At 39.0% G+C, this 124,724-nt stretch overlaps 3 protein-coding genes across 5 annotated transcripts; all 3 read left to right on the top strand.

Annotated features, from left to right (window-relative positions):
* The first annotated feature begins 3,976 nt into the window (after window positions 1–3,976).
* TNFRSF8 (TNF receptor superfamily member 8) lies at window positions 3,977–19,251 on the top strand. The gene is made up of 11 exons (XM_065650143.1): window positions 3,977–4,048; window positions 10,752–10,842; window positions 13,401–13,526; window positions 13,952–14,107; window positions 14,210–14,303; window positions 14,737–15,017; window positions 15,224–15,334; window positions 15,860–15,907; window positions 16,594–16,619; window positions 17,487–17,688; window positions 18,454–19,251. Exons 1-11 carry the CDS (start codon window positions 3,977–3,979, stop codon window positions 18,696–18,698), a joined length of 1,452 nt encoding a protein of 483 aa, XP_065506215.1. The 3' UTR covers window positions 18,699–19,251.
* A 2,274-nt stretch (window positions 19,252–21,525) lies between these two features.
* TNFRSF1B (TNF receptor superfamily member 1B) lies at window positions 21,526–34,307 on the top strand. Its single transcript, XM_065650079.1, is given in 12 exon segments — window positions 21,526–21,561; window positions 21,563–21,664; window positions 21,666–21,797; window positions 26,264–26,366; window positions 28,470–28,598; window positions 29,703–29,852; window positions 30,736–30,829; window positions 30,914–31,107; window positions 31,814–31,888; window positions 32,075–32,112; window positions 32,538–32,808; window positions 33,360–34,307. Coding segments are annotated over 12 exon segments (1,623 nt in total). The 3' UTR covers window positions 33,659–34,307.
* A 1,759-nt stretch (window positions 34,308–36,066) lies between these two features.
* VPS13D (vacuolar protein sorting 13 homolog D) lies at window positions 36,067–124,252 on the top strand. 3 transcript variants are annotated; one of them, XM_065649873.1, is made up of 69 exons: window positions 36,067–36,165; window positions 38,737–38,907; window positions 39,811–39,888; window positions 40,127–40,317; window positions 40,630–40,710; window positions 41,118–41,234; window positions 41,449–41,553; window positions 41,863–42,033; window positions 42,708–42,808; window positions 43,431–43,599; window positions 44,952–45,044; window positions 45,338–45,548; window positions 46,117–46,296; window positions 46,722–46,852; window positions 47,587–47,659; window positions 48,205–48,375; window positions 49,283–49,413; window positions 49,599–49,731; window positions 50,520–52,730; window positions 53,095–53,246; window positions 53,488–54,522; window positions 55,271–55,361; window positions 55,909–56,035; window positions 56,435–56,615; window positions 57,542–57,724; window positions 60,011–60,233; window positions 60,682–60,892; window positions 61,023–61,194; window positions 61,641–61,753; window positions 62,227–62,436; window positions 64,419–64,684; window positions 64,863–64,996; window positions 65,309–65,464; window positions 65,618–65,843; window positions 66,173–66,247; window positions 66,965–67,171; window positions 67,522–67,611; window positions 68,233–68,373; window positions 69,588–69,710; window positions 72,212–72,317; window positions 72,644–72,796; window positions 73,414–73,549; window positions 74,563–74,610; window positions 75,368–75,518; window positions 76,141–76,351; window positions 77,392–77,639; window positions 78,273–78,464; window positions 78,882–79,008; window positions 79,345–79,487; window positions 80,231–80,361; window positions 80,609–80,784; window positions 80,908–81,031; window positions 81,830–82,065; window positions 82,830–82,938; window positions 83,446–83,606; window positions 83,962–84,070; window positions 84,417–84,596; window positions 84,841–84,957; window positions 85,292–85,441; window positions 86,246–86,395; window positions 87,218–87,314; window positions 88,993–89,141; window positions 91,030–91,164; window positions 91,505–91,672; window positions 101,944–102,076; window positions 103,523–103,718; window positions 117,380–117,511; window positions 120,216–120,456; window positions 121,243–124,252. In XM_065649873.1, exons 2-69 carry the CDS (start codon window positions 38,811–38,813, stop codon window positions 121,372–121,374), a joined length of 13,101 nt encoding a protein of 4,366 aa, XP_065505945.1. In that variant the 5' UTR covers window positions 36,067–36,165; window positions 38,737–38,810; the 3' UTR covers window positions 121,375–124,252. The 3 variants fall into 3 exon arrangements, with proteins under 3 accessions (XP_065505945.1, XP_065505944.1, XP_065505943.1); XM_065649872.1 differs by having other exon boundaries at window positions 50,517–52,730; window positions 60,014–60,233; XM_065649871.1 differs by having other exon boundaries at window positions 50,517–52,730.
* The last annotated feature ends 472 nt before the right edge of the window (window positions 124,253–124,724 follow it).

The raw sequence follows: 124,724 nt of genomic DNA, 5'->3' as shown, positions 1-124,724 counted from the left end.
TATGTTTCAACAAGCATGCAAGAAGAGCTTCGTACCATCTTCCTTGTTGATCACAGTGGACAAATATACCCAGGTAAACTGCAAGACCAATATAGCTCTGCAGATCATGTTATCAAGGGCACCTGTGATGTATTTAACATATTGCAGAGTGGTTCGATTGACCGAATGTAATTAAATGGATTGACAAATATTTAATACTAAGTGGAGTGTATGTGCCAGAAAATAAGTATCAGTACCAGAGTGGCATAGAGGGACAGAATTTTACCAGTTTGTGGCGTACCTGGCGTAAATATGATTTTATTCCTTTCTGCATGTTCAGACAAGTTCAAATGCTTTGTCAGCTACAGGTAGTTCAAACTCCAGTTGCTTGCTGACCAAGTGATGTTTCTCCAAGACATCACATGGCGCCAGTGTTGCCTTCCCTCCTCTCTGTCCTCTTTGGGCTACTGAAACATTTCCAGAGAAGTTCAGTAAGTTGGCTTCCCTTACAACACCTAAAATCATTGGAGTCCTGAATGCTGTCCCTGCGTGTTGTTACCACACTGTCACTTCCCAGGTTCCCCAGGAAGAGAGCTGTCCTATGGCTAAAATGCATAAATTGATCAAGAGAGGTATGAAGAAAGCGATTCTTGGTGACTACTTGCTTTTCTTCCTTTATCCATGAGATTTTTTTTTTTTAATTACAGCAAAAGCCGTCATTTTTCTTTTTTAATTTGTTAAGAATTCCACCTTCTATTTGTAGCATGTATCCAAACAAGCACTGCTTTTGGTACTACCGAGACTCCCAGTGAAGTTTTAGGATCTGGTGTTATTTCATCTAGCTAAGTAGCAAGATTTTAGTGATTTTTCATCAGCGTACTGCAATGCTCTAAATAGCAACACTGACCAACACTGAAATACAGATTTTAGACAAGGTAATTTTAATATGTATCCTTTTAAATTCAGTGGTCTTGTTTATCTGTTTGACAGATGTTTAGAGATGACACTTCTCTCAGTGTTTTTTTTTCCACCAATACAGCTAGATATATAGTAACTGAACATAAATATTAAAACCACAAGGAACCATGCTAGTAGTACAATATGAGACTAAAATCAGCCACTTCAAAATCAGAAAATGGCATGGGTATTTTTGCGTGTTTGCATAACAATGCTACTTGTACAGTATTCTATTACTACTTTTTTTACTTGGCTGTCACTGTTAGCAGCACAAGGAGTAGACAATGCTCAAGGTATGGCTTGGGTATATGTTAGAGAGACTTTCCCTCATGGCTTAGCTGGGTCTCTTCATTCTTTTGCTCCAGGCATCAAGTGACATTTGAATAACCGCTGACTTAATGGGACCTTCTCTGATGCCCTCCACCTCAACTCCAAACAACACACACAGGTGATCAGCACAAATCAGATACCTGGTGTAAAAATTACCTAAGTGTTAACTAAGCTCAGGATGAACTGAATTAGTTAAAATAGAAAATGCCAAGCAGCATTGCTGCCTTTAACACCTGAAACAGAAGGATATTCAGATGTTAGAGACAGATGCATATAATCAAATAAACGTTATAAGTAATAATAGCATGTTCATAGGGGTTTTCCCCTTTTTTATGATAGACATTGTCCTCTGATGGAAGAATAGAGAAATACAGGTTGTTTGTTTGCTTCTGTTTGTTCTGCTTTTTTTTTTTTCATATTAACATAGATTATTTTCTAGGAAATAGAGGCAGCATTTAGAGAAAAGTAGCGTGGGTTTGTTATAAAACAGAGGTGCTTCTTCCAGTTACTGATAGGGCTTCTTTTGGAAAGCCCCTTTCATTGTATTTGAAATCAAAACACACAAAGTCGGAAAATAAGGCATTCACTTAAAAATGCATGCAGGTCGGAACATTCCTATTAAACACAACCTCTTCACCCTTTTTATTTCTCTGGCTTTTATTACAGACTTGTAATGGCATTGTGTGGTGTAATAGCCTTTCCGAAAAGCCAGCAGCAACAATGAGTGCTTTACACTTCCTATCCTTTTAAATAGCGAGTTCGGTCAAGATTGAATTTAAGAATAAGGAGTTCTAAGAAGGACGGCTGCTGGGAAGCCTGGTTTCGCTTTGGATGTGTGAGATGGATCCTTTCTTCTGAGGAACACCAGTCTCTCTGCAGCCTTTCCCTCAGTGAGGGTGTTACTAGAATCCTTCCTCTTTGTGCAAGTCATGTTCCATGGAACTTTGTAAAATGTATTGACATTGCATCCTCAGCCAAATTTAATTGGAGTTATCCAATGGGTTAAAAAATTATTGACGCCATTGATTAAAAAGGAACTGACATACGTATATATACAAAATGCTCAGTATGCTCATTTCAGGCTTATTTTTTCTGGAAAACAAGCCAGAAAACTCTCCCTATTGTTAGTCTTGGGGAAGTTTTTCACGCACAATGTTTTGTGTTCTGATACTTAATTTTTGTATCAGACACACTGACCTCAGCAGTATGACTTACAGAGGCTAAAACTTTTCAGGCTGTGTCTTATGTTGGTTTCTGACCTTTTGCTAGAAAAGCTTTAGATAGAATTGCCTGATGGTGTATTATTACACAAGATTTAGATATTTCTAGCCCATTATTTAATGAGGAAACCCAAGAATGTATTATTTGGACATTCAGATACTTAGCTATCTCTAGACATACCTACCCCAATCAGCTTAGAGCTTAGAAACTGAGAGTAACCTGACAGAATGAAGAAAGGAGGTTGGATTTGTGTGTCAAATACACAGTATGAAATGTTCTGAAAATGCCTGGTTTTTATAAGATGGTATTCTGGAGAAAGAAATAGAGGCAGTTAGTTAAAAAGAAGAGAATTACAGCTGTGGTTAAAGAAGATATTTACATCGTCCCAAAGTCCCTGTGGAACGCTCTCATCTTTGGTACTCTGTTGTGGTGGCAGTGAGGCAGCTGTGGGTCTTTAACAAAATAATCAGTTATCCGACTTGCAATCTTTTCTCATTTATTTTGTTTTGTTTTTTCTTTTTGCTGATAAGAGTGAGAAGCAAAAAACCATGGGTGTGAGAATTCAACTTCTCATTATTTTCCTGAGCATCTCAGAGAGGTTTTGGAGGCAGCCTGCCCTTTTTTGAAGTGGCTAACTTTTACTTTTGACAAAACTTTTAGGGCAGATAAAAAAGCTTCATGACACCTTAAACCAACTGAGATCTTTCCAGGCACCAGAGCCAAAAAAGCGTTGTCCAGAGTAACAAACAAAAGTGAGTGGAATGACAAATAGCAGTCCAAGCGATGATTGTCAGCAGCAGGAATTGATTTCAAGTGGGACCAGAGGAAAGAGGATTCTCGGGAGGATGCTCTGCATTATGTTGGTGTTTAAAATGGCAATGTGTAAAGCCTAAACCTTTGTGGAGTCACCCTGGTTGGTTGTGAGTTTTCACACACTCATTCAACAGGAGTAAAATGACTGTACTGAAAAAATGAGTGTTTTTTTACTGGGAACTCTCTTGAGATTGGGCTGCAGCTCTTGAGAGTGTGGCAGATGGACGGGGCAGGGCTTGGACTCTTGCCCAGCCAAGGCTTTGGGGTGGTGAAGTGCTCTCTGAGGGTAGCCTAGATGACTCAGGAGCCTGCGCTTCTGCACAGCCAGCCGCGTACCTCTGGTGGCAACCTTGATGCGCGCAACCAACTCACAGATGCGTGCAACCAACAGCTCTGGGACTAGAGATTGATGTGGTTTTGTTTTGCTCTTTTTTACTTTTCTTTTTCTGGGCAGCCCCCTCCACCCTCCCCTTTCCTTCTAAATCGTTTTCTCAGCTTCCTTGAGTCTCAAAGCCTGTCTCCTGCTTGTCTTGAACAGCTGGAATGGCTCTGGATTGAATGAACAGACACAGAGCAAGACTGGACTGGACCCTGGGAGGACCTCAGCCTCCAGGAGGAGCAACCTGGCTGTCCAACCTGCAATGCTGGCACCTGGGGAGATTTAACACCACCGCAGATGGCTGCCTACAGCCTGCCACTAGGACTGTGGCTCCTGCTGCTTCTCCAGGATATCCAGACAGCCCCTCAGGTAAGGCAGGGTGGCAGCAGGATCCTGCAGCCCCTCAGGATGCAGGAGTCTGGAGAGGGCTGGGGGCACCTGGAGCTGCAGGACTATCCTGACCATAGGCTGGGTCCTGGGTGTCCACAGAAACAGGCTTTATGCAATACAGGGTGATAAATGTAGAGAGCAGAGCTGTCAGGAGATAAAGGCGGAAAGAGCAGGCAGGAGAGTTTGCCCTCTCTGGGAACTTTGCAGGCAGGAGCAGAGAATAGGAGCTATGGTCTGTGTTTTTTTTTTCTGTTGGCATTGTTAGTGTTACTGCACCTCCAGGCACATCACAGTTAGGGAATGAGGAAAGATTTGTTAGAGGTGGGGAACTGTTCTGCTTTCTTTGGGTGAGTGGCTTTAAATTTTGCCTGCATGGCCAGGTGCTATGTGACAGAGCTTCGTTCGGAGGGCTTCTGCTCACTCTGCTGATGTGAGTCAGGGCTGGCAAATTGAAAGGTGTAAAGGCAAACTAAACAGTAAAATACCTTCCTCTATACAACCACCCACCGCTCTGACACTGACTTCCTCATGAATGGGCTATTATTTCTGCATCAAATTGACTTAAAATAGACATAGCACACTAGTTCCACTCAGCTGACTCTGTAGATGCAAGCTAGCTCCCTGCTTAGATCCTATCATCTCCTGTGGGTTGTTATTTCCCCCTACCTCCCCGACTCAGTCTTCCTTAGTAGATCACATGGCAATGAGCCCTTAGCACCTGGCATAAATCCAGGTAATTTCCCTGCTTGACATACACACATACAAAAAGGTCAGTTGGAGAGGCTCTTTGCACAGGTACGGTCAAATACGTGAGTAATTGCAGGGTCTTGGATCCTGAAATTGGGTATTTTCCCTTGCAGTGGAAATATGAGCCTATACTAGCCTAAAACACCTGTCTGTGAGTGAATGATATACCACATCACTTGGTCTGTCAGATTTTTAACAAGAAACTGACTCCAATTAGATCTTTGAAAATAAGTCAGTCCTGCATCCTCTTCATAGACATTTGAAAAAGATCCTTATGGCTCTTCTGGAAAGAGTAGTTTGATCTTGTGTCTTTAGTTGTCATTTCCCCTCCCACATTGCAAGTTTACTCTGTTTTGCCCTGGTTATCTGTCCTGCTGCTGTCTCGTTCCTGAAATATAGAAGGATCACTGTTCTTCCCTAGGATTGGAGTCTGTAGTCCTTACCCCCCTGGGCAATACGTAGGAGGGTGTTCAGATAACCTTGCCCTGTCTGCTGAATGCAAACTGCTTTAGGAGAACTGCAATAGAAAAGAAGATGGTGTTTTTGCTATTTGACATAACTTTTGGTGTTTTTTCATAAAATGAAAGAGGCAGAGAGAAAATTTGGTTTTCTGATACTCATTGTCAACATTCAGACTCACTGAAAAATTGTCAGTTACCCCAAATAAATATGTAGATCTCGCTAGGATAAACAACCGGCTTTTCACTGTCTGTCTGTATTGTCTCCATCGCAGCAACCTGCTTTTCCTGCTACTGGACTACAAGGGATACTGTTTAATATGAGCAAGTCACAGTTTATTGGTCATATTTTAGACCCTATTCCACCTCACTTGAGTCCACAGTTTGGGTTTTGTTTGTTTTAATATTCAGTTAACTCTTACTTGTTAATAATGTCTTTACTATCAAGCAGATGCAGCTTGACTACTTGAAGTCTTAGATTATCAGCTTCTTTTGTACTGTCAGAATTTGGATAGAAGCTTGAAAGGGAGTCAACTGTTTTGCTGCAGTCTTAGTCAGTTCTAGAATAGCCAGTGCTGGTAGAAGATTTTTTTTTTACCGTAATACGCTTTCTTCCTGACTTACAGCTCATTTGTAGCAAGCTGATTTCTTACTCTGCCTCACCATCACTTTTTCTCTGTGAGCTCAAAAGACCATAAATAAATGAGTCAAACCTTGCCCTGACTGAATTGCAGAGTAGCCCACTGAATTCAGCACCGTCTGTACGACTACCATTATTTAGATTGGAATAGCAAACACGTTTGTAGACACAAAGAAAGTGAGAAGAGATACAAAAAGCCTATTTTCTAAAGCAAATTCTCAAAAGCAAGCACTGAAAAAAGCCAAATGCTTTGTATCAAATATATTTGCTTTATTTAATAGGACCTTGAGATACAAAGCTTTAAAAAAACAAGAAAACAATAACCTGAGTTCTGTTTCTGTCTTGAGATTCAGACAAGAGTTGGTAAGGAGGAGGGACAGTCAAAAGATGGAAGAGAAAAATACTTTGAATGTTAGTTAAAGAGGATTTTGAGATTACTGCATTTCATTCTGTTTCTTGCATAGATTAGGAGAGTTTGTTCTGTAAAACTTATTGGAGATTTCCTTGATGAAGCAAAGCCACGTACTAGTTGCTGCTGAGCATGGATCATACCACACTCCAGTGTTTCTAGGCATTCCAGGAAGAAGAAGGGGGAATGGAGCAGAAGTGGAAGCTCTTACACACAAATCCTTCCCTATGAAATAAGTAGTAAGGGGCGCAAACGATGAAGGGAATCTTCTCTCACTGGCTAATTGGCAGTTTCCGTAAGCATACATAGCCAGGAGAAATGGCCAAAGCTGTAAGTGGAGAATTTCTTAGCATTTTCTTTTTTGTGGGCCTCTGCACATGGGCACCACGGATCAAGAAGGTGAACTTGCCACCCCAACACTCACAGCTGATGCTTTTTTGTAAGAAGGTGATAGCGCTGAGGTTTTGTAATGCGAGGCTGAAACTTTTTTCTGTCTCTTTTGCTTTATCCCTTCCTTTCATTTCAAGAGCTATTTATGAGCAACTAGAACCTACTAAGTCAAACCTTAACCTTCAGCTTCTGCCTCACAAAGAGTCTTAATTTAAATAATCTGGTTTTGTTCTGGAAAAAATGAGTTTTATTAGTGATATTCACACAATCCTGAGTCAAAGTAATTAAGCTCATATTTTTTTCCGAGACAGCATTAAATTTCCACTATCATCCTAGAATGTATTGCAAAAGGATTCTTAGACTAACTGTTCATACTAACAAATGGGGTAATGGTCCAAGGTAGAAGATTTTCATTATTTTGTATTTAAACTTTTTGTCTTATTCACACACATGTGTTACTTCCATAATTCTGTGGAAATCTAATGCTTTTTTTGGCCAAGCCACTGAAATATTTGCTTTTTAACAATAAAATATTCCAAAACTCCAGCACTCAGTGGTCATTCTGTCCAGGAACAGTGAGATAAATATTTATTAAGCATTTTCCAGTCCCTCCAAATGTGGGTGGACTGGATGGTTCATGTCTAGATTTTTGATGTTAAAAAAGGAGTAGCCAACAGCTGAGGAACAAAAAAACCCCAAACACATAAATCGTATCACTTGGAGCCTTCTTGCGCACAGAGGTTTAAGTTGATTGTCAAATCAAGAAAATGCATAAGGTATCTTTCCAGAAGCACTGAGCTGTCAAGGGAGTGGGACTGGAAAACAAGAAATCTGGAATTCCCTGTGTTTCTTGGTGAGTTGCTTCCAGCGGTCTCTCTGTAAGTAGAACTACTGAGCTCATAAAAATAAAAGGTCAAACAAGGCAATAGCTTATTGCAAACTTGCACCCTAATTTCACTAATTGTAGCTGAAATGCTGGAGGTGGTATTTTGCATGTGGGAAGAGCAGTTACAGGTGGTGAAACTGAGGTAATTCACATGTTCAGTCATTGAGTGGGCAAATTACCTCCGTTCAGGCCTGTTGCTACCCACTAATAATGCACATTTTTGTTCCCTTTTCACTTCATATCTTTGGCTGGTTATCTTTTGTTTTAGTTAACGTATTACTCTCATATTCAGCACACATAAACAGAAAAATGAAAATTATGTTGTTCTTGTTCCCAGAAGTAGTGTAATACCTCTGCAGAAAATTAGTTTCATTTTATGGAAGACTTAAAACATGGACACCTTGGCCCATCACCTCCGCCACTTCTTCAAGGCCTGCTCTTGGCTTTTAGGCACCAACTTGTTTCGCTCCTGCAAAAATTCATGGAAGTTTTGGTAGGTTCTTAGCGCGAGATCTTTTATTCCAGATGCATGAAAACTTGAAATTTAGCTTACAAAATGTCTTGCATAAGGTAAGAAGCAGAGCCCATATAATTTTTGTGACACTTAGCCTTTCCATACTGCCAGGTTTGCTTATGTAATTTATTTTGAGCTTTTAAGCCTGAAGTGCTAGAGCTATGGGGGCTTGGATTATACTCAGGTCTAAAAAGCACCAACCTTTCTGCTTTGTTTTAGAGCAGAACTTTGCATCATTGCATTGCTATTACAGGTCACAGTAGGAATCAAACAGCTTTAGAATGTAGAGGAACAAAAATTAGAACAGGGAGATGATGACTGATGCTGAGCATTGATATGTTACATTATTTATCACTGAAAGGATCTATAATAAGTTTTGTACTCATTAAACATACCTCAGCTGAAAGGATGGCAACTCTTAAAACATTTTGCAGGTAGCTATGGATTAGAAATAGTGGGGTCTCCAGAATGTAGTTTCTCAGCCATAGAAATCATGTCACGATTTGTTAAAATGACTTATTCTGACCTTAGGCTTGACTCAGTGAACAGTAAGGCTGGCTGCAAAGCTGGGCTCAGAACTGAGTGCTTGAAAGCAGCATTTGTTGTGGTGCCGTGGATGTTGTGTATTGTGTAGCTGCCCTCTTGTGGAAAGAAAAGTAAAAGTTGAGTACTCTCATGTATATTTTCATAATTTGTGTAGTAGTTATGCATGGTTCATGCAGTAATTTATCACAGCACTAACAACAGGTCAAATTCATGATCAGAATTTTCATTGCTGTAACTAAGAGCAGAATCTAATCCTAAACTTGTGATTTCAGGTAACTTTGTAAAAAAGCAGCCCTACCCTCACACTTTTACACAGACACTATTCCTCTATGTAAACCCCAAAGAGACAATTAAATAAGCTGTAAGTTTATGTGCTGCATAAATCATTCAAGAATTTTGTTCCCACCCTGATTTAAAGTCAAACATAATTTCACAGCCTGAGTTTGTTGCCCAGGAGAACCAGGGACAGAAGGTCAAGTTTTTGTGGTGACTTCCCATAGCTCATACAGAGAAACTAGTCCAGGACGGCTTAGCTGCAGCCAGGATGTTGCTGTTCCTTGAATTTCTTTATACAACTAGTTAATTCACTTCATGTCACTGAAGTGACTCCTGAATGACTCTTTGTCTAGTGACAGGTCTCGTGTAATTTCCTGTTATTCAATGTAGTCTCAGAGGGGCTGGTTAACCAGAGTGCAAGGAGATTCCGCTTCTATTTCCTACAGCCCAGGGCTTCCTCTTCAGAAAATAAAAATACAGGGCGCACATTTGTAAACCTGATCTGAGTCAGGCTGAGCGAGCACACATTTGCTATTTCCTCTATATGCTAGAAAAAATGCTTCGTATGGAGGCTGTGTGGCCCAGTGGTTAGTGCAGAAATGTGTCAGGCAGGATTTCTCAGTTCTATTACTGGAGCTCAATGAAATTTAATGGTTTCAATATGTGAATATGTTTTTTTTCTTGTCCTTTTGTTAATTTCCCCTTTGACTGAAAGTTCCTGTTTTCTGATGTAACCTGGGGCAAGTTAAATAACTTCTGTGTTTTTATGGTCCTGCTGTGAAAAGAGCAGAGTATTAAATAGGAGAGTACAGCTGTGAAATGAGTTAGGTAGTAAGATTCTGCACTGCGTGCAAAGGCAGTAGGGAAATGCATCTGCAGAAAGTGAGATGTAGGTTTTTTGAAGTATTTAACTGCTCTACCAGTATCATGTAAGAAAAATCTCTGGGGAATCTACTGATTGAGTCTTTACAAAAACTTGCTATTTATACCTTCTAGTAAATACTGAAAATGAAATTCAGATAACAAAATTTTAAGGGGATTATTAAGGGAGATGCCAAATTAGAAAAATCAGATTTTCTCATCAGAAAACTTGTAGCACTGTAATTTCCCAGACCATGAAGTGGCCCTGCCGCGCATAAGTGAAGTCTTATTATATGCTTCTTGATACAATTCATAGCTGAATCTCATTTTCTAAGCTAATATTAGAACTATTCTGTGGGGTTTTTTTTAACTAAATAAGTATCAGTTATGTTGTCAAACCAAAGGTTGCTCCTGGAGACCTTCACTCAAAATAGAAATGGGATTAGTTATTTGAATAAGGGCTTCGTTGTGTGAGTATCTGCAGCATTCTTTTCAAGGCAAAAACCTTTTTTTCTCAGTGTAGGATTTGTCCCTGAATTATAAGTAAAACAATGTAATGGTTTATAATAAACACATTTTTAGGTCACTAAATCCAAGCATTATGACCGCATAAATAACTGAACAGAAAGATTTATTTGCTGCAAACAAGAATTATCCTTGTGAATTACAGACAATCCAGCTAGATTTAGATGACGTGGACTGTGACACCAACTCTTATTCCAGTGCACACAGAGCTGGAAATCTGGTACACAAGTTAGGGTGGTTTTTTTGTTTGGTTGGTTTTTGGTTTTTTACTTTCTAAAAAATCGTTACCTCAAATCAACATGAGATCATTTCAGAACAGTGATTTTTTTAACCCTTTTTTAAAATTTGCACTTGAGACAGATACTGGAATCTGCTCTAATACAGAACTAATTGTTTTCTAACTGTGTCTTTTGTCTGTTTCAATTTCTAGACATCACTAATCCCATCTCATTCCTGTGATACACTTGAAAATTGGTTCTATGATGAAACTTCACAAAGCTGCTGCTACCGGTGTCCCTCAGGTCAGTACGTTTGTAATTCAATCAAATTAACATGGAGTCTTTCTCATAGAGGTAGTAGGAACCATATATATATGCATGCAGAATTGTATTTTGTTGTTGAAGTAAAGTGCAATTGCACGAATCACTGTCTAGTGTGGATCCAGATGTGACCTTGTTCTCCACTGCCCTGCTCCTGTTCAGTCTGCATGCAATCTATAAATTGCAAACAAGATAACTTACTAGAATTTTTTTATGTGGTTTTTATTGGCTGACTTGACACTCTGAAGTAGCCAGAAGTAGGCAGGTTCTAAGAATTCATTTCAGTTTGCCTCAGCGTCTGAAATAGTGCAGTGAAATTAGGCTAAATAAGTTTCTGGTCAGAGCCAAAAAAAGAAAAAATGCAGGTGCGGAAAATCTGTCATTATCTTCATAGTCAACGCAGTTTAGAAAGTGTCTCACATGAGAAAGTGAACAGCCCCTTCATAAGGGGGCACAGCGAGCTTTGCCTGAAGCTCGTTGTGATGCATGAGGTCAGAAGCAGGAAACACCCTGGTGAGACAAGTTCTGGAAATGTCTGAAACTCCCCCTGTTGGCCAAAAAAACCCTTAGCGGGTGGGGCATTTTAGGGTACATACCCTCATCGGTCTCTTCTTACAGAAATGTTTTTCTTTTCAAAAGGAAACTTTAGACATTTATTTTTGCTCTAATAATAGAGGTTCAGTGCTTGGTTGCTGTCGTGGTTCAACCCCAGCCTGCAATTGAGCACTGTGTGGCCTCTCGCTCACCGCCTCGGTGGAATGGGGGAGAGAATCAGAGAGGAAAAATGAGAAAACTCGGAGGTTGAGATAAAGACAGTTTAATAGGTAAAGCAAAAGCCGTGCAGGCAAGTAAAGCAAACCAAGGGATTCATTCACTACTTCCCGCAGGCAGGCAGATGTTCAGCCATCTCCAGGAAAGGAAGGCTCCGTCCAGTACGTTTTTCTGTAGAGGTGACTGCAGCTGCTGTTCCTGTTGCTTAGGCTTTTGCCTGGTTGTTGAGCGACGGACACAATCAGTGCAGGACATCACCAGAAGACACTGTTAGGGAAACTTCGAAGTTACTGCACCCGGAGCACACATACCCCAGGGGAGGGACCCATGTGTTCAGGAAGTCTCAAATATCTGAAGTTAAAGCTTTTGTGTCGTTGGAGGAGGAAGGGGGAGATGACAGATATGTGCAGGTACACATTTGCAGCTTGAGTGCCGAGATTCAGCCATCAGCCCCCACCTTGAAAACAACAGTCTCAGACAAGTAGTGTTGAGGAGGTGGGAGTGACGCTGTTCAGGCTTGTCTGGTGGTATTTAATGGGCCAAATATAGCACAGCTGATTTTACCTGCACTCCTACAGCATGCCTTCCAAAATGCACAGTAGGTGAGTTATTCCCCTGCCAGATCCACCCCTCCCTGTGGTTAACTCTTTGTGGCTGGGCGATGCAGGCTGGATGCTGAAACTGGGATTCATTTCTCTCCTCCTGTTTTCCACCTGTGAAACATTCAACTCTGCCTGTCTTTATGTTGCTGCTTTAGCTTTTTCCTTTTGCTTCTGCAACTGCCACTGTTCCTTACCCTCTGGTAGTTATTTCCAGTTCCTGACAAGGTCACAGCTGACCCCTGCATTTTCTAATTTCTTTGGCACTCTGGCCAGTGGTAGAATATCTCATCTGTTGCTTCAGAAGCTGAAATATTAGGAATGCTTCTGTCCTAGCCTTTTCCATACTCTTAGCTGGTTATTTTAGCTAGCATGCCAGATGGGTGCTTTTAAAAGCTGGTCACTAGAAAATGATTACCAGACATAAATATGGAGTCATAGAATAGCTTAAGTTTGGCAAAGACCTCCAGAGGTCATCTAATTCAGCTCAGCTTCGTGCGTGCTGCATATACACAGAAGGTATGTGAGATCCGGGGTAGTGTGCTTGCAAACTGGGAGCAATGAGTCCAGGTGAGCTGGAAGTGTTGAGCAGAGAAATTGTATAGCATATACATCCAGCATCAGAAAGACATACATAGGCAATTTGGTTTGTTTAATGGAAAACAGTTGAAAAATAAAACCATCTCACTACTGTCAAGGCAACTGTAAAACTAGCAGGACTGCTCAGAGAGCAACCCACTGCAAACCTGCAGGTGATTCTGGCAGCTTTTGAAAGGAAAAGAGATGCCTTACGTAGCAAAATATCAGAACTTGGTTGCTATAGTTAGGAAGAAAACATGAAAAACCATTGCCTGGGAGCTTAGTAATGACAGGACAATATTGGCATCACTGCAAGCCTGGCAATCTTTTCTAACTGTCAGTGAACGACTCGCCATGTGCCCGTTCTGCAGCCATCCACGCTGACTGTGGTAACACTGTGCGTAGTGTTGCTGGCACAGGGCAGCTGTGATCCCTTCATCCTTGAATGGGAAAGGCAAAAACGTGCTAGAGAAACAATATGACTGTGGTAGTGTGTCTAACAGGTAAATGAACATACAAGAACACTTCAGGATGGATGTCTCCTGTGATTCTGAACAGGTTATCCTGCACATTTTGTTTTTCTTTCTCCAGGCTCTGTTAAAAAGAAAACATGTCCTAGGGACCCAGATGAGGACTGCATGAAATGTGGACCTGAACAGTATGTGAAAGAAAGATTCCATAAGCCACAATGTGCAGCTTGTGTATCATGCGCAAAAGGTTTGCTTTCCCTCACACATACCTCACAGTTATATTCTCTCTATGTATTTTGTTTACACTTTATTTATATTTTATTCATTTAGAATTTCCAGCAGCAAAATTATCCATCCTTGGTGACTGATTTAGAGAGCGGAATGCTACCTTGCACATAATGAGTATTGCTGCCTGTGTGACCTGAGACTACCTAAGAATTCTCTCATTCAGTGCTATCCAAGTCTAATTTCTGCTTTCTGTCTTACGTTGCAAGCAATTGTCTACTGGCTAGTACTCTCCAATTATTCATGACTTAAGTTGCCATCATGAAGAATGCCAGCAGCCTGTTCTGCTTCCTGAGCCGTTGAACTGATGGTGCTCAGCTTTGGCCCCTGCTTTGCATTTTCCTTGCAGGGCGATCCTTTGTTACTGTATCTCTTTCTTCCCCACAGAACCTGACCTTGTGGAGACAAAGCCCTGCTCCTTCAATTCCAGCCGCGAGTGTGAGTGCCGCCCAGGCCTGTTCTGTCAAATCTCTGTTAAGTACACCTGCTCGCGATGCCAGCAGCACACTGTTTGCAAGCCTGGTTTTGGAGTCAAAGTCAGAGGTAGGAGTTCCTACCTGTCTAGTTTACCTTTTCTGGTCTTGGCCATAGGCCTGGACGTGATGCACTTTGGCCGATCGGTCCTCAGTCATTATTTTAAATCAGGCACCTCATCAACTGATGTTATTTGTGAAAAGTGCCCGCCTGGAACCTTCTCCAATCAAAACTCCAGCACCGACATCTGCAAGCCCCACACAAAGTAAGTCCATAGATCTTTAAAGTGACTAACTAATTAATTAAAGTTAAGAAAGGATGAAAAGGGACACCTGTCACTTCCAATGCAAAGTATACAAATTTAGAGGCAACGGGGTAGCTTTGGACCTATATGCAGAGTTCAAAAGGCTTCTCTTTATACCTGTTGCACAGCCCTGTACTGGAAGAAGGAAGGAATTCCTCTTGCCTAATTGTTAGTTTACCGATTACAGTGGAATTAAACATATGTATGGTTTGCATCCATATCAATAATTAATGACACAGGGATGAGAAGAAGGTTAATGACTTTTTCACAGAAAGCAATAAATGCAGGTGATACAAAAATGACCAAAGGGATGTTTGTCACATGGAAAATACTCTGATCTTGCACCATGGCAGCGTCCTCTAGCATTGATACACTCTTCTCTTTCATTCTCTAGCTGTGCCAAGTTAAACAAAGTAGCACTAAGCAAAGGAAATGCCACCCACGATCAAGTTTGCCTGGACCAATTGCCCACCTACCTCACCCCAAGCACTTTATCCATGAGATTCAGCAATGAAAGAGATAACTCTAACCTAAGGAGGTTTGAGGAGAACCTGGTGACTGTTGCTAGTATTGTTTTAAGTGCCACAACAATGGAAAACCCCAGTTCAACTCCTGAGGAGAAAGCTCTGGCTGGCACTTTTCCTACCTCAGCCAAGGGGGAGACAACAACGGGAGGTAACAAAGATAAACCATTTACACTGTCTAACATGTTTTATTTGGATATGTCTTTGGTAAATGCAATTTTTTGGTGGGAGCTTCCTGCAAATCCCTTACAACTTGTGAAATGTTGTCCGTGGTTCTATGTCCAAAAACATACATCTACTAATAGTTCCCCCTCTGCCATTTCTTAGCCTTTCCTGTGCTCCCTTTCTGTGCTATAGGTCTAGTTCTTTGGGGAGTGGTTCTCTCTGTGATAGTGCTACTTGTGGGCATGCTGTTATTTTGGAAGCGGAAGGTTTGCAAGAAGCAGATCCTCATCCTCAAAGGAAAGCGTGAGTTTTTAAATACATAGCATGCTGTTTGATCTCCAGATATCCCAGAATTTTGTGGAGGTCACTGGGGAAGAGAATGTTTACTACTGCCTGGTGGAGGTGGGCCAGATAACGGTTGTACACAAACTGGTCATGAAGTGTGTTGGAGAAGATAAGAGAATGAAGCAACTGTGAATTTATGGAGGAAGATACTACAAGCTGGGTGGGGAAGGGGAAACCCAGTGTTTTCTTCTCTCAGCACAGACACTAATATTAAATGATATCTGAAGTGGTTTGTGAGTATTTGTTGGTTCCTGGACTAGGGTTGGGCTTTGGGCATGAGAGGAAGAGTGATTTTTACTGATACCGACTCTCAGCTTTGCCTAGAGTTACATGTGGAGTGTGCCTGCAGAACCACATTCCCTCTTCTGTAGAAAGCAGGACATGCATGTTGTGCATTGGTTGTAGACCAGTGGGTGTGGTAAAGCTGTTAGAACCTGCACGCTCCATGATGAGTTTTGCTAAAGGAATGGTTTCTTTTATCAGCACATCTGCATTCCATTGCTTCACACAAACCCGGGCTCAGATCTCAAGGTGAGTGACTGATGGACCAGGAATTGTAATCCATCTGTCTAAAGAATAAGTGGATAGTTTTAATATGGAACTTTATTTTATAGAATTTTAATTTAAAATGTAGAACATTTTCGTGTCAAGTGTGTGTCTCTGCTGACATGCAAAAGGCCAGTCCTGTTGTCTGTCTGGCGTGAGCAGGTGACACTGGCTGTGACGACCCGCTAGATGGCACCTGCTTCCCACTGCACTGGGCCGTGTGTCAGTTCAGGGAAGCTTTACTGGAAAAAATGCTCAGTTAACTTCTGGGCACTCAAATGTGGGAGACGTGTTCCAAAAAATTGGGTGTCAGCCATAGCAACCTGTGCAGATCCCCTAGGGTACACATATTTTGCCCAGTTAACTAATCCCCTCTCTTTAGTTGTGTTAGATTCTCCTCATCACGGAACATCAGAGCTTTTTCTATTAATTTAATCAGGAATACAATTCAACACCTCTTCTGTGCAGCTTAATTTTCTCAAAATGAAATTTTTGCTTCCTTGCTTGCCTTACACAATAGAAACTGTGACTGTGCAGCGTTATGGAGGTGACACTGACGTTGGGCAGTAGGGTAGTTCAGGACATGGCTGGGTGATATTTCAGAGCAAATATTGAAATTCTTGTGATTGCTGTGAATTTTCTTCTGATAATATTTCGTCTTTCCATTGCAGGTTCTGATCTAGTGAATGAATATACAGTAAGTGTGAACAGTATTCCAAAACAGATCACTTTCCATTCCGATGTAAATAATGATATTTTTAAATGTCCTGTTAAAGAATGCCAGTCGTCTTGTTTGGACTACACAACTAGGACTAGCTACTTCTGTGTTTTCAGCTGTGTCTAATGCAGTGTTAAATAATATGATGTTGCCATTCTTGTTTGCAAAGGGAGTATTTGGTTTGGTCTTATGCCATTCATGTTGCAGTCTATGGGACAAGATCCAAAAATCACAGGGTGAACACACCTTTCCTACCTGCTGGGAGGACTTTGTCTGTCAGTCCCATTTTATCTTACTGCTCCAGTCACACAAGTGGGATTTGTACTTGTCTTCTGTGTCACTCTTTGTAGGATTTGCCGTGACTGTCATATGGGTATCCAGTGGGTATGGTTTGTCTGGAAGATTTTCCATCAGGACCAGCTTCTGGTTTAATAGGATAGTTTGCAGATGAACAAGACAAACATCAGTCAATATGGTAGTGACAGAAAGCAGTTCCTCAGCTGCTGAAATCATCATACCTGTTTGATTCCCCTACTTCCAGTGAAATTATAGCAGCTTTCATCCTCCAAGTATTCTCAGTTTATTAGGCTTATTAACTTTAAATATCCATATCTGCTAAAACACTCTTTAGACTGATTTTTTTTTTTTAATCAGTTTGCTTTTAAATGTACATCTGCACACATACAAGATACTACTTACTCTAATAAATCTGATTGCAATCAGCCATCATAACTTCAGTGTGTCGTTGCTAATTTCTGCCACAGAAGGGTTCTGTAGACTTATTGCAGTCTTCACGGTGTTGTTTTTACATTCACCCCACTTCTACTCTCCTCTATATATTGGCAGATTAGACTGACTGCTGACAGTGAGCCAGAAGAGAAGTTCATTGACAGAACCCTGCCTTTGGAAACCAACAATAACTTGTTCTCCAGCACAGAAAAAGCATGTAGTCCTGATCTGAGTCTGACTGACGTGACAGAGAGTGATGGAAATATCCCAGATCGCCCTATTGATTCTCGAGTGAGAGACCACACAAACAATCAAATCGGTGAGTCTTGCCTTTTTCTTTTTTTTCCTCTTGCATTTTCAATTTTTCAACCATGGGCACATAATGTCATTCTGAGATTATTAGTGAGCAGCAAAGTGTCCAAAGCTTCTAACAAAGATTGGGCCTGAATCTCCAGAACCTTTGACACACAAATTCCAGTATATCTATTCATTTCAATAGAACGCTTTCTTATTTTCACATTTTCCTCAGTCGCTTATGAACCTGACAGAAAAATGCTTTGCTCTTCTTCCTCTTTTTCATCCCTGCAGATGTAAATTTGCAGAAGAAATTTGAAATCCAAAATGTGTCAGCTGGAAAATGATGATGTAATACTTAATGAGAGTTGTACTTCACATGTGTCCAGCTGTCATTTTCTTCTCTTGGTTTCACAGTAATAGCTTGAAATGTGTCTCCTATATGTTCCCATGAAGTCTTTGACCATAGAACAGGGCAGGAGATAAAATCATGCAGGAAGGTTATTTATAGGGGTAAAATGGTTACCTGAGACACAGTCTACATGAGACATTCTGGCAATGTTTCCAAACCCAATTTTGAGGGCATTTGAAGGGTTAGTGAGTTCTGTGTTTTCACAGTGATGGGCTTGATCTGCACGCCTCTGGTTAGAAAAAGGAATGTGGGGCGGGTGGGGGGAGGGGGAAAAAGAAAAACTGAGTACCAAATTTAAAAAATTGCATGAAAAGGAGCCATGTCTAGGGTCAGCAGTGATGGTTAACTACGCTCAGCACTATTTTTTTCCTTCCTCAGAAAAAATATACATCATGAATGCCGACACTGTTATTGTGGGGTCCATTTTAGGAGCACCTAGTGGCAAGAACTGTGCTGCTAGGGGGTGTGAAAGTAATGTTGATGCCCAGGAAAACATGGAAGAGGAACTGGTGATGCACTATCCGGAGCAGGAAACAGAGTCGTTTTCAGGGAATGATGTAATGACTCCTGTGGAAGAGGAGGGAAAGGAATTTCATCACCCCACCACTGCCACTGAAAAGTGATAACCCACTGAGGTGATGTGTGAAGCTACAGAAACATACAGTGTGACACTAAGCCTGAATCTATGGCAAGGGAGGTAAACACACACTGCCTTAGATTATCTGAAAACTCGTGTTAAACACTGAAACACATTCAAACAAAGAGTGCCAGAAACCTATTTCAGCTAAGAAATGAGAGAATCATCCAAACCGTTGGCCTTCATAGCTTGACGTCAAATATTTCTCTTTCCCTCTTTCTCCCAGTATCATGCTGGAAACAAATTTGAATCAAATCTACAAAATTCAGAGGACATCTGGATGCCAACTCAAGTTTCACAGCTTGCTTTCTCTGCATGAAGGAATGGATTGAAAACTATGCCTGATTACTTCTATTAGCTGTGAAAATTCTGGCCAGAATTCCAAGTTCAGCTTGAGACCCAGCCATGTTTCAGATGTTGTTTCTATTCCAGTATTACCAGTACAGCCAATTTTGTCATATATTTTGAAACATCTGTGTTTTTCTTAAGGCCACAACTCTTGAATAAATATAACAATAATTTCAGTTTTCCCTAGCACAAACAGAGCTCTTAAGTTTGTGGGCTTCGTGCTTCTTGAGGAAATAGGATCAAAAGATGTCACACAGGTTTGGAAAACAGAAGGCAAATAAAACTAATTGAAGTCCACTGTCCTTTAGGTCATTCTTTCTACTTTTGAAGTCTAATTCATGTTTTTTGACGGCTTCCAATCATCAGTAAGTGTGTAAATTGGCCTCTTCTGATGGAATCTAAACTGGCTGAACATTTGGAGTTGGATGAATGATAGGTTTAGCCCAGTGTGGAGTCTAAAAAGGGAAAAGAAGAAAATAAACTAGTTTTCTACAAAAAGGAAGGACTGAAAAACAGGCACAGCAGTTATTTCCTGTAACATTGTTAATATCTGCTTCTTTTAGAATTGCTCATAATCATCAGGGTGACACGGATTCACATATCTGTTCTTTAACGAAGATTTTTTTTGTGGTCAAATGGCTTGTGCTATGCTATTTCTCAATCTTTCATGCTGCTTGTTTGATAATTGTAAATGTAGTAGTGCTGACTATGTTTTTGCACAGGACAATGGAAAATTAGCAAGATGACAAATTGTGCCTTGATAGTCAAAAAAAGGAACCACAAAAACAATTACTTGCTTTGTAGTTTTGCCCTGGACAGACTACTGTAATAACAGCTGTGCAACTTCAGCGTCTTTTGCCCTAGAACACACAAAAGGAACATAAGAACGTAAAAAACACCTTCTTGGACCACACTAGTAGCACAAGCTCAACATTTTCTCTCTGACAGTTGCAGTAAGAGAAGTTATTTAGGAAGAGCACACGAGCCTGGTTAAGATCTGCTGTTTGCATTCCTTGTAATTCTGCAGCATCAACTGCAATTGGGTTAAGGATGTTAAAGAGTTGGCCTCGCCCTTTAGTATTCATTCATATTGCCATTAATTTTTCTTCTGTCTTTTGCATATCCTGGTACAATCTGCCTCCACAAACATGTGGCAACAGCTTACAGATAGTTACCATTCACTGTGTAAAGAGGCACTTTTAAACTGACCTCTTGACTTATTTCAGTGAGTGTCGCTAGTTCTTGTATTACAGTATTTAGTGCAATACTGAGTTGCTTTTATGATTCTTGCTGGTATCCTCAGCCTCCGAGCTGCGTTCCCATCTTTTTATATTTGTCGTGTAAGTTAGATGCTCCACCGCCTTGGTCAGTTTAGTTGACCTCTTCTGCATCTTTTCTAACTTCACTACATTCTTCTGGACATCTGGAGCCCAGAACTATGCACTGCACTGAATATGAGGGGTGGTGTTAGTTCCAGTATTCCTGAATTCCACTCTTCTCTGCAAGTCCAAAACATAAAATAATTTCTAAAAACAACCGCTGCCAATGTGTATTTTAGTTTGTCTACCAAGTCTTGTAAGAGAGGCAACTGGGGAATCCTTTCTGTGTACTTGTGTATTTGTACTTGTTTTATTCAGAAGATAAACTGCTCCTAATGCTCAGAAATTTCTTCTGGCTGTCAGTGTTGCCATGTCAGCAGCAGCTACATGAGCTGAAGAAGTGCTTGTGCAACAGAAGGTTGAGTCACCAAGTACTGACATAAAACAGCAATGCAAGGAAGAGGAAAAAACCGTGCAGGACAAAAGCTGGTCACCCTTTCCTCCCAGTCAGGGTAATTAATTGTATTCCAGTGCATACACTTCATTCTAGAAAACTAGAGGAACTTCCATTTCATGTTAGAGAACGCCAATTTGTGTATCCATGAACTGTGAATAACCATGTTGACCTGGCTGTGACTGTTAAAGGATGTTCTGTAATGACAGCTAATTGTGTATTTCAGCTCTATATATAAATTAACCTTTTCTACTGAAATGGCTTTGCAGATGAGTCATATGCATTGCAATGTGTTAGATGTATTATATTTGGTTAGTTGCTGGTAATCTTTGTATTAAAAATTACATGGATTTTAAGCCATAGCCACACTTTTCTTGTCTGATACGTAAATGTTTTCTTGTTTATTTCAGTACATGTGTCACTTGCAGAAAAGAGTATTTTTGCAGGAGAGCTGTTCAAAACTTAGAAAGTTATTAGTCAACCGGAGCAGGTCTGATTTACATTACAGTCTGTCTACAGCATCCCAGCAGCGTGTACGAGACATGAGGGAACGTGATGCAGCGGCACGGTGGGTATCAATGAACGCTACAAAAGGTAAGTTGGTATTTTGAGGCTAAAGGAGCATAAATATTACTTAAAGAGACCCTTTATGCGTGCGGAGGGTCTCTTCAAAGATTCTGGATGTAACTTTTATGTCTGGCCAGCAGCCAGCACCGCTGTCTAACCTGGAGAACCGGGGGGTTTAGACTGAACGCTGCTCCGCGGTGCCGCCTGCCCGGGGCGGTTCCCGCCGGTGCCGGCTCCGCCCCGGCCGCGCTCGGCGGCGGATGGGACCGCGGATGGGGCCGCGATGGGACAGGGACCGCTCTGGGTGCTGCTGATGGGGCCAGGACCGCGGTGGGCGCTGCTGCCCGCGCTGCTGGCCCCGCTGCTGGCCCCGCTCCTGCGCTGCGCGGCCGGCCGGGTGAGTGCGGGGAGCCCCGCGGGGTCCTGCCCGCCGGGACCGGGCGGCTTGTGCGGTGCTTGCGAAGCGGGGGTGCACCTGGTGTCATGAAAGGTGTGATGCAACGGGCATCGTTTTACCGTTGTGCTTGCGGAGGAGTAATGCAACGGGCGTCGTTGTAGTGTTGTGCTTGCAGTTATCTGTCTCCCTCAGCTTGTGCTGAACTCGGTGTGATCCCTACAGGAGCCTCAAATCTCCCTCTTGGACTTCTTTCAAGCTCATGCTGCTCCCTTTGGTTGTGTTGTCGTTATTTTCTGGCTTCCCAAAGCAACGGCTGGTCATTTTTCCTGGATTTTCATTGGAAATGGGTTGATTTTTTTCAGGCTTGTTTGAATGTTTGCAAAAACTGTGATTGTCCTGGCAACTGCAGGGTGTAAATCTGTATGTATTTTACACCATTGTTTAAACAGGAAGAGCTTGTTGTGCTCTGTTGGATCCCTAAAACTATTCCTTATTTACATAGAAAAGCCCTTTAATTTATATCTAAGACCTGATGTGATGCAGCTGTGACTGTTGTCTTTTGTATCCAGCTGTACCATTTGGTAATGAACTGTTAGAACCGAAGAGTTTGATGGGATTTATTTGACTTTGATTGTGCATATGCTGCACTGGTGTATCGATAGCATTTTTTTAATCTGATTTTAAAGTTTCCAGGATTGTGAAGATAAATGTGGAAATGTTGCTGAGATTTTCTGGATGTGTATGTTATTTACATGTTTATTTGATTTAGCCCTGATAAGAGTGAAACCAGGTGAGGATGTCAGAATGTATACTGAACCTGGAATTACACAGTGGTCTTTTAAGGGATACTGGGTCCTGTAGTGGGTTAATATATATTAAATGAATTATTTTAACTGCTTCTCACTCATTTTTAATTCAGGCCTGGTTTGTAAGGCGATAGTATTTCGAACCTGATTCACTGGGCTGCACTTTGGGGTGCATAGGGCAGAGGAGAGAAAGGAGAGTCTCAGAATTGTAGCAGACCTTATAACCAAAATTTAAGAGTGAAGTTTTATCATAATTCTTGCTGAAGAAAGGGCTTTGATTCTAAAGAAATCAGCTCTCCTCTCACCCCAAATGTGACCTAAGCATAATGATGGAAACCTTCAGCATCACTTTTTGCATTGTGACAAACCAAAGAAAAGTCTATATGTATTACCCTGTCTCCCTTTGGTGCGTCTTCTAGGATGTCTTCATGTAAGGTCAAGCCTAATGTGGCCAATCCTGACTTGCTGATCCTTTCTTGGGAACTTGCTCATCACCTGCCCTGTGATAAGTGATGAAGATACAGCCTGTGTTCCTGCCTCTCAGGCCTGCAATCTGTTATTTCTCTTGCTTTCACCCCTTGTCTGCCTGAGTATCTTTGCTTTCTGTAGGGAAACTGTAGATTTTAAGGCTCATCAGCTTTGACTGTGCCTGTTACTGTAAGTGTCAGATCTTGATTTAGTCAATAATGTCTTTTATTATGCTAACCTTTGGGAAAACAGACCAGCTTTCAGATACATAAGCCTGAAGTTCTGAAACAGAAGAGCTGGTATTCCTGAAAATGTGTATGTTTTTCCAAATATATATATATGTAATAAAATATACTATGTAAAAAAGAAGCTTTATGTTTTGAGTATGGTTGTTACAGCCTGATACAACTCCCACTGATTTTGGCGAGACTTGCTGTTATCTGATAACTAATCTTCAACAGAATTATTTTTGTAAATGACCGGTTTAAATATTTTAAATAGGAACCTGTTTTTTTCCAGACTTCAGCAGGTTTGGTAGCTTAGCAAACAGTATCTCTTTACCTCAAGTGCTTTCCATAGCAACAGATTTTTACGTCAGAGCCCTGGGTGACTTCACTGTGGTTTCATGTGCGTAAAGAACATTATACGCCAGATGCAGTTCCTGTTCAGACTCCTTTTTTGACAGCTTGAGTTTGAAGAAGGCAACTGTATGAAAAAGAGACCAATAAAAATGTAGACATGTGAGTTAGGATTAAAATGTATGCTTAAATATCTTGGTATAAATGGCCTCCTTGAGTGGAAATGAATGTTATGTGAATGGATTAATACATTTATATATTCATCCATTATATTAGCATGTTTTATTTCTGTTGTTGAAGATACTTGAATTCAATTACACATAAAGTCCAAGAATACAGGAACAAGCTGTGAGGCAGGAATTAAAGGAAATTACATTCATTATAATTAATATTCAGACTTCTCAGCTGGTATGGAGACTGCTGTTGGCCCACTCCTCTCCAGTGACAATGAGGTCACCCAGCTACTGGGTGTCTGTGGTGCAGATGGGAAAATGATTCAAACAATGCAGGGACTCTGGAGAGAGAGTCTTGAGTCATTGACTTTTTTGTATGTAACTTCTCAGTTATTGTTTAATACACAGGCACTGCAAAAATCTCCCCAGTGAGTTGTGTAGTCAGAGGCAAGCACAGTTTACCCATTTCTGTGTCAAAATATAGTGCGTAATTTCACTCATGTGCATAGAGCTAGACTAAATTTCATGTTTAATAATGTTTGTGCCTCTGCTGCTAGGGGTGTTTTACTTCTACTTGTACCTGTCGAATTAAATGAAGTCCTCCAAAGTCTTAATTTTTCTGTGTAAATATGTTAAAAGTCTACTGCCTTTAGACACCACTACCTAATCTGAGATCTTTGTCTATAACACGAGAGATCCAGCATCCTTCACACAATCTGCTTGGAGAACATTGGATCGCAGTAAAAGCAGAAGAAAAAAAAGAACATAGAAGATATACAAACAGTAACAAAATGTGAAGATCGTGGAATAGGATCTGGTCCCTATTCATCAGTCTTTCAGCCTGAAGTAGCCGATGGATCTGGATGCCAGATACAAATATTCTACTGCCCAACTCAGACCTTAGAATTGGTGGAATGGCTAGAAAAATTGGGGTCTTCTTGTAGCAAAGAAATCCAGAAGAGATTTATACCCAGTAAGTGGCCACGCTTCCTCTGGCAGAGTGGGACATTTGACTGCTGGCCTCGACAGCTTGGATTAAACTCATTTACACTGGCAGTAATTACTAAAATTAATGGCATCCTTCCCGTGCAAACAAAGCTGAGTTCGTGTGTGTATATAAATTGTATCTAAGTTTCCCATAAAGTTCTTTGAGGACAGTTGGCAAGAAATGTTCAATTGTATGTCATTGAGAGTCACAGCTCATCAAATAAAATCTCTGGGAGATTGTATCAGACAGTAGACATATCCTTTCAAGCACAACTTGAGAGAAATAGATGTGAACTTATCAACCAACAGGTTTTCCTGTGTCTTTAACTCGCACGGCAGTATTTACAGCAGACAATGCAGAAGGTGAGATAAGAACATTTTTTGCCAGGAGGCCTTAACACCAGGATAATTTGTGATGTGGTTTATTGTATTTCTCCCTTCTTTTTCTCTTTTTTTTTTTCCCCCTGTGTCTGCCCTTGCAGTGAAGTTTTATGTTTCAAAAAGACTCTCAAGTGCTTGTTTTAATGAAGCTGATCATAGTAGCTACAAAAATGTGATGACGACACTGGATCTTTCTTGTTCTAGTAAACAAGAAAGTAATTGAAATGAAAAATGCTTTGGATGAGAGCAGAGCCCTTTTCTCCTTCGTCAGATTTTAGTGTCAGCTCATATTTGCAAATGCTATGGTTCGTTGCTCATCCTATGATGGTATAATAACAAATCCAGCATTAAGAATTATTGCTGAACCTAGAAGGTATTGAAAAGCCTTAATTTTTAAATTATTATGATCATTATTCTCATTAACAATGATGAAACTGATAATGTTGAAGCCGGCCACCTGGTTCTGCTTCAGAGTCTTCAATCCTTGTGCGAGGCTCCTTTAAAGAGGCCTTGTTAACTGGAAAGCAAAAATGGAGGCCGAAGTAGATATACAACTAGTAAGAGGTAAAATATTTCCACAAGCAGCATAAAAAAAATATGGGTTCCCTTTAAGTACTTGTTGAGAGTGGGAAGTGTTAGTCTACTTTGTCAGTAATGTGAAGGCACAATAGATAATCAACGTGTTTTTTCAGTAAGGAGGAAGGATATTTTCATTACCAGTCTCCAAAGGACTTGTTCCTGTTTTGATTTCTCTTTTTAATAAGACTTCTATAGAACTTCTCTAAATGTGTGTAGATTATACATGGGGCAATCTGTCTTCAGACTGAAGAAAACTGAGCAGTCTCACATACTTTTTGAACAGCATCTTTCTGATCTAGCAGGAAACTCCTACACTTGCACTACCTAAGATTAGCCTTTTTCTTTTGAGTGAGTATATTTTTCCCTTTGAAAACAGGTGACAGGTCCTCAAATATTTTGGTACTTGTTCATTGAAGTCATTGAGCTGTGCTGATTGGTGTGAGCTGAAAATTGGGTACGCTTGTGACTCATGATTTTCCTCTAATTTCTCTTAGGAATATTCATTGCCGTATACACCACAGTTTGCACAATGCAAAGATCCCAGCACTGAATTCTATGAAGAAGAACTTAATAAATGTTGCAGCCAGTGCCCTCCAGGTAGGTTATAATTCAAACGATTACTTTACACAACCAAATTCATCAATTTTCAGATGACTGTGGTACATTTTGATTATTTATACATTTTAAGAACATAGAATTTTTGCTGTTGTCTAGCTGGAAGACGATAACGTGACTATAAAAATATCTGCAAAAGAGGCACACTGTTCATCAGAATTGGAGTTCTGTTGCAAGGTTAACCTGGCTGGGGCTCATCAGGAGGTAGGCTGCTGAGCTCATGTAGGCGCAGCTTTGTGCTGAGCTCTTGTAAGCACAGCTTTGCACGGTGTTTTGATTAAAGTATTTTTAAGTCAACATCTGGGGGAGAGTGCAACAGCTCACTAAGAGAATGACAAAAATTAGACAACATGTCAGGCCCAAGCCAGCTAATAACAAATATATTGTAAAATAGGCCGTGAGATAGAGCCTAGTTTCTGTACTTCGATAATATTGCTTAAATAAGGGGCTTTCCATTGGACAGGTTAATCTAGAAGTGCTCCTTAAGGCAGAGTTTTGTCTTTTTACTGTAAATCAGACACTGCAGACCACTATCAGAGACTGGGTACAGGACTACAGAAACTGTCTGCTTTGAGGTGTCATGTCTTACACTTCAGTGCCAATTGTTAATGATCTTCTGTTAGCAAAAGTTGTTGACTACAGAAAAGTGGGGGTGTGTGCTCGTGGTTTTTTTTTTTGGGCTAGTAATGCTGTTTGGGTATTTTAATAATAGAGTTTTTGCAACAAGTTGTCATTATATTATTACATTAGACACAGCAAAAAAACTACTTATTTGTCTCATTACGTGCTGAGCAAACAAAATTTGTCTCCATAAATGCTGAGTTCCTGTCAGAGAGATCCGGAAGCTGAAGCAGGAAATCAGTATATGCTGAAGCAGCCACAGTTGCTTGAATTAACCGAAAATGTCTAGATAGATCTGTCAAGCTTCCTTTGTTAAAAACACAATGGATGAAAGATGAGACTTCATCGCTGAAGCCTTTTACTGTTGTGGTATGTACTGTTCAGTCTATTTCTCGTTCATTTTAATTTTTCAGAACAACCAACTCTGGGCAACGAGTTGTAGGAAGTCTGAAATCTTTATTTTTATTATTATGAATTGGATTTTTTTTTACAATAATTTATCAAAAACTGAAGCCTAAATCATTAGCAGGATGTGGGAGGCAGAATTTTTAGGTTCAAGTAAGTACACAGAAAAACCACAAGTATTTGGAAATATTTTCTATGGCTCACCTCCAGGGCCCTTCTTTCAGATAACAGAGATTCCCCAAGCAGTTCCAAAGGCTTTCTCAATGTTACTCCTGCTTTCTGAGCGTATTTTCCAGGATATTTCTGGACAGGATATGAGACATTGACTTTTATGTTCTTCCTCCTTTCAAGCAAGGAGGAAACAGCAATGGAGGGGTTTTGCTTTCTCCAAAATTGATATGTTGGAGTTCATATTCACTTATTCCCACTGCTGCACTGAACTGTGTTGTTGGTGAGAAGCACTGGCTAAAATACCTTTGATAGCTTTTAATTTTGTCTGGAATGCCAGTAGCTTCAGAAACTCATTGCTTTGATCGTTAGGGCTGGCTGAAGAGTTGAAGGAAAAAGGGTGAGCTCATGTCCCTTCCGTGGTGACATGTGGTGAAGTTCTTAATTCAGGTCTGTTTGTGGTAAGACTTTATTACACGTTTGTCACTTGCTGCTTGTAAAGGTAATAAGGGCCTCAGCCAGACACATCATTCCAGCATGTGCCTGACCTTCAGCATGAAACACCATCCTGTGTTTCACCAGAAAACACAGCTTCTATGAGGATGAAAAGATTGATGTAGCTGCATCAGGATTGAGGCTGCCATGTTTTGAATATGGCTGGAATCACTGAACTGAATGGAGGAAAAAGGACCAAACAAAAGAAATCGGAGTTTCTCTGTATATACGTGTGGTCCTTGCTTGGTGTACGTTGCCAATCTGATAGTGGCAGTGAAGGGAAAGCATTTCTACAGCTAAGAATGGAACTTACCTTAAATGATTCCCAGTGATCTTTTCCAATGAGATGCTTTCTCTGTTTTGTTTTGTCATGTGTGTTTTTTTTTTTTTTAATAGGTCAATATAAGACAGAGAGCTGCAGTCACAGTGCGGACACAAAGTGCCGTCCCTGTAGACCTAACACATATACAGCAATCTGGAATCGGTCTCCTCTGTGCTTTGCCTGCTCACCACCCTGCAGGAAAGGTAGGTTTGAATTATTAAAGAAGCATTTGTGACTTTAACAGTCTACTCAAGGAGTGGCCTTGGTTTAACCTAGTCTTTTCTCCTAAGGCAACCAGGAGGTTTTGTCTGTCACTTGTATAGTCCCATTCTCATGCTTTTGGGGAAGAGAATCAGGGGAAAGTCTTGCAGAGGGCCCTGCCCCTTTTTCTTTCCAAGTCCTAAAAATGTGACACCAATTTTATATTCTTTGAAACTAAGGCACTGCATCACTAAAATAGGTATGTCATCAGCAGAGTAACTTCCTGCTTATACTCTCCAGCCAAGGGAGCTTAAGACCTGACTTGCACAGGATTGAATGGATAATGACATTTGCAGCATCCAGCCATTCCTCAGTTTGTCATCTGAACTGACAACAGCAAATGCCAGTTGTGATATTCCTATATGGTTTTTCTTTTGCAAAACAGCATAGTCAATTTGTTAAAGCAGCTGGACGGTATGTAAAGTAGTACATTGTACCAACATCTGCACTTTGGTCTAATAGATCATGTGCATTAACAAATTCAGTACTGTTGCCCATCACTTCTAACAGAAACTGGTGTAGAAAACTATCAACTTGACTCACTGGCAAGTAAGTTTTAAGGATACAGTCTAAGCTGCTCAAAGGACTTTCGGTCTCATCTAAATAGATAATCCTACAAAGCTGGTTAATTACAGTATGAAAATGTCTGTAGTAAGGTCTCCAATCACTTTAAAGACAGTTGATGATCTGCATAGACTACAAATGTTGGTATGGCCCCCAGATACCGCACTGATGAGCACAGGTTACACAAATGTGCATGTATATGGTTGTGATACAATACAGCGCAACTGCAGGTACAGAGTTTCAAGTGTGAATTCTACAGATGCAAATTTCTCCTTTCCTAGAGAGAGAGAAGAAAGTCTTCTGAAAATGTAGATGTTGGGGCATATAACGTATTTGTTCTATGATGGTATACTAGTCAGAAGCTGCAAAATTGTCTTCAGTTTGTGGAATGTGAACATCACCTCATATTCACTTGAAACATTACAGGCTATGATTTTAAATATTGCTAATGACATCTTGCTTTATTCTATTTTTAAAAACAGGATTGGTGCAGAATCAAACATGCACTAAGTCACAGGACAGAACCTGTAGCTGCCCACCCAACGAGTACTGCATTTTGAAAATATACGACTCCTGCAAAATATGTGAAGTGCATAAAAAATGTGGAAAAGGTTATCGAGTTTTCAGGAAAGGTAATTTAATTCTGAACACTCTACACACAAAATAGTTTAACTGTATGAAGAGGGTTATTTTTTGCATTAATAGTCCATAAATGTTTCTGAATCTGCCTCCAACTCAGTAAGTTACAGGAATATTGTCTTTTGATTCTCATGCCTTCTTTTTAGTGCAAGCATTATCTCAGCAAGTAGGCAGTAACTAGAGCAACAGGATTCTCAAGAGGCATATCCGAAGGGACAGCATGTTGCAATCTGTAACTACCATATATCATAAAGTTCCCCAATCCAACTTAATCTTCCTTTGTTTAGCTCTACCATGTGATTTCTTGCATACAAGTGACTCAGATTCAAGATCACTTAATTCCTGCTTAAATCCTTGGAAGAGGGCTTCAGGTTGAATTTTGGTTACAGTAAGTAATGATGGCTCTATGATGTCCTGCAGAATTAATCTATCTTTATTAGATTATGAAAGTCACCACTCTGATAATGTCGCTGTCTCAAGATGATAAGTAATATTCAAAGAGGTGGAACACTGAATATTTTTAAAGAAACTAAGATTAATCTGAAAAGATACAGAACTCCAGAAGAATGGAATTCATGGTCATCCTGTCAGGGATGGGTGAAAAAGCTCAGCTCTGTCTGCAGTACCACATTTTAACCTTTTGGTGGATTTCTACAGTCTGAAAAAGACTATATAAAGGGCACCAAACTAACCACTGATTAATCTTCTGATTTGTGTTTGGGTTGGGTGTTTCAAGTAAATCTCTTCCGTGACAGTTAAAGAGACTGTATTTTGTGTACTGCGTCTGTATCACTTCCAGGATCTGTACCGCAGACTGAATTATTCATTCTTGTTTCTCACTAGATGACTAACTGGAGATTTTCTATTTGTTTAAAGGGACAGATAGCACAGATACAGAATGTAAACCTTGTCCTCCTGGCACCTTTTCACATGAGGAATCTTACGATACTAGCTGTTTACCACATACAGTGTAAGCCGATATTTCTGTCTAATAGCAACCTTCACTGTGCATGGGGTTGCTTTCTTTCCTAACGTCTCTTTTTGTTTCCTGCAGTTGTAAATCAGTGGCTGTTCCTGGAAATACCATAAATGACACTGTTTGCAGCGACTCGGGAACAACAGTTGCCACAGTTCTACCTCACACTATTTTGAACCTGCTCCTGACCCAAAGCTCGTCTTCCAACAAACCTGAAATAATAACTCGACCTGTTATTTTAAACTCTGTACCTTACATGTCTCACATCATTGGTGAGCTATTGACCCTTTTAAAGTAATTTTTGTCTGGCTAGGAAGCAAGTTCGTAGTTATTTCTCAGTTTCTCTCCAAGACCAATTACTGGTACCCAAGCAGAACCTCAGAACAGCTGAATTAATTCAATATGACACTGCTTGTCATGAGTTGTGTAATATTTACCTGTGCTACCCCAGTGCATTCTACAGTCCTTGTAATTCTGGAAATATTTCTAAAAATCCAAAAACTACATTATACACAGCATTTCCTGAGAATTGCTGCTATGAAGAAGCTGGTAGAGAAGGTCATATCTTAGATTTGGGACTATAAAGAGAGAGGAAGTCCTTATAGCATTCAAAGTGTGGACGTGTTCTCTCCTGCTCACAGCCTCTCCAGAAGGCAGATATGTTTAGGAGCATTCTGGGCCACCTGGCCTCGTATTTAACAAACAGTTGCTGGCCTAGAGAGACATCTTTTGCGACTGAGGCCTAAAGTCTGTCCTCACTTCTCAGGACAGGAAAATTCAGTTTTATGAATTGGTGGAGACTGAAATGAGACCTTGGTATCCAACAACAGAGGCATCAAATGTGAATGTCAGACACACCTGATACTTGTAAATTTAACTTTTGTAGCCAGGGACAGAACCTAAAAAACTATCTCTTTCTAATTTGATCATGTGTCAGATCAACCTGCTAAATAACTTGTCTTTTTAATTTATTTTCAGGATCAGTAGCTGGACCATTTTTATTGGTCCTGATAATTGCTATTTTGGGGGTTTGCTTAGTCTCCAAAAAAAAAGGTAAGATTTATGAAGTGAAAACAAGCAGATCTGTAAATATTGGAAAGAGTGTCACTTTATTTCATACTAATTTGAGCCTAGTGGTTGCGTGCCATTAGTGTCTTCAGAAGATGCTAACTCTCTTTGAGAAGCTTTTGCAAGTGAAACACATTGAGGTGCTAGCGAACTGTCTTTCCTCATTTGCAGCCCTCGTATATTCTCCACCAACTACAGAAGCAGATTTGGTGAGTGTCCCTGCTTCCTTTCCATTTTTTCCATTTCTTTTAAAGTTTTACAGAAATCGGGCAGTCTTATCTGATTACAAGTAGAAAACTGCACAGCAAAAAGACAACTGGAGTGAGAATGGAGTGGTGTTGGATGTACCTTACACACACAATGTACCATCCTCCCTTGACTTTAGGCTATATTAGCAATAAAGCAATCAGAAGACCAGATTTTAGAGCCCAGGTAATCAGTGAAGTGCTGTAGGTGCCTTCAGGAGACAGGTTCATTTTGTTGAACGCTTAATGAGCTGGTATGAATTTTACTTAGTCATCAGTAGGCAAATGGAAATTTTCAGTGGTTTCTTTAGCTGTGTAAGTGCTGAGCTGTTCTTTCTCAGTGTTTTTTAAAAATATTAATGTTTTGCATTTCTCTGCAAATGTTGCAGACTATTTCCCCTACAGAAAAGCTGTGTGACAAAAAAGTAAGAAATACAGAATCACAAAACTCCAGCAGCTCTGAACAGGAGGAACAGCGTCTCTTAGAAACTTCTGGGTCCAGCAGTAGCTCCCTGAATAATCCAGCTGGGTCTGCAAGTGTCAGTGTGATAAGTAGCAAGAATAATGAAAAGCCAGAAACAGAAGGATTTCAGCAGCAACCTTCAGCTGCAGAAGGCTGTCAGCTTCACAGTGGAGACAGACACAACTCTGCGAGTTCAGGTAAGAACGGATCAGAATGATCGAGCACCTCTTGAAATTTGATTATCAATCATGAGTCTTTTTAGCAGAAGTTTAAATGGCAGGATAAAACATCAGACATATGTTCAGCAGAGAGAGTAACTTTTGAAAAGAAAAAGTGATTGTTTTAAGCCTGAGACAGTAAAGAGAGTGTGCTCAATGGAGGAACAGTTATTTGCAGATTCGGGGATCAGCGTCGTGTTAGGCTCTGACCTGTGAGTGGGAGTGAGAGCCACAGGCAGGAGGAAGAACATTGTCAAAAGAATCCGAAATGGCAACTGGTGGGTAGGGAGTTGGCTGTGATCAGGGCTCTGTATTAATTTTTTTGGCTTTTTTATTTCTGGGATGGCATATGGTATTTATGGTAGCAAACCGCCCTCCAAACATTACAGAATTAACTCCACCAGCTTACCTAAATGAAGTGAAGCAAGAAGATATTTAGTGTCTAAGTCAAAGAACTGAATAAAGAATCCAGCCGTCCTGTTCTGAATGTCATGCTTCCATGTTTAATGTGTTTTCTGTTTATTTGACAGAACTTTCTGGTAACGGAGGAACGCATGTGAATGTGACTTGTATTGTGAAGGTGTGCAGTCCAGACTGCAGTTCCCAGTTCCCAGAACAGAATAGTTCAACGAGCATGGATCACGGAAACACTCCCTATTATTCCCCAACAGGGGAAGAAATTCCCCTTTCAAAAGAAGAAAATCCCTTGAAAAAACAAACTGAAATTCAGATCTCAGTGGAAAATGAGGACAATTTACTTCAAGACTTGCTTCCAGAAGAAAAGAAGTTTCCTCTGGGTATTCAAGATGCGGGGATGAAAAACAGTTAAAGGAAATTACAGATCATACGCTGATTGACTGATGATATTAATCAAACAACCGCTTGTCTTCTAAAATAAACTTTATGATAAATGTAGCATTCATACAGAGACTTGAAATTTCAGATGAATATAGACACTGATGCTTTTGAGGTTTTTAATCTCTTTTGCCAGCTTTGAGAGTCCAACGATGATCTCTGCAGTTAAAAAAAATTTGAATGCTTTTTCTTTTCAACTGAATGGCCAACTCCTCCCTTTCTTCTCTGATAGCTTAGAGGGACCTTTACCAGATTTGAAAAGGAAAGTTTTTTCTAACCTTATGCCATTGATTTTTCTGCTGAGACTTCTTGTGATGGTAATTTGGGTTCAGGTTTGCCACCTGTCAAGAACATGGCTGTGACCAGCACTTCTAAGAGACTGAAGTGAAATTATCATTCAATGCTAATGAACTATACATTGATTTTAATTTTGAAAATATTGCATTCAATTTCCTATCACGTATCTTCATGGATGTAACTTCCCTCATCCTCCTGGTTCTTTCTTTTATTCTTACAGTTTGCTTTCGCTCATTATTGGACCCAGCTTCTCAAATCAACCTTAAGTGTATCAAGGAGTGAAATCTTTTACAAGAACCTTTTTTACTAGATTACAACTATTATGTCTAAACAATAGCATTTCATTAGCTGTACATAGTTCATTTTATTTTAGGAAAGAAAATCTCGATTAAATAGTTATTATCTTGGAGTAGGAAGTAAGTTCCTTTTATTGACAGCTCTAAAGTTTGTCATCTTTGTGTCCGGGCTGATTTTATGTGGTTCCCTGATTGATTCTGACTTCATTTTTGAGGTTAACCATAAACCCCAAATATTTTTTCCTATGTTCCACTGAATATTAGAGAAGATCCATGTGACTATGCACACCGCATACCTCATGCCCATTGACCTCAGGAAAAGGGCTATCTCTTGATGGTTGTGTAGCATAATCTATCAAAAACTGAATGGACTCAAACCTCAGAACCAGAAAATCATGTTCTCCTTCACTTCTTGCTTGACATTGAAGATCCAACCACCTCTTACAGAAAATTAGTAAAGGTTCTCCTTGAATCAAGTGGGAGTCTTTTGGTTTTGGAAGTCAATTCTTAGGATCCCATTTCCCATAATTATATTTTGCGCATGTGGCTTAACCAGCAATCGTGACGTCTGTACTCAACCAGAATTTGCAATACGGTGTTTGAATTACATTTGAATGAAGTCATACGGTAGGCACAACTTTTTTTCTTTTCTGCCATAAGAACATCCGGTTGGCCTGGATGATTACTGTACTTCCCTTCCAACGGAGACATTCTATTCTACCTCACGAGAAACTAAATGCAGTAGTTATTTCTGAGGCCTTAGACTGAAAAAGGATATTTTGCACAGCACAGATACTAAAAATACAAATTTTAAACTTCCACAAAAGCTATGAGGTTTACTGACGATATTTCTGGAACTGAGAACTGGCAAACAGGTCTTTAATTCTGTTACGAAGAAACCTTTCACAACTGTGTATTAAGCTTCCAGGTGAAGGTAATTTTCAGAAAATACTTTGAAAACAGGCACACTGAAACTGTTACAAAACTGGAAGATTTAGGCAAGAAAATAACCTAATTTTATATAGCACTCTGAACCTCCTGCACTGTGCTATTTTCATGTCTTGTTCATCAGCTCCCAATACTGGGACCGCACAGAAGCAGCAGTGGAAGATTTTTGAAGTTTTAATAACGTTAAAAAGGCGGATCCCGTGATGGCAGTTAATTTTACTGGGTTTTCAAATTATGGAGCTGTGTGACAGCAGGAAAGCTCAAGTTTTGTGTCAAAGTAGGAAAAATACGCTTGCATTTGCTTATAAAAAGTAAAAAAAAAAAAAAGTCTGTATTTTTATTATTGTGTGTATCTTCAAGTTTTCTAACCTCTCCAAGATTACAGTGTTTAGAAGGAGTGCTTTTGTTCCATTGGTTAACCTGCTTTCCAAACAATTTTATTTGATTGTACCACCTAATTACAAGAGGACTGATGCACAGCAGCCTGTGCCCCTGAAGAGAACTCTAACCAAACACCGCTCTCGACTTCAGCGCAGCCAAGGCAGCCGCCACCTCGGCCTCCAGCCCGGGCAGACGGACCTTCGACGCTTTTCGAAGCCAAAATACTTCGAAACTTCGCTTCCCGCAGTTTTCCCGGCTCTGAGGGGCCTCGCGCGGCCCCCGCTGCACGAGCCCCCTCACAGCGGGCACGCAGGCGCGCGAGCCCGCCCTCGCGCCGCCCGCACGTTCCCGCCTCCCCCGGGGCTCCGAGGCCCCCGGGCGCCCCTGCAGGCGGCGCGGAGCGAGCCCGGCCCCGTCCGCCCCGGCTCCGCCTCACAGAGGCGGCGGCCGCGCACATCCATAGCTCGGCGCTCCTCTACCCAGCTGTCGGTTCGCTCGGGATCGATTGGCGTGAGGGCCCCGCGCACCACCGAGGAGGCGGCCGCCACCGGGAGCCCAGGTGGGTACCGGCGGGCTGAGGGCGCGGGGCTGCCCCAGCTGTATCTCCCTGCGTCAGCCCCTTCTCCCAACTCGACAGCGTGGGCCCGGCCCGGAGCGGCCGCTTCCTGCCTCACGCCCCTCGCAGGGCTCCGCCCCGCCTTCCCGGCCCCGGGGAGGGAGGGGGGCCGGTGGGCAGCCGCGCAGTCCCTGTCCCCTTCGCTGCGGGGCCGGGGCGGCGGAGTGGGGGGCGGCCCCGGCGGGGTTCTGTGCGGCGCCTCATCCCCGCGGCCGGGCCTGCGGGTTCCGCCGAGGCGCCCGCCCCGCGTGGCGCAGGCCCTTTGCCCCCGGCCGCCTCAGGGCTCCCTCCGGCCGCTCCGGACAAGGTGACCTTTCCCTTCGGCTCCACAGGCGGTGGTGCCAACAGGTCTCTCTCCTCTTGCCTATCGCGTCCTCCCTGCGGCGTGTTTGCCTGTGTGGAGCGAGAGAAGGGACAGTGTCCCGAACGCTCCTCGCCGACTTTTTTGTGTGTGTGTCATCGGCCCCTGAGTAAAGTGGCGCCCTGCGCCCTTGCACTGACAGAAAACCATCCCAGCTCCCTTCCCTCCCTGCTCGCAGCCTCTGCGCTGCCCCTGGCCGGCTGCCCCAGGCTCCCCTAGGGTCTGTCTCATCCTCCCTGTTGGAAAAATAACACATTTTTCGGGAAAAGGTGAGCTTGCTTTGAGTGAGGGTCTTGGTTTGGACTTTTATTCTCATCCTGATAAGCACCGTGTACGTTAAGAAAATAAAAGCACTGTCATAGAAAATAAGCGTTTAGTTTTTCTTTCCAGTGGCACAGCAATGGACTAGAAGTTTACAAATGTAAAAGCTTTAAAACATTTGAAAGATTCCTAAATAGTTAGTTATGTCCCACAAGTTCAGGTTCAGGAGGTGATGTACTTTATTTACAGTTCTTGTGATTACTTCAGGCATGGAATTGTTGATGCAGTGGAGATTTTCAGTCACTGGGGTGCTAACCTGTTCTGTGCTTCTAAAAGTTCTCTTAAGGCCTTTCCTCTGATTTGGCTCCTAACACCTGTAGAATTCTGGTTTTATTTATTATTTTTTTTAAGGACATGACAAGGATTACTGTATTTGCTTGTGTTCGAAGGTCAGCTTTCTTGTCAATTTTTTCAGAACAAAAGCCCATAATAGAAGGTGATGGCCCCATGTGTATGAATACTGGGCCTTTATTATGTGGAATAATACTATTATTTTTGAAAACTGTTGAGAAATTTTACAAAGATAAAGATGGCAAACATGTTTAACATGAAGAAATGTCTTATTTGAATGTAACTGTCTGGTGTTATTTATGGTGTTTCTGTTTTGTTCTGTATGACAGGGTAGTTTCACTTTTCACCCTTTGGAAAAAAACCTTTCATTATTTGCTTGATTCTGGTTATTTTATTTAACTGTATTAGTCAAATATTTTCCCTGGCCTTTTTTTTAAAAAGCTGAAAACCAAGCAAACCTCAGTATAAGAAACCCTTGAATCTTAAAATAAAATTTAAAATGGATCTCTTGAAGTTGTCGTTTTCTTCCATTGTCAGGCCTAAGTAAGTCTGACATATCTTGTTGTTTTGCTCTGTAGAACTCAGGTACACTGGTTTAGGGAGACTTTGCTAAACACAGAACTGATGCATTTATTGCATTCTAATGACAACTTACAGCCTGAATGCCTTTTTCCCTACTGTAATAATGTGCTTGACTCTACGCTTGCAGAAGCCAATAGCACAGCGTATTTCAAAAAGATGGACCCAATTTGAAATCCCAGTGCTTTGAAATTGGGTCTTTCTTTTCGAAACACCCTGTAGTTTTGCAATTCACTGGTTGAAACTTTAACAGGGACTTAGGGATTTTCGTGGTCTGATTACCACATAAGTTGAAACAGAAATGGCTGGAGAAGATTATGAAGGGAGATGTTAACATGTATGACTAGTGTTGCTTTTCTAACGCAGCTTTTTTCCCCCTGCTTGATGCAGTAATCTATGCTATCACTTTGAAAAACTGTTGATGAGCTATTTATTTGACTTGTATCTGATTACTTCCCACACATACACTCTTCCCAAAAAAAGAGTTGTTTCACAGATGTCGTAAGAATTCTTCAAAAATACAGTCAAAGGCTCTGGGCTGTCACTTTAGATCAGGCTTTCAAAACCAGAATGGTGGCAACTTGAAGAAAATACTGGCAGCAGAAGTCAAGGAGGCCAGTGCAAAACTGCTTCACATCAATGTGGAGTTTTAGTCTTCACTTTTCTGGGAGAGGATTGTAGATTGGCCTTCTTGGTTATTGCAACAAAATATGGTGTTTTGATAAGAAAAATGATGGAAAGAAACTTAATTTACAAATGGAGTGGTCTGTAATTATGAAAGCTCTATATGAAACTCTTGAGTTAAGGGACATAGCATAAAGCAGTTTTTTAAGGTAGAAATCACACTAAGTGTTTTTACTGCTTTTTAGCTAGGTTACGGTGAGAATTACAGTGATAGCAGTATGCCAACTCTGCTGAGTGTACATTTCAGACAATCATTTTCTTCGTGTTTTTTCTTTCAGCGTGTGACTGTAATTATGGAACAGAAATCCAGAAAATGACAGGCGAACATTAGTTGCCCTCCTCTAGGACAGTCATGTTGGAAGGATTGGTAGCTTGGGTCCTCAACACCTATTTGGGCAAATATGTCAATAACTTGAACACAGACCAACTTTCAGTTGCTCTTCTAAAGGGTGAGGCTTTGTGGTGTTTTTTATAGTGTTTACATATCGTGATTTTAAAAAGTTGTGGTTTTGTAGTAACTAGAAGGTGGAATAGAAATGGTCACTAATATTGTGTTTAACGTTTATATAAACCCTTTTAATATAGAGTTTTGTGCCAGCACTTTAAAATTAATAGTAAATTCTCTTGTGTTCCTATCTTTGTTGCTTTTTATCAACACTGTTAAAGCAATTTATATGAAACTTTCAAAAGTATGCCGAGCATATCTTATCACCATATTTAATTTATCTAATATTTGAGTGTCATTTTTCTTATTACTGTTCAGTAACTTTCCTGTTGAGTGACCATGGCAGGAAGTATTCCATATCTTTACTTCTTGTGCTTTCGTGCTGGTAGTTATTCCTCTGTAATTAAGACTTCTGGTTTATGTTATGTCATGTTATGTTCACGAGCCCTGTGCTTTTATAGACTCCTCAAATGAATGCTTTCTAATTTACCTTTTGTTGCTATTAACTGCTATTTTTGGAGAGAATATCTTATAACACTTCAACACTTACCTGTTTCTGTTTTTTGAAATACTGAGGAAATACTCGAAGTATCTCTTTTGAAAAGACAAAGAGTAGAAGCTTTCTCCTTGGTTACAATAAAGTTCAGATCTAAAACCTTGCAGAAGATTGTTTCTAGATGACCTCATCAAATAGTTTGAGCACATGGCATTTACAAATTAACAAGACAAGTATATTAAATAACCATTGTCATTGTAACACAACTCGAAATGGCATTCTCATGAAATCCTATTTCATTTTTTTTCTTTAAAACATGATGCTAGTCATGTTAGACTTAGAATGTTCAAGTTGGCGTTCATTTAACATAATTGTTTTTAACACACTCGGGTTTTTTTCTGCTTTGTATAGGTGCCGTTGAATTGGAAAACTTGCCGCTAAAGACAGATGCCTTGAAGGAATTGGAATTACCGTTTGAAGTAAAGGCAGGTTTGTATTTTGTCTCGGTGTGCAGGACAAATATTTATAAACAGGAAGTATTGCATAATTTAGAAGAACCTTTACCTCTGAGTCAGAAGCTTGAACGACTGAGGTAACCTGGTTTTCAGGTTATCCAGTTCTATTTTAGCTTGTTTGTTTCTTACACCACTTTTTCTTTCAGGCTTTCCAAGGGTGATAAAGTATGTTTACACAGGAATCTGACAGCATCTCTGTTTTGTATATCTAGGTTTCATTGGCAAAATAACACTACAGATACCTTTTTATCGCCCACATGTGGATCCATGGGTGATATCTGTCTCAAAACTACACTTAATTGGTGTACCAGAGAAAAAAGAAGATTTTGATGAGGAAAAGGAGAAGTTACAAGAAAGAGAACGCAAGAAAGCCCTTCTTCTGGCACTTGAAGAACAATGGAAAGTGAGTCAGGCTTGTCTTTCATGCTGAAGAAACTGCTATAGTAGATGGATTGCATTTAGGTCTTTTAACAAGTTGGAGAACAAATGCATACGAAACCAATTTAGAATTTGATTAGTTACCTGTTAACATAGTTCAATTTCTGCCTAATCCCACCCCGGTCATGTTGTGTGTCCCACATATTTTGGAGATACTGCAATTTTTGTTTTTTTTCTTTTTCTCCCTGTTCACAGTAATTTCAGTATAACGAGGTATATTGCTTCCTGATCGGTTATTACCATGGTGCTTAATGCTCGTCCCTATTTTCTCTTTTAGAAAGAACGACAACAGAAAGGAGAATCTTACTGGTACTCAGTTACTGCGTCTGTAGTCACAAGAATTGTAGAAAACATTGAAGTAAGCCTTTGCATTTTAGAGCTTTTCTCACTTGTTACGAATTCCCTGTGCCCACTGTGCTTCACATTGTCTAGTCCATGTTTGAGTCTTTAGTTGGAAATTACACGTTTGCTTTTAAAATGATGAATGATAGTAGGATAGCAAAATAAAGTACAGTATCTAATGGCTAATTTTTTTTTTGAGAGATGGGCAGGGACTAGTGATGTCTGAGAAGACAGAACCGGAGAGTACAAAACCAGACATGAGGAATAGCATTTTTATGAGGTCTAAATAACTACCAGAAATTTCTTGTAGAATTACAGAAGTTAAATAATACATTGCATAAGTATTAATAAATAGTACTACTGTCCACTCTATTGATGTAAATATTTGTCTCTACTAATGTTTTTTTTTTTTCTTCTGTCTAGTTAAAAATTCAGGATGTCCATTTCAGGTTTGAAGATGGTGTCACAAATCCTTTGCAACCATTTGCATTTGGCATATGCATCAAAAATGTATCAATGCAGAATGCGGTATTTGAACCAGTAAGTATAACTTTTTGTCCTGGCAGTTAAGATGTGATGCTATATTTTATGTGTGCTAGCAAATATTTAGTAGAAAGTATGGCATTTTAATAGTCTTCTGGTTATTCTTATAAATTGATTCTGGGCATTGTTTATAGAATATCTAGAACTAAAACTAAAAACAACATGGTATGTGGTGTGTGATCTTGACTTTATTCCACTTTTTCTACTTCAGGTAGAGAAACTGATGCGGAAAAAACAGTTGGATGTTGCCGACTTCAGCGTTTATTGGGATACCAACTGCACTTTATTGGGTGACCTGCCTCCTGGTCAGCTACAGGTATGAGCAGGATTGTTGTTTAGTCTCCTTTTTATGTTGCAGACCTAGCTGACTTAAAATTTATTTGATCTGGTGCTTCTAAGAGCAACAGAAGTTTATGGTTTCATGCTATAGTGATGGCATACATGTGCAACCCGCAAAGGCTGTGCTGTGAAATATTTTGTTTTACCTTTGAAGAGAGAACATGTTTAAGAGAGTTTTTTATGGACTGGCATGCTAATAAAGTGTCTTCTAATATATGAAACTAATGCATCCTAATAAGTATTGTACACTCATTCCTTATAGAATAAATTTGCTTGTAACCCACAGGAAGCGATGGATAAAAGTATGGAAAGTCATGATCATAATTACATCATGGGGCCTGTATGCACTTCTGCTCTTCTTAAGAGAAATTGTTCTAAGGAGCCTTTAAGATCACGCCAGACTCCGCGGCTGGAGTGTGACATTCAGCTTGAGACTATACCCTTGAAGCTTTCACAGGTAAATACCAAACGTCTTTGGTAAAATTCAGTCTTGAATTATCTAAGAAAAACAGTTGCCGATTCAAACAGTGAAATACCTGTAGGGATCACAAAACTGTGGAAGTGTTTGTAACAGCTTAAATACCAATTATTGTAGCATAAAATTAATACTTTCTTAAAGGTTTTGTTTTAGAGGCAACTGAATGGGACATACTGAAGAAGCTGTTTGTTTTAAAACCAAACATTCAAAATTATTTAATTATTTCACTGGAACTGATTATTGCAAGGAAATTACATTCCTGTTTGTTCATTGTAACAGGAGGGATACACGTGGGGTTTTTCAGTCTGTAGAATGTATAGTAGCAGCTGATGTTTGGCTGATAATCTGACATGGAAGGAGATTTCATTCTGTGTTTTGTAAGTAAGGAGGCCTGTAAATTGAATGTCACACGTTTGCTAGCTACTGGGAGAAGATATGTGACACTAGAGAAACAAATTATGAATTATGATTAACTTCAATCTTAATTCTGAAGCCGTATGCAGGCCATTGGTGCAGGTAAAATAAGCCTGCCTTTTTTTGTTGTTGTTTGTTTTGTTTTCTCCTCCCCTTTGATTTGGAAAGCACTCCCAATATCACAGCACTCCCAATATCCCAATATTGCTTAATTGATCTGTGTATTCTTTTACGAAAAGATGCAGTATCGGCAGATCATGGGATTTTTAAAGGAACTGGCTAGAAAGGAACGACAGCTTAAATTCAGGAAGTGGAGACCAAAGGTTACAGTAACAGAGAAGTAAGTATATCTACAGATGTGGTCTTCTTAATATGGTATTAAAAACTATACTAGGGAGACTAGAATGAAGACAAATATAAAAAGCAGATAATAAAAATAATATATTAGAGCTTCCATTTTCATGTTTTGTTCCCCTGCCTCATAAATCAGTTTTGAATATTCAGATGTAATTCAAACTTTAAATTACTCTTACGTAAGGCTTTAAATCCTTCTTTCACAGCTTCCAAGAATTGAAATTAAGTTTGAGGTTCTACCCCCATGTGCACACTGTGATGTTCTGAAATTTTCTTTGTGCAGAGAGCTTCTATTAAGTTTCTGTTAATAAGTTAGACGATATCAGTTCAGATCAGAGGTCTGTGTAACGCAATATTTTGTTGTCTATGCTTTGATATATAACAACTATACTAAATCCCACTAAAGTGGTGGTGACTTCGCAGAGTGCTGCTCTGCACAACTCGTAGAACTGCCCACATATGCTGTCTCTAATCCTGATGCTTTTTCTGACCAGTTGCCCTCTGTTTTTTTCACTGAACCTCTCCTGGTTTCATCAGTTTCATCAATTTGGCATGCGTTTGGGTTTTTTTTTAAATACTGGTAATACAGTAATTTTAAAATGTTTCAGCTGCCGAGAATGGTGGATCTTTGCTTTGAATGCTAATCTTTCGGAGATCAGGGAGCAGAGACAACGTTCGACCTGGGAGTTCGCATTGCATCGGGCCCAAGATGCCGTATCTTACACTGACATGTATTACAGCAAGTTGAAGGGGGAGCCGCTGTCTGCTGCAGAGGAGGTATTTACATTTTGAGTTTCCTACAGTATTGGTTTTGGTTCATCTCCTCAAATTTAAAGTGTTCTGGTTTAGAAGCATCTTTAGTATTTCTGCAGGCCATTTTCACTGAACAGACTGTCTTTTGACCACAATTGAGTTTTTAAATCTTGGAACCTGGGCTCGTGGGAGGTGTGTGTGTGGCAGGGCTCTTGTGTTTTTGTTTTGCTTTGCAAAAAAGCTGTCTCATTTTTGCGCTGTAACTGGTTTTCACCAAAAATAACAACTCTCATAGAACATTCATGTCAGTCTGACATGCTTTCTTAACTAGTGTTCTCTATAGACTCAGAAAGTATTTAAATATTAGAAGTGTGTCAGGTCACTGGTATGGTTGGTTAGCTAATGTGGGAAAAATTATGGCAAGTTGACAGTGTGTTTCAGGGTGCTTTGTTGTTTTTTTATTTTTCCCCAGTTGATTTTAGGATGTAGAATTTAGAGGGAAAGTGCCCCTTATAATGAACCTGTGTCCTACTTCAGAAAAAAAAAAACCTGTGAATTATAACTAGCTGGTTTTTATCTCTAGGTGTATTGGGACTTTTTTGTTAAATCAGTTCAGGGCACCATGTACCTTATCTATCTTAATTACAGATGTGATTCTATTGATTCTTCAAGTTGTATGTAACGCCTACTTGTTTTATTTAGACACGAACCATAGCAGTTAGTCAATGTACTGGAAATTTTATAGTACCTGGCAAAGGGAGAGACATTTACATAACCAGTAATGTCTTCAGCAGAGCCGTGAAATGTATAATGACAAGGGCAATGCCATTGGACTAGAAAAATGCCTTTTGCTCTCGTTCTTTATATATTTTTTTAGACTTGGTTGATCCACAAACAACTTCTTAATCAGTACGAAGAAGGCAATATGTCTAAGTAACCGAACGTGAATACTACATTGCCCTAATTTATGCAGTTCATTTCTTCTACGTTCATTACTCAAAATAGAAGTGTTTTTTGCTCCCGGCTAAGCTAGTTATTGTGTTAAATCAGGACATTTTCCATGGCTTACATTTTGTGCTACAAACCTTGCTTCTGATGCATGATAGGAGGATATAGTTGGGCAAGGAATTTTTAACATGAAAAGTGTTAAAATAGTGTATTTCACAATGCAAATGAACTTTAATACGGGGAATGTCATGGTTGCCCACATGACTTCTGTTTAGTTTCATGTGCTCAGACGCTTGGATACTGTCATTAATGCCATGATAGTTTTTTCTGTGATTCTCTACCTTACTCGATGCAGAGATGTTTGATGTTTGCAAACAAGACGCTGTATCCTTTTAGTGCAGTTACTTCACCTTTTTTTCTCTTTTCAGGCAGAAATGCATCGTATTGAGGATGAGCAAACTTACGAAGAGTTGAAGATACTATATGAGATAGTTCATGATAAATTTCATGACCTAGCTGAGGTGAGAAACATTCTGCATACAGGGTGATATTTAGAATCTTCAAGTGAATTATTCTGAGGTATTGTGTTCTTTCCTGCTGGAGAGCGTTAATATGTATTTATTTCGATTTAGAAGTGTGGTTTATTATTTCTTTGTTGCTACTCTCCTAATAGGCTAAGTATTGATGGAAAAATATCACTGCTGGTATACTGAAGAGTAGATGGAATTGTATTTTTATTACGACTTTTTTGTACACTTGTGATATTCTTTCACTTATCAGCAGCGATGTGTATCTCTTCAATGTTCAAACACAGAGTATTAAAGAGCCGTTGCCTGATTCCCCTGGAGCTTCCCCCACAGCAGAATCCGCGCATGGCGGTAGCACCGGAATGCTGCAGTATCTGCAGTCCTGGTTTCCTGGCTGGGGAGGCTGGTATGGATACGCTCAGCAAACATACGAAGGTGAACCTTTTGAAGGGCTGCTGCCAGACCCAAAGGAACAGTGGAATCCAGAAGACATACTAGGTGTGGAAATACAGGGTTTTCTCTTTCTTTTTAAGGCTGCTAACTCTACCGTAGAGAGATACCTGGTAAAGGTGAATAGGAACAGCTCTTTGGTTCTGTCCTGTTAAAAGATGATGTGTGTCAACTGATGCACCTAGGCAACAGAGCCTAATAGCCTGTTAAAACATCTCAGTACCTGCTGTACCTGCTTATTTCTAAAGTGATTTATGGAATGTATTTGCTTCCACTGTTGGAGATATTTATGGCAAAGAGCTTTGGGATGTTTTCTGTTCAGGTGGGTGGGGGTCATGTATCTTGCTGTGACTGGATATAACATTAACAACACTGGCTTGTTGGGATCTTCTTAAATTTAGGTTTATGTTATCTTAATTGAAATAGGCGGGTTATACAGAATACTCAGTTTTGTTAAGGAAGGAGGTATTTCAGCTTTATTTTTTTGTTTCTTTTTTTCTTCTCTAAAGCTGAGGAAATATTTTATTTTCAAATTCAGAGAAATTTTTTTTGTTCTTCAGTAGTATTCCAGAAACTCACTTAATGTCTTGTGGTTTTTGTTTTGTTTTCTAATTAGGTGCAGATGAATTTTTTGATCCTGCTGCAGATGCTTCTAGCATGAATACCTTTACAAAGAGAGATCATGTTTTTGCTAAATTCAATCTGCAGTTGCAGGGTGGCTCTTTCACTCTGTTGCATAAGGAGAAGAAGGCGGTGCATGCTGAGGAGACTGCTTTTATGCAGCTGGAGTTTTCAGGTATTAAATCGATTCCTGTTCTTTCTCAAAGAAGACCAGAGCTTTGTCCATCTTCAGACCTTCCTTTGAGTTTTGTTTTTAATTCTTGAAATTACTATATTGAAACAAAGTTCAAAATGAAAATATGAAAACAGCTTGCGGAAATTGATGTATCAAGTGAAAATAAGTTTCTCTCTTCAGATGTGTGAATGATTTCAAGAGAGAAATCTAATTTTAGTGTTATGTGTAAAAGGAAGACAATTAGAGAAATACACATTTCACAGTCATTGTATGCCAAATTTCCAAGTTTAATTTTTTAGTAAAAATAAATATATATAAGCACTTCCAAGAGATTTGTTTGTTGGATGGTATTTGTTATCTGTAAAATTTAAATAAAACTTGTGCCGTGTAGTAATAGAAAAGCATTTTATGTCTTTATATTCCAGGTGTAAAGATCTTAGCAGAATCCCTTCCTCGACGAAATTCCTCTCTTCTCAAAATTCAGCTTGGTGGTCTTTTTCTGAGGGATTTGGCAACCGAAGGGACCATATTTCCTGTTCTTGTTTTCCCGAATCCTGTAGGTGAAAAAACCTCTTTAAGTTACTATGTAGAATGCATAAGTGTGTATGAAAATGGTTACGTTCCAGAACTCAACACGTTTTTCTTGGTTTGTGTCTTATCCCAGAAAGAGAACACAAAAGTCTTGAAAAAAAATTTCCGCTTGTTGAACTTACTTTTCCCCTCTCTTTGCAAAGATCATTCATAGAACTCTTCATTGCTTCGTATGCGTGTAACTTTAACGTGACAGTTATTTGTGTTGGGAAGAAGGTAGTTTGTTGAACAAGATTTGATTTTTGGAACAATCAGCATTCCTGTTTACTCAGTGGTTGTTCTTTTTCATAAAGCTCTTTGATCTAAGTAACGTTTTATTTCACCTGTATACTGTTACTCTAGAAGCAGAACTACAGAACTTTTTTTTTCTTCCTAATGAATTGCTGAAAAGACTTCAAGTATCTCTTCTGAGCAACCAAAATTTGCATCTAATTCCATGAAAATTTCCCATGTGTTTTGTACTTCGTAATTTGTAGAGAACAGATGGAAATTTGGGCTTAAGTAGCATTAGCTTCTTAGTCATACTTTCTGCTCGTTTTACTACCTCAAGGAAAAAAATGCATATAATAATCTCAGACTATACATATAATTCACTTATAAAGTGACCGTAAGATGTAATACAGAAAAGACTTTTATGCTTATAGCGAGTGGCTTGGTTGATTTTATCTAAACAATCTTTTTCTTTTAAATTCTTATCAGCAAAAAGAGGTTGGCTGCATGTCTTCCTTTGGACTTCAAAGTTTGTCCTCAGAAATGATTAATCAGAATACCGGTAAAGATTTTGTTTTATGTTTGATGATAACAAGCATATGGGATAACTCCTGCAAACAAATTTCAAAACTGGGTGCCTAGGGTTGGAATTCACACAAATGCTTTTTGCAAATAGTAAAGATAAAATCACAGAATTTTTTTCAGACGTAAGGGTGCGTGGCAAGTTGCCTTGAAAGAAACTAAGAAAAAAATGCATTTCAGCACAAAGGGAGTTGCACTTGCTCTTCGTCTTAGTTTAAAACAAATTAAAGAAATGTTAGGAGTTCAGCATTAGGACACCAGTTCTGAAAATGTTTTTGTATATACAAACATGTTGAATTCTGTTGATTGTAGAAGTTGATCATATTACTTGCTTTTCCATTACTGAAGAATTTTCAGACAGGTACTACTTTCCTAGTAGGACTAATTAAAAATTAGTCATTTCATTCTTTGGGGGTTGTTTTTTGCTTTTGTCGCTTTGTTTTGTGTTTGTTTTTTGTTTGACATTTTTATTGTTTGGTTGGGGTTTTTTTTACAACTGCTTTTTGTAACTCATTTTTTATTCAGTTGCAGATCCTGATGCCCCAGTGTTTGAGATGCTTTATGAAAGAAATCCAATTCACAGCAATTTTGAGAGGCGCCTGGAAGTCAGTACTAGACCTCTAAATATTATTTACAATCCACAAGCCATTAAGAAAGTAGCTGACTTCTTCTACAAGGGAAGGGTTCATACCTCAGGTTAACCTTTAATGTGTTTTTTTTTTGGTGGGGTTGGGGTTTGTTTTGGTGGTATTACATCTTTGCTTATCTTTGATTTTTATTTCTTTTCATTCTTAGAAATATAAAGCACTAATCAGTCTCCACTTCAAATTAAGCAATACTCTGAGTCTTTCTCTGGACAATTTTTTTTGGTTGTTTCTTTGATAATTGGATCAGGGATTTCGCTTGGGCAGAATCCTGAAACTTCTACTTTAAAATTGCGAGTTGCTGCTGGTCATGCTGTCTAAATTAAAAATTAGTAAATAAGGAGGCCTGTTTCTGTAATCTGTAATTCTGAGCCTGCAATATTATAAAGTCACTGATTTTGCGGTTTTAAAGTTCAGAGATGAGAGGTGAGAATAAGGAACATTAAAATGTTCCAAAAATACCAATTCTTTTTCTGTTCATTTTTGCAAGTACGAAAACATTTAAGTTACCCGGCATAAAGGTGTGAATGATACCTACCTTTTCTCACAAGATGCGAATATTCCATAAATGTTAGAGGTAAAAACAAACAAAGCAAAGACAACCTATGTATTCCACAAATTTCTTAACACATAGTTAGAATTTCCTCTGTTGCTATACTTATCAACATTTCCGTCTCCCTCAAATTTAGTAACCCAGGCTGAGGGTCTGTCAAATCAAGACTCAGAAAAAGGTTTAGGAAGTATATTTTGGTGGGATTGTTTGTTTTGTGCTTAGGTGTTTCTCTGTGAAGTAGTCTGGTGTGTAGGTACAGCCAATGGCTTCCAACTGCTATGTCTTCTTGTCCTATATTTTACTGCTGAAATTTAGAATAGATCTTTACTTTTTTTCTCTTTTTTTCTTTAAATTCAATAACAGATGAACAAAATTATACCTAGTTGATTTTTTATCTCTTGTGCAGGTTTTGGATATCAGTCTGAGTTAGAGGCAAGAGTGGCTGAAGCTGCCAGAAGACAGTACAACAAGCTGAAAATGCAGACAAAAGCTGAAATCAGGCAAACTATTGATCGTTTGCTAGTAGGAGACTTCATTGTAAGTTTTTGCCTTCAGAATGTTTATGTAGGCTTTTTTGCCACATGTTTTAGGACTTGAAACTCTAAAGAGTGGGGGTTTTTTGTTGTTTGCTTCTGTGGTGTTCCTTTTACGAAAGTGGGGAGTTCTACATGTGGTATTGTAGTATTCTTGTGGCCTATTATTTCTTTTTTCTTAACTTTCAGGAAAACAGCAAAAGCTGGACCGTGTGCCTTGATATTTCTGCCCCTCAGGTGATCTTTCCTGATGATTTCAAGTTCGTCGATCCAGTGTTAGTTGTTGTAGATCTGGGAAGAATATTACTTACCAATTCTCAAGGTATGATTTAGAATTATTGCAGCTTTCATTTTCTTTCCACCTTCTCCCAGAAACACTTTTGTCTGTGTTGAAAGTAGAGATGTCTTAAGGTTATTTCCCCTATATATGCATAGAGATACATATAATAATTCTGCTATTATCAATAAATTTTTAATTAAGATTGATATACAGTTTTTAAAAGAGGGTGTGTGGGGGGTTTTTTTGGGGGGGTGGGATTGTTTGGGGATTAACTTTTAAATTAAAGGCTCCCCTGTGATATCCTGCACCTCTTGAAGGCTGGGGGGTGTGTGTTCCTGCATTGTAGAGTAGAAAAAATCCTTTTCTTATGATAATAAAATACAAGTTAACATTAGGCAGTGAAGTCAATTAGACAAAAACTTCTCATCATAAATATGTTGTTATGTAGCTCTCACTTTTCCATTGGTTTTCAGGAGTTTGGGGTCAAAAGAATTGTGGAGACAGAATAATGGATTTTTTCTTTTCTCAACAACTTGATTAAAAGTAAATTTTGTAGTAATAGTGGCTTGAAAATGAGGCAATAGTGTCTTTTAATAGATTCTATAATACATTGTGACTGACATCTGCATGTATGTAGAAGTGTAGTAGATTTCCTGTTGTGCAAATAAAAAAGTGACAGTGGAAGGGGGCAAGGACACAGTACTGGGTATGCTTTGTGTTTACAAAAATACAACTCAGACAGGATGATCAGGTAATGATGGGAAATATCCAAGGAGAATGGAGAATACTCTTGTTTGTTTGTTTACTATTTTTTGTTTAATCCACAGAAGAATCTAAAAGGAGTGCAGATACTATTTCTTCAGATGTCAATGAATTGAGTGACGAGGAATATAAAACGCCTCTCGCAACTCCTCCCAATACTCCACCACCAGAATCTAACACTAATAGTGGCATTAAAATGTCTGAATTTACTGGAGTAGAAATAAGTGAAGAGCAGCTACAAGCACAATTAATGAGTAAAAAAATGTATGAGAGATACACACTTTCATTTATGGACCTTCAGATCATGGTGGGCCGAGTGAAAGACAACTGGAAACATGTTCAGGATAGTGATGTGGGTCCAACTCATGTGGTAGAAAAATTCAATGTTCACCTGCAGTTGGAGCGCAGATTGATATACACGTCTGACCCGAAATACCCTGGAGCTGTCTTGTCTGGCACTCTGCCTGACTTGAAAATTCATATCAATGAAGACAAAATACTGGCTCTGAAGAATTGTTGTACACAGCTGAGTACATCTGAAACTAAGTCTTCTGATGCCCTACATTTAGCGAAAGACAAGATTTTTGCAGAGGTAGACCAGCTTGGCAGCTTGCACGATTCTGTAATGAATCTGACACAGAGTGTTGTGATGCTGGAGCAACATACTAGAGAAGTTCTTGTTGAATCTCAGCTGCTTTTGGCTGAATTCAAAGTCAACTGCATGCAGCTGGGTGTTGAAAGTAATGGACGATATATCTCTGTGCTCAAGGTTTTTGGCACCAATGCCCATTTTGTGAAAAGGCCATATGATGCTGAAGTGTCCCTGACTGTTCACGGCCTGTTACTGGTTGACACTATGCAAACGTATGGAACAGATTTTGATCTTTTGATGGCTTCTCATAAGAATCTAAGTTTTGATGTGCCAACAGGAAGTCTTCGAGACAGCAGGGCTCAGTCTCCAGTTTATGGACCGTACGATGCACGTCCCATTGACGTAGCTAGTTTGGCAGAGAGATGCACTGCAGCCTCCAATTCTTCATCTGGTAATGAGGCAAAAGATCAAGAGTCTCTGATAAAACTAGAGTATCAGTTTGTGAGTGCAGAATGCCCATCGATGAATTTGGATAGCAGTCTGCAGGTGATCTCGTTACAGGTGAACAACTTGGATATCATCCTTAATCCAGAGACTATTGTTGAGCTGATTGGCTTTCTCCAGAAATCTTTCCCAAAGGATAAAGAAGATTCTAGTCCTCAGCCTTTGGTAACTGACTTGGAAAGAGATTGGAGGGAACAGGAAACCTTCCAGTCTACTTATGTACAGAATACAGAGGTAGCAGTTGATATTCACTGGTTAAATATACTCCTCCTCAGGACAGTCGCCATGACAAATGGAGAAAAATACGGCAGAAAAATTGCGACGGCCAGTATTGGTGGCACCAAAGTCAATGTCTCCATGTGTAGTAAATTTGACGTAAATGGCTCTCTTGGGTGCCTTCACCTGATGGACCTCACACAAGATAGTGTTAAGAACCAGTATGTTGTCAGCATAGGGAATACAGTAAGGTATGAAAATCTCATGGGTGATGTAGAATCTTTATTCTTTAGGCTCGATGATGGAAATAGCCTTCCAGATGCTTTAAGCTTCACTTTCACAGAAAAGTCAAAAGAGGAATGTTCTCTCAACCTCAAAATGGCCTCCTTACACTACAACCACTCAGCAAAATTTTTGAAAGAACTGACTTTGTCAATGGATGAATTAGAAGAGAATTTCCGCAGCATGTTGAAAAGTGCAGCTTCAAAAGTTACTACAGTCTTGGCAACTAAAACTGCTGAATACAGTGAAATGGTTTCTTTGTTTGATACAACACCACGATCAAGAGATGTTACCAACTTAGAAGATAGTGAAGGCTCTGCATTTGGATCACCACCTCTCAAAACTGATACTATTAAGCTTATATTAAATATAAACATTGAATCACCGATTGTCTCAATACCTCGAAAGCCTGGTAGTTCTGAACTGCTTGTAGGTCATCTAGGACAAATATCTATTCAGAATTTTGTACCAGGAGAAGATGAGTCGACAAGTGATAGACTGCAAGTTGAAATTAAAGATATTAAAATGTATTCTTTAAATAGCAGTCAGTTTACGAGCAAGAAGGAGACTGCAAGTGAAGTACCTCATGGGCTGCATTCTTCTTCAGGTCCTGCCAGTATTAATAGCCAGGAAGAATCTCATTTTACACGTCATGACTTCTTTGAATCATTACATAAAGGCCATGGTATGTTAATCAGAGGACTCTTAATTATTTTAATATGAGTAGTAGGTGGTACTAAAAATGGGTATTGACCATAGGTCTGATGTTCTGTCTCAGCCATCCTTCTGAGATATACTGCTCGATTTTAATTTCAACGGACACATTGTTTTATTTATATCCATTTTTAGTCTTCTAATTAAAAACTGAATAGTGCCTTTCATGCAGAAATTTAACAAAACATAGCCATATATACCTATTTTAGCATTGCTAAGAGATTCTGAGCAAGTTAAATAGCTACTGTGTTCTGTGTTATCTTTGCTGTACGGTCTTTGTAGGATAATCTGTTCACTTACTATAATTTTGTTTTCATTTCACTTTTTCTTAACAGCGTTCCACATTCTGAACAACACTACCATCCAGTTTAAATTGGAAAAGATACCACTGGAGAGAGATTTGGATCTAACTTTTCCTCTGAGTAATGAAGACTTTGGAATATCAAGCATTATGAAGATTGAAGGGAAATTTGTGAACCCTCTTCAGGTATAGTAATGTAGTATTAATATTTCCACTATCGATATAAAAGGATTTCTCTACATAGACGGTAAGTATTTTTCAGGCAAATATCTTCAAGTTTAACATGTTGGTAGTTTAGAAACTACATGTGGTTAGAAGAGACAGTCTTAAGTCATAATAACAATGACCAAAAAATTTAATCTTGTTTTGGAGCATTTTAGACATGTTTATGAAGTAGTGATGATTGTTTCTTTTTTCTGCATTCTAGGTGGTGTTAGCAAAACATGTGTATGAACAGGTCCTGCAGACTCTGGATAATTTAATTTACAGTGAAGACTTGAACAAATTTCCAACCACTTCTGTGTCTTCGACTCGTCAGAGTTCTCCTTTAGCATCACCTCATAGCACAGGCACGGAATTCTCAAGTGAAAGGAAGGAAAATGGCTTATTCAGCCATTCTAGTTTTAATTCTGTTCCAAACAAGTCATTACCTGTCAGGGAAACAAAATCTTTTACTCAGATTCAAGCAAACTTTCATATCTCGGAGCTCCAGGTTCAGTTGAGCGGTGATCTTACACTTGGTGCACAAGGTCTTGTCAGCCTTAAGTTTCAAGATTTTGATGTTGAGTTTGCTAAGGATCATCCTCAGACTTTGTCTATTCAGATTGCCTTGCGTTCTCTGCTGATGGAAGATCTTCTGGAAAAAAACCCAGACTCTATGTATAAGAATCTCATGGTGTCCCGGGGAGCACCCAAGCCTTCCAGTTTAGCACACAAGGAATACCTTTCACAGTCTTGTCCGTCGGTGTCCAATGTAGAATATCCAGATATGCCACGTTCCCTACCTTCCCATATGGAAGAAGCAACTAATGTCTTTCAGCTGTACCAAAGACCAGTTTGTGCCTCCCGTAAGAAGCAAAAAGAAGATGCTGATTCTGAGTATCCTCTGACTCCACCTCCTTCTCCAACAGCAGACAGATCCAAGTTGCCTTGTGGAAAAAGTAACTTTGATGATTCATTAGTTCATATCAATATATTTCTAGTGGATAGGAAACATCCTGAATTTTCTTCTCGCTATAACAAAATTAACCGTAGTGTAGATGTTGATTTTAATTGTCTAGATGTCTTAATAACTTTGCAAACTTGGGTAGTGATACTGGATTTCTTTGGGATTGGATCCACTGCTGATAACCATGCTATGAAGCTGCAACCTGAAGATACTCAGCAGACAGTCAAATCAGAAATAAATACCTTGTCAGCTTCTCAAGCCCAAGAGCCTGTAAACACTAAGCTGGATCTGAAGGTATACTTGAGATGCAAAACAGTAATTGGATTGTCTGTCATAAAACATCTGGTTTATAGAAACTTGAGGTGACATTTAAATCAAATGCTCCATGTTCATCCTGTGGAGCACTCGTGGGTAGAGTTTGACACCCACCCCCAGCCCCATCCAGGCTGCTCTGTGCCTGGGGGCCTGAGGAAGGTGGAAATCTCGTGGGCAGGGATTATTATTTCCCTGGGATAACACAGGGCACAGACTAAATGTCTGTGGTCTCTAATTGCTTCAATATTAAAGACTGGACATAGTGAAATTGGCACTGTGCTGTTCTGGGTACTACGGAGTTTTGGTTTTTTAAAAAAATTCTTTATGTTTGTAAATATATATAAATGTATTTCTGTACATATATTTCTATACATTTATATGTATAAACATGTATTTTTAAAAATATGTGTATACATATGGTGTTTACCCAGAAGTCCTGCAGTCTAACTTAAAAATGATAAATCTTGAAAGAGAAAAGGATGAAGATAACAGCTCTAGGATTTGTTGATGGTGATAAGGAGAACTTATCATTCTCAGTTGATTGGGAGACCCATTAATGTGCAAACAGGGAAGTAAAAACATTGCTTTCCTCCAGTGGCTCCCATTCAGATAATTCTTGTTTGCCATTTATGTGTTACAGAGCAATTGTCTTGAAAAAACCTAACAAGACATTCCAGCTACGAAATCATATTGTTTAATACCAACCTGTTCCTTTTTGTTTGGCCAGGTCCATTCCTTATCGTTAGTACTGAATAAGACAACTAGTGAGCTTGCTAAAGCCAGCGTGTCAAAGCTTGCAGCTCACTTGGAGGTGACTGGTGAGTAGATTGCTGGGCTAAGGTTGTATGCAGTTTAAAGTAAAAGGAGGTGTGCACTGGAGTTGTGATTTGAAATGCTTTTATTTTGGTGCTCAGTGGGGTTTTTGTGCATTTGTTTCCTGGGGAAGATGCACATTCTCTTCCTGCTGCTTCTTCCTCTGCCTTTTCAGGCTTGATTTTAAATCCTTGCATCCTTTCCAGTTGTGAAACCCTTGATCATTTTTGCTGAGATTAGCTGGGAATGTCATCCTTTACTTTCACAGAGCAGAACAATAGTGTGTAGTACTGTTTTATAGAGGAGTTCTGCCTAAGCTTTCACAAATCAAAGTGGTGTGATCACACTGTGTATGTAAAACATAGAGTTATGTTTGGGTTAATAGAATCTTTGTGGCAGAAAGATGTGATTTTCTTTGAACATCAGGTTTAATGTTTAATTGAATTTGATATTTTTCGTTACTTGCAGCGGGTTTATCGCACTGATAGAAAATTTTGGGTTTTAGTAACTTATCTGTGTTTGAGGATACTAATTGTGTGTCTTGTTTTGCAGAGGGAGATTTAGCCCTGCAAGGAAGTATCGGAAGTCTGTCCTTAAGTGATCTTACAGCTCATGGAGAATTTTACAGAGAACGTTTCACTACAAGCGGTGAAGAGGCACTCATTTTCCAAGTCTATAAGTACGGATTTAAACTTCTCGTTACTTTGTATTAACAGCATTAACACCCCACTCTCCAAAACAGCAAACCAAAAACTAAACAAACTGAATAAAACCACCCACAATTGTCAGGTCTGCATAATTCCGCTTTTGGCTTGTGACTTAAATGAGACTTCGAACCTTTTCAGTCTTAAACTTGAGATTTTTAGCACTTAAATGTACATACTTTAGAAATAATTAGTATAAAATAAATAACATAATTAGTATAAAACCAGTTTTTATATCTATAATTGAAATAGTTTTAATTACATACTGTGAACATCAGTTAAATAATCCATTATTTTGAATGCAAAACAATGAATGGCACTATTTGTAAAACATAGCTAAGATAGCTAAATTTTACTTTCAACCTTTATCATAGATATGGGAGGCCAGATCCATTGCTACAGAGAGAGTGTGATATTTGTGTCACGCTACGAATGGCGTCTGTTCAGTATGTGCATACTCAGCGTTTCCAGGCAGAGGTTGTGTCTTTCATCCAACATTTCACTCAGCTTCAGGATGTCTTGGGGCGGCAAAGAGCAGCAATTGAAGGACAAACAGTATGTCTCGGTTTTTTTCTGTTCTTTCCTACCCTACTTGTGGAAGTGCAGTATAAGATTTATGTTAATGCATCAGAGTTCTGATATTAGCAGAGATTGCTCATGCTCATCCTGCAATTTGCACATTACTTAAAACTTTGGCACCTGGATCCTGCCATATGCACTGATACAGGTGGTTACTTGTCTTTGTAATGCCAGACAAAAAAGGCTCAAGATTTTATCTTGCCTTTTTCTCCACTGTTCTTTAGGTAGTTATAAAACCTGAATAAGGAGAGCCAAGCGAGAAGTCCTTCTGTTTTGCTCATATGTCTTTGATTAAGTATGACGGCTGTTAGACTGAGAAAATCAGTTATTGAACTCCTGCACAATAGAGTATATAAATAATCATGACGGTCATCACCTACTTTGTAAAAAACCTAATGTGGGAGTGATTAATATGGTTAATAGTAATAGTCTTCTTTAAAAAGTCGCTTTTCATAATTGGAACAAAGACAGTTAATACTTCCATATATTAAAATGCTTCATTTTGCATCAGGTAGGAAGTTTGAATCTGATTTTGAAACATCTGTTCTGAACGATTTTTTTTTTCCTCTCATAAATAATTTAAGTAATCTTTTCTTTCAATGGTGACCTGAGCAGTGTCTGTTATGCCTCTCAGTTCAGTGGTGACCATGTGCTTCACTCCTGATCGCTGCACCTGTTGCACAGGTGTGTGCTGTTTGCCTCATGATCCTTTTTGAACTGTCTTTATAATCTGCCTAAAACAAGAGCTGGAGTTCTTTTTTTTTTGTCATAAAATTTCACCACATTCTAATTTTATAAATCAAAGAGTAGCGTTCCTGAAATCAGTACTAATCAGTGTGAAATAATCACCTACTTCCGGTATTTTAAAAAAATGTCTTTTAATGAATTTTTGCTCTTTCCAGGTAAGAGATAAAGCACAGCGAGCTTCCCGAGTTCTTCTTGATATTGAGGCTGGCGCTCCTGTTCTACTTATACCTGAAAGCTCCAAGTCTAATAGTCTTATTGTAGCTAATCTTGGAAAACTGAAAGTCAAGAACAAATTTCTGTTTGCGGGTATGCCGGGTACTTTTTCACTAAAGAACAAGGTAAGAACATTACTTCCTAATTTAACAGCTTGTGGTTTTTCTATTTCTTGTGCATTTTATTTTTGTGTCAAAATGGTAAATGATTCTTACATTTTACTTGAGATATACTCTTTGTACTACTAGTCTGGCCTGGGGCTGATTGTAGCTAGCTGCTCCCTTCTGTGCCTACACCCCTTTCTGAGACAGGGCAGGGGGAGACTGTTGTGTGGAACTTGCTGGAACTGGCCTTGTTATGAGCAGGACCCAGCTGGGTGCACACCTGCATGTGGGAGCACAACGGGCTTTCAGCCAGCTCAGTTTAGTACCTGCTTGAGCTCTTAGCCAAACAAAATTTCAACAGCGTGAGTAGCAGAAAATAAAGATCTGTGTTGGCTGAATAGTTGGCGTTGCTGTTGAGAGGTGTAGCCACAAAATTTGGGGTAAGGAAGATCTATCTTAGTTGGCTTTCTATATCTAACCTATGCAACAAATGGGTTGTTCTGGAACCCCCCAATCCCATTGTAAAGGGGGGCAGAATTGAGGTGGACTAGGTTGGTACAGCAGATGTGGTATGTCTGTCACCTCCATTTAATTTATATCTACCAGTGTCTTAACTGTAAGGAACTATTGGACTAATATTCAGCTGTCTTCTGTACTTCAGCGTGCTGACGTATTTAAAGGTTTGTAAGTGATAGATTCATAAATTAATGTTAGAAGTTAAAGGATGCGTGCACAGTAATTTTTATTTCAACTTAAAATCACTGTGTTATGTAGCACTGTAGAATTTGGGGGGTTTAAAGTGAGATCGGGGGGGTTGGGGTTTTTTGTTTGGTTTGTTTTCATTTTTTATCTGTCCTATGTTTATTTTTGAGGATCTGATTTTACAAGGCAATGCATACAAGGATCCAGTTTTATTTGAGGTATTTCACATCTTCATACTAGTGCTCAGGTGCTCCTCATTCATTAAAAAAAATGGAAATTTTCTTACAGAATTTAGCACTTTAAAAGTTCCTTTATACATTTAAAATTATATTTCTCTTCTAAAGACTTTGCTGAATTCTGTAAGAATTGTTATGGTGTGCTTTTTATGCATGTCTGAGGGGCTGTTAATTTAGATTTATTGCATAAATTCATAGATTTATAGATGATGTGATAATTTTTCTTTGCATGTACTTCTCAGTCTTGTCTTTACAATTCAAAGTCAATGTCTTGAAATTTTTAATCTTGAAATCCTTGATCATGGCTGCAATAATTTTTTCCAAAGAATAATAGAAGCTGGATGCAGAAAGAAGGTGGGCAGTGATAATAACCATACTGCAGCCTTGGGTAAAGTGAGCAGTCCCAGAGTGAGGGGCAACTAGATCACTAAAGAGACATGGTTGTTATCTGCTAGGGCATGAGAAGCTCAGTAAAGCTGAAACATGAGGTTAATAAATTTAAAAGCAGGACGGACTAAGTGAACCCTGAAATTGGCTTTGGAGTTTCCAGGTAGTGTGTAAACCTGTTCCACTGGACATATGGTTTGGGGAGAATAAATTCCTAATGTTGATGTGACTATTTTACTAGTGAACTATAGACCCTTTCCACATTTTTGATGCTAAAGAGCACAGTGAAGGTGGAAAAGCTCGTAAGATTTCCACTGGATATGTGGTGGTGTGGAGATGTCTACAATGTTATACCTCAGTATAAATGAGCTTTAATTTTTTCACCTGAGGGGATTTTAACAATGAGGTGAGGGATTTATTCCTCCTTAAAATTCTGCAGAAAAAAATTGGGACACATTTTGGTATGATGAGTGAAATATTTAAAGCACATGAAACATTAACTTCACGTTTAGAAGTGTTTGTTCACATATTCTATTAAAAAGTTGCTGACATGATCTTGCAGAAATAATGGCGTATGTTTTCATCATCTGGTGTTCTGAAAAACAGCTTTAAATCTTTAACAATCTTTACAGAAGTGCTTGATATCTTGACAGTCTTATCCTTCTATTTTGTATTTCATTTACATTGGTTTATTTGTTTTGTTTTGTCGAAAAAAACACTGGTTTTGAATTAATTTCTCTTGAAAAGATTTCACAGCTTTTTTTAAAATGTTGCTGAAATAATTTTTTTAAAGAAAATGTTTTAATCTGCTGTTAAGGTTGTAGGAAAAAAGTTTGGCTGTCTTTCTACAGTCAAAGATGCTGGCATTGAAATAAATATTTAGTATTTTGACAGGAATTTGTTTCAGCTTGAACCTTAGTATATTGATTCCTTAGAATTTAAATAAAAGATCTATTCTTAATTCCAAAATTTCCTTCATTAGCAGGATTCAGTTCAATTTTCATCTCCTTTGGGAACCCCAAAACATAGCATGAAGAAGACGACAAGTGCTGAGGAATCAAAAGTGGCAATGGAAGGATTGTTCATGAAAAAATCATCAGGAACGAACATTTCTAGGCTGAAGAGTGAGCCTGTGCCGAATACATTGAGTAAGCAACAAGAGCAACAGTCGAAGCTACCGACTGTACCAAACCCCGACAGCCCAGGTATGTGATACATAGTACAAACCCCATATAGCTCTTCTTTTTCTTTCTAAAATAATGCAGTGCTTGTATCTGATGTGACACTGAAAAAGTAAGGCTCTGGGTCTAAAGACAGTAGATTTAAAAAGAAATGACTTCTTAGTTTTGAGGTTGATTCTTGCAGCTGAAAGGATTATAGTTCAGTTTCTGGAAGAATGTGTTTGTGCGTGTTTCGAGATGCATATTGCAGACATATGAGGAGTACAGTTGGACTCTTAATTAAAGAGTTTACATTTAGCTGTGAATGAGCTTGATATTTTGTAGTTATAGATACTGATGAGTGCAAATAAAAAAAAAAATTGGAATAACTTCCAGGAGAAACTAAATTTCTTTTTCAAGTAAGTTGCGTTCGTTTTGTACAGATTCTTTTTTTTTTTTCTTTCTTAATATGTTATCTCCTGTGCACTTGCAGAGGATCACATCTGCCTCTTAGACTGCATTGTGGTTGATCTGCAGGACATGGACATATTTGCTGCAGAAAGGTATCAGAGAGAGCATTCAAAGTCTGTGGAAGACACAAATGTGGACTTGAGCTTTCCATCCTACTTCGTGAGGCAGACAGGGAGGAGCCTCTTAACAGAACCTTTCAGACTGAAGTTACAGGTGGAGAGAAACTTGGACAAGTGAGTTTATCTAAACAGAATCCCTTTATGCTGTCAGTATAAACCAGTGTTTTAGATGCATTTTATTGTATTAAGTATTGCCTGTTGTGTTATAGCATCTTGAAACACCGAGGTTTTTCCTGTGTTGTAGAGAGCTAAGCCATGCAGTGGCAGACATATCGATACATGGCAACCTGTCATCAGTCCATTGCTCTCTGGATCTGAATAAATATAAACTGATACGTGGATTGCTGGAGAACAACCTGGGGGAACCTATAGAAGAGTTCATGCGGCCTTACGATCTGCAGGATCCAAGAATTCATGTAAGAGGAACTATATGCAGTTGAAATTCTGTCTTGAAATGTCTGGGGGTTTTGCTGATTAGGCTAAATATCTTACTTTTTGTAGCTTGCCAGGTGGGATTGTAGACCAAAAAAAAAAAAAAAAAAGAGGTAGACAAACAGCAAAGGAACCAGGTTTGTCTCGGCAATGCCATTGCCCTTGTAGGTGTGGCTAGGGGATGATGACGGCGACATTTTGTTTAAGAACAAAGAAGCTATAGAACAGTAATGTGAAACTGGATTAATAGACATTTTTCAAGTTGACACTTGTGAAATGTAACTTTTTTACTTCAGCAATGGTTAATGAAACTCTTTGAAGGAGAAAGACAGTACAGCTATTTGCATTTGTCAGAAGTAACAGAATTTAATTCAGGAAGGAAAGGTAAACAGATGCTCTTAAAAAGCATGTTGGTGTTTTCCACTTTCAGACAGTTTTGAGTGGAGAAGTTTATACTTCTATGTCGTTCCTCATCGACATGGTTAATGTGAGTCTGGAACTGATGGATCCAAAAGGAAAAGATGGATGCAGCTCTTTAGCCAGGTATGGATTTTCTTTTGTTATTGATTGCCTTATCCTAAATACTATGCTCATCTGAGCGATTATAGGAAAGGGATTAACGTAATACATGGAATTATGGTTTAATAATGCAATGAAATAGAATTTCTTAATTAGAGTCCAAATTGAGAGTCTCAGCTGATCTGAAAGGGAATGATACTGTTCAAAAGATACCATCTATGTCTTTCAAGTTGTCCTTGAAATGACAGTTCAGTAATCAGTCAACTTGCCCAAGACATGGCATTCTAATTAAGAAAATGTTGAAAGGTAATCTGGAAAAAAATCGAAAAACCCGTGTTTCTGCTATAGGTTTTTGTTTGTTTAGGTTTGTGGTTTTGTTTTGTTTTCTAATCCAGAAGGTTCTGTATCAGTGGAAAATATTATTACATACAGTGACTTCTATAAATATATGAGCTACAAGACTCTTAACTGTATTGTTTTGCTTTTTATTCTCCTAGGTTTGATTTTAAGAAATCCAAGTTGCTTTTTGAAAGCTCTTCAAATGGAACAAAGTCTGTGAATTTGGTTTCTCATTCCATGATGGCATTTGACACGCGTTATGCTGGACAGAAGTCTGCTGCAGGCACACTGAATGTGTTCAACTGCATCTTTCAGTCATCAAAGAATACTAGTAGTCCAGGAGCAATCCAGATTGAATTGCACTTCAGGTTGGTAATTCTGGGATGTGTTTGTTTCTTTGTTTTTAATAATGACATACTTGATCAGGATTGTCTTGGTTTTAATACAGCTGTTATTAATGTAGATAAACTTTCTGGCATTTTATTTAAATCTGAAGACTTTTTGAGGTGGTCAGTGGTACTCGATAGATTGAAATATGCAGTTATGAATTAACTGAAGGTGGTTGGAATTTTTTTTTCCCTTGTTGCAATGAAATGTGTAATGAATCAGATTAAGTTCTGGCCTATTAAAATCAGTAGTGCTTAAAGCTTGATAAATCTGGCCTGTCACTCATATGTTTGCATTAAACCATATTATAGAATTTCTAAGATATGTTGCGCAAAAGCTGTTTTCCAGTAGGTGTCACACTTGCCTTTCTGAGAGAATCAAATAAATACAGAAATGGCACCTCTTTCAAAAAACGATCTCTACGTTCTCTTCTGTATTTTATCTTACTCTGTTTTTCCTTATCCAAATCTCTTTGAATGCTTAAAGGCATCACAGTGGGTATGTTCTAATAGCTTTGTTCTGGTTTTGTTCTAATTTAATATTGAAAAAAGGAAATATGAATTAAAATGTAAACATTTAGCTGTATTAGCATGACGTTTTGTTGAGGGATGTTAACTAACAAAAAAGAGGGTGAAGTGAGATGACCAGAGGTGTTGCTTTCATTTTTGATCAGGCCAGCTGACCAAACTCAGCTTTCTAACTCTTCTTTATAAGTATGATATGTTCTGAAGCAGTTGCAGGAGTAATGTAGAAAAAATTCTGTGGACTATTTTAGCCCAACAGAAAATCTAGAAGACGTTTATTCATAAAAGCAGAACAAAGAAACTTTAGGCAATTGAGAGAAATTTGTTGTAAAGATTTGGAATAATGCATAATGGTTTTAAGTACTTAATAAGTTTGTGTTCAGAAAGACACCAAGATTTTGATTAGTATAAAATGAAAATGTCATGAATTTTAGGGGGGGGGAAAAAAAGTTTTCATGTAACTGTTGATCTAGTACCTGCCTAAATTGGAGGTTACTTTGCACAGTGTAGTCTAATCTGGTTCATGAGTGATAGTTTCAGGATTTTCTTCCCAACTGTTGTGCTTCCAATTTTTAGCCACATAAGCATGTGTTGGTTTTTACTGGTGAGAGCATCCTTGGCACCAGATAGAAGCTTTAGCAGAGCTCAGTGATAGTGTTATACTGGCTCGTGCCTTTTGGAAATATTCTGAAGAGCCAGGGAGGGTTAAAGGCTTTCGCTGCTGGAAGCAATGCAGGCAAAGGAATTACAGTTCTTTAGAGATTTTATAGTTCAGAATGTGTTGGATATAAAATTGTTTCATGGTATTTAAGCACTTAGATTATTTTCCAGTTAGCATGACCAAATATAATTGGTATTCCAGATCATGAAGCCAAACGCTTTCATCCCTCCTAGCCAGATACTCAAAATGTGATGCTAAGAGTTCAGTAGGGCCAGCATTTTTTCTGAATGACAAAGAAGCTTCCTGTGCTGCAAAATGCTGTCAGGGTGTGAGAGGAAACACATTGTATGTCTAATGTTTCCGAGGGATGTGGAGCCAGGGCTAAGTTTCACACGCAATACGTTAGGTTTGATACTGGACAGATGTAAAATAATAATAATAAAAAGATCAGTTTTAAAATTTGAGACTTTGCAAATTAATAGCGATAATACAAATGTATTAAAGGAGCTTTTATAAGTTAATTGCTTGTTGCATAGATTTTCAGTTCATCTCTTGTTTCATTACAGCTTAGAATTCATGCAGTTAAGATTTATTGGGTTTCTGTGTGTACAGCAACTTCATGAATTTCAATCTGTTTAAAAATATATATGAGTATTTTAAAGTGTATCCTTGTAAAGTTCCATGCAGTTCTTACTTGCTAGATACTGATCGTTTTCTGCATCATTTTAAATATATGCAAGATGTAAAGTTCATATGTACACTTCTCTCTTCTTCAAAGGTCTACTAAGGATTCCTCCAGTTTCACAGTTGTTCTGAACAATCTTCGTGTGTTTCTGATATTTGACTGGCTGTTACTTGTCCATGACTTTCTATATACTCCTGGAGATACCAAAAAGCGGGAGAAGCACCTTTCTTCCCGGCAGCGAACTTACAGCAGTGAAACAAGTGTAGTTCCAAAAACAGTGAAATGTGGAGTAGTTACAAAACGTTCATCACTGCATGTGTCTACAGAAAAACAACTGGAAGTTAAGGTTAATGTGACAGGTAACTATATTCTTCTCTAGTGCTTTTCTAGGAGCTTTTATGATTAAAAGCCACGTGCTAGTGGAAAAACAGGTCCGTTAAAGGATGGAAAAATCAAGAAACCCACTACAAATGCTTAACATAACTTAATGGTATTTCCAGTTGCCCTGTTAATTATTTGTGGTTTTGTTTTGTTAAGGAACTGAATTTGTGGTTGTTGAAGACATGTCTTGTTTCGATACCAATGCAATTATTTTGAAGGGGACTACTGTTCTCACTTACAAGCCCAAGTTGTTAGATCGTCCTTTTTCTGGTAGTCTGTTTGGCATTGAGGTAAGAAGAAATAAATTTGCCTTTGTAGAATACCTAAAATTGGAGGATGTTATGAAAATACTTTCCTATAAGTATATATACAACAGGAATAGTCCACATATTATTTCTGAAGTTTGTTAGTTCCTCATAAAACGCTCTCATTCTATAGCAGTTTTAAGAATGGTTTTATATTGTGTCAAGACATTGAAATACTTGATTATAATCTCAAAATATAGTTCATGTTTTGCGACAGAGTCAGTCTTTGATTTCGAGGCTCTTGCAAGCCCGTTCACTCAGTTCCTAGTTTTTTTTAAAACCATTTTTAATTTTTAGGTTTTTTCATGCCGGTTAGGAAATGAGCAAGAGACTGCGCTGTCAATTATTGATCCAGTCCAAATTCAGATGGAGCTTATTGGGAATGCTTCCTACCCAAGTGGTTCAGGACTGTTGGATGCTTTCAATAGTGAGGATTTTCCTCCTATTCTAGAGGTAATATTAAAGCCCTGAATAAAACTGTATGAAATAGAAATACTAGATCATTAGCACAGATCTGTTTGGGAAAAGCTTTGCTAATATCCAAAGTATACAATAAAAATATGTAGAAAAGGGTAACTTAATCTTATTTTTTAATTTTTCATTTAGATTCAGTTGCAAGCACTGGATATCAGACTGTCATACAATGATGTTCAACTATTCTTGGCAATTGCAAAGTCAATTCCTCAGCAGACAAGTGCCGCTATGCCTGACTCAGCTGTATCGCTGGCTGAAAATGCTGCTAATCCACCTACTTCAGCACCAGTGAATGAAGCTTCCTCCTTGGCACATGAAAGCAGAGAGGTATCCAAACGTGTGCTGGATCCTGTTCTTGGTACGTTTTTAATGTTGGAGTGAAGCCATTTTTTGTATTTACGGGAGATATCTACAGTGTCAAGCTAGATTGTATGCTAAATGCAAAAGCTACTGATATCTTCATCATGTAAAACCCTTTATTGATTTAAATTATCTGGGGTTTGGGGTTTTTTGTTTGGTTTGTTTTTATCTGGGTTTTTTTTGTAAAGGCAGTGCTGAATCATATGCTTTTTCTACAGTTGCAAGCTTAAACAAAACCCCATTTTTTGTACAGATATATCTTAACTTAAGAAATCAAAATAAGTAGAAAACTGTCATGGATTTATGATGGGTTCTGTTCAATTACAGAGGTGCAGCTGGCTCGTCTCCGGGAGCTGGGATTCAGTATGGAAGATTGTCGTAAAGGTCTTTTGATCTGCCAAGGTAGCCTCAAATATTCTTAGTTGGCCTTGTGGTTTGTTCACATTTACCTAACTTGCAATTAAGTAAAAAGTTTCGGACTGTAAGGTAGCTGATGCACAGGCAGTATTTCCTTCTTTTCTTTCGCTCTGTCTTGGCATGTAATCTTAAACATTCTCATTATTGTGTTCTGCTGTGTAGAACCCACCCCCAAAGATTCTTCTTGCCTTTTGGGATGTCACATGTGGGGTGTTTGAGTGTTTTTTTGTTTTGGAGTTTGGGTTGCTATTTTTTTTTTTCTTCTTTTATGGTATACCTATTTCTTGTTATTCTCATCTCTCTTTCTTCAAAGCATGTATCTTCATCTCTCCCTTTTTGGATCATGTATTTTACCTACTTCTACATGCAATACATGAAAAGAAGATGAAGCTTTAACACAAGTGATTCTTTTTCTTTAGCACTGTCATGTTTCTCATCTTATAGGCATTCATAGTATTAATATAGATTTATATTATGTTGCCATTGGTTTGTAAAGTTCAAAACACATTTCTTAGAAAATACCAATGTATTTATAATCTTCTCATATTTATGCTATTAAATAGAACACATTCAAGATACTGTTGGTGTCTTGCTGTACTTCTTAAGAGAGAGGGAATTAGTTTTCTTCCGTATGTTTTTTAAATAAGTACATTTCATTGAGAAAGTAGAAGATGATTGATTGTCTGATTGGCTTTATCTAAGGTGACTTGAAAAAAGCAGCAAGTTGGTTATTTAAGAATGCTGAACCTTTGAAATCAGTTTCCCTGACCTCTTCTGGTCGAGACAGCCAGGGGATTGTGCCTTTTCAGTTCATCTCTGGAGTGGAAGTAAAAGCAGAAAGTATATGCATTTGCTTTATTGATGACTGCATGGACTGCGACGTTCCCCTTGCCGAGTTAACCTTTTCACGTGAGTATTTTGGTTTGCTAAGTGAGTTGCACAAAATGACTGTCAGTTTTGTTTTTAAGAAGATTACAGTCTTTGTAGTGTTAAGATTCTGGTTTCCCCTTTATACATCACATAACAAATGGAGCCTGTCCTGAGAAGAACCCTGGGGAGACTCCATGTTGTAAAGCATGGCTGACTAGAAATGTTACCTGAAGAGTATTCTGATACGCTTTTTATACCATTTCAATTTAAAAGACAAGACAAAACCTTCAATTGCTTACTTAACAGTTGAGAAAATCAGGGAATTTGATTGTTTTGTATTAATATGACATTCTCTCTCTCTTTTTTTTTTCCTTTCTTTCTTTCTTCAGGTTTGAATTTTCTCCAACACTTGAGAGCCAACCCTGAAGGCTACGCTCATTTTACCCTCTCTGGAGATTATTACAATCGCGAGCTTTCAGGTGAAATAGTGGATTAATATAAGAAGACCATCGTAGTTTATATTTTAGATATAAAAAAGCAAGTTAGTTATGCCTCATTACAGATCAGACACTGACAAAAGAGATAAAGTAGTTGTGTGTTTTCTCTGAATTGAGAAACTAAATTTTCTGTTATAAAATTGGTGACAACAATCTTGGGAATTATCTATGAATAACAAGGTAGTTTTTTTGTTTCTAAAAATATGTAGGGTGCTTTTTAATAGCTTTTAGACCTTTGTCTTTTGTGATACTGAACAGTAAGCCAATTTAAGTTGTGAAGTTCATTTTCAAAACTATTTCAGAGAACTTAGTTGCAGCTAACTTCAATATGAAGCTGTAATTGCCTTCTAGGGCTTTCCTCAGAATTAAGATATTTCTGCAAGACCCTACCTACAGTATACACTGGTTCAAATGGAGGAGCTGGAGAAAATTTGTATTAGCTAGTAAATTAAATCCATAGGCTTGCAAGTTCATCTTGAATGCAGATTGAAAGCAAAGGATCTCATTATTAAAGTTGCATTTTTAAATACGTATGTATGTAAGCAGCATTCCAGTGCGGCCTTCAAATGTGCGGTACATGTGACATGTTCTGTTTGTTCTCAGGCTGGGAGCCGTTTATCGAGCCATGGCCATGTTCGCTTTCTTGGCAACAACAAGCTTCAAGCCGTCTCCACCCTTCCCGACTGAAGCTGGAAGTAAAGGCCAAACACCGTTTGGATATAAACGTTACATCTGTCTTCATGGGTACGTAGGAATATTCCCTGAGGGCATCGCTACACAGGCTGATTTTCCCTGGTCTGGAAATGACAGACATTTCTAATTGCATCCTCCCGCTGTCCCATGGATGGCGAGAGGCAGATTTGGCACATGTGCCTGGATACTTCACACGATATTGTATGCAGGTGTGCACTTCAGCAGCCTGCATTTTATCAGATATTGTGAAAGTGTAAAGACATGAGCTACATATTTTAGAGGTTAGCAGGAATTGGTTCTCCAGTCACATGAATTCTATCAAATTCATATGTTATTTGAAATTTATATTTAATCAGAAACAGGCTGTCATCTAAAGCTTTTTGTGCTTTACGGTACTTAAAAATATTTCAATAAGCTCATAATTTTTCAGTGTATTGACAGGCATAGTGGGGAGCTACTCATTTCAGTTGTGCACTCTCTGAAAACCTGAGCTGTCAATTCCTGCCTCAGGAAATCAAAATATTTTGCTCATCATTAATTCAGACTTCACGCAAGCTCCTGTGTTGTGAGTCTATGACTGTGTGCATTTCACACAAATACTGTTGCTTATTCTGTATAAAGATCTGAAAAATTCGATGGTCATAATAAAAAAATGTAAATGGCTGAGGTTGCAAATGTAACAGAAGAGCTTTCCTTGTTTCTCGAATATTCATTCTTTTCTCCAGCACAGCCTGTGGAGTTGGCAGGAAAGCGGGAGCGAAGGTGGGAGGAAAAGACACAAATTAATGATTCCTAAGAGTTCCCATGATGATTTTTAATACTAATGATAACAAGTATAAGGCTAGCTTATGATTAATACTGTGGCAGAGGAATCCATTGGTGTCTTGATATTCATGCAGGAGTGTGCATGTACCTCCTAAAATGAAAAAAAATAGAGGTTCTAACATGAAAATATTTAAGGTTAATTGCCTCCTCAGGGAGAGCTCTTACATTGGCACAGCATTATCTTAAGAACATGGAATTTGGCTGAAAGTTTAAAATAAAAATAATCTTAAGAATATAAAAATATTTGAAGACACTGCTGTGATTTCATGAGCTGTTGTTGGTCTTTAACTTAATGTAAGTGCCTCATAGAAAAAGCAGTGAAGCAAAACCTTTGCCGTGTAAGTGGAGTAACTTTAGTGTTATGAGTTTAACACACTTTTAAATGACTTCGTTTCCTGCCACCTTGGAGGTGTTTACTGTCTATGCTTCTATTCCTCTAGAACAATACACGTGTACCAAACAGTCATGGATGGAAGATTACTGTAAACAGGACAAAGAAGTGAATGTTGTCAGTTCAGAGGACTGGATGGGCTCTTCGGTGGATCCACCATGTTTTGGGCAGAGTATGTTATCAGTTAATCACACTTTATTTGAAACAGTCGTGACATACAGAGTCATCTGTCTAATATATTACAACCATAAGTATTTGGTCTTCATAGCATACAATGAATTGTTAGAGGTACTTGGCAAAAAAGACAAAAATTCTATTTTCTGGTCAATTGTGTTAAATTCTTTAAAAACAAAAGCCTTTCTGGCTACTCAGCTTTGAGCGAGCGCTTTGCAAATTCTCAGCTAATGAGTGACTATCCTTTTCTCCCAGTGTTACTTCTGGAAGAAATTTTAGCAACTCAAATGCCAACTTAGTGTAAGCAAATGGGTAGAGAGCCGTCCACTGACTGCATGATGCCAACCGTCCATGTCTTCCCTGGTGCATGATGGGGAAGAGTATTTGTGTGGTTTTTCTTAACTGCTAACTTTGTCTTTCCTGTCTGCCAGGCCTTCCTCTTGTCTACCTTAGAACTAGGAGTACAGCCAGTTTGACTAACCTAGAGCATCAGATCTATGCTAGAGGTACTGTATAGCAGACAGAGACAAAAAGGGTTGTTTTTTTTTATTTGGAGGGCACTTGTGCAATAAATACTGTGCCGTATGTGTGACTTGTTCGTCGATTGGCCTCTGTATTTAAAACAAACAAACAAAACTAAACAACATTAACAGCTACTTTGCTTTTAAGCTGTTTAATGTATTATTTATGTTCTGCTCTGGGCCCTTAAGGAAAGAAGGGAAGGGTATAACTAATCCTGTTTAGGAAGACTGTCATCTTGAGGAAAATTATGTGAATTGTTAGCTATTCAGTGTCCCTTTTCTAGAGAGACAGCATAGTGTGATTAAAAATAATGTAATAAAATGACAAGATTTTAATTTTAGATTCTAAAAATATCCAGCTGTATGTTCAGTATACATACTTATGCTTGATTCAGCATGTATATTTAGCTACTTAAAACTTTAAGATGCCTTAAGAAGGAATGATCTGTTTTCAACATGTCTTAAGAAGTAAGGCGTTCCTAATAAATATCCTGTTCATTTGTTTTATATTTGATAGTACAATCAGTAGTTTCTAAATGCAACTTTTATGTTATGTTTTCTTTTGGAAATCAGGGTAGTCCCAAAAATTGTTTTTTAAAAGTCTCAAAAAATAAATTGAGAATCGATTAAATGCCAGAGTAAAAGTACATTTGGCCTCTGATCTGTAATTTTGTAGAATCTGAACTAGCCAAAAAAAATTGTGTATAGTCAAGTTCAAGACTAAAAAGATTGTTTTATTTGTAGTTGGCAAAAATCAGAGGTTTTGTTTTCAAGAATTTAATCTTCTTGCCATTTAATTGGAAGGAACTTTCTGTCTAAGCTTTAGAGAGATCAGATTTAAGTCTCTAGTGACAATGTAGGGTATATAGGAACTTACTGTGATTGATTGAGAAGAAAGTTTTATGCGATTACCAGTAACACCTTCAAAAACTTACCTGCCCCCCATGTTACCCTTTCTTGCCTTTCTAAATCTGTGCTTAAGCTTTTCTTAGTTAGACCCGTGTTGCAGTGGGATGAACGGGTCTCAGACAGGAAGTATTTGCACTTGATATCAGTCAGCCTTTGCAGTGACTGCAGATAAATTCTGTGCAATATATTTCATTTCTGTCTTACCTTTTCTTTAAGCAGCTGATTTATTGTGTCTGCCTCCTTTCTACTTCTCTCATACAGAAAGATGTATGTATTTAGGGAGCAGACATTTATATTCCTTTTTAAGTAAGTTACTGGCATTCGACAGGGTGGGGGTTTTTTTTCTGCCCAAACCCAGTAAGTATTTTCACAGATAGGATGTACTGTGGTATGGAAGATGAGGATAACACTTGTGTGCTTGTTAGTAATGCATACTTGAAAAAAGTCAAACATGGTAGGCAAGTTTCTTCTGGGGTTTTGCTGTCCCAGCATTTTAACAAAACCAGATTACCTTTGGTTGCATTCAAATTATTTTTTGTACTTTATTGTAGCAGGCTTTCTCTTGTATAGGAAAATATTTCTACTTGTTCAGTCTTTGAGGATAAAAGTCACATTTAAAAGGAGCGCAGGATAATCCTGAATTTGTCATATTAAATAGAACATAAATCTTAATTAGAAGTGAATATCTGTTTAATATTTTATGAGTATTTGGATCTACACGAAAGGTTACTGATTATGGTTGGGTGTTTAGTTAGATTTTCTACTTGTTAATTGTAACTGGACGCGTAGTGTTTTGCAAGACTTTATATGAAGAAACAAAATGACATGTAGATTAAGCTCAGTTCCTGGGGGGTTGATGTAGGGGAAGACTTTCTGTTTGCTTTATACCATTTCTGTAATAGTTAATAAATTTTAAATTTTTTTTAGTAATCTGTTATCCTGTTTCTTTGTTGTGTTTTTCTTTAGTTAGGGCAGGTTGTGGTTCTCCGGCCACTGTCTCATCCTACATTAGCATCTGATGAATGCTTTTCTCCTAAGCATTTTGACAAATCTTTATTCTGTTTTATAGCTGAAATGAAGACTCCAAAACGTAGGCAGCCATTTGTCCCATTTGCTCTAAGAAATCATACTGGATGCACTCTGTGGTTTGCTACCCTAACTACAACGCCTACCCGGTAAGCAGCTTCTGCGGGATCACTTTGACAATATTTGTTTGGCTTCTCTAACATGTCAGTCAAACCATATTGTTTTCAGAGAAGCAGAGACAACTCCCAGTCTTTCTTATTTAAGAGCCTTTTTTTGGCAGTGAGATAGTTTTACTACTAAAAAAAGATTTTTTTTTTTTTTTCAAGGGGCCCAACAATTTTAAAACTGCTTAGATACATTCATGATGCATGTGTGTTTACTGCAGGACTTCTGCAGACTGAGGCAGATCAAAAAGCACTTGTGACTTGAAGAAGTCATTTTGCTAGTTCATAAAATGGTGTGATTCTCTTCACAGGGCTGCGCTGTCTCACAGTGGGAGTCCAGGGGTTGTTCCTGAGGAAAATGGGACGTTGCTGGATGATGCCCATAATGTCAGCGAATGGCAAGAAGTTATCACTGGGGAAGAGATTCCATTTGAATTTGAAGCCAGAGGGAAACTCAGACACAGGTGAAGGGACCAGGCTGCAAGATGTGTTTTGACACACTCATGTATGGAACACAGGATCATAGTTGTGAGAACACTGATAGATGCTAAATAAAACTGGATATGTTTTAAAATCTCCTATTAACATCTTGTTTTTCAATGCTGAAAACTCATTATAGAGTGAAATTGTCAGTGGTCTAGTAAGCAGCATACGTTGCTGTTGCTGGTAGCCATTCCTAGATGTGAGCTGGATCATTACAAGCTTTCAGAAGGACTTAGAGGTCTCAGTTACAAATCATATGTCCTTCACTCTAAAGGACTAATGGGGCATGTTGGCTGTTGAACGTGTTACCAGTGTTAAGAACTAGCAGAACTTGTTAACAAATATGTAGTATGCTTTTATTTTTGCTTATATGACAATGTTGTACTTCTGTATGTTCATTAGGGAAGGTGAACAGTTGAACAGACATAAAATCAGGTCTGTCTCTGTCCATGAAGGGGAAAACCTCAGGAGAGAGTTTTTCTTAACAATTCAGTGAGATTCTTTCTTCAGAATCCAGAGGATGTTCTTAGTTTTAACAGTTCGGTGTTTATGCTGTATAATAATGCTTATAATAATTTAACTTGATCTCATCTGGTAGGCACACACATGATCTAAGAATTCATCAGTTGCAAGTGAGAGTCAATGGCTGGGAGGAAGTCAGTCCAGTATCTGTAGACAAAGTTGGAACATTTTTCCGATACGCTGCACCAGATAAGAACTCATCCTCTTCTACAGTAAGTTCTGATTTTGAGTGTTAGTTTTAATAAAATACGTACTTTGAGAGTAATGATGTCTCCAAGATTTTGATCTTAAAGCAGCTGCTATATGAGATTGTCCTCTTTCCCATTAGCTTGGATTGGGAGAGCCTGGGCTGCTGGGTTCCTAACTGGCAGTTTTATGTGTAACAAAACCAGAGAGCAGTCAGCAGTTAGTCTGTGCTTAGCAGTCAGAGCTTCCAATGACAGAACTAATATATTAGTGACAGTGTCATGGGCTCATGGAGATCAAGCTTTAAATCAGTACAGCCTTTCAGCAGCTATTTTTATTTCTTCTGTTGCAGGAATGCTTTACATGTGTTTAATTTACTTAAAGTAAACAATACTAGCAATTTCCTGTACGCCTAGAGATTGTTGAAATATGTGGCTGCTTAGACAAAATATACTTGTCATGAAGGAAAAATGCAATTGTAATAATCAGCAGGCTGGCAGTTGGCCTTTGAGGCTCAATGATGAAAATGATCATGTGGATTTCGAAACTATTAAAGTTTTGAGACTAGCTACTGAAAATTGGACTAGCTACTGGAGAAATTGGAAGTTGAGATCTTTTTGGTATAAAACAGAACTAGGATTTAATTTCATGATACTATTGACAAGAGCCAGTAGTCTTTTATTTGGATTGTTTCTGACGTTCTCATATTGAAGTGCAAAAAGCATCATCTCTCTCTGTAATTTGATTCTTGAAAGAAAGGGATGCAAATTAATGAGAATTGCTATTCAGGAACGTCTGTAGCTTTTTTCTTCTTTTTCAACAAACCTCCTTCCTTCAGCTTTGTTTCATTTTAAAGCAATATTACAAACAGGTTTTGCTGCTACAGTTCTGACATATTTTCCAAGCTGTATTGAAGATCAGAACGACAAAGTGATGAAAGTATTTAGTTTATTCTTCTGTAGGAATGTTCTGTATTACAAAGGAGAGTAATATCTTAAAAGTTGAACAGCTTTAACTTTCCTGTTTACTTTTCTTCCAGCTTGGAAGCCCAATAAGCAGAACAAATATAATACATCCCCAAGTCTATGTGAGTATAGATTTTCATTTTTTGAGAGCTACTTAAATAGACTAGCATAATTTGACAAGCAGACTGGCTTTTCTGTTCTTCTAGGACCACTACAATAGACAGAAAACAAAAGTCAAACTAACAAAACAAACTTTCAAATCAGAACAAATATTTAACATGACTTGTCATTCCTCACCGATGTATGTGGTTGGTTGAAGAATGGGTCTTAAATTCCAGTATGTGAATTCCAGCGTGTGAGTCCCTATAAAATGTGGTTTTCAGGATCAAAGTAGATAAGACTTTGTGTAATATAGGAGGTGACACACCGCAGCAGAAGAGCAGCTAAGAGTAAAGAAAGGATGAATATTCTGAGAAAGCTCCACCTTATTTTTTACTTTTGACAGATAGGAATGATGAGTGACTGTTAATTATATGAGGCTTGGAATTAATCTCCGTGAATTTATAAAATAATGTAATAGTGAGATAGTGTATAAAATGTTCTTTTAGGATCTATATTGCTCTTATTTGAACTAGCATTGTTTTGATAAAGATAAAGGGGTTAGTAGTATTTAGATTTCTTTTCTTAGTTAATTTTATTGTGTTTTGAGGAGGAGGTACAGGATAATAATTATTATGAAATTATCTATACCTTAGGTTTTGCACATGTGGACTCAGTTGGCAAGTTTTTACTCCAGCAGTTACTGCTTCGAAATTGAGGTGTCCCTCTTCTAGGTAGAGTAATCACCTGAGCTTTTTAATGCTTTTAAATATCTTCCAGTTTTCTTCGTTGCCTCCAGTTCGTGTGGTATTTGAAGTTACCATGGAAGGCAGCGCTCGGAAAGTGATAACAGTGCGCTCAGCCTTGATGGTGAAGAACAAGCTGGAAACACCAATGGAATTAAGACTAGATAGTCCTTCTGCTCCTGACAGTAAGTCTTGTATAGTCCTTCCATCCTATGGGGAATCTTTACCTTCCTCCAAGGAAGATTCACCACTGTTTCTGGGGCTTAACGACAAAGCAGACCTCCCTGGAGAGAAATGGGTCATGTTAAGAAGAAAGTGGTCAGCAGGGTAAGCTGGAGAGCCCAGTAGGATTTTTCCTTATTGTTCTGGTAAATGGGGAAAGCTGAGACTCTGTGAAGACTGGAACTTATTTCTATATGTAGCATGTTATATCTTTTAGCAGTAGTCTAGAAGGTTTTGGGTGTTAGCATGCAAAGATGCAGTCTAGAAATGTAGTGATACGCTGATCATGTACCCAAAATGCAATGAATGAGGTCTTTTTGAAATAAGCATTTTCACTAAAGCATCCAAGGAAAAAGAATTTGAATTCCAGCAAGTTTTAGTCTGTTTCCAGTTTCAGATTTACACACCTAGATTTGTCTTAAGACCCTATTAGTTGGTTGGTGTTTGAGACATACACAAAGTAGCTGGTGTTTTATGTTAAAATGAAAGGTGTTGCTTCGAAAATTTGAGACTTATTATTTGAAAATTTATGCTTTTCAGTAAAGGGGCCTCTTTTGATATGTGTATCTTCTTCTCTGGTTGCAGAGCCTGTAGTTCTTCCAGCAGTTATGCCAGGAGATTCCTTTGCTATTCCATTACATCTGACATCTTGGCGTTTGCAAGCCCGGCCAAAAGGAATGGGAGTCTTCTTCTGCAAGGCTCCAATTCATTGGACTAATGTTCAGAAGACAGCAGAAGTGTGTAGCAGCAAGCGAGAGTGTCATTCAATGGAGTCTGAAAATAGCCGATTTTTCAGGTGATTGAGACCTAATTATTTTTTGTAAGCTGTGTTACCTTCTTAGGATAAATGAAATACTGTGAAAGTGAATAACAGGAAAGAAAATACTTCAAGATGAAAGCTGCTGCAGTTTAATGGGATGGTTTGTGTGGTCTGTTGAATAATGAGAAAGCATTCAAGCATTAACTGCTGTATTTTTGCAGGGCTTCTTGAAGCACCTTTGACAGTGCTTGTTAGCAAATATCTAACAATATTTCTTGTAAAAAAGAACAGATTAGAAAATAGAATAAAGAGAGGTTTGCTATAGATCTCATTCTTTGTCCTGAATGTCCTGTACTCTGTTCTAAGCCCAAAAATGTCGCTGCATAGTGAGGACTTAATGGAATTTTGTAGTTATCTGGTATGATGGATTTAGGGTTTCTCTCAATTTAGAAAATACTAGAATAGAGATTATCGAAGTTGTTTCAGGAAAGGACCTTTGCGTACTATATAGTTACTGCTCTGTGTCAGTTCCATCGTTCATTTCTAAACAGGGAGGAAAAATATTTAAAATGAAGGTTTACATACCTAATTTTTTACCTTAACTAATGAGAAACTGAAGTGTCAGGTGGCCAAAGCAAGCACAAATCTGCTGGGAAGAAGGACATGTTCAGCATTTATTTTTAAGGACATGTTTATAGTTTACTTTAATAGTTACAATTTCTCTTTAGTAATAGTTGACAGCACATTTCTGTCAGTTTATGGAAGCTGGTTTTGAAGTGAGTAATCTGCAAAAGCAATTTTCTGTTAGGTCTCTGAACAGATGACATTTTTCAAGTGACTAAATTAATTCCATGATTAAAATCAGGAACCTCCTGTTGTCTTAATGTTAGGCATAAATACAAAATATCTTATAATCAAACTCCAAAATGATTATGTGGAGAACAATTCTAAATGCTGGTTTTGTTATCAGTCCTGAAGTTACAGCATGTTGAGGGATTTAGTGCAGTACACACAGACAGAGTTCAATTATTCCATTGAGTTCATTGATTTCTTCTCATGTACATCTGCCTTCACAGGTTTTGTGTGGCTATAAAGAAGGAAAATTATCCAGACTACATGCCTTCCAACATATTTTCTGACAGTGCTAAACAGATTTTCAGACAGCCTGGCCATACGATTTATCTCTTGCCAACGGTGGTGATCTGTAACCTGCTCCCTTGTGAACTCGAGTTCTATGTTAGGGGAATGCCGATCGATGGGACGTTAAAACCTGGCAAAGAGGCAGCGTTGCACACAGCTGACACATCTCAGAACATTGAGCTTGGTAAGGTTCTTTTTCAGATACCACCTTCTGATCCTCCTGGAGGGGTACCTCAATATAACTGTTACTTGTAAAATAATGGAAAAATTTAAAAGTTGAAAACATGTATATGATTATTTCATTGGGTTGCAGGGCTTCTTATAGTTAATAACTAAGTGCACAGATTGGGGAGGTGGGGGAAGTGCAATCATTCCCCATATCTGTCAGCTGTCTTGGTCTCTTCCTTATTTGGCTCTTTTCTCATTTTCCTGAGAGTGGAAACTGGAGAGAACAACGATAAAGAAGGGAATGCACCAAATAAGTTCCCCAACATGGGTGGTTTTACTGTTTTCTTTCTGGTGGAAAAAGTTGTTAGTGACAGTATGTATAGAATTATTCAACACCGACTGGACTTCTGATGCCTAAGGCAATAATTAGCCCTAAGCAGGGTTCTTTACAGAACATTTTTGCTGCTTGTAACTTAAATTGAGGCATTTTGTCATGAGGTCAGAGGTTACTAAACTGGGCAGATTTAAAAGTTAATCTGGGTAAGCTATATGAAATATTCAGAAAGATGAAGCCATATGAAACACCAAGCTGTATGCTTATCAAAATCTAATATTTCTGTGTGGGTGGTGTTTGGTTTGGTTTTCGTAGGTATATTGCTAGAAAATTTCCCGATCTGCAAAGAGCTGTTGATTCCTCCTGGGACACAAAACTATATGGTGCGGATGCGACTGTATGATGTCAACAAACGACTGCTAAATTTGACCATAAGGATTATATGTCGTGCTGAAGGTTCTCTAAAAATACTGATTTCAGCACCATATTGGTTAATCAACAAAACAGGTACATTTTGACAGTATTTTCTTTCAAAGCTGTAATAAAGATTTCATGGTGCTTTGATTCGCTTTTAAACACTACTTAAGAGGCATTAAAATTGCAGGATTTTTTTTTTACAGTGCTTGCTGCTGGATGAATGTTGCAGCAGATAACTTAGACATTTTAGTTGCTATATTGCAGATTTTCAAACACGAGCTACTGTACCTCTGAATAAATCGATATAGATTATTATAGTCAATATAATAGGTTCAGTGCAGGTTCAGTGGAGATGAGAGGGAGAATGCATGCGGACTCATGGCTAATACTACAACAATATTACAATATTTTATGTTCTTTACTTTGAATTAGTTTTTACCATTCTCACTGTAATTTGGGCAAAGGTGCAGTGTAGTTTGACACTTCATTTTTTATGTTTACTTAAAGGATTACCACTTATCTTCAGACAAGATAATGCAAAAACAGATGCTGCTGGTCAGTTTGAAGAGCATGAGCTTGCACGAAGCCTCAGCCCACTTCTGTTCTGTTACGCTGATAAAGAACAGCCCAACCTGTAAGTAATACCGCAAGAAGGACACAGAAACTTATTCCAAATTTATTTTTATTTCAAAGAAAACAGACACACACATGTTGTTGTGGTTAATCACTCTAAAAATGACCAAACCTTTTACATGACAGTCATTGAGTCTTGACCAATATGTTAAAAGAGCTTATGGCGAAAACACAGAATGAATTACTCCAGAGGAGACTTCTTGTGGCTTCTAATGCTTTTATATTGAAACACGGATGTTCTTTTTGTACCTGGGTATGTGTTTGATCACTGTCATCATGTTGATACCTGATCCTTTGTTTAAATGAGTAAATCTTTGTGTTTTCTTCTTACCCTTAGTTGTACCATGCGGGTTGGAAAGGGAATCCATCCGGAAGGGATGCCGGGCTGGTGCCAGGGTTTCTCCCTGGACGGTGGGAGCGGTGTCAGAGCCCTGAAGGTGATCCAGCACGGGAACCGGCCAGGCCTCATTTATAACATCGGTATGTGCTGGTAGGAGCATTTGAGAAATACTGTACGGCTTGGTAAGACGTGATGTCAGTGACACCGGAAACGGAACAATTCCAGTAGGAAAACATAGATTGTTAGAGGTTTTTGAGGGTTCAGAGAAGATTGTTAAACAAAAAATAGTATTTTTATGTCTTTATTTTGAAATTCATTATCTTAAAAAACAGTTTCCAGTTATATTTATTTTTACATTTCATCATTGAGTGTTAGTAACTGCATTTACAACCCGTTCTTTCTTTGTCTTTATTCCCCCTGTATGTTACTTCTAAATAAATTTGACATCCCAGCTCATTCCTGTCTTTGATTACTTTGAGTGTCTATGTGCTGTAGCTGTTCAGCTGTGTGCTGCTTCTGTAGCTTTTGCTTTGTGGTGCCTCTGTAGGCTGATGCCAAGGAGTGCAACTTCTGTCTTCCTCGCTTCCTTAGGAAACTTTTACTTTTTAATTAAAGGACAGTTTGGAAGTTACTCCACAGTGATGTTTGAAGAATTTTTCATATGTTTAAAAGTGGAACAATTACTTGTATTGATTTACTTATGACTGGAAGTAGTCGGGTTTTTTTATCCTCAGTGCTTATGATCTCTAAATTTTACTTGAGAAACATTATAGATAGATATATATATATATATATATATATATATATATATATATATATAGTGGGAGATGTCATTTGGTTTTGCTTGTAAATAATAGCTTTATTTTTAACTTTTTATTACTAGGTATTGATGTTAAAAAAGGCAGAGGCCGTTACATTGATACGTGCATGGTAACATTTGCCCCCCGTTACCTATTAGATAATAAATCGTCCTACAAGCTTGCCTTTGTTCAGCGGGAGTTTGCCAGAGGTCGGGTAAGATGCTTGCTTTTTGTTACTTGTTTTTACAAGACCAGTAGTTTGTCACAGCATCTTCTAACCAAAAAGAACACAAACATTATTCTTGAAAGTATTGTTGGCTGCTTATGAGCATCTTTCACATTATTCTAATACCAGAATCCACCTAACAGAATAATTGCTGTGTTCATATTTGAGAGCTATATAGGTTAATACTCTATTTTTTCATAGCTATAGGATATGTGTTTCCAATTTCTATTCCTAGGGAACATCCAATCCTGATGGCTACATCTCCACACTTCCTGGTTCCAGCGTCGTGTTCCACTGGCCGCGCAATGACTATGATCAACTGCTATGTGTGAGACTAATGGATGTTCCGAACTGCGTCTGGTCTGGGGGCTTCGAGGTCAACAAAAACAGCTCATTCCATATTAATATGAGGTAGCTATGATATATAAATCTTTTGTAGCATACTTCCATTTTTTGATAGAAGCAGCTATTTAACACTTAGGACTGTGCGTAGCGTAGATCAGAAGCCTACATCTCTTGTTTGTTCTTGTTCAGGGACACCTTGGGAAAATGTTACTTCTTAAGAGTAGAAATTACTCTTCAAGGAGCCACGTACCGCATTGCGTTCAGTGACACGGATCAGCTACCGCCACCTTTCCGCATAGACAATTTTTCCAAGGTAAGAGAGAAAAAAGAAATACATTTTTTTTAATTTTATTTTTAGTAGAAAAAGAAAAGTAGGACTTCCGTTACATTTGTTAGAAAAGGGAGCTGATTAGCTTGCTTAATGAAATAAAATAGAAGTGTGTGAAGCGAGAGGTATTTGTATATAATAATTATAATTTTGTGAGGTTTTACTAAAAATTAGTACTCAACTACTTCATCTTGTTCAAATAACAGTGTGAATGTGGTTTTCCTGAGTACGTTAAAAGTCTTACAAGGAAGAGCATTATTACTGATGAGAAAATTGTGCTAGGGTGATAGTTTATAATCTGCGTTATTTTCAGCACTTGAGTAAGATAGAAAAGGACTTCCGGCTACTGCTGCCACTTTGCTTGTCTTTGGGCTTCCATGTCAGTCATTATAAAAATCAGAGAATTTGCTTTGCATATTTTACAGTAATTTACTGCCTACCTTGTGATCAGAGCAGGAGAGAGAGCTCTTAATAGTTACTGATTCTCATTCTGGATTTTGGTACTGAACTGTTAAATAAAATTGGACAAGCCTCGTAATTTTGATTAGGAGAGTTTGAGATGCTTCCATGGGACATTTGAACCACAGATGACAGATAAAAGCAAATATGACATTTCTCATCTGTTTGAGACTCTCTGTAACTGAGACCTGACTGGAAGAACATGTATAGTGAGCTGAATGTGTTTCAGCGATCAGCTCCTGAAAAATGAACAAATGGTAGCAAAAAATCGGTCTGATTCACAATTTCTGTGTGAAACCAAATTGTCTTTCATAACTGTTACAGGTCCCGGTTGTTTTTAATCAGCACGGCGTTGTCGAGCCCAGACTGTCCACTGAGGTGAAGCCCATGACCTCTCTGGATTATGCGTGGGATGAACCTATTCTACCGCCTTTTATCACGCTGACGGTTAAAGGAGCCGGCTCCTCGGAAATCGTCTGTAGCATGAATGACTTCCAAGACAGCAAGCAGCTTTACTATGAAAACTTCATTTATATTGCTGCTACGTATACTTTTTCAGGGTAATCCCTTATATATTAGAGGAAACATTTTGAATGTGGATGGTGTTCTTTAGTTAGGCATTATGTTAATATTCTCTTAATGGTCGCTGTTTGAAAGTTTTTCAAATACAGCTAAACTTTTGTGAACCTTGTAGCTAGCAGAAGAAATGCCAAAATTCAGAAGTTAGTCTGACAGTCAGTAAGCTGTGTATCTTACCTCATTTGGTCATGGTAACTTAGCTTTATAGGTGCAGCTTACCATTATTTATTTTATCACCTAATGAGAAAGATTTAGCATATGGCATCTGTTACGACCCCACTTTCTGATCTTGGAATAGCCTGGATGTTGAGGGTCACATCTGGGGTCTTAATTTCATTTGGTGTATGAAGAACATTTGACTACAGGACATACCTATTTATGACGTGCCTGTGAATTTTAAACTCGTGTTAGTTTATATTCTATCGAAAACAGCTATGGGAGATGGATACATGCTGTGTTGCTTTTCTCAATATAAGATAGAAAATTTTCTTTGGAATTCATCTGCTTTGCCTGTGACGTTCCTATTTGCAGTGAGAAATCAAAGCCCCTTTTAAGAATACTCAAATTTACAGCTTAGACTGACAATTCCAAAAATAACAAGAGGGGAAAAAACACCAGTAAAATTTTTGTCTAGTTACATTGGAAGCGTAAGCTGCCTTGACTGGATTTTGGTATAGATCTAATTCAGTCTACAGAAGAGGCAGCTACTCTGAATAAACGTGATGCTGTTTTCTTGGTGTTCTAGTTTACAGGAGCCAAATGTAAGGCCAGTTGCTTCGAATAAGGATGCTGCATGTGCAGAGCTTGTCCTTGATGTTTCTCCAAAGACTCAACGAGTTGTACTGAAAAAGAAGGTACCAAGACACATTTGATTTTGTTAAGATGCTGTTGCTATGTGCTAGAGTAAAATCAAATGCTGGGAGAAGGAAAAAAATAAGAACATTTTAATGGTAACTTTTAAAGGGTGGAGGCAGACTCCATTGAAAGCAACAGGTTATTGCCATTCAGGTTGCATGAATTGTGATGGTGCTTCTGCATGAGACATTTATAGGGATAAGGGTGACAGAAAAGAGAGTAAAAGTAGTAAGGAACACTGTAGATGCCTCTAAAACAACCAAGCGTGGTAGTTGTGTGTTGGAGGTTCTAATGAAGTCACAAGGTTGGGCATGCTTCCTTTCTGGTTGCATTGTAAGCTAAGTCTTCTGTTTCTGGAGCTCTTAAGAAATAGAAACTGTATTTAAATATTGCTGAGACTAAAAACAGCTTGTAAATACAGCTCTGCATCTAACCAAACAAAACAGAACAGAAATATTTGCTCTGTACTGCTGTGTTCATTTAAATGTTGAATTTTTGTGCAACAGGAACCAGGAAAACGATCCCAGCTTTGGAGAATGATGGGCACAGGAATGCTTTGCCATGAAGGTTCTTCAGTTCCTCATAACCCCCAGAAACCATCTCCTCAGTCTGTGGACTCGTGTATGATTTTAGATATTGCAGGTCTGGCAGCTGTCACAGATAACAGGTATTGCAAGTATGTTTTCTCAGGAAACTGATGCAGAGTCTAACCTTGTCTTTGAAAGCACACTTGACATTGTATTCTCGGAATAAGGAAAGAAATTTCAATGAAGGCATGTGGAAGAGCTAGATTTTATCTGTCTTCGTGAGCAGAGCTCATGATCACTTTTGTGACTTGGAAATATATTTGAAAGCATGGCTAATGTATTTTCAGCAGCAGGTTGTTAAAAGAGCCCTTCAAAAGTGAGATTAGGAAAATGAGCTTGAACAAAATTAGAGAAGTGTTTGCCATTAACACATCTCCAGAGTAAAACCGGCACGCTGCAATCCTCTAAGCACCGACTGGCACGCTGTCATTGCAGGTACGAGCCCCTGATGCTGAGAAAGCCCGATCGGCGGCGCAGCACCACCCAGACATGGAGCTTTCGGGAGGGAAAGTTGACCTGTGGTATCCATGGACTTGTCGTCCAGGTCAGTACTGATTAAAAGTTGAACTTTTGAGTGTTGCTGATGCAGGTGACAGAGTCATTTGGGTTTAGTATTGAAGTGAACTAAAAGCTTTGAGGCCTAAGTTCAGAATACAGAGGAAACCAGACTTGCACAAACAGTTTTGTGGTTTAAACTTGTGTTTGTTCTTATCAATTTCAAATAATAATATGTCTTATCAAGTAAAATGCTGCTGGACTGCTTTTCTTTTAGTTCTGAAGAGTGAGGAGAGTAAAGTAAAATACACTTTAAAATTAATGTATGTAAGTAGTTATCTGAAGCCTTTACCCATCACTTAGGTTTTTTTCCTTACTCTTTGTTCTTTGTCCAGGCAAAGGGAGGAATACTAGGTCTTCGTGATGGAGCAGAAGTTGTTCTTGGTCCTGATACTTCACTTGAGCTTTTGGGGCCAGTTCCACCTGAACAGCAGTTCATAAACCAAAAGATGAGGCCTGGATCGGGAGTACTAGCTGTTAGAGTCATCCCAGATGGGCCAACTAGAGTTCTACAGGTGAAAGTCCTTCATTAACTAGAATCTAGTTTCATTATTTGCTTGTACTTGAAATACCTTAATCTGTATTGCATGTCTAAATTCTTACAGAAAGTTACCTTTATAATGATATGAAGGGGGAGGGGAATATCATAAAACAGAAATAATTACAATTTTTTTTAAGATAATTTTTTTAAGGTAGGACAATATAGCTGTTATTTATAAATAGGAAAGTGATCATTGTAGTAATTTATTTGTTTATCAGATAACGGATTTTAACCAACGTAGAAATGATCGTTCATCCAGTGAAGCAGAAGAAATTCCAGTTACGGAACAAGATCTACGCAAGTTAAAAAATCCAGATACAGAGCAGGAATTAGAAGTAAGATCTTACAACTACTGTCTGTCTCTTTTATTTACCATTTTCCTTTCTAGATTTTAGAGGAGGTCAATACAGTTCCCCACGAATGATCTCTTGTTATGAACTTGTAGATTTTCCTGCTAAAACTCCTCATTCTTAGAAGTTGGGTTGGGTATGACTTAACAGCTCTTTATTGGAAGACTAATTGTCAATGAGCTGTTCAGCCTCTCTGGAGATGAGTCTAAAAAATAACTTAGTTGTAGAAGTACATGTTCATTATCACAGGTTTTTTCAGTGTTGGTTTGTTAGTGTCTTGATTTGTTTTTTTTCCCCTCTTCAAATATTCTATTCTCAGGTGCTTGTGAAACTGGAAGGTGGAATAGGGTTGTCTTTGGTCAACAAAGTTCCTGAAGAGCTGGTCTTTGCAAGCCTCACAGGAATTAATGTCCACTACACACAACTCTCGACAAGTCAGGTGCTAGAGCTCAGTGTGCAGGACATACAGGTATTTGCCATTTTGAAAAAAGTTTAGTTGTTCATGGATCTTCTGTAGTTTTTTTTGTAATAATTTTGAAAAATGTTTAGAGCTGCTACTGAGATTGCGATTCCTGAGTATCATAGAAATTTTGATTAGTATCAGTTTCCTTACTTAGTAATAGTTGAGACAATGATATATTGTACTTCACGCTGTTGATTTCTATTAGGCAAGTTAGAATCTATTTTGTAAATAGGTCAGATTGAGGTTGGTTTTTTTTTTCCCTTCCTGGATCTTGGTTCTTTGTCATTACATAACGAAAAAGCAGCCATTGAAAGCAGGAGTCCAAGTGCTGGTAAACCTGCAATACAAATCATAGAATCATAGGCAAATAAGACAACTATCAACCTCTCATGTTATTTTCCAACTAGATTTTGATTTCAACTTTGAAGAGTTTTGCCTTAACCTTTGTTTTCAGTTCAGTCTTTGAAATTCGCAATTCACAAGTTAAACTGAAGACTGTAAAAACTGTTTTTATTCTACTAAAAAACTCCTCTAAATTATTAGAATTCTGTTCCAAGTGAGTAAGATTTTCTTGGAAGGGGAATTGTGGGTATTGATGCAGATTACATGAGATAAATGGATACATTCATGCATCAGTCAAGCTTCAATGCAGGAGTAGCTTAACTCTGCTGCTGTTTAATAGTTTTGGCTGTGTTTTTAAGAGAGGAAAAAAATCATGGAGAACATAGCAATTTTGTTATAGGTTTTGATTTTTAGTAGCCATAACATTTTTTTTTTAATGGAAGACATTTCTGAATATTTTTTTTGTAGGTGGACAACCAGCTCATTGGCACCACACGGCCTTTTATGCTCTTTCTGACACCCAAGATGAGTGAAAATGAACCTATGGAGACTGGTCCTGCTGTGCAAGTAAATGCTATGAAATTTCCCAGTAAAAATGCACTGACAGATATATACAAGGTAAACCACAATGTTTCAACTGTGCCATGCAGATATTACTCTGTTTGAATGACCTCTCAGTTTTTACTAGTAATCTGAATTAAATAATTAGTGAAATACAATTTGTTGAATTAATACTGAGGCTTAAGGGACACTTTGTCCACCTTCTAATATTCATAGTGTACAGTACAGCGATGAACAGGATAGTAAATATGTTTAAAAATATAACAGATTAGGGCAGACCCCTGTTTGTTCATGTCTGGGACCATACTTTTCAAGCCAATTCTTCTCCCCTCAGAACAGGTACCATTGTAGCATAGGGAACCAGAATATCCATGCTGTGCTTTTCATGAGTTGTGTACAAGGTTATTATTTCTCTCTGATAAGTTGTTACCTTGCAACATAAACCCTGTTCTCTGTACTGCAGCTGTTTGGAAATGTTGTTTGGAAAATTTTCCACCAACTCTGGTGTCCCTTGTGGGGGCAAAACTGTTATCAAGAGCCATTTTCTCACTTGGAATCTTCACCCATGTATTTTGATGCTGTTTTGAAAAACAGCTGATTTTGGTGTTGGAAAACAGCTAAGCATCAGATTCTGAAGTGTTAGTATTAGGTGGTGAAGCACAATACCATAAAAAAATTAGAATAATCATTACTGGTTGTAGGTAACATTAAGTTAATTAAAATACCAAAGACCTTTTGAAGGTGGGAATCTTACTATTAATATGAATCTATTCCAGAGAAAATACTCCGTTAAGTAGAACACATTGTCCTATTTAATGTCTTACATAGATTATATTTCTAGTGTTAATACTGTAAACTGAGTCTTGTTTATCTTTGTAGCATCTGATGATCACTGCTCGAAAGTTCACAGTTCAAATTGAGGAGAAACTGCTTCTGAAGCTATTGAGTTTCTTTGGCTATGATCGATCTGAATCAGGTACAGTATCAAATTACAAAGACCAGTTTTACAGTGCACAGTGGTATTATGATCTTCGCATATAAAATAAGTTCGAAACACTTAGCAAACTCTTAGCTGCTTGGAAACTTCCACTGAGGAGCAAAAAGCTGGAAAGTGAATGTCTCCATGGCGCCCATAAAGCTGTTGGTGTCCCTGTGCCTGTTCAGCGCTCGGGCAGGGACGTGCTGGTGGCCAGTACACAGTGGCTGAGCTGAGCCTCTGTGAGAAGGAGTTTAGTTTCTTTCTCAAGTTCCTGTATCTGGATTCATCTAACTTGGGAAAAAAGAAATTGTGTTATTCATTTAGCAAACCACTTTGTTTAGTAACGTTTGTTTGTTTAAACCCAAGGCTAGAAATGGGATCTCTGTTCATTTGTTCCTTGGGCGGTTCCTCTTGCTTAAGTGAAGGAAAGTTTTGGTTGTCTGACCTTTTGGTTGTGCCATCCATACCCTTGACTTTAATTGTAATACAAGTTTTCTTCCATTCAGTGAGGCAAGACTGAGCTCTTGAATCTGCTAATCTGATAGATGATGTTCTAATCCTTCTACTATAGAGTTTATCTGTACTTTGGAAACTCTCTGAAATGTCTGTGGTGGAGTGGCAACTGAAAAAGCCACTTCTTGTTATGCAGTAGGGCATGTAGGGTTATATAATAAAATAACTGTTGCAGGGAAAAAAAAAAAAATGTTTGCATTATTCCAAACGGGGACAAGCCTAAAAATGATGCTCAAGAGTTCTGTGTCTTGCTAATCTTCTGAATTGTCTCTGAAAAATATGAGTATTACATTTAAGAGAGGACCTAAAGACTTACATTTGTAGTGATGAGGAGGAAATAAAGATTTTGAGTTTTGCTCTTAGACTGTTTACTAATCTGTCCTTTGTTTTGGTTTACCTTGGTGCTTTTGCTGGTTTTTTTCTTTCCTTCCTGTACACTCAGTAGTTTATCCACTGCTGCTGATGTCATTCAAGATACAGACAAAAATTATTTTATAATTTACATTCAGCATGTTTTGTTGTTCAACGTGAGTTCATAAGACTTTGCCATGTTTCATCTTTCCCCTGCCTTCTCACACCACCAAGGTGCTTTTACAAATAACGTGTGAACCTGCTAAGAGTTAACCAGATTTGGCTCACTCTGTATGTAAATTGGTTTCTTGAATGTCTTCCACGCAGGCATTTTGTCCATTCTGTAGAGGTAATTGAAAAGATTGTCAGATTTGCTTGATTTGTACATTATGTTGATAGTTGAGCATGTAAGGAAGTATTGAGAAAGTAGAGAGGAAAACATTGTAAGACTGTGACTACACAGTAGGGAACCATTGCATAGTTATGTTTGTATCTCCTGTGTCCTGGCAAAGATAAATTCGAAGCGAGATGAAAAGCTCAAATAACATAAACTATGCACTTGGATGACTTTTTTATCTAGGTACAAATACATGCAGGTTTTGGAGATACAGGCAGATCTGAAAAAAAATTCCTGAGCCTCAAGGGTCAATTCCATGTCACAAAGCATAAGTCACTTTGCTGGGTACATGAGCAGTCACACATACTTTTTATTTGTACAAAAAACTATTAACTCTTTACAGAGTATGCATTCATAACTCCATCTTTATTTACATATAGTCTATTCTGATTCGTATGTTTTCTCTGGTTGCAGAAATCGAAAAGTATGATGAAAATCTTCATGAAAAGGTTGTGGAACAAGGTGGAGGACAAAAGCGATACTACTTTGAAAACCTGAAAATTAGCGTGCCTCAAATAAAGCTGAGTGTCTTCACTTCCAACAAACTGCCTTTGGATCTCAAGGTACGCCAATGCATTCACAGAGTAAACAGATTCTGTTGGAGGAAGAAAAGGGAAAAGAAGCTTTTCACTTACTGCTTTAAGTTTCCATTTACAAAATCAACCAAGCAAGCCATAAAAAACCCTCCCCACTGTGGAGGAGCTGAGCTGCTACTTATTCAACTTGTGGGTTCAAATAACAAAATTGAGACTCTGACCAGGCTTTTGTTTATGGACATTATTATTATGTCGATATTATTATGGACATTAAGATGTACAAGCTTTTAGAGAATTTTTCATTTTGTGGAATGAGTGTATATCATGGCGTCCTACTAAAGTGACCCAGAATATCATCAGTCCTGTATTGCTTTCTCCCAGCCCTTGTGCGAAGGACAGTTCAATAGGTAGCTGTAACATTTCTTACCATTCAACATCAGCAATGTCTTGAATGTGTTTGTGCTTTAGCTTCAATGCAAAAATGCTCATCACCAGATTATCTCAAATTTAAAGAGAGAAAACAGTGGTGGTTGTCTTTAAGAAAGGAGCAACGTGCTGTTCTGTTTGGCTTTCCTACCGCCTTTGGTGTATGCTTGCATATGGATATGTCTTGGCAGCCACCAGAATTGTTCCCAAGAGAAAACTTGACGTATACATTTTTTTTCCCCTAATACAGTCACTGACTGTATTCTGTACATTAACTTCACAGAAAGAGTTCCATTCAGTTTTGTAGCACAGGAGAGTTCAGGGTAGGAGGGAGAGAATAATCACAGTAGAGCCTTTGTAGAAGTTTTTCTAACTACCCCTAATGTTTCTGGCTTGGACATTGCTGTCTGGTAATTTGGTGTAGACAGATTATTTTTATTAGGTACTAGTATTAACAAAGTTGCCTTATATAATATCTGATAGTTAAACAGGAAATTACTTCCTACCCAAGTGAATAATGAGGGCTACTCTAGTAAGTCATCCATTTACTGAAAAAATAAATAGGTCCTTTCTTACTTGCAAAATTAAATCAGACCTGTAATTTACCTTAATTGCCTGCAGATGGCAGAAAAACTCATATTACTCCCAAGCATGCCTTTGTGATTAATGTAGATAGAACACAAGTACCAGGCTTCTTGCTGCCTTCAGATTTCTGATCTCAGTGACTGTGCAGATTCCATTATCAAGACCTGAAGTAGAAAGGATCTCTTTCTTTCTTAAAATATTGTGTTTCTTGTTTGTTTGGGGTTTTTTTCCAAAATTATTTTATTTATGTGTGTGTATATATAGATGTATAGCTTGTACAGCTTAAATGTTTTTTTATTGTATAGATTGTACAGGTAACAGATGGCCCATGGTCTAATGACTGCTTTAGTTTTCTTCCTTGAAAATAATTGAAAAAGTTGGTTGAAAGAATTTCGGTCCATCACACATATTGTTAAGAAATGAGCCTCAGGCTTGCAGGAAATTAGGTATGTTATTCCAGCTCATCCTGACACTTAATCCATTCATAGAACTTCAGCAGTGTAGAAAACGCCCAGTTTTGTCCGCACTGTGTATCAGGGAAATTCATTTAGGGTTCGATTTAGTTAAACATTGAAGAGTTACAGCAAAGTGCTAAGCATGAAATCTTAAACACATTTTGTAGTGAAATATTCCTATCAAGTGTAGGAGACAGACTGCATCAGGAAGAGTGTTTGATAACTTACTTAGTTATTGAAGAAATGCAGTTCTAATAATTGACCATTGCTTACAAGTGAAAGGTTTCTGAAGCAATTGCCCTCTATATGAAAGTGTCTGCATGGCAGTGGTAAACTCCTCTGGCAGCTTCTGTTAATTTTGGTTTGATACCTATTGAAAGTTTCATTTGGGTGCTGTGAATGAGAAGTAGAGAGGAAAATTAAAGTAGCGATATCTTTTATTTAATTAGGCACTGAAAAGCACGCTGGGATTTCCTCTCATCCGATTTGAAGATGCTGTGATTAATTTGGATCCTTTCACTAGGGTCCATCCCTATGAAACTCAGGAGTTTATCGTTAATGACATTCTGAAACACTTTCAAGAGGTGAGTGTACGCTTTTATTGTGGCAAAGGCTGAACTACTTTTGATGAGTTCTCTACTGAGGGGGGGGGAACTTTTTCTTGACTATTTACATGTTTGTGCTTTGGTATACGGAGAAACAGCATCACATGCTTCTAAGAGTACGCTGCATTTTGAGATGACACTTGTTGATCTTATTGGTATTTGTGTGTTCATTTCTTCAGTAAAACCATTAATTTCTTCAATAAAATGATACTTTTTTAATATGCTTTTGTTGAAAGTGGGACTTTTTTTGTTTTAATCAACCTTGGTAGTGTTAACATGATCCATAAGCGATATTTCATTTTTCCTGTTGATTTTACAGGAGCTGCTCAGCCAAGCAGCAAGGATTCTGGGTTCAGTGGATTTCCTTGGCAACCCTATGGGTCTGTTGAATGATTTTTCAGAAGGCGTTACTGGGCTTATAAAATACGGCAATGTCGGTGGTCTCATAAGAAACGTCACACATGGAGTATCAAACTCTGCTGCAAAGGTAATAATTATGATACTAAAGTTTGCTAAAACAGTAAGTAGTCAGGAAACAGGTAAGATAGAATTATTGACCATCTTTAAATTGCTTTATGTCCTGTTTCTTTCACAAAAACTGCATTTGAAGTGTAGATTTTTTTGAAACACTCTATACAGTTCGGGGATGCCAGAAACCCTGCAGGAGCCAATGAAACCACTCAAGGCCTCATTATTGATATATGTATATTTTGCAGATTGGATGTGGTAGTTAACCAGAGTGAGAACTAAAGTGTTCCTCAAGTGTGGTGTCATCTCCTATGTGCAAATGGACAGAGTTGTATTACAAATAATAGAGAGCGCATTATAGGAATTTGGAGTATTTAAGGGGTTATTTAGTATAACAGAAGTTGTTAATTTTTATTTTTGGAAAGTGGTTAAGGTGATGTGAATATCAATTATTATGCTAATGCTTGAGTTAGTTATTTTTTTTTATATGCTGCATAGCAGCAAACTAAGGAATTCCTCGATTGCAACATATTTGTCTTTAGTTTAATTGCAAAGTGTGCATGATGAACGTTCTTTTGCTCTTCTGATAATGACTGAGAAAATTCAATTATTTCTGCGTTACTAGTGAAAATAACTATCTTTAGTGCCTGAGAGAGGTAAGATCTGACACAGCAGCCAAAAATAGGAAGCGGTTTGGATCATGGTCGATACTGTGCTTGATACGGAGCAAACATATTTTTCATTACATACACGGTGTGTCAGCATGTACTGTAAACGAACTTTGTGAGGAAGGGTCGAACTGGAATAACACTTTCTTCACATAAGGACATGTTGTTAAAATCTGCTATTGTGAAAATTCTTTACTTCCTATTATGTCCATTTTCCACACAGGTAAGTTTGTACATGTCTGTACACCGGAGAAGGTTTAAGTCATCTTTCCTTGTGGTTCAACCATCTCTGTCATAATTACCGTGTTCCCAGCATTAGCCCATTTTGGACAATTTCAAGAAATTCAAACCAAATACCGTGTTGTGGATATTCCTGTCTTTTCCCCCACCAGATGATTCTGTGCTGCTCAGCACTCAAATCCAGGCTCAGCCCAGCGATGGGTGATTTGCGGAGCTGCGCAGGGCAGCGTCCACATGCGCAGAGCAGCGGCTTTGCCCAAACTTTGTACTCATGGTCCTGGTCTCTGGTGACCCATCCGCTCCACCCAATAGAGTCTGTTTCTTTAGAGTTTCCTTTCTATAAAGTGTTGTTTCCTCATCGCAGTCACATCTGCAGCAACAGTCTCATAAATCTTTCTTTAAAAGGCACGAGCCTTCCTGCGTTTCCCACAAGGGCAAGGTCATTCTTTGAACTTTGGAGTCATTTGTAACCAAGGGTTTTGTGAAGGAAGATTTTCAAAGGCAGAGGGGCAGTTGGATGCTGAACTCCTTTCAAAATTCAACCGGAGCGGAGTGCCTGCTTCCCATTTATACCTTTGAAAATCACCCCATGTCCTATTTATCTGTCTTCCCAGGTATTTTTTTTTTCTCCTTGATATATCCGAAATGTCTGTGATACAAGTCTCACGTAGTTCCCTTTAAAAACTTTGTATATAGATTATGTATTTGTCATTTTAGAACAAGGAGAGAATGAGATCGTTTAGGAAGGCTTAATAGTACATTATGGAACTCCTTAATTAAACCTCCTTCCAAAGGATGGATCTTGATTCTGCTACATTAAAAAAGATGGTAAAAAGTCTCAAATAATCAGGATTCATTCTTCCCTGTATGTTGCACTGCTTTTAGGCATCTAAATCTGCTAGAAAACTAAACCAGGAATGTCCGTATGATAAAAAATGGACATTTCAAGTCCAATTTGTGATGTGTTATGTACGTGGTACAGTGCAGAACTTTCTCTTTTACTCCTTTCTACTCTACCATGTGAGTACTCTACCTTGTGATCGTGTCTAGGACATGTGAAGTTTCGGTAAATTAAAAAATGTGGGGGAAAAAAGTTCAATTACTCAAGAAAAACATGACTGAAACAACAGATCATTTTCATCTTGCTGTTGGTGCTCACTATAGGGAAAGTATTGTAAGTGTATTTTCACTGCCTGGATTTTCACCTGATTCAGCTGGGCCGTAGTCGGGGGGGCTGGTAACTGATGCAGCCAAAGGGAGATGGTTCTGTCTTCTGCCCATAAACTGATGGCTGGGGAAAGTACCCGTTTGAGTTGTTTGGGTACCTGACCTTTAAAGTGTCCTAAATAAAAATCTACCCTAGATTTTAAGATGGGTTAGCTTTTAAGGTATGAGTGGACAGATAAACTTTACTACTATAATCATCACTTTAAAAGTAACACTGCTTGACTGTATTGAAAAGTGAGCTATTTGAGTTGTATCTGGTTTTGTCATTTTATTGCTTTTCTATTTTATAGTTCTGTTGATTATCCCTGTAATGGCTTTTCCATGCATTTCAGAACACGCAGTGGGTAATGCCTCCTTTCAAGTGGAGATCTGCAGTGTATTTAAGTTGGCACAAAACCTTAGGTTAAATAAAGTTCACTACAGACAGTTTTGTAGTTTTTATCCCTTGGAGACTCCCAAGTTCTGTATTTTAAAAAGTTCTTTGATCCTAAATATAGACACCTGAGGGAATTTCATTCCCTCTGAATGGAGACTTCTATAGTTGCCATATGTGTAGAAATGTCTTGCATTCTTGGCATCTACACTTTTTTTTTCTTTTTATTTCCCCCGTTAGGCATGATAGTACTAAATCCTAAATTATTCCTGTTTCAGAGTTGTTTTAATTAGAAACGAATATTGAACACTGAATTAGCATCCGAGCAAAAATGTTCTGGAGCCTGTGTTCTCCAAATGGAAAATTAAGTCTGGTTGTTTCTATTACTGGCAAATAGATGTTGTGCTGACCCACAAAAGTGTTTGTTTCTGGAGATATATACGTATATAGAATGGAAATAATTGTTATGTCCCTCCCTTCCTCCTGAAAAAAATAATTAACTTCTTGAAAGAGCCTAATTTTCATATTGAACTTTGAAGTTTCCAGTGAGAAATTTAATGAGGCTTTTTAAGGAAAGCTGAAGCATCAGCCAGGGCTGCAGCTCCTTGTTGGGTGTTTGTGGAGCCCGCAGTGCTCGGAGGCGTGGGCCAAAACTTGGGTATGGAGGAGCTGCAGCAAATAGTGTGGTGGGTGTTTGGTTTCTTTTATGGCTGAGGAAGAGGCACAAATGAAAAACTGCCCTGGGCTTTCATTCCATATATTTATTTTAAATCAGTTCAGAGTGTTAATTCAGTTCAGAGGTGTTTAAGTGATTACCAGAGACATAAAAAGAGTGGGGTGTTAGAACCAGGTAAGAAAATTATAACACTAGTAAGCATACAAATATTGCTCCAAATGAATGTTTGACATGGAGGCATTTGTAGAAAAGGAGCATGGAAGCAACACAAAGGGAAAGAGTAGTTTTAACCCAGGTTATAAGATAAATCAAAGCAGAATCTCAAGTGGTTGGCAGTGACAGAAAAGTAAAGATAACTGAATGGAAAGTGAAGAGGAAGTAATAAAGGGATTATTTAAAAACAAATCATGAACAAGTGTTTGACTTGCATGAATGTTAACTTTAACAAAACTGGCAATAAATAAGGTGAGAGGTGGAAATAGCGGAGCACAGACTGTAGGTACAATTTAAACGGGTTCTACCCAGGAACAAGCAGAAACGTTTCTAAAGCAGTCAAAGCCGATGGTTCCCTTTTGTTTAAAGTTTCGTAGTTTATGTAACCAGCCACTCTTGAGACCATTCAGAACCAAGAACAACTGGCATTTACGCATCTTTGGAGACACAGTGGTTCAGTAGTTCTAGGAACATCAGCTCAAAATGCAAACCAAGTAGCTGAAACAACAATTGTATCTTGGTGACAGGAAATTTCTGACAAAAGCCTTTGCATATGAAGCCTGAGGAAAGAAGTATATGGTGGAAGGAGGTGAAAAACAAAATAGTCAACCGATAATGTAGAAGGGTCATGCTGGCTTTCGACTTCTGAGTTTCCTACCATTTTATATTTTCAGGGGTTTTTTTGACTCCCTGCTCTTCTATTTACTTGTGAACAGCAGGATGTGTATGATTACTGGCAGTCTCATTCTGCACAAAAATGAGGCTGGAATACATGTCGTCTTTCTGGGCAACTTTACAGATTTGAATTTGGGTTTTACTTTGGGAAAGTCGACTGTCATCCTCTGCAAGGGATGTCTAGGAGCTCGTGGGATTTAGCAGCAATTGTCCTGAATAGTTTTGGGTTTTTTTTTCTATTCCTAGAAGCAATTAGACAGTTCAGGTCAAATGTAGCTTTCCTTGAGTTTTATTCAGTGTAATCTTAAGATTTTTGTCCTTATGTCTTGCTCAGTATTGCCTGGGAGCGATTGCAGCCTGTTGAGGTAACGCACCCAGGTGGCACTGCAGATCATCTTCAGTTTAACTCGCATTCCATTCACAGACCAGCTGAGCAGAGAGAATCTGGATGAAAATGTGCAGATTTTGAGATGGAAAGTAATTGAAATTCCCAGGCAGAAATTTCCAGTGCTGGGAGGAGCATTATAATGAGGCCATTTCCCCATTTCCTAGCAGTTTTAAAAGACGCAAGCTTTATAGCCAATTAGTGACAATGAAAAGCCATGGAAAGTGTCCTTTTTTATGTGCAGAACATCTGGTATCTGTGATCAGTATGTTTGAAAGAGGTTTTAGGATAAAGGATAGTCTTTGAGAAGTCTGAAGTATTATTTTGTTCTTCCTGTTTTTCATTTGTACCATGGGATGAAATGTGTGTGGCCAGCATCCTGGTTGAAAGTTTTCGTCACTATTGGGGTTAAATTCAGCTTTTCTTTTACAAAGCTTCTTAGACAAAGTGTTTGTGAGCGTGCTTTGACTACAGCGTATTTTTCTGTGGAGAAATGGGCATGGGTAAGATCAAACAAAGCTGGTGCTGTATTCTGTGGGAAGAACTGTTTTGATCCGAACTGGATGTCTCAAATGTGCAAATTCGGAATCAAACTGTGACACATCGATGGTAGCTCTGAATGAGCCTTTTCCAAGAGAAATTATTCAGTAGACAATGAGAATCCTGCAACAGCGCAGCAACTGCAGCAACTGCGAACAGATGCTCAGATCTACACCGAAATCTGCAAGTGACCATCCTGACAATTAGAAAAGGAGGGGTTAGAAAGCTGTAGGTTTTTCACTTGCTCTAGAGCTTTATTTCAAATGGGTTTACCAGCTGATTTTCTTGCAAAACAAAATACAATGTTCCCGTTTTGTTGAGTCATTGGGGAATTAAGTGAAAAAAGGAGAATTTAAAATGTGGTATGCAAAATGCTGCCAAATCATAAACTGTGAAATTAGTAATAAACATGTATCATAGGGATGAAATTAGATCTTAACCTACCATTTTTGAATGGTTAGCACATATATCCCATATATCACAATTAGCATCTGAGGGAGAAAAAATGGGGTGTGGGTTTGAAATTAATTACTTCAGTCCTGACTCCCTTCTCTATATATAAACTTACACAGTTGTGTAGAATACGTTAAATAGTACAGATTTAAACTAGAAATTCCTTGGCTGTGTATCCCTGAGGAAGACAGTATTTTATGTCGGCGGGAGATGGCCAAGGTACCTTCCAAAGCTGTAACTATAGATTGTTGGCATCAGTTCAACAGATCCCAATGTGAGTTACTTGCTATTTACACTGTACATATGATGGCAGGCTGAATTAACGCGTTTGCATTAGGTTTCCTTCAAAAATCTAATGGAACACAGAAAAGCTGTGGGTTTTTAAATAGAATGTTCTTTCAGATCCCAAGCATGGTCACAGGTGACCATGGCAGAAAACAAATCTGGCTGGGAAGAGCCTGACTGCGGGTGTACGGCTGGGAGGAAAATACGAACAGTTGGTATAGGTGATGTTCAACAGCAAGCTTCATCCCTGCCCTCTAAATACATTGTCGTTATGTATTAACTAAGGGAACTGGACTAGATCTCTACAGGCTTTTTCTCAGGTTTTCAGTATATAGAGGGGTTTTTAAGGAGGGGGCGAAGGAGAGCAAATGATTCCCATCCCCAAAAATAAACAAACAGGAAGACCTTAAGGTTTTGCAAGAGTTAAAGCTGGGGGTTGGGGAATTATCTGTTAAGAGTATTAGTTGTTTAATAAAGCGCAGTTGTCCTCCAGATGAACCCGCCAGTGACTCTGCAACTGGGGTCATTCCAAGTTCATGCTGTGGACTTTCGCCGGCCTTGTGTGTCTGCAGAGCAGCGGCAGCTCCTGCGGGGATCACTCGCTCCGCCGGTAACACAACCCGCTCGCCAGCGGGCACCTGCTGGGGGGCCCGGGGCAGCGACCGGCCCGGCCGGCGGCTCTGGGGACAGCGGGGCTGCCCTGGGACACCCAGCTCCTGGGGACACAACGGGGGCTGCTCTGGGACACCCAGCTCCTGGGACACAACAGGGGCTGCCCTGGGACACCCAGCTCCTGGGGACACAACGGGGGCTGCCCTGGGACACCCAGCTCCTGGGGACACAACGGGGGCTGCCCTGGGACACCCAGCTCCTGGGGACACAACGGGGGCTGCCCTGGGACACCCAGCTCCTGGGGACACAACGGGGGCTGCCCTGGGACACCCAGCTCCTGGGGACACAACGGGGGCTGCCCTGGGACACCCAGCTCCTGGGGACACAGCGGGGGCTGCCCTGGGACACCCAGCTCCTGGGGACACAGCGGGGGCTGCCCTGGGACACCCAGCTCATGGGGCATCCACACAGGCAGCACATCAGGGGGCTCCACGATTACCCAGCCAACATGCCATTGTCAGGATGCATTAGGAAGCTTAGTTAACGATGGGATGTGAGCTAATTAAAGCTCCTTTCCTTTATATGACATAAATAGGGGTGGAGGATGCTGCACAGAATCTCAAGAAACACGTTTTTTGATCAGTGGGAAAAGCTGTTGCCTCCTCTTGGTTGTCAGTAATTTAGAGAGGGTCAAAGTGCTAAAAAGACAGCTTATTAGTATTTTTTTTTTAAACTTGTAAAAATAATGTTTTGTGTAAAACATTTTGTATTGTATAAGAATATGTATTTTGGGGCTGATATTTACTGTATTATGTTTCTTAGGGTTTTCTGTTAGGCTCACGGTATGCACTGATTTGTTTATTCCTTTCAAGCCGTCTGTGTATGAACATCATCAACGTGTGGTGTTCAGGGGTTTTTTGAAAGATGGTTTGGGGTGAGAGCTGAATGGAGTTCAACAAAGAGCTCCTTTTTAAAGGAGTTCTGCAAAGCAGAGATGAGAACTGAGTAAGCCCTGTGATTTCTAATTTAAATGCAGTTCATTGTGACGGTTGCACAGAAGTTATAACTGACCTATATTTAATTTCATCACTTTCTCCCTTAAAATTCCAGCCTGGAATGTTCTACTTTGCTCAGTCAATAATATTTGTAAATGTACCATTCTCCGGTGCTAGAATTACAATGGAATGTTTGGACTAAAGTCATAATTGTGTATTTATCCTTTTGGGATGTCCTTAGAGAACCAGGCAGTGCCAAGAGCTTAAAAAGCCTTTAAAAGATTACTTCAACCTTATTTCCATGCTGTGTGCTTCATCCATCTGGCTTGGAGGAAACACACAGTACAAAGTCTAGAATTAGTTTTCATTTGCTTTGAATTCTTCTTGTGCCCCATAAGCCCTAGTGTTTGGCACCAGCTTTCACTCACCAACACCGTATTCGGATGGTTTTGTTTTTCTTCTGGTGCTTGAAACAGCAAAGGATACATAGGGGTAAAAGTTTTTTGTTGCAAAACTTCAATTGTTGGGCTTTTAAAAAGAAAAACGCGCACACCAAAAAATCCCCAAACGTGAGTACATTCGTTTCTTGTACAGACAGTTTTCAAGTGCCTTTGCAGATTATGGTAGAGAATTAATATTGATTGGTGACACCACGTAAATGTAGAACAAGAAATTAATCATCATCTCTTTACTGGAGGCTACACAGGAGGCAGCCAAGGCCAGTGTGCCCCTGGCTTATGGACGGGTGATAACATTTTCAGTGAGAATGAGTCCCCATTTAACTGGTTTTACAGTTAATGCAGACTATGACTTTTAAATTATGTGCATGTGATTTTCTTCTTTCTTACTAAGAGAATCATTTACTATGACATGGAATTCTTTCTGTATAGTAAACCAGAATTGTTATTGACTATTAGATGTCAAATTCTGAAGCAAGACTGGATTGCATTTACTGGGCAAGCTGGAAAGTGGAGCTGACCACTTCAGAGCGGTGGCGGGGGAGGGAAACCAAAGCTGGCAGGAGAGCTTGCCAGGTTTGATCAGTATGAATAAGTTGGTTTATTCCCGCTGTCTGGTTGTCTGATCACGCACTAATGTAACTTTCAAATTGTGTTCTGGAAAAATCATTTTTAGGCCTTGACAGATTCCTTAATGAGGTTTGAATTTTGAAGGTCTGTTGAGCCTTCCAATTTTTATAGCAACTACTCTAATCCTCTTAGAGTATTTGTCCAGAAAAAAACAAAACAACAAACAAAAAAACCCTACAAACCCAACAACCTTAAACATGGTTAATAGAAAACTTCAGATTGGTTTGTATTTGTAGACTAATTTTAAAAAAATAAATAACTTCTACATTAAGTTCACAAAGAGGTCAGGAGTAATTCAGTCAGTGATAGCTAAGCTCTGTTTAGTGTCTGTAGGATCAAGTCACAAGAAGGGTCGTGGGATTTCATTTTCATTCATGATGTAGAAGTCTACTTGTTTACATAATTGGAGCCACTGGACAGTTTGTTGTTGAGCTGGAAAGAAGTATCTAAAACTAGGCAACCATGTCATTAGTTAAAAAGAAATGCAGCCTTGGAAAAACAGAAAAAGGAGGGGAACTTTTCATTGCATCAAGCACATAAATTAAGTATTTGTCTGTTTCTTTTTTAATCAGAATTTCACACCAGGTTTTAGTTGTCTTCTGGTGCACACTTTAATCACTTAGGGTTTTAACCATAACTAATACAGATGCAAAGGAGACGGTACTTGCAAGAAAGTGAGCCATGGAAAGCGCAGCATCCACAGCCAGTTCTGAAACAGCCGTGCACTGCAGAGGAGCTGGGGTCAGCAGTGAGTTCGCTGCTGCAGCCATCGAGGATCTTGGACATTCCTGCGGCACCTCGTACATTCCCCAGCCCTCGTCCAAGACACAACAAAGCATTAAATTATCTTTCCTTGGGGAGGAGAGGGGGGAAAAGTTCATTTATTGAAAGAAGATTGTAAGAATGCTGATGCTAGTGGAGGGAGGTACAGAAGATGAACAACTACACATAACCAAAGAATAGCTCGTATTTGGAGGTTATTCCAGGAAAATGCCTGCTAGGAGTCCTTTTCTAGAATAATATCCTGAATATGAGGTAAGGTTTCAGGGGTTTTGTTGCCTTTTCTCACCTCTCTCCTTCTACCAAGCTTCTGTTTTATATCTGATTACGTCAAACTAAAGGTCAACAGATCACAATAGATCATTTTTATTTGCTGCTTTTCCATTGACTGGTGCTCAGTAATGGTCAGAAATCTCAGAACAAATCCTGTTTGGACTTAGGTGTCCTCTTTTATTTGTAAGCATGTCTCGAGTCTTCCCCCGTACTGTTAAAAGAAAGTATAAGGAATAAAAATGCTCCTGACACACATTCAGGGTTCCCTTGGCCCATTGTTTTACAGTGCCTGTCAACACAGCCCATGTGCCGCAGAGGACCTGGCGTGACTCCTCCACCAACTCTTCTCACAATGAAGCCATTTCTACATTGTGTTACTAAAAAGAATTTCATTACCTCTTGCAAATGTTTTAGTTTCATGACAGGCATATTCGCCCCGAAGCATTTCACATATCTTTGCAAAAGAACAGCTTTGTATCTAAATAACGTGAGTGTTTGAAAGGTTACAGTTGGGACACCGGTGCATCCTTCACAGGCTTCATTTATTTTGGCCAGACCACTGCGGCTGGGCACCTACTTACTTTTTGACTCTCACCTGAGGATTTAAGTTGTACCAATGGAAAGCACAGGTTAATGTACTTCAGAGCTTTCTTCGTCACAAAAAAGCTGGAGTGACTGTGCACGTGTAACAAATGAGTTGTATAAATCTGTATTTCACAACAAGAATCTAAGAATTTTCTTCAGTATATCTGCATAAGGGAAACACCTTTTGTTCTTTTAATAACAGAAAAGTTTCCTCTCTTACAGTTTGCTGGGACCTTATCAGATGGTTTGGGAAAGACAATGGACAACAGACATCAGACGGAACGAGAATACATTCGGTATCATGCTGCAACTAGTGGAGAACATCTTGTAGCTGGAATCCATGGACTTGCACATGGTAACCCTCAGCTGTCATTTTAACTCGCTTCCCTCTAAAAAATAATGATCAGATGGAAAAGAACAGTTTGTATTCCTCTTGGATGATGATTTGAAGCCAAGGAAGTGGAGCTCTCACAGGCTTTATATTTGAATTTGAATGCTTGCAGGTCGAGGTGGGGGGATTGTTTGTTTTTTAAGACGACAGAAACTACATTTAAGAATAAGGTCTTCCCACATGCAACTGTAAGTAAAAGCTTTTTTGCAAATTAAAATGAAATGTCAAAGAAAGCTAATCACAGTTTCTTTGTAGAGGCATAAAATACCCATGCAGTCTTCTTGAGGGCCAGACCTCAGAATAAAAACGAGCATGTCTGGATTGTAGCATTCTTATGTTTGCTTTCAGTTCCAGAAATTCGAGTTTCCTCAGAATTGGTACAGCAGTTTAAAGGAACATTTCACCAGTTGGGTTATTTTGTGGTTTGGGGTTTACTAAGAACTAGAGAAATGGATTTGCGTAAAAGGCAGTGGACTAGTCTTAATTTGGCCAGAATCTCACATCAATTTAGTTCATGATTTATCTGTTGAAGAAAGTTAAATCAATACAAGCCAAGTTTAAATCAAATATTTATATTCTGCATCATCTTGTCTCAGTTTGTTTAAACGTCATTGTTTTAGTGCAACTGTTGCAGCCTGTGTAAAGATAACGTGGCTTTCACTAAACCAGCAACCTCTTCTGTGCTGAGCAAGTCTTTAGGCTGGACTTGTGTCATAAAGAGACACCATAGGTATTGAAATGGATCATGAGAGAGGTTTCTCTCACCACAGTGTGCTATAAAGCCTAATAGAAATTATATTGGTAGAAATGCAGGAAATCTGAAATACGTCAGTCTTTGCTGCAAAGTCCATTATAAAAGCACTTAGTTGTGTAGTATTATCCAGTAACTAGCTGGACTGTTTTATTTTTAATTCTGTGGAGTTTTTAAATGCTTCCCATTTTTTTTTTCCAAAAAAGCAAATAACTGCTAAATTCTAGCTGTTGAAATATAGGAATTAACCATAAACTATAGTTACTCAAGAGAAGTGATTTAAATACTTTGTGCTTCTCAAGTTTGGAAGTTAAGATTCACCTCAGGAATAGGTGAGGACTGTTTGTGTAAATACAGCTGGGAAATAAGACAACATAGAAACATTTTAAAAATACATATTTAATAATGAATTAAATCTTTTCCTGGGGGGTATTATTGTCTGTGTGTGTGTGCACGTGTATATACTACATATACAAAGTATAAAGTTACGAGCTAATGTAATCAGTTTTGAAGCAGTTTTTTTATGGCATTAAATGTGCAGCACATTTCTGTCAGGCGTGACAGTAAATCACTCAGGCAGACAGCACCAGCTGGGACAAGGCTCTGTAATTCTTAGACTCAATACTTCTGGCCTACTCTGCTCTTCTTGTCTTTGCCAGGGATCATTGGAGGATTGACAAGTGTAATAACTTCAACAGTTGAAGGTGTGAAAACTGAAGGAGGTGTCAGTGGTTTCATTTCGGGCCTCGGGAAGGGGCTGGTTGGCACCGTCACCAAACCTGTGGCTGGAGCCCTGGACTTCGCATCAGAAACTGCCCAGGCCGTGAGGGACACGGCAACGCTGAGCGGCCCCAGGTCAGTAACCACTTCTTATTTCTGATCAATAGTACTGGAAAAATGCATATTAATACCCGCTGCAATTTCTGATCTAATTATCTTTCCTTGCCCAAAGAAACAATAACTTAATCAAATTTACTGTGAGCTGTTATTAGTGATGTAGCCCATTTCATTCGATTTGCCTTTTCTCTAATAGATGGCATTTACTATAACGACTGAAATTTGCACGGAAAAGCTGCAACATAAAATAGGAATTATTAAGCTACAGCATTAGATTAAAGCAAAAATTGTAAAAGGCTCTATGTAATGAGATTAAACTTCTACCATGGAATTCTTATGCAGAGTAGAAATGGAAGAGTTCTTCTCCCTGCTCTACCTCCAGCTTCCATTTAGCTGGGTAGAAAAACAATTCTTGAAAGGTTTGGAGACTTCTGGCATCAATATAGTGTTATTCTAATTTTCTCACAAAAATTGTGGATATACGTCCACGTGTTCTTCTGTTTACCCATCCACATGTGGACATGAAGTGTCAGCACATCAGGACAGATGCTTTGGCTTCCTTCCTGTGCTCAGGAACTAGGCAATGTGGGCTCTACAGAATTACAGTGATTATATTTGAAGTAAATGACTGCTCATTAGCACTGCCTACGGATGTGGAAGAGGGAAAGGGCTGAGTTCTAAAAAGGCTGCTCTGAGAGAAGATTCTTTTTACTCTTTGTGACCAAGAGTTTATTTTATATCACAGTACATGCCAGGAAGTCCTGTTGCATGTACATGAGATCCTGCGTGCTGAAGAAGTGAAAGAAAATCCAAAGTAGATCTTATTGCCAGAAAGCTTGGAGAAAAATGTCTGCAAAATGTTGGGCTTTCTGGTTGTTTTGTCTTCCCCTTTGGCTTTTCAGTTTCCTGTATTTTCTTACACCGCACTTGGAATCCTGAAGTCTCTGCCCTCAGTGTTTCAGTAAAGAACAATAAGCTTAATGAAGTGTGAGGTGCAGGAAACTGTGAAGAGTGAACCTGGGTGTACTTTGTTGTGAAAATGCACGTGTTTACGTGTATGTGTCTGATGTATTTGGTACTTACCTTGATTTGTAAAACCACGAGGTCAAGGATTACAATTTGGTAAGTACATGTGCATACACACAATTACATGAGAACTTCAAGTGCATCCCTGTGAAAACACATCAACTGTTTTGCTTGTATGTGTCTTATTTTTGTGACTGTACAGATTGATTTACTTATTTAAAGGGTGGAAAGAAACACACCTGGCAATAGTGTAAGTTGTCCCAGTTTGTTTCAAGATACACATATACTTAAAATTCCTGTTTTGACATACTTCTGGGAAATACAGCCTATGCACAGTAGCAATGACATTATCAACATTTAATGGACTAGATAGCGACTGGGAGTGGGGCCTCCAACCAGCCTTATCTCTAGCTTGTGCTGGCCTGTGTGACACGTCTTGTTCACTTGTTAACTGTCAGGTAAGAGAGGAGGGTAAGACAGATGAGCTGAACCGCATTATTGCTTCCACTAGATTCTGAAACGCTATTGTCATAGACCAGCACTGTGAAATGATTTTAGTGTTTACACACACTCTGCAAAAAGTTTCTGGCCCAGCAACCTGCTGTTTCTACAAGGAAAAAAAAAAAAAAGTAAAACCTTTCTCAATTACTACATCTAACCAGACTACAAAATCTGATCAAAATTTTTTTCAGATAAACAAATGTACTTGAGAATATGTAGATAATGTAGGAGGGGAAAATAAAAACAAAACAAAACACAAACCGCAGCACCACCTATAAGCAACCTTGCACTCATGTTTTGTTTGGTAAGGGGTTTTTTTATGTGCTTATATAATGAAGCAAGTAAATTGTTCTTTGGGGGGTGTAAAAAAACCCCCAAAACAACAAAGGATTTGTACATTTTTTAGACTGCTGTGTGCCAATATCCCCCTGCCGCATTTGTTAACTGTTCAAATATGTGTGGTTTGGAATGAAAATAGCAGTGTTCCAAACCCAAGTTGCTGGCTCCAGTTGAATGCTCAGTGGAAGCCTGCTGGGCCATGTAGGCTCTTCCAAGTAAAGTACATAAAAACAGCCAACCCTGAGGAGTAAAAGTTTATGGCAGCAACTGATCTCAAGCGCAGTTTTGAACAAGTGAAGAACACGAATTAACACGCCTGGTAAGAACCAGCTTGACCTTGAGACTGACGGCATGTGTGCCAGTGTCCGGTGCTGGTGCAAAGTTGAGTCAACCAGGTAATTACGGTTTCATTTAAATAGCATGATACGTAACTAAGTTACAGGCCCCTTGCAATTCTCTAATTACATGGTTACATTTTTTAAAAGCCATCAATGTAAAACTCTGTAGCTGGTGTTACTGTGATCGTGCTACATAGACGTAAGGCTCTTTTGGCTTCAAAATGCATCGATTGGTACTGGGACTCCCGCAGTAGCACAAACCCTGTGTTTGGAACACGGAGCCACCCTGATAGAGCTGAGATGCAGATGATGGCCTGTAGGTTATGATGGTAGTTTAAGAGGTGATGTGTTTAAAGTACAAGAAAATATTTTAAAAATCTCACTTAGGCTGGACATTTTCAAGGCTAATATTATAAAATTATGTAATCAAATGATTTATTATGCTTGTTATTGATGAATACAGCTGCATAATACTTGTAAAGTTTAATGCAGAGGAGAGCACAGAAGATGGTAGTTGTTGACAATGCAGCATACATCTAATTTATATACAGTTAATGCCTGTGACTTGATACCTTTTTTGAGCGTGTGTTATGTGTTCCAAGTACTCTAGTGTCACATACAAGAGTTCTGATTATTTCTGTATTTGCTATATTCTGCCAAAAGTCTTAAAGACCAGTTCAAACCAGGAAAGCTATTATGTCTCTAGATATGCTTGGAAAGCTCTCTCCTAGAAACGTGTTTTAAGTCCTAGTGCAGCACAAGTAAAGAACATTTATATTTAGATGTGTGTCTAACTCAACAAGTAGCGCAGGAAACGGCTATCGTGGTGTCCTCCATGGCTTCTGCCAGGTCAGTGCAAATTTAAGATTATTCTTAACTGCTGTTGCAAGGGTTTGCATTCTTTTCTGATAGTCACAATGTAAAACTTCGATGGAAGGGGATAACTTCATGACCTACCCAAGGGAACTAAACTATACTAATAAAGAATAGTTTTGAGACTGGCAAGCTATTAATGGTCACAGAAAATTCTTATGTAAATATATGATTGTTTTAAATGTACCTCACCTGGAAAGAAGCCGCCTGCGCTAGTTTTTCTTTTGATCACCACTTTCATGCCATCACTTGGAAATGTGTAGTGAGGTTGCAAAGTTTGAGACAATGTCAACAGCAGGTGATTTTAATTTTTTTTATTTTCCTTTGTACATCCATCTCTCTGCTGTGATTTCAATTGTAATCCCAAAAGCAGTAGACTTGAGGGCATGCTTTTCAGTGACACTGAGAAGTAGAAAATATGCACTTAAGTGTATGGAACACCAACCCAGCTAATACACTGCAGAGAGTATATTCTCAAGATTCTCGACGGTTAAAAATAAATATTGCGCGAACCGTCACCACCTCTGTATGTGTCCCAAATTCTGTCCTGACCTTGGACTTGATCTGAATCTCACTTCTAGAGTCTTTACAGTGATGTCAGTCACATATGGAGTCACCAAAACTCTGGTGAAGCAGACGTTATTATTCTCCTGATAAACCCTTCCAAAGATTTTCCTAGAAGCCAGAGAGAAAATAATGAGCTAGTATTCAGCTAGTATGTATTGTGTAAATCTGGAAATGTTGCATACAGGACAGTTCAGCTGACTTATCAGACTCATTTGTAAATGACTTGCACAGTGTGATTTCCTTCATATCCGCTTTCCATTTTCCCAGAGGGATAACACGTCTTTATAATAATCTGTTTTCTTTTGAGCAAGTTTGTCTGTTGTACTCCTGTGGTACCCTGTTAAATGGCTGCAGACATTGGCTTTTCCCCTGTCAGCCCTACCTCCCATCTTCAGTCACTGCTGAACTCCATTCTATGGGTTTACATTCTTCTGTCATTAGTCTGTCCAGATTCTTCCACTGCTGCTGTCGAGTTCCTCTGAAATCACCCCAGTCGGTAAGTTCCCCTCAGGACTGTGTGAAAAGGGAACCTCACATCCCTGTTCTGGGATCTTTCGCGGTCCCTTCCGATCCCTCACATTCTGTGATTGGTGATTCTGTGACAAGCTGTGCTCCGCAACTCAGCCCGAATGGTGCCGGCTGCTTTAACTGCCATACCACATTGCAAATCCATAGCTAGTTTTCTGCTTGCTATTTTCCCCCAAGAGTTTTGGGGTTTTTTTAATGTTTTATTTTATTTTACTGCTGTGCAAATATCTCCTCGTCATTTAATATTTGTGTTCTGGATTATTTTTCCCCAGATGAACCAGGTTGCAATTTGTAGGTTGAATCCCATTTCATTTCCTGCCAGATTTCTGACCTCTTCAGGTTCTTTAGTACTTCAGTGTCCTCACTGGAGTTTTAAACTCCTCTGAGTTTCTCCTGTCCAGATATAATTTTACATGCTGCTTTTGCTAGATCCTTGAAGTTACGCCAGCCTGGTTTTGTGCCCACACATTCTGCAGCACCTCAGTAGACACTTCTCCCTGCTTTAATAAATCATTTTCTGTTCCCAGTCTCACCTACTCACTATTCTTCTGTTAGGTTTTAATTTATCACCGGTAACTTTCTGTAGTTCTGCTGGATATCCTCTTGCTTGTTCTGTAAGTGAATGTGAATTTTCCTGTGGGACAAGTAGTTCCTCAACTTCTTTGGAAATACTTATTTTTCTAGAGCCTGCATATTTTGTCTAATTATATTTCAGCAAAAGCTTTTGGACACCAAGGACAAAAAGTAAAAAGAACACTTTTTGCTGTGTTGTATGATTCTTGTTTTCTGGAATTCATGTGTTTTCTAGATCCTTCCTTATTCAGAAAGCACTCTGCTAAATGATCCTTTTTGGTATATTCTATGTAACAGTTTTCTTTCATTGAAACAACTACAGAGAACTGCATATTTAACTAGTCTGTATGGTATCTCCTAGAATGGAACTGGAGAGACTTTGAAAAAGAAAAATATTATATTCATGTGTTAGCATCAGCAGAACAAACTAAAAAGCCATCGAAGACCAGGCAATAAAATATTCACAATTTCCATTCACAAATCTACTTGCTTAGGATTAGGTGGGATAAGTTGAAAGCGTATGCGCACCAGGAATGAGCAAAAGCTTTATTCAAACCAGACGTGTCTGTTGGAATGTACCAGGACAAATCACCAGACTGCATGAAACCAATCGGACTCCATCCCCAGAACTGAAAAAAATTTAATACACGTTTTGTGGGGTTTTATAATATCTTTTGGCCCTCTTACTGGTATTTTCAGTTCATAAAAATAGTAGGAGAGATGAAACTGGTGTGGTGCAACAGGAATCTAGCGTTTGTTTATTTACTTATTTCCAAAGCACAAATGGCAGGGGCTGTGACCCCATGGCCTGAAACATCTGCTGCGGGTGCCAGAGGGTGAAGTCTGGTACGGCAGGTCTGGGGCAGCTCGCTGCCAATAGGTTTTACGAGTCGTGCACTGATGAAGGTAAGCAGAGCTTTCTGTACCGAAGAACTGAGTACACGGGTACCTTATATTACTGATATAATCAGTAAGAGTCCTTGTGGTTTTCTGTATATTTGTTTCTCTCGCCTGTGCTTGGAATACCAGCTTTCAAGCTATCTTTCCATTTGCTTTCACTCCAGAATGGTTTTGCCTTGAGATCACGTTAAAGGTTTCTTTATGTCCTTAATGTAAAGATGGAGCTAATGCCTGTTATATGCCAAGTGAAAATTCTCCACATACTGTATTTCCAGTAGTTTTGTGTCTTACTGGGCTTGTTTGCTGTATCCTCCTCCCAAGTATAAACATCACAGGTCCTCTGAGGTTCCTCTACATGTTTAAAATGGCAGAAATGCTAAAGCATGCAGTGGGACAGGTAGAACTGTTTGTACCGACAGGTTTGATTTTCAAGTTAAAAGATCCAGCATTGCTTTAAAACTAATACCACTTCTAAGCGGTATTTTAAGCCAGATTAGTTGAGGTTCATATTTAAGCAGTAATTACAGGCTCGCTTGACATCAAGGGACCCTGCGGGAAGGTGTGTGCTGAGGTACTGCTGGTTACCTGTCACGGACAGGTTTGTCCTTCGTCATCACCGCGAGGTTTTCTGTTCTGTCGTAGTCCGGAGTCTGTAGATGGGAGCCCAGGGCCTGCTGGGATGGGGTTTTACACTTGTGCTGTCCTTTTGCCCTTCCACTGAACTCTTTTCATTTCAGTCATGAGCAAACAGTCAGTGCCTGAACTAACAACCCTGCAATCCTCCAAAGCACGCCTCGCTTACAGTACCAAACAAAGGGAGGCCCGCGTGGGCCGGCCCAAGCCAAGGAATGCAGCTTCGGGGTTCTGCTCCATAAATTTAACCAGCACGACAAAAAGGAGATAATATGAGCCTTCGTGATGATCTGAAAGGGGGAGGTTTGTGTCCCATTGATTGCGGTCTGGCCTATTGCCAGGCCCCGAGCCTGACCGACAGTTGAACCATATCGTTAAGGCGTGTAATACAGCTCAAGTCTTGTACAGCAGCCAATGAGTACATATCCAGAGGGCAAAAGTTTATAAAGAGTTGAGGCTGTCCTGTTTAACCCTCTCACACTGCATGTAATATATACTGCTGCCATTCAGAAATAGTCACATTGCTGTTAAAAATATAAACCTTCAACTTTCTTTACTTGGAAAAAAATACATGTGTGTCTGATTTCTAATGCGCAGCAGATTTATAAAGTGATCTGAGAAAAATATGTAAAACTGATTTTTTTTTTTTTAACAAGAAAAATCCAACCCACATTTTTTTCAGTATTGCTTTATCCATAGTTACTTTTTTGTTCAGAGATGTCTACAAACTCTTTCATACAGATGGAGCTATTTATTGCCTTGATGTCACCTCATTTAGCATGTGGCTGGTATTTTTATAGATAATTTTTTCACCTAATGTTGCTGTTAACATATGGAACACTCTTTATCAGTTTTGTAAGTACAGCCAGTTGATTTGAATTGTTCTTGCAACTTGCAAGCTTTAAAAATCAAAACAAACTTTGCAAGTAGTTCTCAGTTCGGTGCAGTTTGTGCTAGAGCACTTGGCCTGCTGCAGCCCTGCTTGTACGAACTGGAAAGCACATAAAGGAGGGTTTGAGAACACTCGGTCACCGCAGCCCCTCTCACTCCACTCCTCACGCACACCTCGCGGTTCATGGCTGCGCAGGGGCCCCGGCTTTGCGTTCCTCCCCAAAGTCGGTTTGCTTTCCCAGAAAGGCTGGAGTTCAATATGGAAACGTTTCTGTTCTACTCCAAGTACGTCACACTCGAAGTCAAGTCACCATGTTTGCATTTACAACAAATGGGCATTGCTTGGCTGGCACTCCTGGCTGTCTCACTAAGGCGTGTTCAGCTTGTGTTTTCCAGGTAGGCATTTGCAGGAAATCCCAGTGTATCTTTTACACTGAATCAGAAGGTGAACAGGAACAATTTTCAACACATTTGTGAGACAGGAACCTTCAAGGTGACAACTCTAGTCATCACTCTGACCAGTACAGGAAGAGTCTGGGAGAAACTGGAAACTGAGATGTCAGTGTTACGTTGTGTTAACCTCTTAAGCTTGATGATGTCAAAGTGCTTGAAAAAGTGTTTGTTTGCTGCACAACTATTGCAGCTGGAGGTGGAGCAAGTGCCAGAGGCTCCCCACTGGTTGACGCACAGTCTGGCTGGTGTGAGCACCATGCATTGTCTAGCATGCAGCTTACGCAGATCTCGGATTTGTAATACGGATGTCATAAGAATGTGCCATTTGGGTGACTACATCTGCTGCTCTGCTGGTTTTAAAGAAGTGATTCTAGATGTCTTGATTAAGCCCTTCTCACTTCCTTTTGAACTTGGAGCCTGAAGAGATTGTATCCAATCATAAACCAGTGAATAGTTTTCAATTTTGATCTTGTGTACAAAAGAAAGGGGAAAAGGGGAGAAGAGCTACATCTCGAAGACACTGGCAGGAACAGTCTACATGATAAACAGTTGCTTCTTCAGCATGCTGTAGTTCTCCTAAAAGTATATTGGGTCAGACAAAGGTCTTCAGCATCTGAGCTGGTAGATCCCTCCAAAGAGGAGGGATTTGACTGTAAGTGGGAGGTTTTAACCCTAGGCACTATTTATTTGCATGTTCCTGCCTGAAACTAGCATTTTGGGAACACATTTAACAAGCACAATATATTCCATGCGTTTGCTGGAATAAACGGTGCATATAAGCTTCCTCAGATATGTAGTCAGCAGGGAGCTGTCTGGCTCATGATTTTACACATTCTTGCATCTAACTGAGACATTCTAATGCCAAATGCAGCACTCAGACTGACTGCACTGCCTGTGCATTTTTAACACACCTTGAAAGCATCTGAATCAGTGAATGAATTCCAGCACAGAGCTGTGACAAACCTCTGGGTTCAGGTGTCAAGTCTTGAAGAAATTATCTGCCTGTTGGGAACTGCACCCCAAAGTCCAGCACTGGCTGGGAGGCAGCTGTACTTACCCTGTGAAACACGGCATTGCCGTCTGCCTGTAGAGTTGCAACGGAACATGACACCTAGATCGCGTAGGTTTTCCTGGAATTAGGCCCAAGTCACTTGATGTTCTCAGATGCAGAGATCTGGCACATAAAAAATACTGCTGTCTGTCCCCTAGTGCCCAGTAAATGCAGGGGATGTTCCTGCTTATCGCAAGGGTTCAACACTGGAAGCCAAGTACAAAGTACATCGGTGAGGAAAGACTTGTGAAAATAGTGGATTTTCAGTATTTTGCCAAGGTGCGATATGAAATACAAACCATATCAGAAATGGCAAATGTTTGGTTTTAAGTGTTATCCTTATGATCTGATGGTATGACTGCATCACCTGTAGTTTGCTGCTGCGATGGCAGAACTTTGAGGATAATTTTTAAGATATATGTTGTTTAGCATTTAATTGATGCTGGCTCTTCTGAATATGCTTTACGCTGTGTGTCCTCCCATTCCACATCTGTGACACAAGTACTGTCATCGTTCTGTGTTTTGTGGATTATGTGCACGGGATGATAATCTGTACAGAAGGCTGCAGGTGCAATTCAGTCTTGAGCAACTGCAGCAAGTATTTTAGTTGTTGTGTAGTTATGATTGAAGATGGGAGGCTATTCCTCATCAGATTGAGTCACTTCTTAATGTCTGAAATGCACTTAAGCCTCCTTAGACAAAGCACTCCCTGTATTTATGAAGCAGACTTTTCCAGAGCCAAGTAAGTAACAGGTTTGATATTATTTCTTCACAATACTAGCAGCAATTGAATTGTTTCATAGGCTTATATTACCTGCCAGTTCTCCTTTGTTTGAACTAAGGTTGTTTTATAATTATTTCAAGGGCATAAAAATTGTTCCCAGGCTGAAAGTCCATTTGTCGAGTTACAGCCCAGAGCAGCCTTTTATCAATAAATTTTATGCAAACCTGAAAAAACAAGTTTACAGTGGAAACACTGACAAAACTTGAGCTATAGCAGAACTAGTAAGTTACTCTCTAAATGGGTTGGAAAGATGAGGTTGTTAAACCACAACACCTTTATGAATGCGACACATTGGTGACACGTGGTGGAAGTTTTGGCAGCAAGAACTGGGTTTAGCTGAAGAAAATTCTTACTTGAGGGTGCTGCCCTGTGGCCAGAGAGATCTCTGGAGGGCTCATGCGAATTTTTTTAGGTCCAGAAGACACTCAAAGGTGAGTAATAGTTACTGTTCTCAAAACCACTGTGTATTTGTGCACCTCAGCAAGAATCATGTCTATTACCTGATAGTGTAAACCTGATTGGGTGCCTGATAGGGCTGAATGTGCAGTGAAGGAACAAGGATAAAAGAAATTCCGTAGAACACGTGCTGTCTCTTGTAGAGTTCTTTCAGTCTTAAGTTGGTAAATAATTACCGCCAATAATACCTGAACAACTTCCTTACATCAGTGGGTCGGTGACTTGTTTGATTACAAAACTTCTGGCTTAAATCTGGTCAACTGACTCACAAGAATTCTGTGAACTGTTAAGCAAAAGCCAACCAATTAACGCTGTTAACTGGTTTTAGTGGGCATACAGTCATCTGAAATGAGATTCTCCAGTGTTCAGCTTTGTCTGAGCAGTGAAGAACTGGAGTGTGTGCCTCAACCTCCTGACACCATTTCCAGTCTCTTTGTGTCTCCATTCAGCAGCACTCTTCCCCGCTGTGACCAGTAGACGTGAGGGCATTTCTGTCTTGTATTGCCTTTGTGTGCTTATTAAAAAAGAATCAGCAAATCTGTTGAGTGCATGTTTAATGTAACCCAGATGTGGGCACACCACCGTTCATTCTGCTTTACAAATCTTCAGCTTTTTGTATTTCATCAGTGTTGCTTATTATTTACAGAATGTAACTTGAGACAGTAGAACAAATTTTTAGATTAAAAAAATCAAGCCGTGTGGAATGTTTTTAGCTGTCCAGACCAAACAGATCACTTTGCCAAGGGGCTGATGGACTGAATCAATGCAATTTACGCTAGCACTGGTGGCACTTGGTTGAAAAGCAGCTGACCTTGTTATCACCAAGATGAGAATTCTCTTTTATCACCAGGATGAACATTTTAGCGGGGCGGAGCAGCAGCGACAGGAAGCACTGTACTCTATTTAAGTATTTCTTCCATTTATAAAATAAAACCAAAACCTAAAAACAACAACTCAGAAATTGCCAAGCCTTCCTAAAATTACTAGTACTTTTGCAGTACTGGTACTTTCTCTCTGACCTGCTTCTAAGGCAGCCGTTAGAAACCAGTGTTCACTGGTGGTCTGGTTTCCGTGAAATAGGCCTGATTTTAAAGGCCCTATTTCTTCCTCGTTTTACAACAGTCTTGTTTGCAACGCTTTAGATACCTGTCTCACAGTATTACAAAATATTAGAGAAAATAGCAGAGTTGAACGTTTAACTGAAAGATGGTTAATGTAAAAACCATTATGCACTGTTGTTTCTCACTCCCATGTGGATCATTATCTAACTTTCCTGAATTCGTAATAGGAAAGTGTGTAAGTAAAAAGTTATTGATTGGCCAATAGTTAATTAAAAACTATATTATGCTTCAGACGTTCACTCTTTAAACTTGTCAATAGAAGCTACAGGTGCTGTAGAGAGGTTTAACAGCCAATGGGGACTTCTTGGATAAGTGAAATTTTGCCATTTTACTGGTTTTGGAACTTTGGAAGTAGGACAAGTAGCAAGATGTGAATTACCCTGGTTGGAACTCTTAATTTCTTTGGAACTTTGCCTCAACATTGTGCATTTTATGAAGGCAAACACATACTTTTGTTTACTGCTCTGTAAGAATCTAATAGGTAAAACCAGACGCTTTATGTTTCTTTGTTCACCTCTGGTGTGGGTTCTGGAAGATAACAATACTGACATGTAACTATACCTGCTACAGGTGAATCCTGCTTATATGTTAGAAAATGTAAGGGGCGAGAGAGGTGACTTGCTCCAGAATCATAGCACTTAATAGTGAAGTTCTAACCACTGCATGCAGCTGTTCTTCGGTTGAATCATTTTAAGTCGTACATAGGCTGCATAAGTCATCTGTTTACCTAGTGTTTACGTTATTCTGAATCCGAGGAATGCCACTAATGCAAGAATAGAGTTTTCAAACGTTGTACTCTTTGCAAATGAGGAAAACTACCTTTATGCAGCAAATTGCAATTTTCATACTGGCATTTTTTAGCTTGGATGTGTAACACTGTAATTAACCAACGAACATCTAACCAAAAGGAAAAGCAGTGCAGCAGGACAGGTAAAGCAGTAACAACATCTGTCAGCAGAGGTAAAACTGAAAATTTGACTAATAACATTTTACTGGCACTATTAATGACAACATTTGTTATGGTTTCTTAAGCCCTTGCTCTGTTTCGCATTCTTTTAGTTGGAGAATTTCCACTTTTCACTTCATCCTCCCTGCTGACAAACTGACTTCCCATCTCAGCATAACCACAGTTCAGCTGAAGTGAAGTCAAGAGCTTTTAGTCTCTCCTGAAGTTTCTCTCAAAGAGGATCAGTGATAAGTGATAAGCGCTGCTGCTGAGCCACTGTGATTTGTTACACAGGTCAGGGATGTAATGATCTCATTAACAAAATCAGAACTTACCAGATAGTCATAGTGTATTTAAAATATCAACTGGCTGATGTTTTCCTCTGCTGTGCTGGCTTGTAAACCTTGTCTGCAAAATACATTGTTGACACCAGACAGTGGCGGTAGCCAAAACCACTGGGAGACCAGTGACCCAATGGGAGAGCAGCAAAAATGATATTAAGAGATTCTGCTCCAGGAATGTTCACTGCAGCCAAGAAGGGAAGGGGCAAAAAAAAAAAAAAAAATGCTGTCACCATTAACAGGTAAGGGTGACAAAGACTCAAAGGAAAACAAATTTTGAAAGGGTGTGCAGGTTTTGGGTCTGGGACAGGACTGCTGAAGGCAAAGGTAACAAAGAAACAAGGCTCCAGAGAAAACATCTGCAGAAGGCAAAGCTTAGAAGGTAAGTACTCGTGTGTGCTATTGCCAAGCAGCTTGGAAAGAAAATGCGTTGTTGCATGGGATTTTTTTCCTGTCTTTTGATCAAAAAGGATAGAAGCAGTTCATTGTACAGGATCTTTACCGAGCACCAAGATGGGAAGCAGAGAACACTAATCAGAAGTGATGCCTTTGGTTTGGAAAATTACTGTATCAGTAGTAGCCTGAAAGAGATAACAAAGCTCGTGGCAGACCCAGAGTGACGCTGTCAGAAAGGACAGAGAATAGAGCAGGGCCAGGCAGCCTGGAAAACAGTTCTGCAGGGGCAGGGCATTGGAAAAGCTTAAAGGAATTCAGAATATTATTTTTTAACAAAATACGGCTAAGGGAGGAACCTAGCCTGCAGTTCTCTAGCACTGGTGCCAGTATCAACCTCTGTTAGGCCACATGTGTGCATCTTTATTACTGTCATTGCTCGAGAAACGTTAAGTATGCTAAACCCTACTATGGAGACTCTAACTGTGGATTTTTCTTTTGTCTTCACTGCATGTTCCTATTTCTGTAACCCTTCAATTTTCAAACCACTGACACTGCCCATCAATGTGAGCTCGATCTAGATCGATGCATTCTTATTTGCTGTAGAGAAGTAAGAAGAAAAAGTCAAACCAGTAAAACTCTGCTGAGAAAAAGATCCCAAGATCCACAGACAGGATATTCAGTTTAAGGCTGCTGCTTATTACTTGAGCACGCTGCCCCTTACTTGTGGAGGAAAACTGGGAGACGTTCCTTTGCAATGTAAAACTATATGAGTAGACACCATGGCTTCCAGATCAAGTATTACAGAATCTATAAGCTGTATCTGTGAAGATCTTGTATTTTTAAATGCTTTGTCACACCTCATATTTCAAAATAAACAAAACTTTGTGTGCTGACAGGTTTCAGTGGAAGGAACACCAGTGCTGTTGCAGTAAGTCATTTTTCTGCCTCTATTTTACACGTAGGACACAAGCGGAACGAGTGAGGAAGCCGCGCTGCTGTCGAGGACCTCAAGGGCTCTTGCCCCGCTATTTAGAAAGTCAAGCAGAAGGACAAGAACAGCTCTTCAAACTGACTGACAACATCCAGGATGAGTTGTAAGTACTGACTTTTACGTGTATCTGCGTTTCGCCAGGGTCAGTGATCAGGCTCCGGACGCCGTGTGCCACTTCTGGATTCTGCCTGTGAGGAAGAGTGTGAGATCTGCCACTTGCTTGCGGCCCTGTGATCTTACACTCTCGTTAATCCTGTTTTCATCTCCTTCAAAGGTTTTTATGCGTATACAGTCTGGCTGCCAGGTAGGCAGAATTGACTGAGCGCGATTTGGGACCCCCCCAAAATTGCCAGCTTTTTCCAGGTGTACCTCGTAAGCAGATCAGTGGGCTTTTGTCATCAAGTCACACCATTCATTCACTGTGACTTTCACCATTAGGAACATCGTTCAACAAGAAAACAATGTTTCTTGTAATGGAAAATAAGTACGAAATTATGCCTCTGACTTTTATCCTAGTATCATAATCAGAAACACATTTAAAGACCTGATTATTTGCATATTTTCCTTCAGAGTTAAATCCATAAAAGGGGGTTTAATACCTTGCTCTACTGTTCTAACTAAATGTTTCCACATTTTTTTCCAGTTAGGCTCACTGTTTCACTTCTGGAAAATATTGTGTAATTACTTCCTGATGTTGTTAAAAAACCCACAAATTCTCTGGAGATCTGGTTGCTTCTACTTTGTTCTACTGGATCATGTTTCATTTAATTTTTCATTTTATTAATTTGAGATCTTTTTAATAGCATAGAAGTATGGGTTAAAAAAAATAGTAATTTGAAGTAGTATCTTAAAAGGTTAAACACCCATTTTGAGAACTAGACAAAGAGAAGAAACAGTTGGCAAGAGAAAATGGGTAATGATGCATGACTCAAACTTAGAACAAAATGTAGAGCTTGAACTACAAATTAGCTAATGTTTCTGTGCTTCACCATTAAATCACCATCCTGTTTCCATTCTTCAAAATACATACATGACACCAGTACAAATCTTGTATGGAAAATTATATATAAAATTTGTTGTTCTTATGCAGAAAATCCAAATGTGTAGGCTGCCCAGTGGCTTGCACTGAACCTTGTGTAGCTTTTAGTGCTGCAGTTGTCTCCCTGGATGTCCCCTATACCACCGTACATCAGGAAAACAACTGTTCTGCTTTTGTGGATACATAAAACCTTCTCAACTTCTTCAGTTTTTCTGTGACAATTGCAAAGGACAGCACTGCAGTGTTAGGTGTTTCTGATAGTCACCTTTTAATGCTCTTTCCCCGCTGGAAGAGCAGCCAAGCCCGATAGCAGCAGGTCTCCTGCGCTGTGCTTCTGGTGGCAGCCGGGATGGCTGTCAAACACTGTACTTGCTTTTACGTGCCTCTCCGAAGGAACAAGGCCATTATTCGGCAGGCTGTCATGCTGCTCTATTTTAAAATTAAGTTTTCTGTGACACTTCATAAAAAATAGCACTCTCTGTTCTAATTAACTTATTTCAAAGGCAAAACCTTACCCTGGGGTGTTTGAACTCTGATGGAAAACTGAGGGGGAATTACTCGTTTCAGTAACTGTGTTAACACTGTCTTTCACCTAGGGTTTTTTTTAAGCTGAAATACACTTTTTTGGTCCATTTTGTTTTGCTTTAAGGAACACAATCCAATAACTCAGAGTAATTTGTGCCAAGTGTTGCTTAAATGGTAGAACCAATAGTAGTTCTGGCGATGGTAAGCTTTTCTGCTCTACTGAAAACTCCTGTTCTCAAAGACAGTGCAGTATTTGGCAGAATGTTTTAGGACAACAGCAGACAGATTGGTACAAGCAGCAGTTTGGAAAATGGTCATTCTGAGCCTACCTGACAACAGATGAGAATCTTAGTTTTACAGATATGCTTCCACTGCTGTGGGTTGGTGACAGAGCATTATTACTCTATTTTGCACTCTTTCTAAGTTATGAGTTCATACTTAATTTTCTGAATTTTTCAGCATTAAAAAGAAAAAACAATGCACTAATGAGGTTCATTTCAGTAGTAAATCAGAAGTTGGGGAGAAGCGTTTGTGTCTGAAATATCTCTTTCACTTTTGCATTCCTTACTGCTGGTTTTTTACACATCAACCTTCTCAGCCATCATAATTCTTGATATTCTTAACTCACTCTTTTCTACCTCCGCTATTCATCACTCAGACTAATCTCTCTGGGGAAACCTGCTTGCTGCTTAACCTTTCACCCCAGTGTTAAACAGCTAATTTCTCTTTTCTAGCTACTGATCCAGGCGGCAGGTTAAACTTGTTTTTTGTTTCTTCAAAGCCAAAAGGAGGTGCATGGTAAAGGGAAGCATAAGCAGGTTTACAATGTGTAGAAGGATAATGCTCTTGTCATAAACGTCTGCAAACCTTTCATGTATCAGCAATGAAACTGAACTTACAATTAAGTATTAGGGCTTGCAGTGCTCCAATGCAAGGAAATTACTCTTCTTAAGCCTTGTTAAAGGATATTTTTATATGCCCTTTTAATGTCCAAAGCTAGGAGCCAGGCATTTGGCACTAATACTTGATTTACAGCATTATCTTTTTTAACTGTGTGAGAGGGTACTTCATCAGCTTGATTTTTAAAACATTTTAAATTAAATACAGATGAATTGTACTTGTTATGCTGTTAATTTTTCTGAAAGACTTCTAAAGGTCACTCAAAACATCACAGGTGAAGACACTTGTAGTTTAGTATTTTTAGCTTCAAGGGACTAATATTTCTTTTTGTTCTTTTTTGCAGCTTCATAGCAGTGGAGAACATAGACAGCTATTGTGTTCTCATTTCATCGAAAGCTGTGTATTTCCTGAAGAGCGGTGACTACACTGACCGCGAGGCCATCTTCCTGGAGGTCAAGTACGACGATCTCTACCACTGCCTTGTTTCCAAAGACCACGGGAACGTGTATATACAGCTGACCAAGAAAGCTGTGAATACAAGTAGCGGTGTAGCAATGCCGGGCCCGTCACAACAAAAACCGATGGTAAGGATCTGGCACTCATTGTTTCATTCCTGGGGGGTTTCCTTTCCCCTTCATGTCTGTACTGATGCTGAAAAAGTTTGTAGTCATTAGCGTTGGGTTTCCTAACAATGAAAACTTGGAAAATAGCTGCTGCCAAAAAGGTTCAGGTGGCAACAGAACTTGCTCCCTAAACTCCTGAGAAAAGTGGAAAGCAAAATTGAAACTATTCCTGCAGGCAGAAAAATTACAGTAGGAAATGTGTATTTACCTGAGAAAGGCTTTTAACTTAGCAAAGTTTCATGTATGCACTGCAATTTACTCTAGTCTACTCCTCTTATACGTAGTATTTTTTTACTGCAAGGTATCTAAGATTGGAAAGAGTGTTCATGCCATGCATGTAAAAGTTAATCAGAACTCTCACTTCTAAAACGCATTACAAGTTTTTTTTCTTTTTGGCTTCATTACAGTAGTTGCTGCAGGGTCTGTTTTACAGACGAGGTTACAAGCTCACCCCTGACCCCAGTCAGTTTACATTCCAAACAGATAAGCCAGATAAAAGGTAGGAGGGGAAGCAAAGGAAATAACTTCAAATATTGCAAGATGTTCCTGCTGGCATCCTGAAACACCTCCGTCTGTTTACCTGTCTGTCCCTCTCTCACTTCTTCCTTACCTCAGCACTGAGAAGGACTCTCCACTGCAACATTTCTTTACCTAATGCCTTCAGTTAGTGAAATAATAGAACATCATGATGTTTTGCTGTAGATGATGGTGGTACCACATTAAGAAAAATCACATTTCTTTTTGCAGGTGAAAGTGAAATCTGAAGTTCTTGCAGTAAAGCTGTCTCAAGAAATAAACTATGCAAAGAGCCTTTATTATGAACAACAGCTTATGTTAAGACTCAGTGAAAATCAAGAACAATTAGAGCTGGACTCTTGAAACCTCTTCCTACTGCCAGAGTGAACTGCAAGTGTCCGTCTGGAGCTGATGAATTCTGTAACTACAGAAAGTACTACACGGGAAGGAGATAAATACCATTTTAGTATTTAGCTAAACAGAATCATTGTGCGTAAGAAAAGGGAGGTGGGCTTTTTTTTTTAAAAAAACATCAGTTGTATAACAAAGATAATAGCTGAAGTGCATTTGGTTCTGGGAAAAACCCTGTATTTTGCTAACATGTACATATGTAAAAGTGTTTCATGTAAATAAGTACAGACCAGGGTGTTGGTATAAATAGAAGTCTGTTTACGGTGTAAAGAAATTAAAGGAGATATACTGAGTCTGCACTACCTGAAACTAGCCATTCTCTCTTTTTTTTTTTTCCTTGAGAAAGCTGATTTTCACAGTGCAAGAATGTAGATAAAAGTTTAAAAAATAAAATAAGGAGTTAATTGCAGCTGCTGGAGCACAGATGTCCTGTTGTTTGGAGTAGTGCATTGTTAGTGTGATTAGGGTGCATTGTTTGGGGTTGGTTATTGAATTTTTGGGGCGTGGGTTGTTTTTTTTTTTTCTTAAATCACTAGTACAGATAAATGCACATAGATCTAGTGTTCCACTGAAATTTCATCCTCAGTTTTAACAAAAATAATTGCATTTTGTTAAATATTGCAGTGAAGACTCACTAATTCAATTACATTTTCAAAATATTAGAAAACGAGAAGCTGATTCTGCTCTCAATACAGCACTCAGACCAGCAAAGTCTGCACTGCTGAAGGCCATACTTATAACTTGTTTTAAAAATAGCTCAAGCAAGCAGCCTTGGGAATGGAAATCTTCCATTTTTTTCTTCACTTGGATGGTGTAAGTGTGCACAGTTGGCCAGTTGGTGTGGAGTTCTGCTGGCACTGGAAATGCTGGGGAGGTGGGGGAGAGAAAAATCACTGTGGCACTTGTCTTCATGACAATGTCTTCAAAATTAAACTTTTTGAAATAATAACATGCTTTTTCAGATGTTGCACATCAATCAGTATTGTCTCACCAACTTTAACTATGCTGAAGATTAAGGAATGAGTGTACTTACCTTTATTCACAGCAACTTGGAGATCTCGTTTTCTGGAGATAGCTTGGCTACCATGCTGAACGCCCACACAAATACGGCATTTTGTTGGGCCAGGTTCACATGTGAATGCCCAACTTTCCTAAAACTTCCGAGTAACCCACATTCTAAAAACATTATTTTGTAAACCTTTGACTCAAAGCAAGGAGACAACTATAGCTTTATTTTCAACCTAGTTTACTTTGTATAATAATAATACCTCCTTTCATAAAGATACAGGAATATTTTTAAAGTTAGAAATAAACCAATTCTCAACTCCTGTAAAGCAAAAGGTAGAGGATTGTTGTCTAAGGAGAAAACACGTATCGGTTAATGTGTGTACAGTCTGCGACTGGAAATCAAAATCCATAAAGATGCATTACACAAATGAAACTGATTTAATACATCACTTTTGTATATTCCTCTGTATAATTTTTAAGTAAAATAAGGAATTCACTAAGCGCGTTGGCTCAGAAGTGCTTTAACATCTCAGTCCTGTTGGACTCTGCTACCAAGACTCTGTGCTTCTCTCCCGTGTAGAATTATTTTTTAATGCGGCAAGTATCTAACTGCTAAAGATGGTAAGTAGGTGGGGAAGGAAAATAAAAAGTAGTTCACAGCTCAGAGTTGAGAATGTACAAAATGGCTTGAATACTGGGGTTTTGTAACAATTACATAAGAAGCTGACATGCAAACACCTGAAGTTTGACAGTACACATACCCTTTGAGTTACCTGAACTCAGAGCCACAGTAAATAATAGATCTAATTTGTGTATTTGTTTATTTCTTCTGGACTGTGTTTAAGCTGTTCTTTTGACTGCTAATAATGATTAAACAGAATATTATTTAAACTTTTGAAAACTGTACCCACTAGCCTAGATGTATCTGAGTACCACAGACTGTAACTGGAGTTGCTCACTCGTCTATAGAGAAGGCGGCTTTCTCTTAATCGTACACAGAGTGCACACAGAGTGATGTACAGACACAGCTGAAAGCAGCACATTGCCTCATTTAGCATTCCAAAACAAACTGAATCAGACCTGGGTTTTTTTTAAAAAAAGCACAAATGATGTTATTTATTGCTGTAACCCAACTATTTTTATATAATTTCAGAACTCTCACTGTGGACTTCCTATTGCTGTTGGCACCACTAACATTGTTACTCAGTGAATAAATATAACTTTTGGACTCCTGGAACCATACTCAAAAATAGTTTACAGACAATGTGGAGATGTGCAAGTCTCCAGCTTTCACTCAAATTCTTAAGAACTCCAACACAAGCTGTAAGCAGTCAAGGCACTATAATAGCTGCATTTATCAAGTTCTGCACAGTTCTTCAGCTCCTGAGCCTGCTGAAGACAGTACGCTTACCTCGCCTGGCCTGGTGCACTGGAGGAGGAGGGGCTGCTGCAGCGATGAAAGCAGATTGAATCTTCACATTTCAGAAGCTGGGGAGGAAAAAAAAATACACTGATGAGAAACAGTGACACAGCTTTCTCCTACCGCCCACTCTTGAGCACACAGCCAATACAACTCAGGGAAGACACTGCTTTTTCATGCCTCTTTGCTCAAGTCTTTATAAAAAGCTGCTCACACTCTAATAAAGACTAAATAACCCATCAACTATGCAGGTGGCAGTTCAAAAACCCATGCAGTGATATGCTGCGGTAGAAATATTTTAGACCGTTAGCTTTGATTTTACCTATATTGTGCTGCAAACTGTACAACTTGTTCTCTGCCTACCCTGACCAACTTTGTTTTCTTGCTGGAGGTGCCACTGAAGAAATGTAAAATAAAGATTATTGACAGAAGAGTTAGTTCATCATAATCCTGAAGAATTGCAATAAATTGATTCTACTCACATTCTTCATGTGCCCTTGCTTGCAAAACCATTAATTTATGTGCAGGAACAGAAAATTACTGTAGAGGAGAGGAATGAATAGTTCTCCAAGTCAGACAAGTGCCTCGAGTGGCAGAAGAGCCCTCAAGACTGTTCTTACATCACACAATCCTGCTGTTTGAGGCAAAACCTAGACAACCCCCAGAACTTTGGTTGTCAGTGTACGTCAAACCCAGACTTTTACACTGCATTTCTCTGACGTGGACACTCAGTCTGCGTTTCAGATGATCTAGTTTGCCAAAAGTCATGTAAGACTGGGAAATCTAGATGCTAAGCTATTTAAACTTCCAAAAAAAAAAAAAGCACATCTTATAAAATCCAGACATCTTTCATACATAGCTGGATGACCGGCAC

This window comes from Caloenas nicobarica, chromosome 22, assembly GCF_036013445.1.
Source record: "Caloenas nicobarica isolate bCalNic1 chromosome 22, bCalNic1.hap1, whole genome shotgun sequence".
NCBI lineage: Eukaryota > Metazoa > Chordata > Aves > Columbiformes > Columbidae > Caloenas > Caloenas nicobarica.
Note: the sequence above shows the minus strand (reverse complement) of the source record. Positions and strands in the feature narration are given on the sequence as shown.

Excerpts from the sequence above, each read along its gene's own strand:
- VPS13D (XM_065649871.1), top strand. The coding sequence starts at position 38,811 with ATGTTGGAAGGATTGGTAGCTTGGGTCCTCAACACCTATTTGGGCAAA. Across the intron at positions 41,235-41,448 it reads AGAATGCGGTATTTGAACCA|GTAGAGAAACTGATGCGGAA; the intron begins GTAAGTATAACT and ends TTTCTACTTCAG. Across the intron at positions 56,036-56,434 it reads CTCATTTTCCAAGTCTATAA|ATATGGGAGGCCAGATCCAT; the intron begins GTACGGATTTAA and ends CCTTTATCATAG.
- TNFRSF8 (XM_065650143.1), top strand. The coding sequence starts at position 3,977 with ATGGCTGCCTACAGCCTGCCACTAGGACTGTGGCTCCTGCTGCTTCTC. Across the intron at positions 15,908-16,593 it reads ACCCGGGCTCAGATCTCAAG|GTTCTGATCTAGTGAATGAA; the intron begins GTGAGTGACTGA and ends TTTCCATTGCAG. Across the intron at positions 16,620-17,486 it reads ATCTAGTGAATGAATATACA|ATTAGACTGACTGCTGACAG; the intron begins GTAAGTGTGAAC and ends ATATATTGGCAG.